At 42.2% G+C, this 144,179-nt stretch overlaps 4 protein-coding genes across 12 annotated transcripts; 3 read left to right on the forward strand and 1 right to left on the reverse strand.

Annotated features, from left to right (window-relative positions):
* Positions 1-6,274: 6,274 nt before the first annotated feature.
* LOC124289610 (scavenger receptor class F member 2-like) lies at positions 6,275-71,569 on the reverse strand. 7 transcript variants are annotated; one of them, XM_046726205.1, is made up of 11 exons: positions 71,394-71,569; positions 70,109-70,163; positions 68,755-69,039; positions 66,334-66,618; positions 47,994-48,278; positions 45,146-45,236; positions 44,840-44,890; positions 44,466-44,479; positions 8,369-8,437; positions 7,738-7,815; positions 6,275-6,823 (listed from the first exon to the last, which is right to left on the reverse strand). In XM_046726205.1, the coding sequence occupies exons 1-11, from the start codon at positions 71,454-71,456 to the stop codon at positions 6,426-6,428; spliced, it is 1,674 nt and encodes a 557-aa protein (XP_046582161.1). In that variant the 5' UTR covers positions 71,457-71,569; the 3' UTR covers positions 6,275-6,425. The 7 variants fall into 7 exon arrangements, with proteins under 7 accessions (XP_046582161.1, XP_046582162.1, XP_046582164.1 ...); XM_046726206.1 differs by having other exon boundaries at positions 70,109-70,239; positions 71,394-71,472; XM_046726208.1 differs by lacking the exon at positions 68,755-69,039.
* Positions 71,570-71,640: 71 nt separating this feature from the next.
* Positions 71,641-82,282, forward strand: LOC124289593. Its single transcript, XM_046726178.1, has 4 exons — positions 71,641-73,319; positions 73,943-74,001; positions 78,128-78,247; positions 81,409-82,282. Exons 1-4 carry the CDS (start codon positions 73,299-73,301, stop codon positions 82,280-82,282), a joined length of 1,074 nt encoding a protein of 357 aa, XP_046582134.1. The 5' UTR covers positions 71,641-73,298.
* Positions 82,283-89,959: 7,677 nt separating this feature from the next.
* On the forward strand, positions 89,960-103,294 carry LOC124289609 (ankyrin repeat domain-containing protein 17-like). 3 transcript variants are annotated; one of them, XM_046726203.1, is made up of 2 exons: positions 89,960-90,372; positions 100,698-103,294. In XM_046726203.1, exon 2 carries the CDS (start codon positions 100,753-100,755, stop codon positions 102,451-102,453), a length of 1,701 nt encoding a protein of 566 aa, XP_046582159.1. In that variant the 5' UTR covers positions 89,960-90,372; positions 100,698-100,752; the 3' UTR covers positions 102,454-103,294. The 3 variants fall into 3 exon arrangements, with proteins under 3 accessions (XP_046582159.1, XP_046582160.1, XP_046582158.1); XM_046726204.1 differs by lacking the exon at positions 89,960-90,372 and adding an exon at positions 99,405-99,562 and having other exon boundaries at positions 100,701-103,294; XM_046726202.1 differs by lacking the exon at positions 89,960-90,372 and adding an exon at positions 99,407-99,562.
* Positions 103,295-106,372: 3,078 nt separating this feature from the next.
* On the forward strand, positions 106,373-117,538 carry LOC124289605 (kelch-like protein diablo). Its single transcript, XM_046726197.1, is given in 8 exon segments — positions 106,373-106,459; positions 108,200-108,677; positions 108,680-109,247; positions 109,913-110,105; positions 110,764-110,961; positions 114,029-114,129; positions 114,607-114,744; positions 115,490-117,538. Coding segments are annotated over 7 exon segments (1,854 nt in total). The 5' UTR covers positions 106,373-106,459; positions 108,200-108,215; the 3' UTR covers positions 115,684-117,538.
* Positions 117,539-144,179: the final 26,641 nt, after the last annotated feature.

Here is a 144,179-nt window from a genome sequence, read left to right on the forward strand (position 1 = left end):
TTGAAACTATATATTTTAAGCATTATATCCAGTGTAAGGTTATATAATTCTATCTTTAACATGCATATGGAATTATTATGATATTTTAGTTTTGACAGAACAAATAACTGTAACATAGTTGATGTTTGCCTCCCTCGGTCAGTCCCCGGTCAATCCCTGGTCAGCCCCCTGACTTTGTCAACAAATCAATATGCAGGATGGAAACTGCTGTGAAGTAAACAACCATGACGGCGATGGCACATTAATGTCTGTATACTAAGTGTGACCTGCGATAAATCCGTGGTCAGTCCCCTGAATGTGTCAACAGGCAGCAAGGAACTGTTAGTCCACCACAACGGCAATGACACTTTTATGTTTGGACACTACTTGTGACCGGTGATAAAACATAATTCATGAGCAATTAACACTAACGTTTCTGGCATACGTCCAGCTGGCTGAACCATTAATTTTGACCAAGGGAGTATATAAGGGAAGGTGGCCAGACAGAAAGCAGAGAAGGAGAGAGAGGAGACAGAGAGAGATCTGGACGGCAGCAGCAGAGACAGCAACCACACCAGCTGATCACAGCAAACAGGTTAAGGACTGTCCCATGCCGCCCGACTGCCAAGCCGCTGCTGATGTGACGAAATAAACAAGAATTTATCCATCTCTACCTCTTTGTCGTTCCTTACTTTGTTACATAACTGAAGGGTTATAAAAGTTTTCTCATAATGACCTCCGAGGGATGTAGAACTTTTCATAAAATGATAATTTACAAAAGGAAATTTCGGATAAATGATAGCAGAATTTATTATTTTTTCTTTGTTTTAAATAAAGTGTACATGTTAATACTCATGTTTTTGTTACATAACAGAAATTGTACTTTTAAATCGTCTCACGCTCTAATTATCTTGGCCTATATGTTATTTCAGTAAATCCAAAACGTACTGCCTCGCCATTGTTGGAAGAGTCATCCATCTAAGATTGTTACTTTTCTACTTAAATAGCAACATCGAAGTACGAATGTGGCAGGTGTTCCCGATTAGCTCAGACTGCTTAAAGGATTATTTTACTGTAGAAATGACAGTTTCCATCAGATATCGTGATGAGAATCTGGCTGCGACCACATGTGTTTCAGTGTCAATGTTCTTTTCTCATTAGTCATAAAAAGAACATCGGGTAACGGACATCGGACATGGACTGACTGACTGAGTTTAGTTTTACGCCGGCAATATTCCAGCAATAACGGCGGACAGAAATCGGACATTGTGCCCGAATCGAACCTGGGTCTTCGGTGTGACGAGCCAACGACATACCCCACCGCCCCTCACATCGGACATGGAGGTAACGGACATCGGACAACGGGAAGTGAAAGATGAAAGTGACATGGCCCAGTATTGACGTGATACTGTACTGCCTTAATAATGCATCAAGATCATACTCGTGTACTATTGCCCGGAGTACGTACAACTAGTTTCAATCAAAATCGTTGAAAGGTTTCCAGGAGCAGCATATCTGTCTATCAAACTTGTTTTCAATCACACCTAAGACGAGTGTGGGGTGATTCAAACATGCTGGTTGAGCCATGTGTACTTATTGTCAAACAGGACAGTTTATATCAAGTAAGGTTCCCATTGTACCAAAAGAAAGGGTTGAGACAAATGATGACCGTCGATAAATGGAACTAATGTAGATTTTTTTTGTTTATTTATATCCATGTATTTATACACATACACTAGACACACAAAAGAAACGTTACCCTCCTACCTTTATGAATTACTGAAAAACTATCAAAGATATTTTATAAGTTTTTTAGTTTACAAGAAAGCTTAACAACACAACTTTATGCAACTCACAAAAGAAATTCTCAAATGCATTCATACTCTGGGGAAATGCATATGTTTCATTTGAACACTTTCTAAATGGCATTGTCTAATCATAGCTTTCGGCCGTTGGAGCCGTGCCAATTTACACTTATCAGAGGGGTACACAAAGTCCGCAGTCTAGACTACCAGTTGTCCGACTTTCGATTTTTGTGGAAGTCGCGGTGGCTGAGTGGGTTGGGCGGCTGACTTTGTGTGCTGGCGATTTGGTGCCTGACTCTGAGGGTGTGGGTTCGAATCCCTGATGGAACTCAATTCAAAAAGTACGAGAATTAGTACTTTACTAAGAAAGTGTAATCCCAAATATAACATATGTTGCTATTAAACTTTGTCAGTGTAGGTATCACCGCCATATATAAGACAAACAATGTGCGCTGTGGTCAAACAACGGGCTCAGCTAGCTGATTAAAAACAAGGGCTCCTGCCCTGGGCGCGAGATGAACAGATAATAGGCGCCTCTCGGGTAATCTCGAAGTAATTAATTACGGCCCGTTATTATTCCTTTATGAATTTATAAGAAATAAAAGAGATTTTAATGGTAACATCACAACTACAGATATGAGAAAACAATAAAGTGGCAGAAAAAAATAACGTCTTAATTAGGAATGTTTACAGAGTTTTCCGAGCCGGACGGAATCTGTCGCAGATAACGTGAGCAAATACGTGTGACAACTACTCTACACGACTATACTGTCTCACAAACCAATCATCGCGCCATTGTAACACGGTTAATGAAAGGAAGAACAAATCCACATCGAGCTTTACGGTCATCGTATCCATAAGCGTTTACCCCCTTGATGCCATAGGGCCATATATGTCCAGGGTATTAAACTTCACTTTTAACTCGAATAATATATCACAGACATCACAATCACAAATACACCATGCAGTTTGGACATCTGGGGAATTTTCCTGTATCATGTAACACCAAGTGGCATCTGAGGTAAAGCAGACATTTGTGGAAATGATCTGTGAAAATTAGGTACACCTAAATCATAGGTACACCTACAACATGAAATCGCCATTCAGTATTTCGTGTATGTTTGAAGTGTAAATTTCAGATATTTCCTCATATTTTAACAATAGAACTTTAGTGATCCCTGATGTCTGTTTGTCATGAAATCAGCAAAGGTTACACTGAAAGGTCGCTGATAACCCTAGAATCGGCTGTGATGTTTTGGAAAATACACGAACACGAACGCCGAAGTGAGCCATCCGCCATATTGGATAGTGTTTACAAACTCACGTGTCGTCCGGCCATGAGACACCTATTACGTCAGGTATATACTTCACGCTCAGCTGCGACAAATACATCACAGGATTTCTCATACATTTTAGAATCAAACAACAAAAGGTGTTTGTCATCAATAAACGTGTCTAAATATACTTGGTGTGAAAACGATGGTTGCGCTCATAAGACTTGGCTGGAATGAAATATGAAAGAGAAAACCAGATTTTACACGGTGTAGTTATCTCTCGAAATTTAAGACATCATTCGTCTATTTGTTGCATGCATTGTCTCTGTACTTTTAGAATATGCACAGGGAGAGTTTTGTAGGAGGACGTTGGAAATTTACTAAAATAGATACATGACAATGATTTCGTGAATTCAAACAAAATTGTCCAAGTTACCGTCCTGAATGACGTCATGACCGACGCAAAATCACGCACAACAACAACGGTATTTGCGGTATTAATATTTCTGACTACTTCTCTTGTTTGCAATTAAACACAAATGACAATACGCAGATAATCATTGGTTATTTTTTTCTGATCACTTACATCACGCCTTTTATGTTCAAACGATCCCTGAATCAAGGGAAGGTCCCTCGCAAAATGTAAACAAATCGGTCATCCGTAGTGATGTCATAGCCAACATTGTTGTACATATTTGGCAGTTTGAGGTGGAAGTCGGTTGAATCAGAGTAAAACACAAACATTCCATCCGACTGCTCACAGTTTCAGTGTTATAATGTATATTTTCATCTTTTAAATATTATTTGGGCGAAACTGAATTCATTATCTAGATCATTATTCATGCGTGGATATAGGCAATGCGATTTGTATGTTTTGAAAGCTTTTCCTTGTTTTACGCGAGAAATTGAGTCATCAAGCGTAGTACGCCATATTTATTACCTTTACACAAATGTTAGAAGATAAAACGTTGGCGTATCTGCAACATGTACTTCAGTTCCTGTGATGTGCAATATTCAATAGACATCAATTTTAACTTAATCTTATGTGTAAAGCTTACAATGATAATTTAAGAAAATGTTTGATATGTTTTATCAAATGTATATGCACACAGTTTTAAAGGAATTGTCTTGGTTATGGAATTTGTTTATGCCGTTTTATAGACAGAACAATATTGTATGATGACTGGCCAGGTGCACGCTTGACAATCGTTTTATCATGTACTCGCCATGTTTTCTATGATATAATCAATTTATTATTATTATTTGATAATATTGTGATGTTGTGATGACAATAGACAGTAACTATATTTCGACAAGAATTTAAAACATATATCATATATCTTCCTTCGGCCAAACCTTACATTATTCTGATAGTCCCAAACACAAGGAGCTCTTTTTCTTTCATTGTATACTTGAGATTGTTGGTTTAGTTTGTTGGTTTACGCCGTACTCAGCTATATTCAAGCTATAGATATACATATGGCGGCGGTCTGTCAATAATCGAGTCTGGACCAGACAATCCAGTTAGCAGCAACATGAGCAGCGAACTACGCAGTTGCGATACGACGACATGTGTCACTTCCGGGGACTCACGTGATCCATCAGCAATACGGGGGATATTGTGAGTGATTGGGTCGGGGTAAACACTTGCAGCATGGACAGGGAAGGCTCCAGTATTTCTATCATGGCGACAACACGAAAAGAAAAATGTTCAGGATGTATCTGAGATCTGAAATATGTACCATGAAATCCTGCATCTACGACAGTGACAGTGACATCACCGAAACGATTGATGTTTTTTTTTGTTTTTGTTTTTTTCTTTGTTGTTTAACGCCGCACCCAGCAATATTCCAGCTATATGGCTGCGGTCTGTAAATAATCGGGTCTGGACCAGATACTCCAGTGATCAATAGCATGAGCATCGAGCTACACAATAAGGTGAAATGTGTCATAGAACTCGGTTAATAATGGTGCAAAATAAAGAAAAACTGCGTCTAATATTTCTACAAGAACTGACTTACATATTGGATAGGGCCACCCATTTCGCTATTACGTGATGTCACATTTTGTGTAATTTCAACATTTCTCGTAATTTGTGATTCTGCCAAAACGTATGCAGTTACAATGTGGATATAGGAATAAAATGGTTCATCGTGAACGAAAACTCAGAAAAAAGTGTCCTTATCCACAGTCCATTCTCTCCAAATGACCTCAGTTACATTGGGGGTGGCCGGGTAGCCTAATGGTTAAAGTGTCCGCTCGTCACGCCGAAGACTCGAGTTCGATTTCCCACATGGGTGCAGTGTGTGAACACCCAAAAGCAGCGTAAAACCACACCCACCCACTTATTACTTATGAGCCATGACGTCAACTAAAATGTTGATAATTTCAGTAATTTCATTACACTTAAACATACGCTTGAAGAACTGTCGCACAGTGCGGTTATCTGTGTACGATAAAAGCGGCGAAATGTACTGTTTTTAACGCATAACAAAACTTCAGACAAGATTTAGCAGTGTCTATTTTTCAAACCGCGTATAAGCATTTGCACTTGAGTTTACATAAGACAGGAAATGTAATATTCTACATTTCTGTGTAATTTTATAACTGTAGGTAGATCCAGTGACGCGAGAACGATGTTCGACTTGTCAGATCTTATGGAAATGTGCGTCAGAAAATAAAACTTTGGCATCCAGGGGTTTAACCAGTTGTAGTTTTCAAACCGACTAAGTATTTGACTTGAATTTATATACCCTCGGATAGGAAATTTAACTTTCTATATTTCTGTGTAATGTTTGTAGCCGTAGGTCGATCCAGTGCCACGCGAGCAAACATTTTCGCTGTACTTTCACTTTTTAGAATTTATTAAAATGTGCGTCAGAAACAAATCTCGGCATTCAGGGGACTAGTGTAAGACCCTGGCCGCAATGCCGTGACGTCATCAGTAGTGTGACGTCACTGTCAGTGTACGTTGAGCGCCAAATCACTGGCGAACCGCTGCACTCTGAGGTCACAGAGTGCAGCGAGATGTAAACAAACCGTTTGTTGTTGTCTAGTTTGTGATTAATTACAAACTAATGAACATAAACATGTCATGACAAATGATTTACGTAGAATTATATTACGAAATGCCGTGTTAATATACCAATTACTTAGGATCTGTATTTACACTCACCCGATCAAGTTCCAAACACAACAAATGACAAAATATCTGAAAATGTTTCACAAGTTTTATTTTCCTAACATACGTCAAACATCCTCACCTTAATGCTGAAATATAAAACACGATGACGTGAACGTCACACACCACGTCAGTGTCAGTAATGACATGTACTCCATGACTGTCTACACCAACACTACACTGACTTCAGTGTCCACCACGTGACACCAGGAGATCCGACAGTTGAGGATGTCGCCTGCCTCTCGCCACGCCGGCCGCTGTGTGCCCGCCGTTGTTCCTGGCGTTGACGTCCACCCCGCCCAGAGCCAGGACAAACTCCACTGTCTTCCTGTCTCCTCCCACACAGGCCAAGTGAAGGGTGTTGTTACCGCCATAGTCCACCAGTGACACATCAGCACCTCGACTCACAAGGAGCTCAACCACATCCCCGTGTCCCTCACGTGCTGCCACCATCACCGGTGTCCTGCTCCACCATCCTCTACTGTTGATGTCCGCGTGACCCGCTGACAGGATCCGCCTCACCTGCTCCAGGTCACCGCTCCTGCTGGCGTAGTAGAGGTCGTGGTCTGCTTGTGATGGAGTCGCTGTAACACAAAGTAAACTGTGTACACATTGGGACATCTGCGTTGTACATTGTTTACATCACAGAGTGTTGATACAGACATGGACATAGATGCATCATTTAAACAATTCCATGGAGACTTTGGTGAAGGACGACAACTGGTTAATGTAATGAAGGATTGTTTGTTGTTAAAATAAGCCTTTCTATCAATAATATTCTGTGTTTGGCTGGAGAGTGTTCATGTTTGGTGGACAGATATAAGCATATTACACTGGTTTACTGCATCTGTTTTATGACGGAGTCTGATCCTGACAGCCCAGTGACTGACATCATGAACATCAATCGATGATACGTCTGTCTATAAGCTGGTTACTGGGGTAGGGGTTAGCTACCACCTGTTGTGTTCTCCCACCTACCGTCTGTCTATCAGCTTGTTACTAGGGTAGGGGTTAGCTACCACCTGCTGTGTTCTCCCACCTACCGTCTATCTATCAGCTTGTTACTAGGGTAGGGGTTAGCTACCACCTGCTGTGTTCTCCCACCTACCGTCTATCTATCAGCTTGTTACTAGGGTAGGGGTTAGCTACCACCTACTGTGTTCTCCCACCTACCGTCTATCTGTCAGCTTGTTACTAGGGTAGGGGTTAGCTACCACCTACTGTGTTCTCCCACCTACCGTCTATCTGTCAGCTTGTTACTAGGGTAGGAGTTAGCTACCACCTACTGTGTTCTCCCACCTACCGTCTATCTATCAGGTTGTTACTAGGGTAGGGGTTAGCTACCACCTACTGTGTTCTCCCACCTACCGTCTATCTCTCAGCTTGTTACTAGCGTAGGGGTTAGCTACCACCTGCTGTGTTCTCCCACCTACCGTCTATCTCTCAGCTTGTTACTAGGGTAGGGGTTAGCTACCACCTGCTGTGTTCTCCCACCTACCGTGTGTAGAAGACGTTGGTTTGGCCACTGGGAGCAGATGGTCCGTCTCGCCCCTACCCTGACTGGGATCAGTGGAGTCTGAAACAGAAAATAGCCTGTTTAGTAAACTATATAGAGCACATTTGCTTGTTTAGTAAACTATATAGAGCACAATAGCATTACAAATACTGGCCAGGTATACAACAAATAGCCTGTTTAGTAAACTATATAGAGGACAATAGCCTGTTTAGTAAACTATATAGAGGACAATAGCCTGTTTAGCAAACTATATAAAGCACAATAGCATTACAAATACTGGCCAGGTATACAACAAATAGCCTGTTTAGTGAACTATATAGAGCACAATAGCATTACAAATACTGGCCAGGTATACAACAAATGGCCTGTTTAGTAAACTATATAGAGCACAATAGCCTGTTTAGTAAACTATATAGAGCACATTAGCATTACAAATACTCGCCAGGTATACAACAAACAGCCTGTTTAGTAGAGCACAATAACATTACAAATACTGGCCAGGTATAAATAGCCTTTGTTGAGTTAGAATTAAAGTATGCACGCTTATCATAGCATAGTAAACACATGTTCCCAGATTAAGGAGAGCTATCACCGGCCGTGTTTTCCCACCTACCCTGTATATCAGACTCTCCTGGGGGCAGAAGACCCGTTGCACGACCACCTGGATTCCGACCAGTCCAGACTGAAACAGGGCATGGGCTGTTATTAAATATGATGTTAAAATATCACTGATTTCCATTTTTTCCACTAAATAAAATACCGACTTGTTATCAGAATGTCTAATAGTTTTGTATCCTGGGTAATCTCTCAATACAAGTCAAATTTAGACTATTGGAAGAAAAAACACTTTCAGAATCCTATTACATGTACTAACGTTCATATCTCAGTGTCATAAGCTATACAGTGTCTTTGTTTTACCTACCCAGATACATTGTCTCTTTGTTGTTATACGGAATTTGTTGATTACAGTTTTAAGTTGTGTAGTAACATAAGTTTGAACACTAAAAACATTAACAGTTTTGTCACTAGATACACACTCAAGAAAAAGCATATCTTCAATACAGTACAATACTGGAGATGTGAAGCAGTTGTATTGGAACAGGAGGAATTACATCATCTACCGTACCACAGTCTGGATTGATTGGCATATTTGTTTGATTGTATGGATTGTTGGTAGAATGAGAAGGACACGACCACGTGTTCTGGGAAGAATGTTTTTCTTTAGTCTGTAGGGATGCAGTGTTTCTTAGGTTCATAACAGTTTCAGGCAGGTTGGGTAAATTGCTAAATTCAAATTCAAATTAGCCGTACGACATAAAACAGATAGAAAATTATAACGATAGATGTAAACAGCACTATGTCTAACCTAACGGCAAAACATACATATGTGTTTTGTTGCAGAGTACGCAAGTGCAGTAGGTCTAGATCTAGATTATTTATACTACACTGAAATAACATGTAAGTCTATGGAAATTACGTCAAGTGGCACGGGTCTGTGTGGTACAAGGGTTGATATTGTGATTGTCGGTGTGATGGACGCCGATGCTGCGATGGTCTATTTTGCAGCCAGTCAGAGAATAGGAGAATCCAGCACACGTGCCCTTACGAATGTTATACCTCGTCATTCTATAAAATAACTGCTGCAGAATTCTACTCTTTTTCCACACATTTTCGGAACTGTACAGGGTTCGACACTCATGCTTGTCCGCTTGCCCGTGGCAAGTACTAATAAATCAGGGCAAGTAAAATTGCTAAAAGGCTTGCCCGAGTGGCAAGTACATATTTTTTCAACTTCTAACCTCAATTCATTCATTAAAACTCTTCACTTGCTGTGTTTTGTTTGTCTAGTTCTTTCTATACCATAAGTAATATGGGGCAAGTAGTATCTGTGATGGGCAGGTAGTTTAACTTTTCTACTTGCCCTCTTGGCAAGTGGGAGAAATCAGTGAGTGTCAAACCCTGCTGTAATGTGAGAAAGCCTATACTGTAGTCATGGACCTCGTGTGTGGCATGAAGCTTCGTCTACCAAATTATTCACGGCCTAACCATCACGTCTGTGTTGCATATACCTGGCATCAAGGTTCACACATGTGCCCAAATTGTCTCGCATTCCATCGATCGGTAAAATTAAAACAATGTTGGCTCATGAATGTATATATATTGTCGCCGCCATTTGTTTCCGATACAGGCCAGTGTGGTCTGAGTGTAAACTTTGTGTGAGGCAGGCGGGGCATTACGTAAACATATATTGTCAATCAATCTTACTCTATTCACAATTTCTGGATCCATGTTATTTTCACAATAAGTGTAAAAGTAGAAACCAGTAACTCACCCGCCCATCACGCTCAGCACAAGTCATACACTTCGACTGTCAGTCATGAACTGCCTTGACTGGCGACACCACACCGAGAAGGTGCTAGTTATGACGTCACTATGACGTGGCAAGTAGAGTCGGTCATATTTTGGCGCCTGACTGCGTGAACGTATCAACCGCTTGTGAGCCAGGCCTATTGTAGCCTGATAATGATATACTGTCCGGCTGCCAGACGCCACGCCAAGATTAATGTGGTGTGGTATATTCTCAACAGACCCATTATCTAACATATATTCAAACAGACGTGTGTTTTTATTAGGAAAAGTACAGGGTCCAAGTATTGTACCCCTAGTCGACATGCACCTACACCTCTAAGCTTTAGAATTACGTCGCTTCAGTGACATGCGTAAAGTGTGGGGCCTGTTGATGCCTATTGTTGCCAGAATTCTGTCACGTGTTACGGTAAAAAAAATTTAGAGACCCCTCATCAAGGCAATTTTATACAATAGATATCAGAACGAAAAAATCATTAACATAATCCAGCATTGTAGGAAGAACAGCCTGTCGGATGTGGGCAAAACACCATAAAGTTAATTACATCAGTTAAGTCAAATTCCGTCCACGTCACATCCGTGTTTATGTAAGAAATAGACCGATCCAACTGTCAATCAAAACAAGCGCACGCTTCAGTCAGTGAGAAGGTCGGATGTTCCTTGTGGATATGTCTCACTTAACCCCCTTGATGCCGAGGTTTTTTTTCAGGCGCACATTTTCATACGGTTTGAAAAGTGAACGTTGTGCGAGAATTGCGCTCGCGTGGTCCTGGATCTACGTACGGCTATAAAATTACACAGAAATGTAGAACATTAAATTTCCTATCCGTTGGTATAAATATAAATGCAACTGCCTTGGCGGTTTGAGAAATAGACACTGTTAAATGTTGTCCAAAGTTTGCTATGCGTTAAAAAACAGTAAATGTATCCGCTTTTTATCGCGCACCGATAAAAGCACCCCGATAAAAGCACACCGATAAAAGCACTGTGCTACGAATTTTTTAATGTGGCCTCTTTACGGAAAGTGTGAGCGAAGAAAATACAGCCTGATATCTGAACGACATAAGCGTATATAAATTGGGTTTATGTGCTTGTGCATAACGGTATACGCTCAACATTAAAAATGACTCGCAATAAATGTCAAAAATGGATTTTCTTCTATGACGTCAAACGACGACAGAGAGGTCATACACGTATAATGATAAGGGGGCATAACTCCGTTATGTCTAACACTAGGTCAATGTAACTCAGATCACTTGGAGAGAATTTGTTGTGGATTAGGACGCTATATTTTCGTTATTCTATGTTCATGGTGAACAACACTATTCCAATTCAAAGCTTCCCAATGTGAGCGGATGCAGTTTGGTAGTTTCACAATTTACAAGAAAAATGACAACGTATTACATGTGAAAGCACGTAATAGCGATTTGGATGGCCCTATCAAATATATAACTTAGTTCTTAGATTCCCATATTATCCTGTTTGTGTAGATGTAATTTGACTAATTTTGCATTGTAATTACCAGAATACTAGCCATATTTTCAAATGTAATGAAATTGCTGAAAATAATACAAGATTCTAGTTGATGTCATTGCTTGTTTTATGCATTTTGCGACGTCGGAAAAAGACGATATTGGTATGCTGATCAGTATATATCTCACCTAATTTCCATTAATTGTATAAAAGGTCTCGGCTTCTACGTCAGATTTTAACACTCTTTAAGACAAAACATAAAATGACTGATTTTTCCATTTAAATAGTGTCCTGAATATATCAACAATTAGACGGTTTGACAGCGTATCGTATTGTGAACAACACGCGCACCTGTTTGGCATCAATTTAACGTAAATAAAAATAATATTTCACAACACCCGAATATTTTGTTTGACATAAGAATTTGTTTGTTTATGATTATGTAGCTATTTCTCTTCATACGTATGCAATGAAAGATGCAAAAAGATAGCTTTTCATATTTGGAACTATATACATGTATTAGAATATGGATGTAAGATTTGTCCGAATTAACACATGAGATGGTATATATATTTCTCAACAATTTTCCAATAAATGTAGTTAGAGGTTGATTTCCTGTCATCACAATATTATTTAATCGAATATGAATTGATTATATTATCGAAAACAATGATAGAGAATCATAAAACGTTTCCAACAAACGTGCACCTGGCCGATCAATATGCATCATTCTTTTGTCTATAAAACGACACAATGAACAAGGCAATTCCTTTAAATATGTGTGCATATACATTTCATACCATATATAAATCATTTTCATTAATATTATCAGTTTTACAATATAAGGATGAATTAAATCATCGTTCATTAACCTGTTCATATGAAATTGCAATATTAGCCCAAATAAATTGAATATTGTACATCATAGGAACTAAAGTAGTTGCAGTTATGGCTACGTTTGATCTTCTAACACTTGTGTAAAGGTTTAGAATATGATGTATTGCAATAAATATGTCAATTTCTTATGTAAATATGGTTCAAACAATCAAAAACTTTCAAAGAATAAAACACCGTAAACCCTATATGCACGTATGATATGATATTGAACAAGGCTAAATGTAGATACTGAAGTCAGTTTCATGAAAAAGTATCTGAACTATACGCAAAATATACACCATAATACTGACAGTGTAATCGGAAGGATTGGGCGATTGTGTTTACTCTTGCTCAACCGACCTTCACCTCAAAGAAATTGCCTAATATGTAGGACAATATGTTGACGTATGACATCACTACCGCTGACCGATTTCTTACAAAATGGCGGCTTTGCTGACAAGGGTACACAGGATTTTGTGAGGACCCTTCCATTGATTCAGGGATCGTTTGTACATAAATATGAGATGTAAGTAATCAGAATGATTCTGACTATCTGTGTATTGTTATATGTTTTTATCGTTTTCACTATAAGTAAGAGAAAAGGCCAGAAATGCAGATAATTACCGTTGTCGTTCTGCGTGATTTTGCGTCAGTCATGGCGTCACGCTGCACGGAAAGGACAAGGTGGTTTTTGGCCCACAAACAGAATTGGCTGAACACATGTTATTTGTTTAGAGACAAGATGGCTTTGCATAAAAAAACTATTTTTTAAATGATCTGAGGCCATAATTTCAATGCAGAGGGGCCAAAAATGGGTTTTATCAGTTCCCATGAAAAAATAACAAGAAATCTGAAATATCAGTGTGCCATAATGACTTATATACAACTATCAGTTTATTTACATACGAACAGTATCAGTTTTACAACAGGTATTCATGATGAAGAAACATGTCAACATCAATCACAAGGTTTTAACTTCAAGGGTCCCAATTAGGGTTGCAATACATTGTGGACAGTAACTCAATTACTTGCCAATTGATTACAAAAAGCACATTATTCACAACTTTCTTTGCAAACATAAACTATAGGTCAATTTTACCACATGTACTTATGATAACCAATCACGTCCCACGAAAATCACAGGGGGACCATTTTAGGTCTAATTACATTTTGGGCACAGCTTGATTTTAACAAGTAAGTGTTAAAAGTCAGTATTCACAACCGGTTTCAGCAAATATACAGTAAACATCTCATTCACAACATGTTTTTACAATAACCAATCATGTTGCACTAAAAATCACAGGTCTTGACCTCAAAGGGGCCTATTTTAGGTGAAATTACATTCTTGGCACAGCTTGATTGTAACGCCATGTAAGTGTTAAAAGTCAGTATTTACAACATTCTTCCAAATATATACCGTAAACATCTCATTCTCAACATGTTGTTATAATAACCAATCATGTTGCACTAAAAAGCACAGGTCTTGACCTCAAGGGGGCCTATTTCAGGTGAAATTACATTCTTGGCACAGCTTGATTTTGACACCAAGTAAGTGTTAAAAGTCAGTATTCAAAAATCTTCAAAAAGTAATTATTCACAACTCATTCACTGCAAAGATATATAAAACATCCACCTTCACTCTTCATCCACATTGTCATCAATCTCTGAATCAGTTTCTGAATCACTGTCAAGAACTACAGCATTCAACCGTGTATCACTAGAGTTGCTGGAAACAGGCATATTGTCTTGGTGTCTGCCATACCAAGATCTTCTCTCAACTGAAAAACAGATGACTTTATATCAAAAGAAACTCCTGTTTTAAAACTTTGATATTATAAATCTATTCAAGGGTAACATTACTTATTTATTTTCAAATGTCAGTAGTCTGGCCTTGAAGGCTTATGCAGATTTAATCACCACTGAGACATCAGTATTTCTGAAATTCTGTCACATTAAATAAGAAAATTGAAGAAAAAAATATTGGTTATTTTTTAGAGCTCACATTATTCTTACCTTCCACCTCAAGTTTTAAGTTGTCATCTTCATGAAATGACACTCCTGAAATCAGTCCAAGCAAATTTCTCTTATCTGAAAACAAATATTTGAAATCCTAAAAGAATTATCATTATGTTCAAGAAGTTGGTGCTTTGTAATTTTTCTAATGCTAAACATGTCAATAGGAATGTTATATAGGGAAGGGAATTGACCTCCAAAGGTATAATCAATTGTTGAGGCCACTTTTTGATCAGTTATAGATATAAGATAAAAACAACTGTTAGAGCACTTGAAAACAAAGGTAATCAGTCCTCAGTCTCAATATGACAATTGAAACCAATAGTCATTGATTCTGTAAACATATTTTTAAGAAGAAATAGTGAACGCTTTAATTGATTATGTGATTTGGTTATGGGTAATTGACTGGCAGCCCACAAAATATCCATAAACTAATTATTTGTTTGATCAGCGCACCACTAATTAACAGCTCTGGACAGTTTGTAAATATTTACTTAAAGAAATTACCATACTAACATTTTGAAACAATGCTTACCTTCTACAGGTTCTTTATTGTGTGGGAACAAAGTGGAAAAGTCAGTGTCTTCAGGCTTAAACAAGATTTACATGATGTTAATTCAAGTTTGTTTGAACAGTGTAACTTACATTACCAAACTTGAGAAATATTTTTTACAAAATGTGTATTTCTTGCGCACAAGTTTTGTCAGCCAATTTACAATGTTTACCTTAACTTTTGAAGAAAAAAAAAAGAAGAAAAGAAAAAAACAATCACGATTTGAACCTGAATGTCTGATAACAGAAAAAATTGAGAAGCCATCATTGTAACCACTAGGCTACAGATTCTACTGTTATTATTTGTCACTTTAAGCTTATATATACACTTTGCAACAATGTGTCACTTGACGTCTGCTTGCTTTTCATAATCTGCTAGACCTTGATACAATGTTCTTATTCTAACAATATTAAATGTAGCCTGATATATCCTAGAAAACATCAAGGTACATTATTTTTGTTAAAATGTGTATGTTTATACACTGTTACATCCAGTGGAATGCCAGTGTTATTTGACAGTGACAGGTGACACAGACACAGGCCCCAACTGCGGGTCAGAAAATCGATAAACTAGGCCCCGTACTATATAGTAGGGGGTGCTGATACTAAACCGGGGCCTAGTATTATATAGTAGGGGGTGCTGATACTAAACCGGGGCCTAGTTTATCGATTTTCTGACCCGCAGTGGGGGCCTGTGGACACAGAGGGGTTTGCTAAACAGATGATAGAACAAATATGATAAAATTCTAGCATAATTACAAAGATTCTCACCTTTAGAATGCTGCCTGATCATATTTTGAAAAATCTTCTGATGTCTTCTTATTTTTCCAGCAGTGATCAACAGGGTCTCCAAAAACTACCCTTGTTTACCTCAAAGTAATCAGCCTTGAGAGTCCCTTACGATATTGAATTTTTTTAATAAACATGTTTGATAAGTTCATTTTAGTGCTCAAAAACATTCAAAATAGTAATGAATCATGGTATAGTTGTGTAAATGTGACGGATAGTTTTCAGAGATATTACTTTACGCCAATGTTTATTTTTGAGAGGTTGTATGGGGCAATTTCATGCAACAGAAAAAATGTACTTTTTTAAACATTTTGATATGAGCAAAAGCGTGACCCACCACAAATTTTTAGGAGTGCATTCTAATTTACTCTCTTCATGTGTGGTGAAAAAATTAGGATGGGTCAAGCTTTTGCTCACACTTTCTTATCACTCTGAAATTATGAAAATGCATTTTTTTCGAAGAAATTGTAAAATAGGTTAACTTTGAGGTCTTCAAAGAGGAAAAAACAGCACTAAAACATATAAAAAACATATGGAGGTAATTTCAACAATTCATTTAGCAGTTTTTATGCTAAAATTATCATGATGTAGAACTTTGAATGTCATGAAATTTTGTGGGCCAATAAGGGCCTTTATCATACCTTGTCCTTTTGACAATTTCTTATAAACTATCACATCATTGCATTGTATCTATTTATACTTTCCTATTTCTTGCTACGATACCCGTTCCATGCATATTCCAAAGGTATTGAGCCATTGCAAGCAATGAATAGACGGATGAATGTTGAAAAATTTAAGAAAATGCTACGCAGTGTAAAATCGGAATTTGTCTTTTGTTTACATTTCAGAGAAGCGCAGTCTTTCAAGCACAGCGTTCGTTTTCACACCCAATATGTTTCGTCTCATTTTATCTAGACAGTTGGTATTGGTGACACAGACCAGTTGCAGTTTGATTCTAAAATGTATGGGGAATTCAGTGATGCATTTTTCGAAGCTGAATATGAAATATACGTGATGTAATAGGCGTCTCAATACCGGCCTTCGCGAAACGTGATTTTGTAAACACTATCCAATATGGCGGAAAGCGCTCTACGGCGTTCGTGTAAGTGCATTTTCGAAAACATCCCAACCGATTCTAGGTTCATCGGCAACGTTTAAGAATTATAATTCGCGATTTCATGTAAAACTGATATCAGTGATCATGAATATGTTATTTTTGAAATTCAATACTCCCAGTAATTATCCGATTTTCACACTTCAAAACATACAGCAAATAGCGCTTTGAATCGCGATTTCGAACTGTGTCAAAAATGGCGACATTTTCGATAAAGCCTATTTTGAAAGGTCATTTTCAGCACTTGAGCTTTGTCTAAAATAATAGTGGGTGGTATCAAGAAACAGAATTCGAAACTGTGAAGGGTATTTGTGTGCGTGGGATATGTTGATTTTTATTGGACTTGAAATTGAGGGTTGAAGGGGAAGGACACTAAAAACATTACTTCCAAGATCCAATGATGCCTGTGAGTCTGGTTTGTGCCGACTACTGCTCTCCACTACATATCCAAGGATGCCTGTGAGTCTGGTTTGTGCCGACTACTGCTCTCCACTACATATCCATTGGACCAATGTATGTTTTCCATCAGCGACAACGATTGGAACAGATAAAAGTGTGGTTTAAACTCTGAACTGAGAGGTAGATCTATCCTTTGTATTTTAATCAGGGTAGAGAGTAGAACATCTTGAGACCAATTCGATCACTTTATTGCTACTAAAATGTATTGTAGCAGTGATGGTAGATGTTTGTGGGGTGTCTGTATCTTGTTGGTAATCCTGTTTCAATAAGGTTACATTGCCGTGTGTGTTACATCTAAGCCTGTTTCAGTAAGGGTACATCGCCGTGTGTGTTACATCTTAGCCTGTTTCAATAAGGGTACATCGGCGTGTGTATTACATCTAAGCCTGTTTGAATGAGGGTACATGCCGTATATGTTACATCTTAGCCTGTTTCAATAAGGCTACATCGCCGTGTGTCACATCTAAGCCTGTTTTGTTTCAATAAGGGTACATCGCTGTGTGTCACATCTAAGCCTGTTTCAATAAGGCTACATCGCCGTGTGTCACATCTTAACCTGTTTAAACAAGGGTACATCGCCGTGTGTGTTACATCTCATCCTGTTTCAATAAGGGTACATCGCCGTGTGTGTTACATCTAAGCCTGTTTCAGTAAGGGTACATCGCCGTGTGTGTTACATCTTAGCCTGTTTCAATAAGGGTACATCGGCGTGTGTATTACATCTAAGCCTGTTTCAATGAGGGTACATGGCCGTGTATGTTACATCTTAGCCTGTTTCAATAAGGCTACATCGCCGTGTGTCACATCTAATACTGTTTTGTTTCAATATGGGTACATCGCAGTGTGTTGCATCTAAGCCTGTTTTGTTTCAATAAGGGTACATCGCTGCGTGTCACATCTTAGCCTGTTTCAATAAGGGTACATCGCCGTGTGTGTTACATCTGAGCCTGTTTCAATATGGCTACATCGCCGTGTGTCACATCTAAGCCTGTTTTGTTTCAATATGGCTACATCGCCGTGTGTCACATCTAATACTGTTTTGTTTCAATAAGGGTACATCGCTGTGTGTCACATCTTAGCCTGTTTCAATAAGGGTATATCGCTGTGTGTCACATCTAATCCTTTTTCAATAAGGGTGCATCGCTGTGTGTCACATCTAAGCCTGTTTCAATTAGGGTGCATCGCTGTGTGTCACATCTAATACTGTTTCGATAAGGGTGCATCGCCGTGTGTCACACCTAAGCCTGTTTTGTTTCAATAAGGGTACATCGCCGTATATGTTAAATTTAATCTTGTTTCAATAAGGGTACATCACCGTGAGTGTAAACTCTAAGCCTGTTTCAATAAGGTCACATCGCCGCGTGTCACATCTAATACTGTTTCAATAAGGGTACATCACCGTTGCCACATCTAAGCCTGTTTCACTTAGGGTGCATCGCTGTGTGTCACATCTAATACTGTTTCAATAAGGGTACAGCGCAGTGTGCGTAACATCAAAGCCTGTTTCAATAAGGGTACATCGCCGTGTGTGTTACATCTAAGCCTGTTTCAGTAAGGGTACATCGCCGTGTGTGTTACATCTTAGCCTGTTTCAATAAGGGTACATCGGCGTGTGTATTACATCTAAGCCTGTTTGAATGAGGGTACATGCCGTATATGTTACATCTTAGCCTGTTTCAATAAGGCTACATCGCCGTGTGTCACATCTAAGCCTGTTTTGTTTCAATAGGGGTACATCGCTGTGTGTCACATCTAAGCCTGTTTCAATAAGGCTACATCGCCGTGTGTCACATCTTAACCTGTTTAAACAAGGGTACATCGCCGTGTGTGTTACATCTCATCCTGTTTCAATAAGGGTACATCGCCGTGTGTGTTACATCTAAGCCTGTTTCAGTAAGGGTACATCGCCGTGTGTGTTACATCTTAGCCTGTTTCAATAAGGGTACATCGGCGTGTGTATTACATCTAAGCCTGTTTCAATGAGGGTACATGGCCGTGTATGTTACATCTTAGCCTGTTTCAATAAGGCTACATCGCCGTGTGTCACATCTAATACTGTTTTGTTTCAATATGGGTACATCGCAGTGTGTTGCATCTAAGCCTGTTTTGTTTCAATAAGGGTACATCGCTGCGTGTCACATCTTAGCCTGTTTCAATAAGGGTACATCGCCGTGTGTGTTACATCTGAGCCTGTTTCAATATGGCTACATCGCCGTGTGTCACATCTAAGCCTGTTTTGTTTCAATATGGGTACATCGCCGTGTGTCACATCTAATACTGTTTTGTTTCAATAAGGGTACATCGCTGTGTGTCACATCTTAGCCTGTTTCAATAAGGGTATATCGCTGTGTGTCACATCTAATCCTTTTTCAATAAGGGTGCATCGCTGTGTGTCACATCTAAGCCTGTTTCAATTAGGGTGCATCGCTGTGTGTCACATCTAATACTGTTTCGATAAGGGTGCATCGCCGTGTGTCACACCTAAGCCTGTTTTGTTTCAATAAGGGTACATCGCCGTATATGTTAAATTTAATCTTGTTTCAATAAGGGTACATCACCGTGTGTGTAAACTCTAAGCCTGTTTCAATAAGGTCACATCGCCGCGTGTCACATCTAATACTGTTTCAATAAGGGTACATCACCGTTGCCACATCTAAGCCTGTTTCACTTAGGGTGCATCGCTGTGTGTCACATCTAATACTGTTTCAATAAGGGTACAGCGCAGTGTGCGTAACATCAAAGCCTGTTTCAATAAGGGTACATCGCCGTGTGTGTTACATCTAAGTCCTTTTCAGTAAGGGTACATCGCCGTGTGTGTTACATCTAAGCCTGTTTCAATAAGAGTACATCGGCGTGTGTATTACATCTAAGCCTGTTTCAATGAGGGTACATGGCCGTGTCTTACATCTTAGCCTGTTTCAATAAGGCTACATCGCCGTGTGTCCCATCTAATACTGTTTTGTTTCAATAAGGGTACATCGCAGTGTGTTGTATCTAAGCCTGTTTTGTTTCAATAAGGGTACATCGCTGTGTGTCACTTCTAAGCCTGTTTCAATAAGGTTACATCGCCGTGTGTGTTACATCTTAGCCTGTTTCAATAAGGCTCGCATCGCCGTGTGTCACATCTTATACTGTTTTGTTTCAATAAGGGTACATCGCAGTGTGTGTTACATCTTAACCTGTTTCAACACGGGTACATCGCCGTGTCTGTTACATCTTAGCCTGTTTCAATAAGGCTACATCGCCGTGTGTCACATCTTAACCTGTTTAAACAAGGGTACATCGCCGTGTGTTACTTCTAATCCTGTTTCAATAAGGGTACACCACCGTGTGTTACATCTCAACCTGTTTCAATAAGGGTACATCGCCGTGTGTGTTACATCTAAGCCTGTTTCAGTAAGGGTACATCGCCGTGTGTGTTACATCTTAGCCTGTTTCAATAAGGGTACATCGGCGTGTGTATTACATCTAAGCATGTTTCAATGAGGGTACATGGCCGTGAGTTTTACATCTTAGCCTGTTTCAATTAGGCTACATCGCCGTGTGTCACATCTAATACTGTTTTGTTTCAATAAGGGTACATCGCAGTGTGTTGGATCTAAGCCTGTTTTGTTTCAATAAGGGTACATCGCTGTGTGTCACATCTAAGCCTGTTTCAATAAGGGTACATCGCCGTGTGTGTTACATCTTAGCCTGTTTCAATAAGGGTACATCGGCGTGTGTATTACATCTAAGCCTGTTTCAATGAGGGTACATGGCCGTGAGTTTTACATCTTAGCCTGTTTCAATTAGGCTACATCGCCGTGTGTCCCATCTAATACTGTTTTGTTTCAATAAGGGTACATCGCAGTGTGTTGGATCTAAGCCTGTTTTGTTTCAATAAGGGTACATCGCTGTGTGTCACATCTAAGCCTGTTTCAATAAGGGTACATCGCCGTGTGTGTTACATCTTAGCCTGTTTCAATAAGGCAACATCGCCGTGTGTCATATCTTATACTGTTTTGTTTCAATAAGGGTACATCGCAGTGTGTTGCAATTAAGCCTGTTTTGTTTCAATAAGGGTACATCGCTGTGTGTCACATCTTAGCCTGTTTCAATAAGGGTATATCGCTGTGTGTCACATCCAATCCTTTTTCAATAAGGGTGCATTGCTGTGTGTCACATCTGATACTGTTTCAATAAGGGTGCATCGCTGTGGGTCACATCTAATCCTTTTTCAATAAGGGTACACCGCTGTGTGTCACTTCTAATCCTTTTCAATAAGGGTGCATTGCTGTGTGTTACATCTAATATACTGTTTCAATAAGGGTACATCGCTGTGTGTCACATCTAATACTGTTCCAATAAGGGTACATCGCTGTGTGTCACATCTAAGGCTGTTTCAATTAGGGTCCATCGCTGTGTGTCACATCTAATACTGTTTCGATAAGGGTGCATCGCCGTGTGTCACACCTAAGCCTGTTTTGTTTCAATAAGGGTACATCGCCGTATATGTTAAATTTAATCTTGTTTCAATAAGGGTACATCACCGTGTGTGTAAACTCTAAGCCTGTTTCAATAAGGTCACATCGCCGCGTGTCACATCTAATACTGTTTCAATAAGGGTACATCACCGTTGCCACATCTTAGCCTGTTTCACTTAGGGTGCATCGCTGTGTGTCACATCTAATACTGTTTCAATAAGGGTACAGCGCAGTGTGCGTAACATCAAAGCCTGTTTCAATAAGGGTACATCGCCGTGTGTGTTACATCTAAGCCCTTTTCAGTAAGGGTACATCGCCGTGTGTGTTACATCTAAGCCTGTTTCAATAAGAGTACATCGGCGTGTGTATTACATCTAAGCCTGTTTCAATGAGGGTACATGGCCGTGTCTTACATCTTAGCCTGTTTCAATAAGGCTACATCGCCGTGTGTCCCATCTAATACTGTTTTGTTTCAATAAGGGTACATCGCAGTGTGTTGTATCTAAGCCTGTTTTGTTTCAATAAGGGTACATCGCTGTGTGTCACTTCTAAGCCTGTTTCAATAAGGTTACATCGCCGTGTGTTACATCTTAGCCTGTTTCAATAAGGCTACATCGCCGTGTGTCACATCTTATACTGTTTTGTTTCAATAAGGGTACATCGCAGTGTGTGTTACATCTTAACCTGTTTCAACACGGGTACATCGCCGTGTCTGTTACATCTTAGCCTGTTTCAATAAGGCTACATCGCCGTGTGTCACATCTTAACCTGTTTAAACAAGGGTACATCGCCGTGTGTGTTACTTCTAATCCTGTTTCAATAAGGGTACACCACCGTGTGTGTTACATCTCAACCTGTTTCAATAAGGGTACATCGCCGTGTGTGTTACATCTAAGCCTGTTTCAGTAAGGGTACATCGCCGTGTGTGTTACATCTTAGCCTGTTTCAATAAGGGTACATCGGCGTGTGTATTACATCTAAGCCTGTTTCAATGAGGGTACATGGCCGTGAGTTTTACATCTTAGCCTGTTTCAATTAGGCTACATCGCCGTGTGTCATATCTTATACTGTTTTGTTTCAATAAGGGTACATCGCAGTGTGTTGCAATTAAGCCTGTTTTGTTTCAATAAGGGTACATCGCTGTGTGTCACATCTTAGCCTGTTTCAATAAGGGTATATCGCTGTGTGTCACATCCAATCCTTTTTCAATAAGGGTGCATTGCTGTGTGTCACATCTGATACTGTTTCAATAAGGGTGCATCGCTGTGGGTCACATCTAATCCTTTTTCAATAAGGGTACACCGCTGTGTGTCACTTCTAATCCTTTTTCAATAAGGGTGCATTGCTGTGTGTTACATCTAATATACTGTTTCAATAAGGGTACATCGCTGTGTGTCACATCTAATACTGTTCCAATAAGGGTACATCGCTGTGTGTCACATCTAAGGCTGTTTCAATTAGGGTCCATCGCTGTGTGTCACATCTAATACTGTTTCGATAAGGGTGCATCGCCGTGTGTCACACCTAAGCCTGTTTTGTTTCAATAAGGGTACATCGCCGTATATGTTAAATTTAATCTTGTTTCAATAAGGGTACATCACCGTGAGTGTAAACTCTAAGCCTGTTTCAATAGATCACATCGCCGCGTGTCACATCTAATACTGTTTCAATAAGGGTACATCGCCATGTGTGTTACATCTAAGCCTGTTTCAATAAGGTTACATCGCCGTGTGTGTTACATCTTAGCCTGTTTCAATAAGGCTACATCGCCGTGTGTCACATCTTATACTGTTTTGTTTCAATAAGGGTACATCGCAGTGTGTGTTACATCTTAACCTGTTTCAACACGGGTACATCGCCGTGTCTGTTACATCTTAGCCTGTTTCAATAAGGCTACATCGCCGTGTGTCACATCTTAACCTGTTTAAACAAGGGTACATCGCCGTGTGTGTTACTTCTAATCCTGTTTCAATAAGGGTACACCACCGTGTGTGTTACATCTCAACCTGTTTCAATAAGGGTACATCGCCGTGTGTGTTACATCTAAGCCTGTTTCAGTAAGGGTACATCGCCGTGTGTGTTACATCTTAGCCTGTTTCAATAAGGGTACATCGGCGTGTGTATTACATCTAAGCCTGTTTCAATGAGGGTACATGGCCGTGAGTTTTACATCTTAGCCTGTTTCAATTAGGCTACATCGCCGTGTGTCACATCTAATACTGTTTTGTTTCAATAAGGGTACATCGCAGTGTGTTGGATCTAAGCCTGTTTTGTTTCAATAACGGTACATCGCTGTGTGTCACATCTAAGCCTGTTTCAATAAGGGTACATCGCCGTGTGTGTTACATCTTAGCCTGTTTCAATAAGGCAACATCGCCGTGTGTCATATCTTATACTGTTTTGTTTCAATAAGGGTACATCGCAGTGTGTTGCAATTAAGCCTGTTTTGTTTCAATAAGGGTACATCGCTGTGTGTCACATCTTAGCCTGTTTCAATAAGGGTATATCGCTGTGTGTCACATCAATCCTTTTTCAATAAGGGGTGCATTGCTGTGTGTCACATCTGATACTGTTTCAATAAGGGTGCATCGCTGTGGGTCACATCTAATCCTTTTTCAATAAGGGTACACCGCTGTGTGTCACTTCTAATCCTTTTTCAATAAGGGTGCATTGCTGTGTGTTACATCTAATATACTGTTTCAATAAGGGTACATCGCTGTGTGTGTCACATCTAATACTGTTCCAATAAGGGTACATCGCTGTGTGTCACATCTAAGGCTGTTTGTTTCAATAAGGGTCCATCGCTGTGTGTCACATCTAATACTGTTTCGATAAGGGTGCATCGCCGTGTGTCACACCTAAGCCTGTTTTGTTTCAATAAGGGTACATCGCCGTATATGTTAAATTTAATCTTGTTTCAATAAGGGTACATCACCGTGTGTGTAAACTCTAAGCCTGTTTCAATAAGGTCACATCGCCGTGTGTCACATCTAATACTGTTTCAATAAGGGTACATCACCGTTGCCACATCTTAGCCTGTTTCACTTAGGGTGCATCGCTGTGTGTCACATCTAATACTGTTTCAATAAGGGTACAGCGCAGTGTGCGTAACATCAAAGCCTGTTTCAATAAGGGTACATCGCCGTGTGTGTTACATCTAAGCCCTTTTCAGTAAGGGTACATCGCCGTGTGTGTTACATCTAAGCCTGTTTCAATAAGAGTACATCGGCGTGTGTATTACATCTAAGCCTGTTTCAATGAGGGTACACGGCCGTGTCTTACATCTTAGCCTGTTTCAATAAGGCTACATCGCCGTGTGTCCCATCTAATACTGGTTTGTTTCAATAAGGGTACATCGCAGTGTGGTGTATCTAAGCCTGTTTTGTTTCAAAAAGGGTACATCGCTGTGTGTCACATCTAAGCCTGTTTCAATAAGGTTACATCGACGTGTGTGTTACATCTTAGCCTGTTTCAATATGGCTACATCGCCGTGTGTCACATCTTATACTGTTTTGTTTCAATAAGGGTACATCGCAGTGTGTTGCAATTAAGCCTGTTTTGTTTCAATAAGGGTACATCGCTGTGTGTCACATCTTAGCCTGTTTCAATAAGGGTACATCGCTGTGTGTCACATCCAATCCTTTTTTCAATATGGGTGCATTGCTGTGTGTCACATCTCATACTGTTTCAATAAGGGTGCATCGATGTGTGTCACATCTAATCCTGTTTCAATAAGGGTGCATTGCTGTGTGTCACATCTCATACTGTTTCAATAAGGGTGCATTGCTGTGTGTCACATCTCATACTGTTTCAATAAGGATGCATCGATGTGTGTCACATCTAATCCTTTTTCAATAAGGGTACACCGCTGTGTGTCACTTCTAATCCTTTTTCAATAAGGATGCATTCCTGTGTGTTACATCTAATATAATGTTTCAAAAACGGTACATCGCTGTGTGTCACATCTAATACTGTTCCAATAAGGGTGCATCGCTGTGTGTCACATTTAAGCCTGTTTCAATTAGGGTACATCGCTGTGTGTCACATCTAATACTGTTTCGATGAGGGTGCATCGCCGTGTGTCACACCTAAGCCTGTTTTGTTTCAATAAGGGTACATCGCCGTATATGTTAAATTTAATCTTGTTTCAATAAGGGTACATCACCGTGAGTGTAAACTCTAAGCCTGTTTCGATAAGGTCACATCGCCCTGTGTCACATCTAATACTGTTTCAATAAGGGTACATCACCGTTGCCACATCTAAGCCTGTTTCACTTAGGGTGCATCGCTGTGTGTAACATCTAATACTGTTTCAATAAGGGTACATCACCGTTGCCACATCTAAGCCTGTTTCACTTAGGGTGCATCGCTGTGTGTCACATCTAATACTGTTTCAATAAGGGTACAGCGCAGTGTGCGTAACATCAAAGCCTGTTTCAATAAGGGTACATCGCTGTGTGTGTTACATCTAAGCCCTTTTCAGTAAGGGTACATCGCCGTGTGTGTTACATCTAAGCCTGTTTCAATAAGAGTACATCGGCGTGTGTATTACATCTAAGCCTGTTTCAATGAGGGTACATGGCCGTGTCTTACATCTTAGCCTGTTTCAATAAGGCTACATCGCCGTGTGTCCCATCTAATACTGTTTTGTTTCAATAAGGGTACATCGCAGTGTGTTGTATCTAAGCCTGTTTTGTTTCAATAAGGGTACATCGCTGTGTGTCACTTCTAAGCCTGTTTCAATAAGGTTACATCGCCGTGTGTGTTACATCTTAGCCTGTTTCAATAAGGCTACATCGCCGTGTGTCACATCTTATACTGTTTTGTTTCAATAAGGGTACATCGCAGTGTGTGTTACATCTTAACCTGTTTCAACACGGGTACATCGCCGTGTCTGTTACATCTTAGCCTGTTTCAATAAGGCTACATCGCCGTGTGTCACATCTTAACCTGTTTAAACAAGGGTACATCGCCGTGTGTGTTACTTCTAATCCTGTTTCAATAAGGGTACACCACCGTGTGTGTTACATCTCAACCTGTTTCAATAAGGGTACATCGCCGTGTGTGTGTAAGCATCTAAGCCTGTTTCAGTAAGGGTACATCGCCGTGTGTGTTACATCTTAGCCTGTTTCAATAAGGGTACATCGGCGTGTGTATTACATCTAAGCCTGTTTCAATGAGGGTACATGGCCGTGAGTTTTACATCTTAGCCTGTTTCAATTAGGCTACATCGCCGTGTGTCCCATCTAATACTGTTTTGTTTCAATAAGGGTACATCGCAGTGTGTTGGATCTAAGCCTGTTTTGTTTCAATAAGGGTACATCGCTGTGTGTCACATCTAAGCCTGTTTCAATAAGGGTACATCGCCGTGTGTGTTACATCTTAGCCTGTTTCAATAAGGCAACATCGCCGTGTGTCATATCTTATACTGTTTTGTTTCAATAAGGGTACATCGCAGTGTGTTGCAATTAAGCCTGTTTTGTTTCAATAAGGGTACATCGCTGTGTGTCACATCTTAGCCTGTTTCAATAAGGGTATATCGCTGTGTGTCACATCCAATCCTTTTTCAATAAGGGTGCATTGCTGTGTGTCACATCTGATACTGTTTCAATAAGGGTGCATCGCTGTGGGTCACATCTAATCCTTTTTCAATAAGGGTACACCGCTGTGTGTCACTTCTAATCCTTTTTCAATAAGGGTGCATTGCTGTGTGTTACATCTAATATACTGTTTCAATAAGGGTACATCGCGTGTGTGTCACATCTAATACTGTTCAATAAGGGTACATCGCTGTGTGTCACATCTAAGGCTGTTTCAATTAGGGTCCATCGCTGTGTGTCACATCTAATACTGTTTCGATAAGGGTGCATCGCCGTGTGTCACACCTAAGCCTGTTTTGTTTCAATAAGGGTACATCGCCGTATATGTTAAATTTAATCTTGTTTCAATAAGGGTACATCACCGTGTGTGTAAACTCTAAGCCTGTTTCAATAAGGTCACATCGCCGCGTGTCACATCTAATACTGTTTCAATAAGGGTACATCACCGTTGCCACATCTTAGCCTGTTTCACTTAGGGTGCATCGCTGTGTGTCACATCTAATACTGTTTCAATAAGGGTACAGCGCAGTGTGCGTAACATCAAAGCCTGTTTCAATAAGGGTACATCGCCGTGTGTGTTACATCTAAGCCCTTTTCAGTAAGGGTACATCGCCGTGTGTGTTACATCTAAGCCTGTTTCAATAAGAGTACATCGGCGTGTGTATTACATCTAAGCCTGTTTCAATGAGGGTACATGGCCGTGTCTTACATCTTAGCCTGTTTCAATAAGGCTACATCGCCGTGTGTCCCATCTAATACTGTTTTGTTTCAATAAGGGTACATCGCAGTGTGTGTTGCATCTAAGCCTGTTTTGTTTCAATAAGGGTACATCGCTGTGTGTCACTTCTAAGCCTGTTTCAATAAGGTTACATCGCCGTGTGTGTTACATCTTAGCCTGTTTCAATAAGGCTACATCGCCGTGTGTCACATCTAATACTGTTTTGTTTCAATAAGGGTACATCGCAGTGTGTGTTACATCTTAACCTGTTTCAACACGGGTACATCGCCGTGTCTGTTACATCTTAGCCTGTTTCAATAAGGCTACATCGCCCGTGTGTCACATCTTAACCTGTTTAAACAAGGGTACATCGCCGTGTGTTACTTCTAATCCTGTTTCAATAAGGGTACACCACCGTGTGTGTTACATCTCAACCTGTTTCAATAAGGGTACATCGCCGTGTGTTACATCTAAGCCTGTTTCAGTAAGGGTACATCGCCGTGTGTTACATCTTAGCCTGTTTCAATAAGGGTACATCGGCGTGTGTATTACATCTAAGCCTGTTTCAATGAGGGTACATGGCCGTGAGTTTTACATCTTAGCCTGTTTCAATTAGGCTACATCGCCGTGTGTCACATCTAATACTGTTTTGTTTCAATAAGGGTACATCGCAGTGTGTTGGATCTAAGCCTGTTTTGTTTCAATAAGGGTACATCGCTGTGTGTCACATCTAAGCCTGTTTCAATAAGGGTACATCGCCGTGTGTGTTACATCTTAGCCTGTTTCAATAAGGCAACATCGCCGTGTGTCATATCTTATACTGTTTTGTTTCAATAAGGGTACATCGCAGTGTGTTGCAATTAAGCCTGTTTTGTTTCAATAAGGGTACATCGCTGTGTGTCACATCTTAGCCTGTTTCAATAAGGGTATATCGCTGTGTGTCACATCCAATCCTTTTTCAATAAGGGTGCATTGCTGTGTGTCACATGTGATACTGTTTCAATAAGGGTGCATCGCTGTGGGTCACATCTAATCCTTTTTCAATAAGGGTACACCGCTGTGTGTCACTTCTAATCCTTTTTCAATAAGGGTGCATTGCTGTGTGTTACATCTAATATACTGTTTCAATAAGGGTACATCGCTGTGTGTCACATCTAATACTGTTCCAATAAGGGTACATCGCTGTGTGTCACATCTAAGGCTGTTTCAATTAGGGTCCATCGCTGTGTGTCACATCTAATACTGTTTCGATAAGGGTGCATCGCCGTGTGTCACACCTAAGCCTGTTTTGTTTCAATAAGGGTACATCGCCGTATATGTTAAATTTAATCTTGTTTCAATAAGGGTACATCACCGTGTGTGTAAACTCTAAGCCTGTTTCAATAAGGTCACATCGCCGTGTGTCACATCTAATACTGTTTCAATAAGGGTACATCACCGTTGCCACATCTTAGCCTGTTTCACTTAGGGTGCATCGCTGTGTGTCACATCTAATACTGTTTCAATAAGGGTACAGCGCAGTGTGCGTAACATCAAAGCCTGTTTCAATAAGGGTACATCGCCGTGTGTTACATCTAAGCCCTTTTCAGTAAGGGTACATCGCCGTGTGTGTTACATCTAAGCCTGTTTCAATAAGAGTACATCGGCGTGTGTATTACATCTAAGCCTGTTTCAATGAGGGTACACGGCCGTGTCTTACATCTTAGCCTGTTTCAATAAGGCTACATCGCCGTGTGTCCCATCTAATACTGGTTTGTTTCAATAAGGGTACATCGCAGTGTGGTGTATCTAAGCCTGTTTTGTTTCAAAAAGGGTACATCGCTGTGTGTCACATCTAAGCCTGTTTCAATAAGGTTACATCGACGTGTGTGTTACATCTTAGCCTGTTTCAATATGGCTACATCGCCGTGTGTTACATCTTATACTGTTTGCTTTTTCAATAAGGGTACATCGCAGTGTGTTGCAATTAAGCCTGTTTTGTTTCAATAAGGGTACATCGCTGTGTGTCACATCTTAGCCTGTTTCAATAAGGGTACATCGCTGTGTGTCACATCCAATCCTTTTTCAATATGGGTGCATTGCTGTGTGTCACATCTCATACTGTTTCAATAAGGGTGCATCGATGTGTGTCACATCTAATCCTTTTTCAATAAGGGTGCATTGCTGTGTGTCACATCTCATACTGTTTCAATAAGGGTGCATTGCTGTGTGTCACATCTCATACTGTTTCAATAAGGGTGCATCGATGTGTGTCACATCTAATCCTTTTTCAATAAGGGTACACGGCCGTGTCTTACATCTTAGCCTGTTTCAATAAGGCTACATCGCCGTGTGTCACATCTAATACTGTTTTGTTTCAATAAGGGTACATCGCAGTGTGTTGGATCTAAGCCTGTTTTGTTTCAATAACGGTACATCGCTGTGTGTCACATCTAAGCCTGTTTCAATAAGGGTACATCGCCGTGTGTGTTACATCTTAGCCTGTTTCAATAAGGCTACATCGCCGTGTGTCATATCTTATACTGTTTTGTTTCAATAAGGGTACATCGCAGTGTGTTGCAATTAAGCCTGTTTTGTTTCAATAAGGGTACATCGCTGTGTGTCACATCTTAGCCTGTTTCAATAAGGGTATATCGCTGTGTGTCACATCCAATCCTTTTTCAATAAGGGTGCATTGCTGTGTGTCACATCTGATACTGTTTAAATAAGGGTGCATCGCTGTGGGTCACATCTAATCCTTTTCAATAAGGGTACACCGCTGTGTGTCACTTCTAATCCTTTTTCAATAAGGGTGCATTGCTGTGTGTTACATCTAATATACTGTTTCAATAAGGGTACATCGCTGTGTGTCACATCTAATACTGTTCCAATAAGGGTACATCGCTGTGTGTCACATCTAAGGCTGTTTCAATTAGGGTCAATCGCTGTGTGTCACATCTAATACTGTTTCGATAAGGGTGCATCGCCGTGTGTCACACCTAAGCCTGTTTTGTTTCAATAAGGGTACATCGCCGTATATGTTAAATTTAATCTTGTTTCAATAAGGGTACATCACCGTGTGTGTAAACTCTAAGCCTGTTTCAATAAGGTCACATCGCCGTGTGTCACATCTAATACTGTTTCAATAAGGGTACATCACCGTTGCCACACCTTAGCCTGTTTCACTTAGGGTGCATCGCTGTGTGTCACATCTAATACTGTTTCAATAAGGGTACAGCGCAGTGTGCGTAACATCAAAGCCTGTTTCAATAAGGGTACATCGCCGTGTGTGTTACATCTAAGCCCTTTTCAGTAAGGGTACATCGCCGTGTGTGTTACATCTAAGCCTGTTTCAATAAGAGTACATCGGCGTGTGTATTACATCTAAGCCTGTTTCAATGAGGGTACACGGCCGTGTCTTACATCTTAGCCTGTTTCAATAAGGCTACATCGCCGTGTGTCCCATCTAATACTGGTTTGTTTCAATAAGGGTACATCGCAGTGTGGTGTATCTAAGCCTGTTTTGTTTCAAAAAGGGTACATCGCTGTGTGTCACATCTAAGCCTGTTTCAATAAGGTTACATCGACGTGTGTGTTACATCTTAGCCTGTTTCAATGTGGCTACATCGCCGTGTGTTACATCTTATACTGTTTTGTTTCAATAAGGGTACATCGCAGTGTGTTGCAATTAAGCCTGTTTTGTTTCAATAAGGGTACATCGCTGTGTGTCACATCTTAGCCTGTTTCAATAAGGGTACATCGCTGTGTGTCACATCCAATCCTTTTTCAATATGGGTGCATTGCTGTGTGTCACATCTCATACTGTTTCAATAAGGGTGCATCGATGTGTGTCACATCTAATCCTTTTTCAATAAGGGTGCATTGCTGTGTGTCACATCTCATACTGTTTCAATAAGGGTGCATTGCTGTGTGTCACATCTCATACTGTTTCAATAAGGGTGCATCGATGTGTGTCACATCTAATCCTTTTTCAATAAGGGTACACCGCTGTGTGTCACTTCTAATCCTTTTTCAATAAGGGTGCATTGCTGTGTGTTACATCTAATATAATGTTTCAAAAAGGGTACATCGCTGTGTGTCACATCTAATACTGTTCCAATAAGGGTGCATCGCTGTGTGTCACATTTAAGCCTGTTTCAATTAGGGTACATCGCTGTGTGTCACATCTAATACTGTTTCGATGAGGGTGCATCGCCGTGTGTCACACCTAAGCCTGTTTTGTTTCAATAAGGGTACATCGCCGTATATGTTAAATTTAATCTTGTTTCAATAAGGGTACATCACCGTGAGTGTAAACTCTAAGCCTGTTTCGATAAGGTCACATCGCCCTGTGTCACATCTAATACTGTTTCAATAAGGGTACATCACCGTTGCCACATCTAAGCCTGTTTCACTTAGGGTGCATCGCTGTGTGTGACATCTAATACTGTTTCAATAAGGGTACATCACCGTTGCCACATCTTAGCCTGTTTCACTTAGGGTGCATCGCTGTGTGTCACATCTAATACTGTTTCAATAAGGGTACAGCGCAGTGTGCGTAACATCAAAGCCTGTTTCAATAAGGGTACATCGCTGTGTGTGTTACATCTAAGCCCTTTTCAGTAAGGGTACATCGCCGTGTGTGTGTTACATCTAAGCCTGTTTCAATAAGAGTACATCGGCGTGTGTATTACATCTAAGCCTGTTTCAATGAGGGTACATGGCCGTGTCTTACATCTTAGCCTGTTTCAATAAGGCTACATCGCCGTGTGTCCCATCTAATACTGTTTTGTTTCAATAAGGGTACATCGCAGTGTGTTGTATCTAAGCCTGTTTTGTTTCAATAAGGGTACATCGCTGTGTGTCACTTCTAAGCCTGTTTCAATAAGGTTACATCGACGTGTGTGTTACATCTTAGCCTGTTTCAATAAGGCTACATCGCCGTGTGTCACATCTTATACTGTTTTGTTTCAATAAGGGTACATCGCAGTGTGTGTTACATCTTAACCTGTTTCAACACGGGTACATCGCCGTGTCTGTTACATCTTAGCCTGTTTCAATAAGGCTACATCGCCGTGTGTCACATCTTAACCTGTTTAAACAAGGGTACATCGCCGTGTGTGTTACATCTAATCCTGTTTCAATAAGGGTACATCACCGTGTGTGTTACATCTCAACCTGTTTCAATAAGGGTACATCGCCGTGTGTGTTACATCTAAGCCTGTTTCAGTAAGGGTACATCGCCGTGTGTGTTACATCTTAGCCTGTTTCAATAAGAGTACATCGGCGTGTGTATTACATCTAAGCCTGTTTCAATGAGGGTACATGGCCGTGAGTTTTACATCTTAGCCTGTTTCAATTAGGCTACATCGCCGTGTGTCACATCTAATACTGTTTTGTTTCAATAAGGGTACATCGCAGTGTGTTGGATCTAAGCCTGTTTTGTTTCAATAAGGGTACATCGCAGTGTGTTGTACATCTAAGCCTGTTTCAGTGTTTCATCGCCTGTTTTGTTTCAATAAGGGTACATCGCTGTGTGTGTCACTTCTAAGCCTGTTTCAATAAGGTTACATCGACGTGTGTGTTACATCTTAGCCTGTTTCAATAAGGCTACATCGCCGTGTGTCACATCTTATACTGTTTTGTTTCAATAAGGGTACATCGCAGTGTGTGTTACATCTTAACCTGTTTCAACACGGGTACATCGCCGTGTCTGTTACATCTTAGCCTGTTTCAATAAGGCTACATCGCCGTGTGTCACATCTTAACCTGTTTAAACAAGGGTACATCGCCGTGTGTGTTACTTCTAATCCTGTTTCAATAAGGGTACATCACCGTGTGTGTTACATCTCAACCTGTTTCAATAAGGGTACATCGCCGTGTGTGTTACATCTAAGCCTGTTTCAGTAAGGGTACATCGCCGTGTGTGTTACATCTTAGCCTGTTTCAATAAGGGTACATCGGCGTGTGTATTACATCTAAGCCTGTTTCAATGAGGGTACATGGCCGTGAGTTTTACATCTTAGCCTGTTTCAATTAGGCTACATCGCCGTGTGTCACATCTAATACTGTTTTGTTTCAATAAGGGTACATCGCAGTGTGTTGTATCTAAGCCTGTTTTGTTTCAATAACGGTACATCGCTGTGTGTCACATCTAAGCCTGTTTCAATAAGGGTACATCGCCGTGTGTGTTACATCTTAGCCTGTTTCAATAAGGCTACATCGCCGTGTGTCATATCTTATACTGTTTTGTTTCAATAAGGGTACATCGCAGTGTGTTGCAATTAAGCCTGTTTTGTTTCAATAAGGGTACATCGCTGTGTGTCACATCTTAGCCTGTTTCAATAAGGGTATATCGCTGTGTGTCACATCCAATCCTTTTTCAATAAGGGTGCATTGCTGTGTGTCACATCTGATACTGTTTCAATAAGGGTGCATCGCTGTGGGTCACATCTAATCCTTTTTCAATAAGGGTACACCGCTGTGTGTCACTTCTAATCCTTTTTCAATAAGGGTGCATTGCTGTGTGTTACATCTAATATACTGTTTCAATAAGGGTACATCGCTGTGTGTCACATCTAATACTGTTCCAATAAAGGTACATCGCTGTGTGTCACATCTAAGGCTGTTTCAATTAGGGTGCATCGCTGTGTGTCACATCTAATACTGTTTCGATGAGGGTGCATCGCCGTGTGTCACACCTAAGCCTGTTTTGTTTCAATAAGGGTACATCGCCATATATGTTAAATTTAATCTTGTTTCAATAAGGGTACATCACCGTGTGTGTAAACTCTAAGCCTGTTTCAATAAGGTCACATCGCCGTGTGTCACATCTAATACTGTTTCAATAAGGGTACATCACCGTTGCCACATCTTAGCCTGTTTCACTTAGGGTGCATCGCTGTGTGTCACATCTAATACTGTTTCAATAAGGGTACAGCGCAGTGTGCGTAACATCAAAGCCTGTTTCAATAAGGGTACATCGCCGTGTGTGTTACATCTAAGCCCTTTTCAGTAAGGGTACATCGCCGTGTGTGTTACATCTAAGCCTGTTTCAATAAGAGTACATCGGCGTGTGTATTACATCTAAGCCTGTTTCAATGAGGGTACACGGCCGTGTCTTACATCTTAGCCTGTTTCAATAAGGCTACATCGCCGTGTGTCACATCTTATACTGTTTTGTTTCAATAAGGGTACATCGCAGTGTGTTGCAATTAAGCCTGTTTTGTTTCAATAAGGGTACATCGCTGTGTGTCACATCTTAGCCTGTTTCAATAAGGGTACATCGCTGTGTGTCACATCCAATCCTTTTTCAATATGGGTGCATTGCTGTGTGTCACATCTGATACTGTTTCAATAAGGGTGCATCGATGTGTGTCACATCTTATCCTTTTTCAATAAGGGTACATCGCTTTGTGTCACTTCTAATCCTTTTTCAATAAGGGTGCATTGCTGTGTGTTACATCTAATATAATGTTTCAATAAGGGTACATCGCTGTGTGTCACATCTAATACTGTTCCAATAAGGGTGCATCGCTGTGTGTCACATTTAAGCCTGTTTCAATTAGGGTGCATCGCTGTGTGTCACATCTAATACTGTTTCGATGAGGGTGCATCGCCGTGTGTCACACCTAAGCCTGTTTTGTTTCAATAAGGGTACATCGCCGTATATGTTAAATTTAATCTTGTTTCAATAAGGGTACATCACCGTGAGTGTAAACTCTAAGCATGTTTCGATAAGGTCACATCGCCCTGTGTCACACCTAATACTGTTTCAATAAGGGTACATCACCGTTGCCACATCTAAGCCTGTTTCACTTAGGGTGCATCGCTGTGTGTCACATCTAATACTGTTTCAATAAGGGTACATCACCGTTGCCACATCTAAGCCTGTTTCACTTAGGGTACATCGCTGTGTGTCACATCTAATACTGTTTCAATAAGGGTACAGTGCAGTGTGCGTAACATCAAAGCCTGTTCCAATAAGGGTACATCGCCGTGTGTGTTACATCTAAGCCCTTTTCAGTAAGGGTACATCGCCGTTTTTTGTTACATCTAAGCCTGTTTCAATAAGAGTACATCGGCGTGTGTATTACATCTAAGCCTGTTTCAATGAGGGTACATGGCCGTGTCTTACATCTTAGCCTGTTTCAATAAGGCTACATCGCAGTGTGTCCCATCTAATACTGTTTTGTTTCAATAAGGGTACATCGCAGTGTGTTGTATCTAAGCCTGTTTTGTTTCAACAAGGGTACATCGCTGTGTGTCACTTCTAAGCCTGTTTCAATAAGGTTACATCGACGTGTGTGTTACATCTTAGCCTGTTTCAATAAGGCTACATCGCCGTGTGTCACATCTTATACTGTTTTGTTTCAATAAGGGTACATCGCAGTGTGTGTTACATCTTAACCTGTTTCAACACGGGTACATCGCCGTGTCTGTTACATCTTAGCCTGTTTCAATAAGGCTACATCGCCGTGTGTCACATCTTAACCTGTTTAAACAAGGGTGCATCGCTGTGTGTCACATCTAATACTGTTTCAATAAGGGTACATCACCGTGTGTGTTACATCTAAGTCTGTTTCAGTAAGGGTACATCGCCGTGTGTGTTACATCTTAGCCTGTTTCAATAAGGGTACATCGGCGTGTGTATTACATCTAAGCCTGTTTCAATGAGGGTACATAGCCGTGAGTTTTACATCTTAGCCTGTTTCAATCAGGCTACATCGCAGTGCGTGTGTCACATCTAATACTGTTTTGTTTCAATAAGGGTACATCGCAGCGTGTTGGATCTAAGCCTGTTTTGTTTCAATAACGGTACATCGCTGTGTGTCACATCTAAGCCTGTTTCAATAAGGGTACATCGCCGTGTGTGTTACATCTTAGCCTGTTTCTATAAGGCTACATCGCCGTGTGTCATATCTTATCCTGTTTTGTTTCAATAAGGGTACATCGCAGTGTGTTGCAATTAAGCCTGTTTTGTTTCAATAAGGGTACATCGCTGTGTGTCACATCTTAGCCTGTTTCAATAAGGGTATATCGCTGTGTGTCACATCCAATCCTTTTTCAATAAGGGTGCATTGCTGTGTGTCACATCTGATACTGTTTCAATAAGGGCGCATCGCTGTGGGTCACATCTAATCCTTTTTCAATAAGGGTACACCGCTGTGTGTCACTTCTAATCCTTTTTCAATAAGGGTGCATTGCTGTGTGTTACATCTAATATACTGTTTCAATAAGGGTACATCGCTGTGTGTCACATCTAATCCTTTTTCAATAAGGGTACATCGCTGTGTGTCACTTCTAATCCTTTTTCAGTAAGGGTGCATTGCTGTGTGTTACATCTAATATAATGTTTCAATAAGGGTACATCGCTGTGTGTCACATCTAATACTGTTCCAATAAGGGTGCATCGCTGTGTGTCACATTTAAGCCTGTTTCAATTAGGGTGCATCGCTGTGTGTCACATCTAATACTGTTTCGATGAGGGTGCATTGCCGTGTGTCACACCTAAGCCTGTTTTGTTTCAATAAGGGTACATCGCAGCGTGTTGGATCTAAGCCTGTTTTGTTTCAATAACGGTACATCGCTGTGTGTCACATCTAAGCCTGTTTCAATAAGGGTACATCGCCGTGTGTGTTACATCTTAGCCTGTTTCTATAAGGCTACATCGCCGTGTGTCATATCTTATACTGTTTTGTTTCAATAAGGGTGCATCGCTGTGTGTCACATTTAAGCCTGTTTCAATTAGGGTGCATCGCTGTGTGTCACATCTAATACTGTTTCGATGAGGGTGCATCGCCGTGTCACACCTAAGCCTGTTTTGTTTGAATAAGGGTACATCGCCGTATATGTTAAATTTAATCTTGTTTCAATAAGGGTACATCACCGTGAGTGTAAACTCTAAGCCTGTTTCGATAAGGTCACATCGCCCTGTGTCACACCTAATACTGTTTCAATAAGGGTACATCACCGTTGCCACATCTAAGCCTGTTTCACTTAGGGTGCATCGCTGTGTGTCACATCTAATACTGTTTCAATAAGGGTACATCACCGTTGCCACATCTAAGCCTGTTTCACTTAGGGTGCATCGCTGTGTGTCACATCTAATACTGTTTCAATAAGGGTACAGCGCAGTGTGCGTAACATCAAAGCCTGTTTCAATAAGGGTACATCGCCGTGTGTGTTACATCTAAGCCCTTTTCAGTAAGGGTACATCGCCGTGTGTGTTACATCTAAGCCTGTTTCAATAAGAGTACATCGGCGTGTGTATTACATCTAAGCCTGTTTCAATGAGGGTACATGGCCGTGTCTTACATCTTAGCCTGTTTCAATAAGGCTACATCGCCGTGTGTCCCATCTAATACTGTTTTGTTTCAATAAGGGTACATCGCAGTGTGTTGTATCTAAGCCTGTTTTGTTTCAATAAGGGTACATCGCTGTGTGTCACTTCTAAGCCTGTTTCAATAAGGTTACATCGACGTGTGTGTTACATCTTAGCCTGTTTCAATAAGGCTACATCGCCGTGTGTCACACCTTATACTGTTTTGTTTCAATAAGGGTACATCGCAGTGTGTGTTACATCTTAACCTGTTTCAACACGGGTACATCGCCGTGTCTGTTACATCTTAGCCTGTTTCAATAAGGCTACATCGCCGTGTGTCACATCTTAACCTGTTTAAACAAGGGTACATCGCCGTGTGTGTTACATCTAATCCTGTTTCAATAAGGGTACATCACCGTGTGTGTTACATCTAAACCTGTTTCAATAAGGGTACATCGCCGTGTGCGTTACATCTAAGCCTGTTTCAGTAAGGGTACATCGCCGTGTGTGTTACATCTTAGCCTGTTTCAATAAGGGTACATCGCCGTGTGTATTACATCTAAGCCTGTTTCAATGAGGGTACATGGCCGTGAGTTTTACATCTTAGCCTGTTTCAATTAGGCTACATCGCCGTGTGTCACATCTAATACTGTTTTGTTTCAATAAGGGTACATCGCAGCGTGTTGGATCTAAGCCTGTTTTGTTTCAATAACGGTACATCGCTGTGTGTCACATCTAAGCCTGTTTCAATAAGGGTACATCGCCGTGTGTGTTACATCTTAGCCTGTTTCTATAAGGCTACATCGCCGTGTGTCATATCTTATACTGTTTTGTTTCAATAAGGGTGCATCGCTGTGTGTCACATTTAAGCCTGTTTCAATTAGGGTGCATCGCTGTGTGTCACATCTAATACTGTTTCGATGAGGGTGCATCGCCGTGTGTCACACCTAAGCCTGTTTTGTTTCAATAAGGGTACATCGCCGTATATGTTAAATTTAATCTTGTTTCAATAAGGGTACATCACCGTGAGTGTAAACTCTAAGCCTGTTTCGATAAGGTCACATCGCCCTGTGTCACACCTAATACTGTTTCAATAAGGGTACATCACCGTTGCCACATCTAAGCCTGTTTCACTTAGGGTGCATCGCTGTGTGTCACATCTAATACTGTTTCAATAAGGGTACATCACCGTTGCCACATCTAAGCCTGTTTCACTTAGGGTGCATCGCTGTGTGTCACATCTAATACTGTTTCAATAAGGGTACAGCGCAGTGTGCGTAACATCAAAGCCTGTTTCAATAAGGGTACATCGCCGTGTGTGTTACATCTAAGCCTGTTTCAGTAAGGGTACATCGCCGTTTTTTGTTACATCTAAGCCTGTTTCAATAAGTGTACATCGGCGTGTGTATTACATCTAAGCCTGTTTCAATGAGGGTACATGGCCGTGTCTTACATCTTAGCCTGTTTCAATAAGGCTACATCGCCGTGTGTCCCATCTAATACTGTTTTGTTTCAATAAGGGTACATCGCTGTGTGTCACTTCTAAGCCTGTTTCAATAAGGTTACATCGACGTGTGTGTTACATCTTAGCCTGTTTCAATAAGGCTACATCGCCGTGTGTCACATCTTATACTGTTTTGTTTCAACACGGGTACATCGCCGTGTCTGTTACATCTTAGCCTGTTTCAATAAGGCTACATCGCCGTGTGTCACATCTTAACCTGTTTAAACAAGGGTACATCGCCGTGTGTGTTACATCTAAACCTGTTTCAATAAGGGTACATCACCGTGTGTGTTACATCTAAACCTGTTTCAATAAGGGTACATCGCCGTGTGTGTTACATCTAAGCCTGTTTCAGTAAGGGTACATCGCCGTGTGTGTTACATCTTAGCCTGTTTCAATAAGGGTACATCGCTGTGTGTCTTACATCTTAGCCTGTTTCAATTAGGCTACATCACCGTGTGTCACATCTAATACTGTTTTGTTTCAATAAAGGTACATCGCAGCGTGTTGGATCTAAGCCTGTTTTGTTTCAATAAGGGTACATCGCTGTGTGTCACATCTAAGCCTGTTTCAATAAGGGTACATCGCCGTGTGTGTTACATCTTAGCCTGTTTCTATAAGGCTACATCGCCGTGTGTCATATCTTATACTGTTTTGCTTCAATAAGGGTACATCGCAGTGTGTTGCAATTAAGCCTGTTTTGTTTCAATAAGGGTACATCGCTGTGTGTCACATCTTAGCCTGTTTCAATAAGGGTATATCGCTGTGTGTCACATCCAATCCTTTTTCAATAAGGGTGCATTGCTGTGTGTCACATCTGATACTGTTTCAATAAGGGTGCATCGCTGTGGGTCACATCTAATCCTTTTTCAATAAGGGTACACCGCTGTGTGTCACTTCTAATCCTTTTTCAATAAGGGTGCATTGCTGTGTGTTACATCTAATATACTGTTTCAATAAGGGTACATCGCTGTGTGTCACATCTAATACTGTTCCAATAAGGGTACATCGCTGTGTGTCACATCTAAGGCTGTTTCAATTAGGGTGCATCGCTGTGTGTCAATCTAATACTGTTTCGATGAGGGTGCATCGCCGTGTGTCACACCTAAGCCTGTTTTGTTTCAATAAGGGTACATCGCCGTATATGTTAAATTTAATCTTGTTTCAATAAGGGTACATCACCGTGAGTGTAAACTCTAAGCCTGTTTCAATAAGGTCACATCGCCCTGTGTCACACCTAATACTGTTTCAATAAGGGTACATCACCGTTGCCACATCTAAGCCTGTTTCACTTAGGGTGCATCGCTGTGTGTCACATCTAATACTGTTTCAATAAGGGTACAGCGCAGTGTGCGTAACATCAAAGCCTGTTTCAATAGGGGTACATCGGCGTGTGTGTTACATCTCAGCCTGTTTCAATGAGGGTACATCACCGTGTGTGTCACATCTAAGCCTGTTTTAATAAGATTGCATCGCTGTGTCTCACATCTAAGCCTGTTTCACATGTAAGCCTGTTTCAATAAGGGTGCATCGCTGTGTGTTATCTAATCAATAAGGGTACATCACCGTGTTTCAATAAGCCTGTTTCAATAATTGTGCATCACCGTGTGTCACATCTAATACTGCTTTAATAAGGGTGCATCGCTGTGTGTCACATCTAATACTGTTTCAATAAGGTACATCGCCGTATTTCCCATCTAAGCCTGTTTTGTTTCAATAAGGGTACATCTTGTGTGCCACATCTAAGCCTGTTTCAATAAGAGTACATCGCAGTGTGTCACATCTAATACTATTTCAATAAGGGTACATCAACGTGTGTTACATCTAAGCGTGTTTCAATAGGGGTACATCAACGTGTGTTACATCTAAGCCTGTTTCAACAAGGGTACATCACGGTGTGCCACATCTAAACCTGTTTCAAATAGGGTGCATCTCTGGGTGTCACATGTAATACCGTTTCAATAAAGGTGCATCACCGTGTGTCACATCTAAGACTGTTTTTTTTCAATAAGGTTACATCGCCGTGTGTGTTACATCTAAACCTGTTTCAATAAGGGTACATCGCCGTGTCTGTTACATCTTAGCCTGTTTCAATAAGGCTACATCGCCGTGTGTCACATCTTAACCTGTTGAAACAAGGGTACATCGCCGTGTGTGTTACATCTAATCCTGTTTCAATAAGGGTACATCGCCGTGTGTGTTACATCTAAACCTGTTTCAATAAGGGTACATCGCCGTGTGTGTTACATCTAAGCCTGTTTCAGTAAGGGTACATCGCTGTGTGTGTTACATCTTAGTCTGTTTCAATAAGGGTACATCGGCGTGTGTATTAGATCTAAGCCTGTTTCAATGAGGGTACATGGCCGTGTGTGTTACATCTTAGCCTGTTTCAATAAGGCTACATCGCCGTGTGTCACATCTAATACTGTTTTGTTTCAATAAGGGTACATCGCAGTGTGTTACATCTAAGCCTGTTTTGTTTCAATAAGGGTACATCGCTGTGTGTCACATCTAAGCCTGTTTCAATAAGGGTACATCGACGTGTGTGTTACATCTTAGCCTGTTTCAATAAGGCTACATCGCCGTGTGTCATATCTTATACTGTTTTGTTTCAAAAAGGGTACATCGCAGTGTGTTGCAATTAAGCCTGTTTTGTTTCAATAAGGGTACATCGCTGTGTGTCACATCTTAGGATGTTTCAATAAGGGTACATCGCTGTGTGTTACATCCAATCCTTTTTCAATAAGGGTGCATTGCTGTGTGTCACATCTGATACTGTTTCAATAAGGGTGCATCGCTGTGTGTCACATCTAATACTTTTTCAATAAGGGTACATCGCTGTGTGTCACATCTGATCCTTTTTCAATAAGGTTGCATTGCTGTGTTACATCTAATATACTGTTTCAATAAGGGTACATCACCGTGTGTCACATCTGATACTGTTTCAATAAGGGTACATCGCCGTGTGTCACATATAATCCTGTTTCAATTAGGGTGCATCGCTGTGTGTCACATCTAATAGGGTTTCAATAAGGGTGCATCGCTGTGTGTAACATCTAATACTTTTTCAATAAGGGTACATCGCTATGTGTCACATCTAATACTGTTTCAAAAAAGGTACATTGCTGTGTGTCAAATCAAGGTCTGATTTGTTTCCGTAAAGGTGGAGACGCGAAGAAGCGTGTTTGCTGCATCTGAGCCTGTTTTATTTCCATAAAGGTGGAGAAACGAAGATGCGTGTGTGTTGCCTCTGAGCCTGTTTTGTTTCCATTAGGGCGGAGACACGAAGAAGCGTATGTGTTGCATCTGAGCCTGTTTTGTTTCCATAAGGGTGGAGACACGAAAATGTGTGTGTGTCACATCTAAGCCTGTTTTGTTTACATAAGGGTGGAGACACGAAGGTGCGTGTGTGTTGTCTCTGAGCCTGTTTTGTTTCCATAAGGGTGGAGACACGAAGATGCGTGTGTGTTGCATCTGAGCCTGTTTTGTTTACATAAGGGTGGAGACACGAAGATGCGTGTGTGTTGTCTCTGAGCCTGTTTTGTTTCCATAATTGTGGAGACACGAAGATGCGGGTGTGTTGCATCTGAGCCTGTTTTGTTTACATAAGGCTGGAGACACGAAGATGCGTGTGTGTTGTCTCTGAGCCTGTTTTGTTTACATAAGGGTGGAGACACGAAGATGCGTGTGTGTTGCATCTGAGCCTGTTTTGTTTACATAAGGGTGGAGACACGAAGGTGCGTGTGTGTTGTCTCTGAGCCTGTTTTGTTTCCATAATTGTGGAGACACGAAGATGCGGGTGTGTTGCATCTGAGCCTGTTTTGTTTCCATAAGGGTCGAAACACGAAGATGCGTGTGTGTCACATCTAAGCCCGTTTTGTTTCCATAAGGGTGGAGACACGAAGATGCGTGTGTGTTGCAGGACTTCTGTGACAACAGCTCCATACACGGAACACCTGACATTGCTCTCCTGTACGTGCTTGTACATCAGGACTTCTGTGACAACAGCTCCATACACGGAACACCTGACATGGGTCTCCTGTACGTGCTTGTACACCAGGACTAATTTCAGACTCACTGAATTCAGTTTACTAGAATTTTGCAAGGGAGGAGCAAAAGGAATTATGCATATTTCGCAGCGAGGATACGTTTACCCCATTTATGGCTTCGATAAAATACATTGATAGCAGAAATGTTGAAATCATAGTTAGATATTTGTATTCATGACCTTGGCGACACTGTTCACAATGTAAGTCCTACGTTGATGCATACAGTTTGCACATACCTGATAGGTACACAGTATATTTAATTTCGACAACGGAAAGATGTAAATTGTACAACAGTGACAAAAACAATATGATATCTGAACGTATACAAACAATGACGAGATTGATTAACATTCCGGAAAAAAGAACACATACTGTGACGTGGCGTGAATCAGGTATTTTTTCATCTATGATGAAGAAAAATATCACTTACTTGGCCAAAGGATCCTGTAAAGGAATAACAGATGAGATAAGTAAACTGAACTATTAAAGTAAGGTAACGTATATAGGGACACGGGTTGTAAGCATGACACGGTTATCGCCCTTGACTGTAGTAAAACATATGACGGTATGATCAAATCCAGATCGTCTAGATTATATTTCTAGGTTTGTCATTACCATGACGATGTTTGTAGAGCCCACAAACCTGGTAGCCTTTTATGACCTGCAACACTTCGGGGTTTGCTCCCACATTAAGCAGACACGCCGTCATATGACCGAGCTACCGCTAAAACCGGCGTTAAATCAAACCCACTCACTCATCTGTTCAGTAATAGTGTATAAATAACAAGTATTCGTGTGGATTACCTTTCGGTCAGCCAGTCACACCATCTGTTGCAAGTTCTTCTACATCGTCCACTGCAAAGAAATTTGTCTTTTAGAAAATAGGGCATCTGTTTCGTAAACACCCTCCCGCTTGTTGCCCCATCAAATTCACATTTGTGTCTTGTGTCGTCAATCAACAGCTCAATAGCACTGCCATTACAGTGTTATGCCAGGGCACTATATCTGAATAAATGGCCAAGTTATACTGACCATACTGAGAAGTAAAGTGAAAATTGGCTGAGATAGAAGATGTTGTGTCAGGTTGGTACCTGCCAAACAGTCACTCACCTCCTCCAGCAGCAAATAGTCGTGAATAGCAAGAAGATAATGGCAGGTAACACCGACATCACGTTTACACTCTGTGGAATGTGCCCTTCACCTGAAACAAACACTACAGGACTGATTAGTCTGTCTGATGTGCCCTTCAACTGAAACAAACACTACAGGACTAATTAGTCTGTCTGATGTGCCCTTCAACTGAAACAAACACTACATGACTAATTAATCTGTCTGATGTGCCCTTCAACTGAAACAAAGACTACTGGACTAATTAGTCTGTCTGGTGTGCCCTTCACCTGGAACAAACACTATTGGACTAATTAGTCTGTCTGATGTGCCCTTCACCTGAAACAAACACTATTGGACTAATTAGTCTGTCTGGTGTGTCCTTCACCTGGAACAAACACTAAAGGACTAATTAGTCTGTCTGCTGTGCCCTTCACTTGGAACAAACACTGAAGGACTAATTAGTCTGTCTGATGTGCCCTTCACCTGGAACAAACACTATAGGACGAATTAGTCTTTCTGATGTGCCCTTCACCTGAATCAAACACTAAAGGACTAATTTGTCTGTCTGCTGTGCCCTTCACTTGGAACAAACACTAAAGAACTAATTAGTCTGTATGATGTGCCTTCACCTGAAACAAACACTATAGGACGAATTAGTCTGTCTGATGTGCCCTTCACCTGAATCAAACACTAAGGGACTAATTTGTCTGTCTCATGTGCCCTTCACTTGGAACAAACACTACATGACTAATTAGTCTGTCGGATGTGCCCTTCACCTAGAACAAACACTAAAGGTCTAATTAGTCTGTCTGATGTGTCCTTGAACTGAAACAAACACTACATGACTAATTAGTCTGTCTGATGTGTCCTTCACCTAGAACAAGCACTATAGGACTAATTAGTCTGTCTGATGTGTCCTTCACCTGGAACAAACACTAGATGACTAATTAGTCTGTCTGATGTGTCCTTCAACTGGAACAAACACTACAAGACTAATTAGTCTGTCTGATGTGCCCTTCACCTGGAACAAACAATACAGGACTAATTAGTCTGTCTGATGTGCCCTTAATCTGAAACAAACACTAAAGGACTAATTAGTCTGCCTGATGTGCCCTTCACCTGGAACAAACACTATAGGACTAATTAGTCTGTCTGATGTGCCCTTCAACTGAAACAAACACTAAAGGACTAATTAGTCTGTCTGATGTGCCTTTCACTTGAATCAAACACTATTGGACTAATTAGTCTGTCTGATGTGCCCTTCACCTGAATCAAACACTAAGGGACTAATTTGTCTGTCTCATGTGCCCTTCACTTGGAACAAACACTACATGACTAATTAGTCTGTCGGATGTGCCCTTCACCTAGAACAAACACTAAAGGTCTAATTAGTCTGTCTGATGTGTCCTTGAACTGAAACAAACACTACATGACTAATTAGTCTGTCTGATGTGTCCTTCACCTAGAACAAGCACTATAGGACTAATTAGTCTGTCTGATGTGCCCTTTACCTTGAACAAACACTGAAGGACTAATTTGTCTGTCTGATGTGCCCTTCACCTGAAACAAACACTAAAGGACTAATTAGTCTGTCTGATGTTCCCCTAACTATGAAAAAACCCTGTTTGACTACTTTTGTTGCACGGTTTTGGTTATCTGTTAACCTACACCTGACTTACACACGGACAACGATATCTGAAGTGTATAAACTTGGAATATGACATTCCCTTTGCATTGTATACATTTATATTATTTACTTTTCTCTGACCACTATTTTGACTTTGCCTTACTTTGTTTTCTTGCAATTTTGTCTAACCTATTCCTATTCCTTATTACTTTCCTTAATTCTGAATTAAATAATGGTTTACCATCTGGTCGAATTATTTTTAATTATCATTTTGTTATGATAGTTCTACTGCAAGCGTTCCACAGATTCATCAATATCTTTACAATCGTTGAAAAAACCCATCCGTTGAATGAATGCGGTTGTTTCATATTCATATTCAGCCCTTTCGTAACACTATTTCTGGAATTGCACCAAACATTGTCATATCCAGGTTGTATTTAGTAAGCATTTTCAAGTATCCATGGTAATAATAAAACAAGGTATCCTGGCCAGACCTGTGAGACTGAATTCTAACATTCAGATACTGAGCTACTTTCCTGACGTCAAGTCAACTCTACATCTAAAACTACAATTATCAACCTCCTAACTAATAGTGACACCCTCTAGAGTCTTACATACAGTAAGATATAACAAGATTTGTTGTTGATCGTGAGTAATTACATGATCTTCCCATTTGACCATCATCAGTTAAAGATGTGTTATGAATCATTCACAGTGATAAATCCTATCTGTGTTGAACCGTGACTGAATGATATGTCAGCGCTTTATAGAAACAGGTGTTGTTGGACTGATCTCATTACGTGATGTACAATTACATATTTCTGCCAAATACTGAAACTAGGAGCTGCTACAGAATGTCCTCTTCTCAATCACTGTACCAGACGTGTTCTGGCTCCAGTCTCACACCCACGTAACCAGAATCTGGCTCCACACCTGTCTGTGTCCCTGTAATGCTACAATAGTTATAACAGAGGTTTGTCAGACCTGCGATACAGTACGAGTCGGTTATGACAGCTTGTTATGCACTTTCGTAATACCAAAAAATGAATAAAATGTTTTTCTAAGAACCAATTAAGTAGATAAGTAGCCTTTTATTTCTTTCCCACGTGTATCTATACTGACTGTCCTATAGTTAATTTTATCTTATATATAAAACTTGCAGGATGATATAAGTGCCATACGAATACTTAAACATGTGTTTCTACACCTGTATCTGTGTACCTGTTGCCATGTTACAGAAGTACCCAGTGTATCCGTCTGTACACCCGAGGGTACATCCCCCGTTGGGTTGATTGCACGAGGTGTTGATGCAGTTCTGGCTACAGGGTTGATCACAGTGGCCACCATGCCGACCACGGACACATCCTTCTAAACACTTCCCAGTATCTTTGTCACACGGTCGGTGGTTCGTCTCTGGCAATAGACCACAGTGTTCAGAGCAGTGGAGGTCACAGTTTGGTCCATACTGGCCAGAGTCACATCTTGTGCCACTCTGTACTGTGGAAACTGAAACAAAACAGGAAACTAAATGGCACACGGCGGTCGTTAGTTGTGTCCTAAACTACATTCTGTTAAAAGCATGACATCACAAAAACGCAAGAGAGCTAGTTTCTATACTTAAACTGGGCGTATTACTGACAATTGTAGTATAGAAGCACATCCAGTGTTACTGAATATTCCAGTATAGACAGACCCCCAGTGTTACTGAATATTCCAGTATAGACAGACCCCCAGTGTTACCAAGTATTCCAGTATAGACAGATCCCTAGTGTTACTGAATATTCCAGTACAGAAACACCTCCTGTGTTACTGACCCCCTGGGTTACTGAATATTCCTGTATATATACACACACAGTGTTACTGAATATTCCAGTATATAAACACACACAGTGTTACTGAATATTCCAGTATAGAAAAACCTACAGTGTTACTGAAATTTCCAGTATAGACAGGCCTCCAGTGTTACTGAACATCACAGTATAGACAGACCTCCAGTGTAACTGAATATTCCAGTACAGACAGACCCCTAGTGTTACCAAATAATCCAGAGTAGGTAGATCTCCAGTGTTACCCAATATTCCAGTATAGACAGACCCCTAGTGTTACCGAATATTCAAGTATAGACAGATCTCCAGTGTTACTGAATATTCCAGTATAGACAGACCCCTTGTGTTACCGAATATTCAAGTAAAGACGGATCTCTAGTGTTACCGAATATTCCAGTATAGAGAGATCTCCAGTGTTACCGAATATTCCAGTATAGACAGACCCCCATTGTTACCGAATATTGAAGTATAGACAGACCTCATGTGTTACCGAATATTCCAGTATAGAAAAACACCCATTTTCAACGAACATTTCAGTATAGGCAGACCCCCATTGTAACCGAATATTCCAGTATAGACAGAACCCTATTGTTACCAAATAATCCAGTATAGACAGACCTCCAGTGTTTCTGAATATTCCATTACAGATAGACCCGTAGTGTTACCAAATATTCCAGTATAGACAGACCTCCAGTGTTACGGAATATTCCAGTATAGACAGATCTCCAGTGTTACCGAATATTCCAGTATAGACAGACCCCATTGTTGCCGAATATTCAAGTATAGACAGATCTCCAGTGTTACCCAATATTCCAGTACAGACAGACCCCTAGTGTTACCGAATATTCAAGTATAGACAGATCTCCAGTGTTACTGAAATTCCAGTATAGACAGACCCCTTGTGTTACCGAATATTCCAGTATAGACAGATCTCCAGTGTTACCGAATATTCCAGGATAGACAGATCTCCAGTGTTACCGAATATTCCAGTTTAGACAGACCCCCATTGTTACCGAATATTCCAGTATAGACAGATCTCCAGTATTACCGAATATTCCAGTATAGACAAAGCCCTATTGTAATCGAATATTCCAGTATGGACAGACCTCGCGTGTTTCTGAATATTCCAGTATAAACAGACCCCTTGTGTTACCGAATATTCAAGTATAGACAGATCTCCAGTGTTACCCAATATTCCAGTATAGACAAACCCCTAGTGTTACCGAATATTCCAGTATAGACAGATCTCCAGTGTTACCGAATATTCAAGTATAGACAGATCTCCAGTGTTACCGAATATTCCAGTGTAGACAGACCTCCAGTGTTTCTGAATATTCCAGTGTAGACAGACCTCCAGTGTTTCTGAATATTCCAGTATAGACAGACCCCTAGTGTTACCGAATATTCCAGTATAGACAGATCTCCAGTGTTACCGAATATTCCAGTATAGACAGATCTCCAGTGTTACCGAATATTCCAGTATAGACAGACCCCTAATGTTACCGAATATTCCAGTATAGACAGACCTCCAGTGTTTCTGAATATTCAAGTATAGACAGATCTCCGGTGTTACCGAATGTTCCAGTATAGACAGACCCCTAGTGTTACCGAATATTCAAGTATAGACAGATCTCCAGTGTTACCGAATATTCCAGTATAGAAAAAAACCCATTGTTACCGAAAATTCCAGTATAGACAGACCCCCATTGTTACCGAATATTCCAGTATAGACAGACCCCTAGTGTTACCGAATATTCCAGTATAGACAGAATATGTCAACACGGACTAACATTAACTGGCGCACGCGTGTTTTGGCCATCTCATATTACATTGGACATTTATTCAAGACCAACAGATGGTCTGAAGTGAAACGCTATTTCTAAATGAATTTCTACGTAGACTCAAAGTTTCGTATCAACAAGACTGGCATTTTGCACTAATAAAAGGCACAAAAACATTTGGATACTCGTTCTCTAAACCTATGGTCGGTGTTGAACCTTATATCTTCACAGTTAGCTATTTTAAACATAGACGTGCTCTTGCTCAGTTTAGATCGCGGTCTCATAAACTACGAATAGAAACAGGTTGGTATATTGGAGAGGCTAGAAATGACAGATTATGTTATACCTGTAAACTGCCATATATAGAAGATGAATATCACTTCTTGCTTATTTATAATAAAAATCAAGCATTGCGGCGTCTGTACATCCCTTTACAATTTTATGAATATCCAACAATTCAAAAATTTAATACACTTCAGTAGTAGACAGAGTAGGGGTTTTGGACCAGGGTAATCTAAAGCTTCATTTAATAGATAAAGCCTTAGTTGGACCCTTACCATTACCATCTACTACAGAGCTTTATTTCATAAAATAAGACTTTAGTCGGGGATTTCAAGCAAAATGTCCCCGGCAGCCACAATTCCCAAAGAAATGTATTGCGCTTCCTCCCAAGGGGAATTGTGTCTCTCACCATGAGAGAACCTCACATCACACGATGTTGTGACGGTGGGATACGAACTCCACCGGATATCTTACCTCTATGTCGTGTTGACGGGAGGTAATACTGTACCGTACGGTACGATCAATAATTCTTCTCTTACAAACCCCCTCCCTGGCCCATCCCTCAAGTAGTACAAGTTAGGCTCGTCTGCTTTGATGTCTACCTTATCTATATTGTAAGTTTTGACTGACCATATAGGATCAGTAGCTCGTTTCCGAGTGTCCCCTTCGTGTTCCCCTGGCTGGTAAAGATACCTAACTAGGGATCTATCTGGTATTTGTTTCTCCTTCCCATGCAATGGAGCAGCCGGTTCAGCCATCACTGATTTTAATTTGATAGCGTCTGCCAGTTTCTTACCAGTGAGCCGAGTAACTTCATGGTTGATTGCCGACACCACCTTAGGTAACCTTTTGACCCATTCAGTCGATCGTTTTTCCGGGTTGCTCATTTCTCTCGCATATTGATACCCGAATAAACGTTCAGACAAAGTCCTATTAAATCTCTCAACTATGGCTTGGCTGCGATGGGCTCCAGCCGTGCCATGCCTGACCTTTGTATCGTGTTTGGCTAGCAGTTGTGACCACGGCACCCATGAACTCCGCCGGGGTCAACTTGCAGCTCTGTTGGCCACGTCAGCGGACTGCGTTTGTATATGCGTTCGAATCTTCTGGCTACCTGGGCAGAATCTTTCGTGGTCAAGGGTTCGGCTTCCTTGTAGCGACTGGCTACGTCCACTACGGTTAAGGCATACTTGTACCTCTTATCGTGGGGTAGGAACAGTAGGTCTGCTTGGTGAACGTTATTAGGTACATTAATACCAAACTTCCTTCTAGGCACATAGCGTGGTGGTGGTAAATATATCTGCCAAAGTGCTTGTTTTTCAAGCCACGCTTTGGTCTCTTCCGGGGATACTCGCGCCATTTTAGCCAGCTTATCTACAGCGCTAGCTCCTTTCCAATACCCACGCGGACTATAGTAAATAGCCTCAAATTTTTTCTGGTTCCGTGACATGTCACCATTTATTTATATCTATGTTCTTGGTTCAATTTTCTCATGCCCGTACGCGTACGTGTTTATCCCATCAATGGCTATCCAACGTTTAGTGTCCATAGGTGATAATGATGTTTTATTTATAGTCAGCCCGTATATCCTATGGCCATCACTTCTAAGTGTGTTCATTTTATGTCTAAAGGTACGGGTCTTGAACAGGGCTTCCTTGAATCTGGTGTGTTTGATGTGTTGTTTCACCACGTATTTTTTGACCCCCTTGGCCTTCCGGATCTCACCATTGTCGGCCTTCAGGATGGAGTACATCTTAGGTCTCAAACCTATGTACTCGGCTATGGGCGTGCCAGCACACTCGTCCTTCATCTTACCTAGGACCTTTTTATTCACCGTGCTGTGTATGGCATGGTCCTTGGGGTAATCGCTGGTGTCGTACAAATCAAGGTGTTTTTTCATGTCATCGTACACGTCCTCGGTTCGAATCTCCATCAGCAGGGAATCCGTGTCAGTGTACAGAACTTCACACCTGTCGCCGTACTGTTTCTTAAGTTCGTTGTAGTAAAAGTCATACATCAGGTGTTTGGATAAATCGAGGATGCTCATCCCAACATAAACAGGCCGGTTTAATATTATGTGACTTTTCTTCATGTGTATGGCAGCCAGGTCGTTATCGAATATCTTACTACGGTTGAATGCAGGGTTAGCGATCAGCTTCCTGAGTTTTTCCTCCTCATTCGACCGAACCAGCTTCACGTCCACACGTTTCCTCAGGTTCTCCATCGTCTTACCGAATACCGAGTTATTCATGAGCTTATACAAATTTTTCTCAAAGTCACTGGTGGCCAGCTTTCGCAGGTCCGTGTTCATTCTGATATAAGGCTCCATCCAAGGACTTTGGGCAAACTTCAGCACTCTGTGTATTTTGGTCAGTTTCATACCCAACGACAGGTACAGCTGCAGGTTGCGATAGTGTACGATGTATTTGGTCTTATTCATTAAGTTAGGCACGAGTTTTTCAACGCCCGTCACCCGCCTATCTAACAAGTTATGTTGGTATTCAGACATCCAGTCTGGGTTAACCCTCATACGTTCGGGAGCTAGCGGATAGCTGTTGTGTGATTCGTGTAATGCTTTGGGATACTCCAAGTCTACTTCGAGGATATAACCTTTGTGCGAATCCGGCGCGATGCTCATAATATTGAAATCGGATGATACCCATTCGAATCCCCCTGTGGGTAGATACTGACTCATAGCCCATCCGTACAGGTTGTTGGCGTCGAGATAGAGAATGTGATTGGTTGGTTTGCTAGGGTCGTAGCCATTCACGTATTGATTATTTGCTTTAGCGTATCGTTTGGTTACCATGGAGATCCCACCTCGCAAACCTTTCTCAATGAACAGGTGCATGTCATAATCAGTAAGCAATTCCAACTTAACTCCGGTCTTTTTAAGCAAGGCATCCCACGACAGACCTGGGCTGGTGTAATACCATGCCGGATCTAGTTTATACTGCTTGATACATGTCCTCCTAAACGTCTCAAACACGTCGGCTAATAGTAGTACATCCATCTTCAAGTACAGATCGTGATAGTCACCCAGGTTTTTACAACCAAGTTTATTCCATACATTAATAGCGTACGAGTAATCGTCTTCGGATATTTCCGAGTCGGTCAGATTGCTGTAAAATTCTTTGATGGGAGGTAGTCTGGTCTCGGTGAACTTAGTCCAACTATCCATGTACTCATAGGGATACACACCTTTCCTCATAAGCAGACATCTAGTCTCGGCGTCTGTGTATCGATTGGTAATAGGGAAGGTATCGTTGGCTTTAATCAAGCTGGCTAATGACGACAATAGAAATTGACACGAGTCAATGAACCTAAGTCCGTCTAAGCTGAAAGAGAGATATTTCTCCATGTTGTTGGGAATGCACGTTATATTACCATCGATTTTCGCGATGGCCTGCATGATCAAGTGTGAGTCGTACCCTCTCAAGTTGTGAAAGACAACGGGAATGTTTATTGTCTTAGGGTTGATTCTAAGCTTGAGGTTACATTCGTTATGAGCGGCGCCTCTATACTTACCGGTTATGTGACAGTGATCTCTCACCGAATCACCGTTCAGTGGTGAGTCACACACATGACAGTTAATGCTACGGGAGTGAGCTAATCTGTCGGCTTGGGTCATACGCATGGGAGCGATTCTATACAAATTTTTCCTAATAATTTCTTCTTCCTCCTTCAAACACTTTAGAAACCTTTCAACCGCGTCAGGACCCCTGTACACCACGGGAGCTTTCGTTTCCCCATCACAACGGACGACTATGTATCCAAATCCACAGGCTTCATGCTCTTGTGTTTTGAGTGTGGTTGGGGTATCCCCAACAGCCCCGCCTGTAACAGGTTTGACCAATGCTTCAAAGTCGGCGTATATAATATAAGGCACAGACATTTGGTGCTTGTGGTTGTAGAATTTTAGGATATTGTCACCTTCCTCGGGCATGTCGATGCGTATAGCCGTCTGTCCCACACCTTGACAATACTCCTGGTGGGATTCTAATAAATCAGCTCGGCTGAAACCGTGCAGACATCGCATACAAAAGTGTTTTTTCCCCTTGTATTTCGACTGGTCGTACAACAACCGACTGAAATGTTTTATCCACGTGTAGTGATACTTTTCACCTCGTTGGATCATGAATATATTGATAACACGTTTCCCCACCAACGAGCTGAGCCTGTGTATTATTGTTGTGTCGTCTTCGTGTCCAAAAACATTTATAGCTAGATTATTCTGTTTTTCTACTTTAGTGATCTGAGATATGGTGGTTGGTTCATCTATACCATCCCAGTTGAGTCCATCGTCTTGGGGATAGCTAGAAAGCCTGTCTGAATGAGTGTCAGCTGGAAACAGGGCTGATCTGATAGCTAATCTCAAGCAATCGTTTCCTCTATTCTTAACGTTGACTATGGCATGTTTTTTCTTATAGTATGGAGGTAAGTCTAGGTATGACCCGCCTCTGAATGGTACGTAGTTAGCTATGTCTAGATAGACAATATCGATTTTATCTACAGCCCACCCGGATCCCAAGTGTGTGTAGCGTTCTAGGTGTTCCTGTATCTGCTGAAAACTAGTATCGATCGATGTGTTTATAGTCTCTATCTGGGTCACGACCTCTTGTACACCTCGGAAGTAAGGCTGAACGTACTCGGTAACATCCCCTACGTTCTTCTCGAGTGTCATTTTAATTGTGATTTGAAATTTGATACTTCCCAAACTGGCTAGTTCCTGTTTTATTTTATCATCTATCAGGGGCTTAATATCTGAGACATCTATATTCCTATCAACGCGCATGCGCCAGCCTCTTAAATACTTACCTACAGCGCGCTCAGTGCGTACGAACTGTATAGTATTCATAATTGCGTACACACCTAAGGAATTAATGTCTAATTGGGCCGCCGTAAATGTAAAAAAATCATAAGGTGTTATATATCCTCTCCGTCACCCCAACCAACTATTTTTAGATGGGCTGTTTCGATCCAGTACTCGCATTGTTGGATAAAGTGTTCCTTGAAATTGATCATGTATTCCGATATACTCGTAAAACAATCTATCTGATGTTGAGTCGTGATGGTCCTCCCACATACGAAGGAACGAGTATACTTAACACCATCTTTAATCCATACCATTTTCAATATTACCTGAAATCTGAAGCGTCTCCGTAAGTTCAGTTTATCTTTGAGTATGTTTTTTACCCGAGATTCGATGTCTTCACTGGGATCAAGTTCCACAAACATATCTATACGTGTGTAAATAATCTCTAATTGGGGCACTGGCAAAGGGAGGTAACTCACACTGCTATCTTGAGAAATCGCCTACGTTCTTTTATGTAGGCCTTTTTATTCTCGTAGATGAGGTGATGTCTGACTACGTTCGCCCCGTGAGCTTTACATAAACAATAGTGTCCTTTGACTCCTATACCACACACAGAACACGAGTAGTTGGGACTTCCCATGTGGGAATAACAGTACCCATGAGTACCGCATCCCCTACCACAGGTCTCGGTCTTCCCCATAAGTATATATTCACATCGGTACATGTTAACATATTTATATGTGTATTAGTCTAATTGTTTCACAACCAAAGCAGTCGCCGCTATACCCAGCGCTATGAAGGTCAGTTCACGGTCAATTTGTCCCTTGGATGGTGTGTAGTACTGAGCGAGTGTTGGCTTCTGTAGTGGTTCCAATCGTTTACCAGTTAATAAGTAGTATTGTCTCGCTGCGTCGTCGACATCGTGGAATGTTTGAACGGCATGGTTTTCACGCCTGAGTTGTTCGTTAATGTAATCGATCCTCTGGAGGCGTTGTTTAGCGTACTCGGCCTGTGCTGTCTGTAAATTCTCAATAGCGAGATCGTGCCGCTTCCTCTCCGCCTGTATTTCAGCCGCGTGTGACTCTCGTAGTTTCGAAAAGAGGAAATTACTCCCGGAAAATGCCAGGGCATTCACTAACGCACCACCGACCATCATAGCAATCGTAGCCATCCTTATATTTATTTCATAATATCTTCAGGTATTATTCCTTGTTTTACTAGGATGTCTTTTTGTGGCCATCGCCATACCAAGGTTCATTATTAGCATACCCATATCCTGTAGGTTGAAATCTAGCTTGATAGTTGGTTGTTTAAGCACCATTTTGGTCAACCGAGCGTATCCTACGGCTAGACTGGCGACCACGGTGGCGTGGTATGCGTCGTTGACGAACGTTTTCCCTTCCGACATTATGTATATGATATAAAAATATATATTTTATTGCATGATATGCGGGTTGACTTTTAATTCCGGGTGAGGGGACTCACTTTGTCGTGTATATAACCACGAGATAGCCACGGCAGCAGTTGCGCATACAACTAACAAGAGTCGCTCCGGGTGAGTCACCCTGATAATTTTATGTTGGTTACACCACCGTTTTTTACCGGCAGCTACTCTCTTAGGATTCTTCTGCCTGGTCACCTGTGAAGGGGTCACCTCCAGTTGTTGGGGTGGGGTCTCCTCTGAAGGGGTCTCCTCCAGTTGTTGGGGTGGGGTCTCCGCCAGTTGTGGGGTCTCCTGTGCAGCATCCATCTATACTATTATTATTATTTTTCCTCTCAAATTGACAATGCTTTGCCGTGATAATCGCCGCCGTCACCGGGGCTAACAACATACCGTATTTGTGGTACAGCTCGCAGCTAATAGAGCTTAAGGCGTTTTCGATAAAAGGGTCTTTCTCGAGGTCTTCCCACAGGTAAAGTCGGCGCTCCGGGGGGATGGGAAGGAAGTATGACGCAATACCAGTGTATATCTGGGTCATAGCCGATCCTATTGTTTTTGTCATCTCTGCACCTAGTCTAGCCTCGTATTTAGCGTACAGTTTATCGATTTCTTCGGCTGACATTTTGTGAATTTTATCCGGAGTGTACTCCCCAAAGTAATGTTTGGCTTTGCCACCAACAGCCAACGCTACCAGTTTCTCTCGCTTATCATCATCCACCTGTGGTGATTGGGGTACCAACAGTTGCTCTAACAATTCCTCACACTCCATCCTATAATGTAACAAGTAAGTTTTAGTTTTAACTATATAATATACGATATAAGCGAAACACAGAGAAATAAAGGTTAAGTTGCACACGACGAGCACTTCAAATACCATAGCTATACTAAGCATTGCTAAGCTTTTACTTAGCTTTGCTAAGCATTTGCTAAGCATTGCTAAGCATTAACACACTATAGGCTACTGGTTGGTCTGTCTTAAGCACGAGCTTAGCGTGTTTAGTTTCAGCGAGCTGTTTCTTCACCCGTTTCCCGTTCTAATTTGCTCATCACATCGTTCTCTCTCAAACACTCTTCGAACGAATCCCTGTCCTTGCAGTGAAATAAGGCAACCCATCGCGTCTGCTCTCGGAGGTCTTTCAACACCGAGTTGAACTTCTGCGTTAGCACCCAGACGCTGTGCTTTGCGTGTCGGCCTGAAAATGCCAGGTACGATAGCATATCTCTCTTTTTTGTTATCTCGCGATTAGCGCTGCAGTCGTCCAATATGAACAACGTCGACTCCCCTTTAAATTTCATATGGTAAGCTTTCAACCAGTCCTGTAGACGTGGCCCCGGGTCGACTCTGTGTACGTCAGGGTCCGTCATCACCCAAGATCTTTCCGTGTACGTTTTATTCATGCTCAGAGTAGGACACATGATAACGATGTGGTCGAACACATCCCTGTAGTACCCCTCCAACATATCCAACACGAAAACGGTCTTCCCACAGCCAGTCTGCCCGCACACTATGGCGCAGTGTGGGTCGCGGGGCAAATCAATAGATGGCTTGCCGCCAGGCAAATCAGTAGATGGCTTGCACGAATCTCCCATTGTCTATATTAAGTTGCGCATCCATAATAACGTACAGATATAATTTCAACTTGCCAGCGGGTTGAGCCTTCTTGGTAATCTGGATAGTAATTCCTTCGCTACCATTGTCTATTCTACGGCCGCTACCGTGTAGTTTATCGTCATCCGTGGATCGCATGTCCAACCACAGCGCGTACTTGTTGGTTAAGTATTCGCCGATTTGCACGGAGGATAGGTCTAGGTCTTTGGCTATATATGGATGTTTGCTCGGCATCTTTTTTATCTCATCCCACTGTTGGTACGCACGCATACCATGACTAAACAGCTGGTTGGGTACGCCCTCTATAGTCACTTCCACCTTTTCGATCTCTGGATTGAAAAACTTCTCGCTATCCCTCCGGAACGGTTCGTAATCCTCCACAGGGACGACCAGGATGCCTTTCATCGATCGCGCCGGCACGTTCAGGTTGATTTTCCACACAGTGTCGCTCTTATCCCGCACGATAGATCTATGCCTTAGTACGCGATCGTACAGGATGGCTACATTACCCGAGTACTGACTTCGAACCTGCCTTGCCAGCTCCGGACTAGTGACCATGTCGAACTCTAGAGAGATGTTGTCTATGCATGTAACTGGCCTCATCGCCGCTTGGCGCACGCATCTACTTTGCTGTAGTCGTTAAACGTGAGCTTTCAGATTCAAGCCTATCACCCAGCCGCTTGGTAAAACGGGGCGTGTTCCGTGAGCAACTCGAAGTCGAAGCGCACGCAGAACCTGTTTCCGCGACGCTTGAGCGATGGCTTTTTTCACCGTCCGATAGCTTGGCTAACTGGTCTGCCGTGAAGGCATACCCAACGCGCCGATCTGGTCGATTTACTGATACCTTGGTACACGTCGTTGACACGTTCTCCCTCGCTTTTCCAGAGGTCCTTGTAGCAGTGAAAGACGTCGCTGTCGTCGATGCTAAGCACCTCGTTGCCGGTAATCTTGATGGTCGTTTTCTTGATAATAGCTCGACCTACATTCCGCACTAGCTCGCGTTTGTCGTTGTCGGAGGTCAACGTGATGTTGAACGCCAGTCGAACAGTGCCTGGTACAATGAGGTCATTCGCGCCAAGGTTTGGAAATCTAACCAGCAGCGTTTGATTCTGGTCTATCTTGCTGGGATTGTTGGTGATGGTCACCGACTGACGCACGGCTTTGACGCCTAGGGGCTCTCTCGATCTCCTGAAAGGATCTAGTTTTCTACCGTACATTGTTATATAAATGAAATATATAAGTTTTAATACTAAATAATGGCCGAGTATATCCCTATGGAGGATATGTGGGATGATAGTGCTCAGGCATTCGGGGATGATGATGTTTCATCCTCGCAAGGTAACGAACTCGTGAAGCAGGCCGTCAACGGGTTTTACGATAGTTTAAAAGAGGATAGAAATTACGTAGAGCCGTTGGGGCGAGACTATACCAAGTTTACCATCGATAAGAAGGGCACGCTGCGATTAAGAGCTTACCCGGAGATCGATCTTATGAATAAGCGCACGAGAGAACCGCTTGCTTTATCAACACTCGGCAGTCGCCATGGTGGTGATTTGATCCGCGATGAACTAGGCTTCGTAGATTACGGTGGCGCACGACCTAAGACCCTCCCCATTCAAGATCTGCAAGACATCCGTGGCGCCACATCGGATCAAGATATGTCTGATAACATTGAAAAGCTATTGGCCACCTACCACGACAAACCCTTGCCCGGGTTCGAATTTACCTCTCGGGAACTACGGGGGCTGGACATGGCCATGCAAACCATTCGCGGACATCTCGTAAACAACACGGCCAAACTGGACGCAATAGACGACCACATAGCCCATGAAAAAGCCAAACTCGGTGAAACGGAGGACGAGTCTCTGAAAGCCACTATCGAGGAACGAATACGTAATTTGGAAGAGGAAAAGAAGACCCGGCTAGAAACGGCCTCCTCCTTCCGAGAACAGCTTCGATCCCAGGTCAGTCATGTGCGGGAAACCATCGATCGAGTCCTCCACCAAGACACCACGCTAGCTGACAGGATCCGAATCCTGTTCCGTGAACAAGGCATCACCATCGCCAGCATTCTGACTGCATTGGGCTTCATCATATCTACCCTGGTGGTGTCACTGACGCCTGCCGGCGGTGGGGGTACACCCACGCCTGCACCAAGTGGTGGGGGTGTCAGAGCCTGGATTAAAAAACTAGGGGAAACCCTGGCTAAACTGGCTGGTAAGGCCGCCGAAGCCCTGCCTGGCATCCTGGGTAGCATCGTCTCGTGGTTGCTGAGTGTTTTAGCTAAAACTGCTACGTGGCTCAGTCAAAACTTGTTGGCAGCTATCGTCGCCGTAGCTGGTTTGGTGTACGTAGCGGCTAAGAAATTTTTTAACCAAATAATACCCAAAGCCACCCCACCAACCACCATTGCTGTTTTATTATCGATGTGCTGCTCCAGAACGTGTGGAGCCACCCCCACAGGGGCTGTTGGTTGAACCCTAGGCTCCGGTGGTGACGCCACTATACCCGTTTCACCGGTCGTGGATGGTGGGACGTGTGGGACGTTGACATCGAGGTTGACTCCCAACTTTTGGTCCGCCGTGGCTACAATTATTTCGTTGTTGTACCCCACCACTTTCTTTATTCTCAGTTGCATATCGCTCGGAGCCATGTACAGTCCCACGTCGAACACGTAGTCGACTTTCGACCTGGCATACTCCAACACGTCTTGGTAGCGTTTGATGGCACTCGGGAGATCAACCGGAGCATTGATAGCATCCTCTACGTTGACAACGAATTGTTTCTGTGCGTCGTAAGCAGTCCCTTTGCCTAGGATATTTGAACGCGTTTGCGTCTGCGCACCCAACAGTGCCCACACGTACGTTCGAATGGAGTCATTCAAGCGTTCGGTGCCGGCACGAGTATACCCTTTCGATTCCAACATGAATTTTTTCCAATCACCCCCCCCTGCTCGAACCTCCAAACTCGGTAATCCTTGCTGTCGTCGAATGCCATGTAACGGTCATCCCACTCGTTGGTCGTGATACGACTTATATCCCCAATCTTTCAACTTCTCGCTGGCTTCCACGAGAGGCATGTTGTGAACGATAGGAATACCCAATCCGTGGTTCGGTCCAGGCAAACGCCAATCCGTTTTAGTGTCGATTCCGAATTCGTTGCAAATACGTTCGTAGGCCCGTCTATCGTACTGGTTGTTTACTGCATTCCACGCTTTTTCCTGTGAGAGCGGAGCGCTGATCTCTTTGAGGATACGCCTGACCTGGTAGTACACGTGAAACGTGAACACAGACTGACTCAGCGGTCCACGCCGAGTGTCGGATACACCACACCCCGTTGTAGCGCACCACACTGCGAAGTTGAGTTGATTCTGCCAGAACTGCATAGGGTTGTTGAACCAAGCGTGCACTGTCTTAGCGTTAGTCACCGAAAACTTATACTTATCGAACACATCTATGAACTGGGCGTCGAAATACAGCCCATCAGCGACCACGATCTTCATGTTTTAAAACTATTATATAATGAGTTTATATAACATGTACATAACACTTCCAGGAATAACTAGCGGTGAGGCCGTTCAGCTGACGCACGCGATCGATAACACGTCGGGTCAACTCGAGGTAGCGCTCTGCGATATATCCTACCTGCCGCGATGGACTAACATCAACGCTAGCAACAATAAACTGTTCGTAGGTGGTACCCGCAATCAGATAACTGACGGATACTACAGCGTGTGCTCTCTAAGCGACGAGGTATTCAAACCACTGGGAGCCGAACTCAAGATGAACGACTCAAACGGTACAGTAGTGTTAATCAACAACGGAAGAAACCCCTTAAAACTCATTGGCTAGAACACTCGGTATGCAGCCTGACGAGGTAAAACCAACGACTACAGTCACAGGCGCGAAGTTACCCGACCTAGTACCGTACCGAGAGCTGTGCATTCATCTCAACCAGGTTAGCACAACGGACAATATTCAAGGAGGCCACCCTTCCACTATACTTAGAGCAGTGCCGGTTAAAACGGAGAAATACAACGACGGCAGAACCGAGTCGTTTTCAACGTGGCAATATAAGAGGTTAACCCAAGGTAATATCCCTGAATTGATAATATCGGTGTTAGATATAAATCATAATCTCGTGAATATAGGATACCTCAGCGTAACACTGCACATAAAATGACCAGCGCACAAGGCCCCGGAATGAAGTTGAAAAAATGCGTCAATGTGGGGATCTCCGACCTCGGGGACACACGCGGATTCGACGACCCCGGAGTAGATGGTAAATTGTATGCTTTGCAACTAAAAACAGCATTTACAAACGCGCGTTGAAGTCCCCTCCGGTGGTACTAGCAATCTAAGCGATATAGTAGATACCTCAAGAGCGGTCGTCAACACTAAGTACACCCTTGTCAACACAGGTGATGACTGGATAATATACCCATCGTTCGGAGGTAAACTGTTCGACTTAGACGATGTTGAGAGAACTACCATCGCCCGAAACAAGCCATATACGCTAGTCTTCACCGACGATGACAAGTGGGTGTTATTACCCGATAAAGCCGACTGGATTCTCAATATTAAGCTCGGCTCCCCCTACGTGTTCACGGATAATAAAGACAACTACCTAAACAAAGTCGTTAACAACGGAACCCTGCTAGTGGCTTACGTTCCGGCTCAGAGGCGTAGCGTAATCATCAGTCCAGTCGCCAGTACACCATCCCACATGCTATCGAGTAAACCGAGTATGCAAAACGTGACATTGCAGTTGGTGTCTGAATTCGAAGGCGTGATCAAGATCCTGGAGAGTATACCGGCGAACTCAACACTTATCATTCAAGTATACCTAGGAGAACCATCGCGGAATGATGTAGAGATCGTGAAAGGGGTAAAACTCCGGTTGGGGAAACAACAACAGTATCACGTTTGTAACGTTTACGTGCGGGTGGGTGTCAACTCCAAAACCAGTCTGCAGGGAGTCAACGTGATCGTGGAAGACGTGATATCACTAACCAAGATATTCCTACCCGACAATATACATTTTATGGGGTTGTACTTCACCCCTGAACTATTATCGGAAAAACAGTTGGAAATTATATCGTAATAGTATTATAGCAATGTCTTGGCTTCGTCCCAACACTACGCTTAACGACTTAGGGGATACGGAGGGATTCGATCAGGCTGGTGAGGAAGACACCTTATACATCCTACACTTGAAAGACAACGTGTATAGGCGGGTGTCGCTATCAGATTTTAAAGAGCCCAAATGGATAGTCAACTTAACACTCGCCTCACCTTATATCACATCAAAAGAAGATGGGTATATCTATGAAATTAAGAATAGCGGTACCGCGCTCGGGTGTTTCGTTCCGGGACCAAATACAAAGATTATACTAAGCCCGGTTTTACCTAATATGTTACTATCATTCATCGGGGGTGAGTTACAGTATAAATGCTACAGAACCCGATCGAATATTCCAGTTGTGTCACCAGGCTCCACACTCATCATAGAAGTCTATATCACTAGAGTTAATAATAATAATCTAGACCAACAACTTGTACCCGGGGTGATAATACACTGGAATCCCCAGAACCATAGTGAACGTCACCGCACCATCGTCATACAACCGGACCCCTCAACGGGTTCTATAACCCCCTCAATAATCCCCTCCGAGGGGGATAGTGTGGATGCAAAGTTACCTATTAACTTCTCCACTATTCTCCTACATGAGGATTCACACCTTATAAGTCTCAAGTACGTTGATCGAAGGTTAAATGAAACCCAATTAAAATATCTTTTGTAATATATATTATAGGATGGGACTGTACCCAGGCGTAGATGAAGTAGTGAAGACCCTGGAAACCGTAGACGGGTTCCGCTTGAGACAATTATGCGATGTAAGACGTGAATTAGAACAAGATCGTGATAAGCGGAAAGCACTTTATAAGAAGTACCATAGAGCTTTCAATGCCGTGGATGGTGTTGATACCACCCTTATGACAACCAGCATGGTGACAGGTGTTGGGTTATTAACCACCATCGTGGCTGTACCTATAGTGATGGGACTCGAAATAACGGCTGGGGTGACAGGGGTGTTAGGTTTGGTGCTTAAATTTGTATCCCGTAGACTGCATCGTAAAGCATTGAAACACGATGAGATAAGGGTTCTGGCTGAAGCGAAGTTAAACACGGTGAGTGAGCGTATTTCCACGGCACTCGCTGATAGTAAGATCTCGGAGGAGGAGTTTCGGTCAATCCTCTCTGAACTCACAAAATATGACAAAATGAAACAAGATATTCGATCCAAGTCTCGTAAGTCTGCTATAAGCGAGGATGAGAAAAAAAAGTACATAGAACAGGGGGTACAAAAAGCCCGGCAAGCCTTTATAACGAACACCAAAAATATAACAGACGATTTACATTAAACTGTTTCGTTGAGGTCAACGTGACATAGTGTCATAGATAAAACGAACTACTTGATGGATGGCCCCGGCAGAGGATTTGTAAGAGAAGAATTATTGATCGTGCCGTATGACACAATGCTACCTCCCGTCAACACGACATAGAGGTAAGATACCAACGCCCGCTATAGTAGCGTCCCCGACTAAAGTCTTATTTTATGGAATAAAGCTTTTGTAGTAGATGGTAATGGGAAGGGTCCGACTAAGGCTTCATTTAATAGATGAAGCTTTAGATTACCCTGGTCCAAAACCCCTACTCTGTCTACTACTACTTCTGCAATCATCAAATGCAAGCATCTTAAAACATTTATTAGCATATATGTAAGTAGTATGCTTGATGGGGGGACGAATGCAGGGTACCCTAATGGTTTATTTTGGGTTAATTCCGCTCCCAGCGTACGGGATCACCCTCAATGAAACGTCGCTGTCGCCCATGGATACCAAACGACGGATCGCCATCGATGCTGTCACGACTTACGCGTATGAACACTGATGTAGTCAATAGAAGGAGGAGATAGTGAACATCGAAAGATGTCTCCCGCTCAGGGATCATCATTTTTACTGGACGCTGGGAGCGGAATTAACCCAAAATAAAACATTAGGGTACCCTGTATTCGTCCCCCCATTATGCATACTACTATATATCAAGCTATGTTACTGAGATAGTCTTCACTGTAACATACTTTCCCACTCTGTAATCTTCAATGTGTAACTTGGGCCTATAGCATGCATTACTTTTCTGAAATACACCACCACCACACAGTAAGCTTAGCCGCTGCTGCAGCCGGGTGAGACTAATCATCACCATCTCTATGGCAATAACCACAACTTTAATTTAATATCACCCTTGTATTTTGTGCTTCCATTGAATGTGTACTGTAATTCTTTGTAATCAGTTTGTAGTAATGTGTACAGATTTGTAAATGTAGCTTCCTTTAGAATACAGTTTTGAATTTTTTAACTTTTCCGTGTCGTTTGTCGGTTTCACTGACAGATTCCCGCTTAACATATTCCTTCATGTTGGAAATGGTCCCATATCAGTAAAGAGTTTGTTACCATATCATGCTACCTTGGGTAAATAATCATCAAATCCTGTAAGTTTGTTGTCCAAAAGAAGTTTCAACTGAGAAATTGTAACACATTGGAATCTGTTCAACTGTGGTTTCCAACTGTAAACATATACAGGTAGACTACATAGTCTGTGTGTAGAGCAGATTCTGTATACTGTCGTTATGTAGAAATTTGTTCGTATCAGAAATGTATCTATGTTGATATATGCATTCATTCAGTCTGAGATTTAAATATTGCAAGATGAAAACGATGTCATACACCTGTATCTGTGTACCTGTTGTCATGTTACAGAAGTACCCAGTGTACCCGTCTGTACACCCGAGTGTACATCCCCCGTTGGGTTGATTGCACGTGGTGTTGATACAGTTCTGGCTACAGAGTTGATCACAGTGGTCACCATGCCGACCACGAACACATCCTTCTAAACACTTCCCAGTATCTTTGTCACACGGTGGAAGGTTTCTGCGAGGGTGAAGTCTACAGTGATGTGAACATAGTTTGTCACAGTTCGGTCCATACCTGCCCCACTGGCACACTGCGACACCATCAACTGTGGAAACTGAAACAAAAACCCAATTGACGTTCATGTGGACAATGCTACCATAGGTTAAGGTGGAGGTGGTGGTGGGACAGTTACAGGAGGACAATGCTACCATAGGTTATGGTGGAGGTGGTGGTGGGACAGCTACATTAGGACAGTGCTACCATAGGTTATGGTGGAGGTGGTGGTGGGACAGCTACAGGAGGACAATGCTACCATAGGTTATGGTGGAGGTGGTGGTGGGACAGCTACAGGGGGACAATGCTACCATAGGTTATGGTGGAGGTGGTGGTGGGACAGCTACAGGAGGACAATGCTACCGTAGGTTATGGTGGAGGTGGTGGTGAGACAGCTACAGGAGGACAATGCTACCATAGGTTATGGTGGAGGTGGTGGTGGGACAGCTACAGGAGGACAATGCTACCATAGGTTATGGTGGAGGTGGTGGTGGGACAGCTACAGGAGGACAATGCTACCCTCGGTTATGGTGGAGGTGGTGGTGAGACAGCTACAGGAGGACAATGCTACCATAGGTTATGGTGGAGGTGGTGGTGGGACAGCTACAGGAGGACAATGCTACCATAGGTTATGGTGGAGGTGGTGGTGGGACAGCTACAGGAGGACAATGCTACCCTCGGTTATGGTGGAGGTGGTGGTGAGACAGCTACAGGAGGACAATGCTACCATAGGTTATGGTGGAGGTGGTGGTGGGACAGCTACAGGAGGACAATGCTACCATAGGTTATGGTGGAGGTGGTGGTGGGACAGCTACAGGAGGACAGTGCTACCATAGGTTATGGTGGAGGTGGTGGTGGGACAGCTACAGGAGGGCAATGCTACCCTAGGTTATGGTGGAGGTGGTGGTGGGACAGCTACAGGGGGACAATGCTACCATAGGTTATGGTGGAGGTGGTGGTGGGACAGCTACAGGAGGACAATGCTACCATAGGTTATGGTGGAGGTGGTGGTGAGACAGCTACAGGAGGACAATGCTACCCTAGGTTATGGTGGAGGTGGTGGTGGGACAGCTACAGGAGGACAATGCTACCATAGGTTATGGTGGAGGTGGTGGTGAGACAGCTACAGGAGGACAATGCTACCATAGGTTATGTAGGAGGTGGTGGTGGGACACCTACAGGGGGACAATGCTACCCTAGGTTATGGTGGAGGTGGTGGTGGGACAGCTACAGGAGGACAATGCTACCATAGGTTATGGTGGTGGAGGTGGTGGTGGGACAGCTACAGGAGGACAATGCTACCATAGGTTATGGTGGAGGTGGTGGTGGGACAGCTACAGGAGGACAATGCTACCATAGGTTATGGTGGAGGTGGTGGTGGGACAGCTACAGGGGGACAATGCTACCCTAGGTTATGGTGGAGGTGGTGGTGGGACAGCTACAGGGGGACAATGCTACACTAGGTTATGGTGGAGGTGGTGGTGAGACAGCTACAGGAGGACAATGCTACCATAGGTTATGGTGGAGGTGGTGGTGAGACAGCTACAGGAGGACAATGCTACCATAGGTTATGGTGGAGGTGGTGGTGGGACAGCTACAGGGGGACAATGCTACCCTAGGTTATGGTGGAGGTGGTGGTGGGACAGCTACAGGGGGACAATGCTACCATAGGTTAAGGTGGAGGTGGTGGTGGGACAGCTACAGGGGCACCTGTTGTACAAGACGGACATCTTTAATCTACTATCCAGTCAACGCTACATGTAAAACTCCAGTTACCACTTTCAACATTACGAGTCGGTTATGAAGCTTGTTATGCATTTTTAAATTACAAAATATGAATTAAATATTTTTCAAATAACCAATAATGTAGATAAGTAGAATTTATTCCTCTCCAAGATGTATCTATACTGACATGTAACATTAGTCTAAGATATAAACTTGAAGGATCAAAAGAGTTCATGGAAATACCTATCAGACAGTGTTTCTGCATCTACCTGCGATACATTACGAAACAGTTATGAAAGCTTGTTATGCCTAGCTAAAATAACAAAAAATAAAATTAATTGTTTTTAACTAACGGTAATGTAGTTTGTTATTTTTCCTATCTGAATGTATAGACACTGACATATTAATTCAGATATGCAAGATGTGATTGAAATACTTATCAGAATGTGTTTCTACACCTGTATCTGTGTACCTGTTGTCATGTTACAGAAGTACCCAGTGTACCCGTCTATACACCCGAGAGTACATTCCCCGTTGGGTTGATTGCACGTGGTGTTGATACAGTTCTGGCTACAGAGTTGATCACAGTGGCCACCATGACGACCACGAACACATCCTTCTAAACACTTTCCAGTATCTTTGTCACACGGTGGAAGGTTTCTGCGAGGGTGAAGTCTGCAGCGATGTGAACATAGTTTGTCGCAGTTTGGTCCATACCTGCCCCACTGGCACACTGGGACACCATCAACTGTGGAAACTGAAGGTTCAACGAGAAACATTATTGTTGCAGCTACCATAGCTAGACGTTTTCATGATATCTGTCAGTGGTAAGTAGATGGTATTTGAAGGCAGGTTTGAATAATCAATACCAGCTATATGCAGGGTATTAGTGATGGGAATTGGTAAAATCTCACAACTGATAATTGGTTCATTACAACCGATCAATGATCGAAAATAATTGGTCAGCGTCATTTATCAAATTGCCCTGGTTATGTTTGTTAATGCAAAAAAAATAATGGAAAAAACATGCGGTTCTTTCGGGGCTTTCTTTGCAAATTTCACGTCTTTAAAGGATTACTTGTATGTTAGGAACATAAATTTCCTGGAGTCTTCAAGATAAATTTAATCAAGACTTTGAACGATGACTTATGAAACGTAACATTTAAAACCAACCTTGCGATAAATATTGTTAATGCAAACAAGTGTTCCAAAATTGTTCGTGTTCGATTATGTGATCGATTGCTTGGTTGTTTGGTCACTGCGATCAATCTTCGATTATTTCAATTACTTGGACCACCACTACAGGGTATAAAACTCCCAAGAATTTCAGTCAGAACACAGGGTTGGTTAGATATAAACTTGCTAACCCTGACCAAAACATACCTGCCCTCAAATAATTTAGGGTTGACAAGCGACGTAGTTTATCTTCCAATTGGAAATCATCATTTATTTTTACGAGTGAATTAATAAGGATTTATCATTCTGAAATATGATGAATATCTTCATATGCATGTCTAAATTTTAACCCGACCGTTGGGCAGGTGAATTTGAGAATCTGGCAGTCCGTCTTGAAAATAACCCGTCCCGGGCGGTCGGGCAGGCAGGTATTTCAAACGCTTCTATATGGTATTATACCTAGTTGCTGACCACGTGACTGGTATTTCCACCTACATCAATACACAGGGAGAAAAAAATAAAATTTGAAAGACCCGTTATTGTCTTTATTTATATTGTAGCTTCCGTCACGGCACTTATATATATCAACAAACATTGAGTCAAATACAGGGATCAACATAGAAATGATGTAGTTGTACCTGTGTACTTACGAAATATGAGCAGAAGTGATCCAGACATTAAACGCAAGCACCCTGGTGACAGCTTCTGCAAAATATCCATTCCATATCGTCATCTACTTACTACCAGTATAGAGCAGGGGTATTATGCTTAACAAACAGATCTGGAATCATGAGTAGAAGGGGGACCGTAAATGTCTGAGACTTTATATAAAACTTGAATATTGCCCAGCAGAAGGGGGACCGTAAATGTCTGAGACTTTATATAAAACTTGAATATTGCCCAGCAGAAGGGGGACCGTAAATATCTGAGACTTTATATAAAACTTGAATATTGCCCAGCAGAAGGGGGACCGTAAATATCTAAGACTTTATATAAAACTTGAATATTGCCCAGTAGAAGGCGGACCGTAAATATCTAAGACTTTATATAAAACTTGAATATTGCCCAGTAGAAGGCGGACCGTAAATATCTAAGACTTTATATAAAACTTGAATATTGCCCAGCAGAAGGGGGACCGTAAATATCTAAGACTTTATATAAAACTTGAATATTGCCCAGTAGAAGGCGGACCGTAAATATCTAAGACTTTATATAAAACTTGAATATTGCCCAGTAGAAGGGGGACCGTAAATATCTGAGACTTTATATAAAACTTGAATATTGCCCAGTAGAAGGGGGACCGTAAATATCTAAGACTTTATATAAAACTTGAATATTGCCTAGTGAAGCTACAGACGAAGGACTATGATTAGAAAACAGGAAGTCCAAAGACTTTCCTTACGTTTCAGTTACATGTCAGTTATACCTGTAAGTGGGACAAAGGCGTTTTACACCTGTAGTACTCACGTGAGGAATAGAGCATGAGCTTTCGGTTTTACTTGAGATTACTTTAGCAAGCTACCACCCACATCACTCCTGTTAACGCCACCCCCACCTACTGCCTCCCACCCCACCCGGTTTCCACTGCTACCCTCGACACACGGAGACACACAACATGCTATGTATGCTTGATTGATTCCCAGGTCAGTGTGACCCGACTGTCAGGTACACATTCACAGTACTATGACGCCATGGTTAACACTGTACTTCTCATTGTACAGGTCAGTGTGTAGGACATTTCTTGACTCACCTTAAAATACGTCCTTCCTCTCTGGTTTCCATTCTAATATACCAACACACAGATGTATGTCAGCGTGGATCTGTAGGGACGTTAACATGCTGTATGTTAATAGTGCTACGACGAAACTGTCATAAGTACACTGAGTTGTGTGCTCTGATAACATCAAATGTAATAGGACTATGAAGCCAGCTTACCGTCAACCCAGAACCGACTGTTGTCACCTTTCCCAAGTACCCAGCTAGGGTCCCAAAATACATATTCTCCACAAACCAGCAACCACAACAACCACACTCTACAGCACGACAGAGTCCTCCATTGACATACAACCCGTTTGAGAGGGTCGTGTCACCGCTGTTGTGGTCGTGTGCGGCGTTCTACACGACTGTACACAGTACGTGTCAGAGCTATATATGGACTCAACTAGGCGGTCGATCTGTGGCATCTCGGAATAACAGTCATCAGGGTGATCAGTAATAACACCTTGAATACAAATGATGCTTTAAGTAACAGATTGTTTCTTATATATACAATTAAAACACGTAGGGGATATTTTAAGGTGATATTGTTTTGTTTCTTTGAGTGGCATTCTTGTTGATAGATTGACTTGTCCTTAAATGACGACAGGACGAGTCTCAGCGATGTCACAGTGAAAGAGTGGACGACAGGTTGATAGGTTGACTTGTGCGTCAACGAAGGGAGGACGAGTTTCAGTTAAGACACATTGAAAGATGTGAAAGAGTGGACGACAGGCTGATAGGTTGACTTCTGCTTCAATGAAGGGAGGACGAGTTTCAGTGATGACACAGTGAAAGATGTGAAATAGTTGACGACAGGCTGATAGGTTGACTTGTGCTTAAATGACGACAGGACGAGTCTCAGCGATGTCACAGTGAAACAGTGGACGACAAGCTGATAGGTTGACTTGTGCTTCAACGAAGGGAGGACGAGTTTCAGTTAAGACACATTGAAAGATGTGAAAGAGTGGACGACAGGCTGATAGGTTGACTTCTGCTTCAATGAAGGCAGGACGAGTCTCGGCGATGTCACAGTGAAACAGTGGACGACAAGCTGATAGGTTGACTTGTGCTTCAATGAAGGCAGGACTAGTCTCAGCGATGTCACAGTGAAACAGTGGACGACAGGATGATAGGTTGACTTGTACTTCAATGAAGGCAGGACGAGTCTCGAGGATGTCACAGTGAAAGATCTGAAACAGTGGACGACAAGCTGATAGGTTGACTTGTGCTTCAATGAAGGCAGGACGAGTCTCGGTGATGTCACTTTGAAAGATGTGAAACATTGGATGACAAGATGATAGGTTGACTTGTGCTTCAATGACGGCAGGACGAATCTCGAGGATGTCACAGTGAAAGATCTGAAACAGTGGACGACAAGCTGATAGGTTGACTTGTGCTTCAATGAAGGCAGGACGAGTCTCGAGGATGTCACAGTGAAAGATGTGAACAGTGGATGACAAGCTGATTCCGGTGACTCACGTAAAACGTGACACGTGTGCAGGTGCTTTCAATCGAAGGTACAGTGATGTCAACGGACAGGATGTCTGGGTGAATGAATTGGTAGCTCCCTTATAGCGGTCTCATCTGGAATCACAAAAGGATAAAACTAATGATTTTTTAACTATAAACCTCGTCAATGGGGGACTACACGGGTCACAGACAAGCACACGTCAATATTTGCTTGTGAAGCGAGTTGAAAATATCACATGCCATGAAATGAAAGTAGATTATGTACTTGGAAGTACGGGTAGGATGAATGATGCGAGGTTTCATAGCTGATTTCACGGAAATATTTGTGCTTTGATGGGTAATGTCCGACGCACCCCAGGTTCGCTGTTGAGTTGTATTTTGAAGTGAGGAAACTGAAGGTCGACATTAGAGAACGAAACCTGTGAATCACACCGGAAGTACATCAGTGATGACACTGGCTACACCACGACACAGGCGGTCCAGACGCAGCTCAGTTGACAGGGTTGCAAACCTGCACATACAGTGGTTCTTGTCATATACGTCTACTTGTCGTTCACACTCACTCCAAATACAACTCGAATGGTAGGAAATGTGTCTGCGCGTGTCTAACGGATGCGCCTATGGTATGTAAAGGTAGATCATGCGTCTGTCATGTGTCAGCGTAGGTCATGCGTATGTCGTGTCTATAACGGAATGCGTTTATAGTATGTAGAGGTAGGTTATGCATCTGTCGTTTCTGATGGAATGCGTTTATGGTATGTAAAGGTAGGCCATGCGTCTGTCGTGTCTAACGGAATGCTTTGTTTGAGTGGCATGCGTCTGTCGTGTCTGACGGAATGCGTTTATGGTATGTAAAGGTATGTCATGTATCTGTCGTGTGTAAAGGTAGGTCATGCCTCGTGTGTAAATGTAGGTTATGCGTGTGTCTTGTGTGACGTAATGCGTTTTATGTTTGTAAAGGTAGGCCATGCGCTTGTCGTGTGTAAAGGTGGGCAATGCGTATGTCGCGTGACGGAATTCCTTTTATGGTATGTAAAGGTATAATACGCGTCTGTCGTGTGTAAAAGTAGGTTATGTGGATGTCGTGATTCGTTTGGTTATAAAACCTTTTTAAACATTAGCAACTAGGACTGTATGGTATTACATGTATGCAATTGCCAATACACAGCCCACCAACAGCCAATTAAGTATGCAGTATTACGTGTGGTCTGTAATTTGATGAATGTTTTCATTGTAAATACATTTTTCTGTTACAGATAACAAATGGTTCCCCTTACGTTCCTAGCCGTTGCTTGGATGTTTATCGGTACACAAGGTAAGTGGGAACCTGCTGCCTTTACTGAATTGTCCAATAAACAATACAATACCTGCAACCGTGGGTTCGACAAGGTTCTGTCAGGGTTGTTTGGAGCTGATGACAATGGAGTGAGTGAGTGAGTTTGGATTTACGCTGCACTCAGCAATATTCCAGCTATATGGCCGCGGTCTGTAAATAATAGAGTCTGGACCAGACAATCCAGTGATCAACAGCATGATCTGCGCAATTGGGAACCGATGCCATGTGTCAACCAAGTCAGCGAGCCTGACCACCCGATCCCGTTAGTCGCGTCTTACGACAAGCATGGGTTACTGAAGGCACATTCTAACCGTGACCTTCACGGGTCGCCGACAATGGATTAACAGTTCAATTGTTTAAGAGTACAAATTGTACAAATTCTACAAGTGAAGAGACCCAGCTCATGATCATAAGAAACACTATAAAATAGTGATGAAACCTGCTGCTGATCGTATCCTGGAGAATCATGACCATAAGAAACAACTATAAAATAGTGATGAAACCTGCTGCTGATCGTATCCTGGAGAATCATGATCATAAGAAACAACTATAAAATAGTGATGAAACCTGCTGCTGATCGTATCCTGGAGAATCATGACCATAAGAAACAACTATAAAATAGTGATGAAACCTGCTGCTGATCGTATCCTGGAGAATCATGACCATAAGAAACAACTATAAAATAGTGATGAAACCTGCTGCTGATCGTATCCTGGAGAATCATGATCATAAGAAACAACTATAAAATAGTGATGAAACCTGCTGCTGATCGTATCCTGGAGAATCATGATCATAAGAAACAACTATAAAATAGTGATGAAACCTGCTGCTGATCGTATCCTGGAGAATCATGATCATAAGAAACAACTATAAAATAGTGATGAAACCTGCTGCTGATCGTATCCTGGAGAATCATGATCATAAGAAACAACTATAAAATAGTGATGAAACCTGCTGCTGATCGTATCCTGGAGAATCATGATCATAAGAAACAACTATAAAATAGTGATGAAACCTGCTGCTGATCGTATCCTGGAGAATCATGATCATAAGAAACAACTATAAAATAGTGATGAAACCTGCTGCTGATCGTATCCTGGAGAATCATGATCATAAGAAACAACTATAAAATAGTGATGAAACCTGCTGCTGATCGTATCCTGGAGAATCATGATCATAAGAAACAACTATAAAATAGTGATGAAACCTGCTGCTGATCGTATCCTGGAGAATCATGATCATAAGAAACAACTATAAAATAGTGATGAAACCTGCTGCTGATCGTATCCTGGAGAATCATGACCATAAGAAACAACTATAAAATAGTGATGAAACCTGCTGCTGATCGTATCCTGGAGAATCATGATCATAAGAAACAACTATAAAATAGTGATGAAACCTGCTGCTGATCGTATCCTGGAGAATCATGACCATAAGAAACAACTATAAAATAGTGATGAAACCTGCTGCTGATCGTATCCTGGAGAATCATGACCATAAGAAACAACTATAAAATAGTGATGAAACCTGCTGCTGATCGTATCCTGGAGAATCATGATCATAAGAAACAACTATAAAGTAGTGATGAAACCTGCTGCTGATCGTATCCTGGAGTATCATGACCATAAGAAACAACTATAAAGTAGTGATGAAACCTGCTGCTGATCGTATCCTGGAGAATCATGATCATAAGAAACACTATAAAATAGTGATGAAACCTGCTGCTGATCGTATCCTGGAGTGCCGGGATCATAAGAAACAACTATAAAATAGTGATGAAACCTGCTGCTGATCGTATCCTGGAGTATCATGACCATAAGAAACAACTATAAAGTAGTGATGAAACCTGCTGCTGATCGTATCCTGGAGAATCATGATCATAAGAAACACTATAAAGTAGTGATGAAACCTGCTGCTGATCGTATCCTGGAGTGCCGGGGTCACAAATACACGCAAGGTCAAATACTTACCTAACCAAGACATGTGTGTATAGAACAGTTCAATGTGGTAGCGATTCCCAAATATTTGGCAAAACACTCACGAGGCGATAACTGTACATAAAAGCTGATATACCATATCAGGTCAGTTGGGACAGGTGCACGTGTCATGTAGGGCAAGCATTCTTTGGAATTAATGGCTGGTTGCTGACCATAGGTATGTGTAATATTTATCCAAAACGAAATAGGTACTTTGAAAAGAAAATATATTCTTCCAGCTATCACCTGCTCTGACTATCAGCACTGTTCCGACTGTGACGAGAAGACTGGAGAATGTGTCAAGTGTAACGATGGCTACTGGGACAAACTGTGCAGTTTGAAGTGCAGCAGTGGTTGTCGAAACAATACATGTGAGATGACAACAGACGGGATCGAGGGGTGTACTGCTGGCTGTGTGGCAGGCTTCCAAGGCACAAGCTGCAGCGTACGGTGTGATCCTCCTGCTGGTAATTGTACACAATGTCCTGGTGGATGTGAAGAAGGATTCTACCAGATGGACTCCTCCTGTGTGTCAGGATGTGTGGACTCGTACTACGGTTCTGACTGTCGGCCGTGCTCCAGCAGGTGTCCGTCCTGCAACAGGACTACAGGAGCATGTGAGGAGTGTCACCATCCCTACGTTGGTGGAGGCTGTCAGTATTCCTGTACAAACTGTTCAGGTAGCTGTGAGAGTGAATGTGTCAAGGAGTGTTCGTCTCGATATCCCCAAATGTTCTGTATTGAGCCATGCAGTGAACACTGTGTGTCAGTGGTCAACACATGTCCTCTGAATTGCACGGATGTAGAGATTGTCAGGTATTGTACATCACCTTTCCGTAACCATAGCAACGGATGTACACGTGGCTGAGTTTGATGGGTGGTACGGATCCTGGTGTTCATCTCGATGATAGGCTGGCTGTATCAACAAAAGGTGCTTGCGTGCACGGATGTCAGGATGGATATTTCGGGACAACCTGTAAAGCATGTTCTGAGACGTGCTTCAATCACACCTGTGACTCAAACACCGGATCCTGCACACATGGATGTAGCCAGGGCTGGTATGGAGGAGTGTGTGACTGGCACGTGTATCGAGGGATGCACCATCAGAGGGTGTGAATCTTCCTGTACCAGCAACTGCACCATCGAGGAATGCCGTGCAGCTGAATCCTGTAAATCAGGTGAATTTAATATCTAACGCAAGGGCAAAAGGGGTATTTCTTGAGTTTTGACTTACTCTCCATGTTGGTCCTTTGAAATGGGGCGGTGGGGTAGTCTAGTGGTTAGAACACCCGCTCATCACGCTGAAGACCCGGGTTTGATTTCCCACATGGGTACAATGTGTGAAGCCTATTTCTGGTGTCCCCTGCCGTGATATTGATGAATATTGCTAAAAGCGGCGAAAACCAAACTCACTCTCACTCACTCACTTACTCCTTTGAAATGAAAGCAGGTAACATGGATCGGTTCATATGACGTTAAGGTGTAGATCACATGATGTTAAGGTGTAGATCACATGACCTTAAGGTGTAGATCACGTGACGTTAAGGTGTAGATCACATGACCTTAAGGTGTAGATCACGTGACGTTAAGGTGTAGATCACATGACGTTAAGGTGTAGATCACATGACGTTAAGGTGTAGATCACATGACGTTAAGGTGTAGATCACATGACCTTAAGGTGTAGATCACGTGACGTTAAGGTGTAGATCACATGACGTTAAGGTGTAGATCACATGACGTTAAGGTGTAGATCACATGACCTTAAGGTGTAGATCACGTGACGTTAAGGTGTAGATCACGTGACGTTAAGGTGTAGATCACATTACCTTAAGGTGTAGATTGTGACCACACCTGATGCAGTACATTGTTAGTTATGTTGTTGCCCCTATGACGTCATGGTGAGATGGACTACACGTATGGTGAGCCCCATACCACGATTTGTTGCAAGACAAACATACTTCCATGAACAAACACATTATTTTAGGACTGATTTGATCATGTGGAATCCTAGTTTAAAATAATTATTTTAGTATACCTTAAATGTCACTTGATACAGACAAACATACAGACAGACAGATGCACATATAAGAAGTAGCTGTATCATATGTTTGCTTTCATATGTTTCAAAGTTCCGAAGACAAACAGCATCATCATCATCGGAATCCTTGGAGTCATCATCGGCATCCTTGCTGCAGCCATGTTCTGTACAGCACTGACACGGTGTGTCGTAGACACATTGCCGGACAGAGGTCAGTATTTGTAGAATTCAGTGTGATAGTTACGAGCTGGAACAGTTGATACAATTGAGTAAGAGCAAATGCAGATTAGCCTGTTTAAATGTACAGGTCACTTAGTTTCATAATGAAAAGACAGCAAGTGTATCACCTAACTATCTTGTAAATATTTTCTGAACAGCATCGTATTAATGTTGTACAACAAAATGTTGTTTCACCAAGATAATTTGGCATTGCCTATTTACCTGAACAATACATCTCCTGTAAGAGCCATCACTATCAGCTACTGATTTGTCATGCCCTTTTTGTTTAGATACTATGTGTATTGAACTGGGAACTATCCATTTATTGTAAAACATGTACCGGTGAACAGAAATAAAGCTATAAAAAGTTAATTGGGCAGTTGTATAAGAATATGTAGCATATATCCGTTTTGACATCTTAGCATGTTTCAAGTATAACAACAGTAAAACCCAGCTGTTGAAACTGTTGTCGTTTATCCCCGCGTCTGGAATGACGCCACAGACGTTCACGTCTCTGTGATGTCCTGTACATTATCGTCTCCCTGATGTCCTGTACATTAACGTCTCCCTGATGTCCTGTACATTAACGACTCTCTGATGTCCTGTACATTAACGTCTCTCTGATGTCCTGTACAATAACGTCTCCCTGATGTCCTGTACATTAACGTCTCCCTGATGTCCTTTACATTAACGTCTCTCTGATGTCCTGTACATTAACGTCTCCCTGATGTCCTTTACATTAACGTCTCTCTGATGTCCTATACATTAACGTCTCCCTGATGTCCTGTAAATTTAACGTCTCCCTGATGTCCTGTACATTAACGTCTCTCTGATGTCCTGTACAATAACGTCTCCTGATGTCCTGATGTCCTGTACATTAACGTCTCCCTGATGTCATATACATTAACGTCTCTCTGATGTCCTGTACATTAACGTCTCCCTGATGTCCTTTACATTAACGTCTCTCTGATGTCCTGTACATTAACGTCTCCCTGATGTCCTTTACATTAACGTCTCTCTGATGTCCTATACATTAACGTCTCCCTGATGTCCTGTAAATTTAACGTCTCCCTGATATCCTGTACATTAACGTCTCTCTGATGTCCTGTACAATAACGTCTCCCTGATGTCCTGTACATTAACGTCTCCCTGATGTCATATACATTAACGTCTCTCTGATGTCCTGTACATTAACGTCTCCCTGATGTCCTTTACATTAACGTCTCTCTGATGTCCTATACATTAACATCTCCCTAATGTCCTGTACAATAACGTCTCCCTGATGTGCTGTACATTAACGTCTCCCTGATGTCCTGTACATTAACGTCTCCCTGATGTCCTGTACATTAACGTCTCCCTGATGTCCTATACATTAACGTCTCCCTGATGTCCTGTACATTAACGTCTCCCTGATGTCCTATACATTAACGTCTCCCTGATGTCCTGTACATTAACGTCTCCCTGATGTCCTTTACATTAACGTCTCCCTGATGTCCTATACATTAACGTCTCTCTGATGTCCTGTACATTAACGTCTCCCTGATGTCCTGTACATTAACGTCTCCCTGATGTCCTTACATTAACGTCTCCCTGATGTCCTATACATTAACGTCTCTGATGTCCTGATGTCCTGTACATTAACGTCTCCCTGATGTCCTTTACATTAACGTCTCCCTGATGTCCTATACATTAACGTCTCTCTGATGTCCTGTACATTAACGTCTCCCTGATGTCCTGTACATTAACGTCTCCCTGATGTCCTGTACATTAACGTCTCCCTGATGTCCTGTACATTAACGTCTCCCTGATGTCCTGTACATTAACGTCTCCCTGATGTCCTGTACATTAACGTCTCCCTGATGTCCTGTACATTAACGTCTCCCTCATGTCCTATTCATTAATGTCTCCCTGATGTCCTATACATTAACATCTCCCTGATGTCCTGTAAATTTAACGTCTCCCTGATGTCCTGTACATTAACGTCTCCCTGATGTCTCATACATTAACGTCTCTCTGATGTCCTATACATTAACGTCTCCCTGATGTCCTGTACATTTACGTCTCCCTCATGTCCTATTCATTAATGTCTCCCTGATGTTCTATACATTAACGTCCCCCTCATGTCCTGTACATAACTGCACAATACCATCATAGTTACTGTAAGCGAACCGTCTGTAATTGGGAGAACTATAGAATACCAGTGTGTTTTTTTGCTTGTTGTTTAACGCCGCACTCAGCAAAATTCGAGCTGTATGGCATCGGTCTGTAAATAATCGATTCTGGGCCAGACAATCCAGTGATCAACATCATGAGCATCGATCTACGTAATTGAGATCCGATAACATGTGTCAACCAGGTCAGCGAGCCTGACCACCCGATCCCGTTATCGCCTGGGTTACTGAAGATCAATTCTAGTCCGGATCTTCAAGGGTAGCAGAAAAAACGCTATCCAGAAAGGTTTATTTCCCAAACATATATTATATGCAGAGTTTATTATACTCGGAATATCTATTCCAAAAAACTATTTGTTGTAATGTCTTCAACGTGAATTTAGGATGCATTGTTACTTGTCACGGGGAGCTGCAACATACATGATTCAATTTTGAAACATTTGAGTAGATTGAACTTCTGACCATGACCTTGACCTTAAGACACCGACTGACAGCAGCAATCTTGGAAGAACTGTCCTACTAATCACTTCATATCAAAGTATTTACATTGTCGTTTCTGTGTTGGGAAATACCGCCGTTTACAATCGCAAATCGTCTCCTAGCAACACAAAAGAAACACGAACGCATTACACGCCACCGTGATAGAGTGTCAGAGTACACTGTCGACTTCATCCATGTTTGTATTTACAATAATATTGTTTCTTCAATGTAAACATGTCGACCTCATCCATGTTTGTATTTACAATAATATTGTTTCTTCAGTGTAAACATGTCGACCTCATCCATGTTTGTATTTACAATAATATTGTTTCTTCAGTGTAAACATGTCGACCTCATCCATGTTTGTATTTACAATAATATTGTTTCTTCAGTGTAAACATGTCGACCTGATCCGTGTTTGTATTTACAATAATATTGTTTCTTCAGTGTAAACATGTCGACCTCATCCATGTTTGTATTTACAATGAGATTGTTTCTTCAGGCGAGGCCAGCTGGCGGCTGGGATGTCCAGTGATCTTGGTCAAGTGTCACAGGCGACAATGGGGTACCGGGATCTACACAGATATTATGAACTTCACGATGAAGACTTGAACCCGGGGCTTCCCGTGTCCCTGGCTACACACGAGTACCAGGTAGTACACAGATATTATGAACTTCACGATGAAGACATATACCCGGAGCTACCCACCAGCAGCACAAACAACATGGTGGACATGGACAATGGGGAGAAAATGAGGGAAGGGAGAAAGAAGGAGGAAGAAAAGGAAGTGTCAGAGGTGGGGGAGGTGGGGGAGGAAGAGAGTGAACCAGCAGCAACTGCGACTGCCGAGTACTTCCTGGTGTCCAGTGATGTGGAGGGAGAGAAAGGAGAGAGTAGGGGGGAGAGGAAAGGGAAGAGGAAGAGGATTAGGGAAAGGGAGAGGAAGAGGATGAGGAAGGGGGTTGGGAGAGAGATGGAACCTGCCATACCTGCTCTGGCCGAGTGCTTCCCGGTGTCCAGTGATGTTGAGGAAGAGGATTCTACATCCGGGGCTTCTGCTGAAGACACATCCTACACTCGAATGCTGAGGGATGTGTTTGCTGATGACCCGACGACAGTTGTGACATATCTGACACCAAGAGAGGAGAGGATGGGGAAAGGGGAGAGTAAGGGGATGGGGAAAGAGGATGAAGAGGGAGTGTCAAAGGTGGAGGAGGAAGAGAGTGAACCAGCAGCAACTGCGACTGCCGAGTATTTCCTGATATGGAGGAAGAGAAATGAGAGAGTCGGGAGGAGGGGAAAGGGGAGAGGCGGAGGGTGGGGAAAGAGATGGAGTCATACCTACACTGGCCGAGTGCTCCCCGGTGTCCAGTGATGTAAAGGAGGATTCTATATCCGGGTCTTTTGCTGAAGACGACACATCCTAGCTACACTCGAATCCTGAGGGATGTGTTTGTTCACGACCCGACGACAGTTGGGACATATCTGACACCTAGCGAGGACTCACAATAAGTACTCGTGATTTTATACTATTCAAAGCCAGTTTAGTGTTCTGCAGATACGCACGCACGCACGCACATATATGCTTAGACTTAAGCTTTAGGAGCAGTGGTTTAAAATACGTTTTAGTTGGTGGTCGTATACGTGTGGCAGACTCAAATAGGTGTATATATGAGTACGAGAGTGGCGTCGGAGCGGTGAACGTCACGCCCTGTGCTGGAAGGGTGCGAGCATGGCGTCGGAGCGGTGAACGACACGCCAAGTGCTGGAAGAGTGCGAGCATGGCGTCGGAGCAGTGAACGTCATGCCAAGTGCTGGAAGAGTGCGAGCGGGGAGTCACGCCCTGTGCTGCGTACAGGAAGTTGATCGATTTCGTTGGGCTAGTGTAGTGGTTTGGAGAGCTTCCTGAGGGAACACACTCTCACGTCGTCTCGTAACTCGTGGGAACCTCAATGGAGCGGGCGGTCCTTCTTTCAGAGCTGGTGCCGGTCAACCTGACCATGGCCTCTGTCTCCTTCTCCAACATGACAATGACACCACACACGACGTTGCCTGCAACATGCCGGTATTGACGCCATTGACGGGCCGTCAAGATCACCTGACCTCAATCCCATCCAACACGAATGAGATGCTCTTGGAAGATGTCTTCGTGCCTTGAGACGCCAACCCCAGAATGTTCCACAGCTGGGCACCCTGTTGGTACAGTTATGACGTAGGCTGCCTAGTGCTGTGTTCACGGGTGTCAGGCAGTCAGTGTAACAGAGAGAGCGTGGGGAGGGGCATGTATACTGAACAAGCTCCAATACAGATGGCTAGTCCCCTTGAAATCACAATGTGATTCAAGCGCGTCTTAAAGTCTGATCATGTTAAGTGTACGCACATTACGACCATAAACCTGATTTATCCACTAACAACACACTTTTGGAATGTTTTGATTTGAGTGGCTAGCGCACCTTCACTTTTAAACATCATTTTCTATTATATCACTCATGCATGTATATATATTGTTTTCTGCTTACTCAGTTATTCAATGTGCAGATTTGTAGATTTATGATTGGGTACAAATACCGTGTGTTATCAGCTAGAGTTTCACCAATCTGGTACATGTGTATGTAGTTCCAGAGCAGATGCATTATATGTGTTTTACCTGAAGTAAAAGATAAGTACAGTATGTTTTAACTATGTTAATATTTTGCAGCGCTGTAACTGTAGTTCACGTGTAATAACTTAAACATGTGTACATATGTACTAGATTCTATTTTACATTTCCTTATGATCTTTCAGCCTGTCACACATACAAGCTTATGTAAATAAATGTTCAGCCTAAACCCCCACAGACGTTAGTGTTCAGTCGGATACAGCAGACATAACGCTGTTGTACTGGGCCCAACTTGGGGCTGATCATGTATCAAATGTGAGTGAAATAAGTCCCAGTACCCTTCTATGCAGTGTGCCTGCTCTTGGCGGAGGAGCAGGTGGCAGGGCGTTGAGTGATTCTACAGATGAGGTCTGTGTCAGATTGTTGACGGGAGTTAACCTCTTTGGACATGTCGACAAGGCGTCTGACTGCGGATCAGAAGGTATGTGGTTCGACTCCCAGCAGGGCACATATTGTGGTCCTCCCTGTTTCATGATCCTACAATCTGCGTTCAGATAGACTTGGATGTTCTCGTCATGTTCAGGTTCCCTGACAATACTGACTATATCACCTCATCTCTATAAACACCAACCTTAGGTTACAGGACAGGGGAACACATGTATGCACGTGTAAAGTACTTTAATATTTAAGGGCCGTTAATATGGCGTTAGCTTTTGCTGTGAAAATAGAGCCGTTATTTGGTAGTCGAGAAGATATTGTTCTGGATCCAATGATAGTGGCACATGCCACTGCGCCACCATCCTTGGACCCATCTGTAAGTAAGGATTTGTATGTATCATATCTATTTTTTAATTGATTATATTCCTGTTTATATTGTAATTCATTAGTGTCTGATTTCTTATATTTTGTCAGTGCTAGATCAACTTCAGGCCTCACCAGTTGCCAAGGACGAGAAGAAAGAAGACGGACGGCAGAAGAAATGAATGGTTTAATTCTTAGGACAAGTGGCGGAAAAAGACAAGATTGTTTGTTATACAAATCCTTATAGAGGGGATTAAAAACACAGTTAAATGCAGGATTAGACTCGTTAGAATAGAGTTTTGTTATATACTGTAATGATAACTTCATACGGCGGTGTGTAAGAGAAGGCTCATCTGCCTCGACATAGAGGCTGTCAGAAGGAGGGGTTCTAAAGGACCCAAGACAAAGTCTAAGGCTTTGGTGGTGGACCAAATCAAGTAGTTTGAGGTTGCTTACACAGGCTCCACCATACACGATGGAGCCATATTCAAGTTTCGAGCAGACCAATGATCGATATAAGTGGAGGAGGGTAGCTTGATCCCCTCCCCACTTTGAGTTGGAAACAACTTTCAACAAATCGAGTGCCTTCAGGCATTATGCTTTAAGGGATTTAATATGCGGCAAAAACGTTAATTGGGAGTCGAAAATTAGACCCAGGAACTTGGCCTTCTTTACAACCTTGATGGGATGTCCCAAGACACAGGGGCGCAACCCACGCCAAACGGGTTGGTGGACCAAATATACCCCCGGGTCCACACCGGGGATCGAAGAGATCTTAGCGTTACCAAGCACCCAACACGAGGAGGTGGCTCTTCACGGGTGCCCATAAGTTATCGACAAGGGCACATATGTATGCACATGTAATCTACTTATATATCACCACATCTCTATAAACGCCAACCTAAGGTTGCAGAACAAGAGCACACGTGTATGCACATGTAATCTACTTAAATATCACCTCATCTCTATAAACACCAACCTTAGGTTATAGGACATCAGCAGGGGAACACATATGTATGCACGTGTAATCTACTTAAATATCTCCACATCTCTATAAACGCCAGCCTCAGACTACAGGACAGGGGGACGCATTTATTCACGTGTAGAGTACATAAATATCAACTCATCCCTCTAAACGCCAACCTTAGGTTACAGGACAGGGAAACGCTTTTATTCACGTGTAAAGTACTTAAATATCACCTTATCTCTCTAAACGCCAACCTCAGGTTATAGGACAGGGGCACACATGTATGTACGTGTAAAGTACTGAAATAACACCACATCTCTATCAACGCCAACCTTTGGTTACAGGACAGGGGCACACGTGTATGCACAAGTAATCTACTTAAATACCACCTCATCTCTTTAAAAGCCTGCAATAAGTTATAGACAGGGGCACATATGTATGCACATGTAATCTACTAAAATATCATCAAATCTCTATAAACGCCAACCTCAGGTTACAGGACAGGGGCACATATGTATGTACGTGTAAAGTACTGAAATAACACCACATCTCTATCAACGCCAACCTTTGGTTACAGGACAGAGGAACACAAATGGATGCACGTGTAAAGTACTTAAGTATCACCTCATCTCTATTAACGCAAAACTTAGGTTACAGGACAGGGGAACAGACGTATGTACGTGTAAAGTTTAGTTTAAACATACTTTATTCACAGTGTGAAAAGGATCGGGGACAAGTTCTTTCAACTTATTAAACCCCTCTCAAAGATATTTACAATAACTAATTACATCACAAGCAATTATTAGAAACAGAGACAGAGAAAGACTGAAAGAGAACAGAGGGAAATGTTAGAATACAAAAGGTGTATAGAGAGAAGTCTACTGGAATCGTTTAGATTTGCATATATACTGATGTACATTTTTAAATATAATTTCATTTTTATGATTTGTCAGATCTGCAATGCGGTTTAAAACAATAGATAATGTAATCACAGAATTACTACCACATACATCTTGAATAGCTTTAAGCATGATCTTTCTATGTTGATTGTATTAAGAACATTCTAAGAAATAGTGATGAGCATTTTCGCACGGGTTTCCACATGCGCAGGATGGATCAGTGACTAGCCCTACTCTGTACAGATCGTGACTTAATCTACTAGCTCCATGACGTAGTTGAGTATGTAATATGTTAAATTTTCTGATACCGTAAGAAAAGTACAGTGGAGCTGAGTTATGTGATGTTAATATGCTCGATTTAAACTTTGATAGTGAAGTACAGTTTCTTACATCTGTAGATAAATTGTGTATGCACCTGTAAAGTACTTTAATATCACCACATCTCTCAGCGCCAACCTCAGGTTACAGAACAAGGGCACATATGTATGCACATGTAATCTACTTATATATCACCTCATCTTTATAAACACCAACCTTAGGTTACAGAACAGGGGAACACATGTATGCACGTGTAAAATACTTAAATATCACCTTATCTCTATCAACGTCAACCTTGGGGCTACAGAACAAAGGAACATATGTATGAACGTGTAATCTATTTAAATATCACCACATCTCTATAAACGCCAACCTTAGGTTACAGGACAGGGGAACACATGTATGTACGTTTAAAGTACTTAAATATCACCTCATCTCTCTAAACGCCAACCTCAGGTTGCAGAACAAGAGCACACGTGTATGCATGTAATCTACTTAAATATCACCTCATCTCTATAAACGCCAGCCTTAGGTTATAAGACAACTGCAGGGAACACATATGTATGCACGTGTAATCTACTTAGATATCACCACATTAGGTAAGAGATGTGGGGACACATCTATTCACGTGTAGAGTACATAAATATCAACTCATCTCTCTAAACGCCAACCTCAGGTTACAGGACAGGGGCACATATGTATGCACGTGTAATCTACTTAAATATTACCACATCTCTATAAACGCAAAACTTAGGTTACAGGAAAGGGGAACACATGTATGCATGTGTAAAGTACTTACATATCTCCTTATCTCTATCAACGCCAACCTTAGGTTACAGGACAGGGGAACACATGAATGCACATGTAATCTGCTTAAATATCACAACATTTCTTTCAACACCAGCCTTAGGTTACATAACAGGGCACATATGTATGCATGTGTAATCTATTTAAATACCACCTCATCTCTATAAACCCCAACCTCAGGTTACAGAACAAGGGCACATATGTATGCACGTGTAATCTACTTAAGAATCACCTGATCTCTTTAAAAGCCTGCCATAAAAAATAGACAAGGGCACATTTTGTATGCGCCTGTAATTTACTTCAATATCACATCATCTTTATAACAGCCAACCTTAGGTTAGAGAACAGGGGCACACATGTCTGCACCTGTAAGCTACATAAATATCACCTCATCTCTATCAACGCCAAACTTAGGCTACAAGACAGGGGCACATATGTAGGCATGTGTAATCTACTTAAATATCACAACATTTCTATCAACGCCAACCTTAGGTTACAGAAGAAGGGCACATTATGTATGCACGTGTAATCTTAAATTTCATTACATCTCTATAAACGCCACTACATATCTATCAACGCCAACCTCAAGTTACAGAACAAGGGCACATAACTATGCATGTGTAATCTACTTAAATATCACCTTATCTCTTAAAAGGCCTGTCATAAGTTATAGACAGGGGCACGTATGTATGCACATGTAATCTATTTATATATCACCACATCTCTATAAACGCCAACCTCAGGTTGCAGAACAAAGGCACAGGTGTATGCAAGTGAAGTCTACTTAAATATCACCCCATCTCTATAAACGCCGGCCTTAGGTTATAGGACAGGGCACAGATGTATGCACGTTTAATCTACTTAAGTATCACCTCATCTCTATAAACGCCAACCTTAGGTTATAGGACGGGGCACAGATGTATGCACGTGTAATCTACTTAAATGTCACCTCATCTCTGTAAACGCCAGCCTTAGGTTATAGGACGGGGCACAGATGTATGCAAGTGGAATCTACTCAAATATCACCTCATCTCTATAAACGCCAGCCTTAGGTTATAGGACGGGGCACAGATGTATGCACGTGTAATCTACTCAAATATCACCTCATCTCTATAAACGCCAGCCTTGGGTTATAGGACGGGGCACAGATGTATGCACGTGTAATCTACTTAAATATCACCACATCTCTATCAACGCCAACCTTAGGTAAAAGGACAGAGGTACAGATGTATGCACGTGAAATCTACTTCAACATCACCTCATCTCTGTAACCGCAAACCTTAGGCTAGAGAACAGGGGCACACAAACTTTAGTTTACAGAACAGGGCCACATGTATGTGGGGGACGGGAGGAGGAACATTGACAATTCAATCAGCACAATGTCGGGTCAGGAGGAAGAAGAAACTCATGAAACACACTCAGGTTGTGAACCGGAAAAACATATATATCGGAGTATTCGCGCCGTGTACAGATTGAGAGAGAGAGATGGGGGAGAGAGAGAGAGAGAGAGAGAGAGAGAGAGAGAGAGAGGGGGGCTGAGAGAGAGAGAAAGAGAGAGAGGGAGGGAGAGAGAGAGGCTGAGAGAGAGGGATAGAGAGACTGAAAGAGAGAGGCTGAGAGAGATATAGAGAGAGAGGGGGGGAGAGACAGAGGGAGAGAGAGGAGAGAGAAAGAGAGAGAGAGTGTAGACCCTGTAGCTGTCAGGTAGCAGTGTCACTCATTATGGACTGTGTATCACTTATACTTAACAAAAAAACAGAAAACAGTTACTCTATGTCCCAAGCATACCCATATAGACCCATGTGTGATGTAGTGGATAAAGCAGGTTTATGGAAGTAATGAGCGTACACTAAAACAGGATTAGACATTGTGTGCACCCTCCACAGTCAACAGTAGCAGCATGGCGCCCAGCTCTTGAACATTCTGGGATTGGCGTCTCAAGGCACGAAAATAAATTCCAAGAGCATCTCATTCATATGTTCGATGGGAATGAGGTTAGGTGATCTCGATGGCCACTCCATGGCGTCAAAACCCGCGCATTTTGCAGGACATTTAACTATCTGCAGGTGCAGTGGTGCCCATGGTAGACGTTCATTAAGGATTAAAACCTGTGTCAGAATAGGCCCACCATAAGGACGTCCACGAAGATGAGTGGTATGGTCTTGGCAGTTACAAGACCCCTAAACAGTGCGTTACTGGTTGACACTGTCGTCGTAGATGGACCTCGGCATGTAGCCTGGAGCGATCACATGTCGTAGCCGTATGTAGGCCAGCATGCCAGTTGCACGTTCACGTTCAACACTTGCAAGGAGGGGCATGAGAATGGTTTATCTCTCAGGATTGTTAACGTACTGGGGTGGTGGGGTAGCCTAGTGGTTAAAGCGTTGGCTCGTCACGCCGAACACCCTGGTTCGAATCCCCACATGGGTACAATGTGTGAAACCCATTTCTGGTGTCCCCCGCCGTGATGATGCTCAACAAGTATCTCAACATATTCGCCCCTGTCTGATTAATATTCTACATTTCCCGGACCTTTGATACAGCATGTGCAATGATCTATTGTAAGCGCTATTGACGGAGTTTCTAAAGTATCTGACGTCACAGGTATTGTATTACGTTGCTCTATTCATGATTTCCCGAGAAATGGCAACACGTGACTCACTCGCGTCAGGCTGCTTCCCTCCTGTAGTGACGTAACCCAAAGACACAATTGGGTAGAGTGTCTACCGCACTACCCTGGATAGAGGGTCTGTTCCGCACTACCTTGGATAGATGGTCTGTTCACATAATACCTCGGATAGAGGGTCTGTTCCGCACTACCCTGGATAGAGGGTCTGTTCACATAATACTTCGGATAGAGGGTCTGTTCTGCACTACCTTGGATAGACTGTCTGTTCCGAACTATCCTGGATAGAGGGTCTGTTCCGCACTACCTTTGATAGGCGGTCTGTTCCACACTACCCTGGATAGACTGTATGTTCCACAATACCTCGGATAGAGGGTCTGTTACGCACTAACCTGGATAGATGGTCTGTTCCGCACTACCCCGGATAGAGGGCCTGTTCCAGAGAGCTGTAAGTCGTTGGTTCGATCCCCATCATCCGTTATAACATGTTACATAATGTTATCCTGGCTGCTGCCAGGTGCCCGGCACTAGTGAGGGAGTATGTTTTTACGCCGCATTTAGCAATATTCCAGCAATATCACGGCGAGACGAGCGAACGCTTTTACCACTAGGCTACACCCACCCACCCCATCCCAAACCCCAAACCCCAACCCCCGGCACCAGGGGTGTATGGCAAGGACTGGTCCACCCATCACATGTACACTGGGTATGAGTGGGATATCCACCCCGCCATGTTGTGACAGTGGGCTATCACTCCACACCCAGCATTCGCCTGACCTTGTAGTTTGAGAAAATACTTCCTCAACCAGCACGGTCGCCATGGAAACCAAAATGAACTCAAATAGTTGTCCTGCTAGCCACCATACTGAGACACAACTGTTTGGTGTTTGTTCACACGGGCCCTGTGGTTGCTGAAGGGTTGTCAAGGCAACTGTTGAACGATATCTCCCGTTGTACCACCAGTCGGCGCTTGAGCTCTTGATGTGTGCTCGAGTAGGAAGGACTTTAAAGTATTTTACGTGCGGCCCAGGTAACACCACACTCATGTTATTTCTCATCGGATATGAGATGTTTATCTCGACATGACGATAACAAGACACGATATAGCGATAACAAGACACGAAATGGCAACAACTCGACACGACATTGCGATAACACGACACGACATGACGATAACAAGACACGATATAGCGATAACAAGACACGAAATGGCAACAACTCGACACGACATTGCGATAACACGACACGAAATGGCGATAATACGACACGAAATGGCGATAACACGACACAAAATGGCTATAAAAAGAGGCGACATTGCGATATGGCGATAACGCGAAAAGGCGATATTGCGATATGACGACGCGATATGGCGATACAGCGACATTGCGATACGGCGATATGGCGATACAGCGACATTGCGATATGGCGATATGTAGAAAAGCGGGTAAGTTCATTCATTCTTAGGATTCAATAATAAGATAGCGGGAAGTATGTGAGATAAAGATGCACTTGATGCCTGGCATAGATATATAAAGGGATATGTAGTGAATCATATCAACATAAACGACATTGTTATGGAACCTCTCTGGTTAAATCACTAGTTTCGCAACACATATTTGATAATCAATAACTGCTTCAAACAAGGAATTGTTAATATTAAAGACCTTTTTCAATGACTAAGAGGTTCTCTCATTTGCAGAACTTAAAACAAAATTTGATATTAAGGGCACAGTACTTGACATAAATCGTGTCATCGTCAGTATTCCCCCAAAATGGAAAGAAGTCATTCTAACTGCTGGACACCCAAACATAACAAAGGTATCGATAAGTTCCCCTTGGAATGATCTTATTATACCGACTAAAGGATCTAGATCAGTTTACGATAGTCTCATATCGAAATCCAATTTTCCAAACGTATGCGATAAAAGGGAACGTGAAGTAAACGATCATATCGATTGGAAGACCATATTTGTGCAATATAGACTAACCATTAAAGACCCAAAGCTTTTGTATTTTCAATACAAATTTATTCATAAAATATTTATACTTTAAAATGAAACTAGTTGATAATGACATATGTATATCGTGTGACGTAAGTGAGAATATTTATCATGTATATATTGAAAGTCCCATCATTAGATTATTCTGGAAAGAATTCACCGGTTTTGTTAATTGTGTCCTGCACAGAACATTCGTACTCTCAGCTCACGATATACTATTTTGTGCCAATAGCGTCCCCTTGCTCAACCATATGATCATACTAGCCAAGCGCCACATTTTTGTCAGGATATCAAGGGTGTGAAACCAAGTTTCACCACATATAAAGGGTTATTAAAAGATGTATATGACATTGAGAAATATATTGCCAGAAACAATTTCAATATGAATTTATTTGAGAGAAAATGGATTAGGCTCCAAAATGTTCTGTGATTATGACAATGAAATAGTTCTTCTCAAGTGTATCTGCGTTTGTTCCAGTTTTACATATTTATTTCCCAGTAAAATTGAAACAAAGTGACATGCTATTTCTCATAATATACCATTACAAAACTATGTCCACGGATTGTTTCATACAAAGTGTATCCAAGTGAAGTGAATAAAAAAACGTGAAAAAATAGTATGTGAGATAAACGCATTCGTAAAACCGTCCATTCCACTGAAATAGCTCATCCAAAAGCACAATGAGAGATGACTTATTCCAAACTGTGATACTAGTCCATGTCAAGATCCTGAGAATTATGTAGGTTATAAGAGTTCATCAGAATAGATTTGGGTTCTTACGGTGCCTGATCGATCTGCCTAATCTTATGGGAAATCAGTCTCTGAAGTGTCTACTTTTAAGAATGGTGGTTGCTTATAAAGAAAGGAAAATATCATTATAAACGAAAAGTTCTAGAATACTTTTCTTCTTCTATCTATAAATAAGTAAACAATACATTTCATTGCACACCAAAATAATTTCAGTAGGTACAGTGGAAGCTGTATAATCCGACACTCACTGGGACCGGGGGAACATGTCGGATTATACAGCGTATCGGATAATTCACTGTCTCGTTGCTTGAATACTTTTCAAACAGTACCATACATTGTAACTGGCTTCATGAAATTAATGTTTGATAGCTATTTACTCGGTGAATAAAGGGGAAAAAACAAAATCAGTATTTACATACACATGTATCATTGGTATTTATTCTCTTCAGTACAATGTACATACTACCATGCGGACTACCCAATCACAATCATATTCAAACTTTCATGAAAAAATCCTCCATTGTAGCCATTGACAGGTTGATTGGCTATTTTAGTCTAATATGGGGAGAGGATGTCGGATTGTACAGCGTGATAGTGTCATTGATACCAGAGAATGGTGTCGGAGTTCTGAATGTACAGATGTCAGATAATTCAATATTAATATGATGATAATATAGAAGAACGCTGCCGGGGCCCAAAAATATATGTCGGAATACACAGATTGTCGGATAATTCAGAGTCCACTGTATAGTAAATCAATCTCAGATTTTTGACAGTTATTGTTGGCAATTTGGCGGGATGTAGGTTTTAAAGGGGAGTATAGATATGTTCGTGTATTCCTGAGTTAAGTCACCCGTGAAGGTCCGGGATAGAATTGATCTTCAGTAACCCAATCTTGTCTTAAGAGACGACTATCGGGATCGGGTGGTCAGGCTCGCTGGCTTGGGTGACACACGTCATCGGTTCCCATGCTGTTGATCACTGGATTGCCTGGTCCAGACTCGAATATTTACAGACCGCCACCATATAGCTGGAATAGTGCTGAGTGCGGCGTAAAACAAAACTCACTCACTAAGTTAAGTAAAAGTAGTATATCTAAATCTTTACAGTGCAGTTAAAAGCAAATCCATGTGTAGGTCAGCAGCAAATGGCCGGTTGGCCACGGAAGCTTAGTATTGTGGATGAGGTACTGGGTACTGCAGACTGACCATACATGTAGTGTACATACGATACAAAGATGCCTGAAAGTGAGAATGTATGTAGGATTCTGGTTTCAACGGGACTGGACCCTCATAAAACGTCAAGGCAGGGGGACTGATGATCCCCTCTGATATGCTATCTGTGCGTTGCTGCACTATCATGTAATTGCATATTTGACGCCGAATAAAGTGTTGTGGACCCGCTTAGGAACTTCTGTGTTTAAGGAGATAGATAGCCCAACTAAACAGCCCGGGATACAATGTTACACATGATTGGATTAAAGTATTTGATTTCAAAAGTAGGTCAAATTCATTTATTTTTATCAGATTTGTGGAGGCAAGAGCATTAGGATTTTACTGGAAAGATACATGTACTGTCATCTTTTATATCAGTTCAGACTGCACATACTGCAATTTTGAAATATATACCCCCAATGTATTAGGCGCGTTCGCAGCACATGAACCTGCGACCCACTGCATTTTATAGACTGGGTGAAGCACGTGCTTTACATGTGCATTCTAGTATGATCGACTGTTTGAGCTAAAAGTTTTAAAATTGCCCTTAGTTTCAGGTTGTGCTTAATTAACGCTCATGTGTATATTTAGTTACAACACGTATACGCGCTGCAGGTGTTAATAGGGCGTTTAACATGGGCCTTAAAAGACATGTACATCTCAAAACGGCATGGCAGTTTACCCAATTCTAGAAAAAACCGAATAGTACATTTTATTTTTAAAAAAGCAGAACCGTATCTTTTACAAAGTAAGAGTAACACTTTCTCGATTTGGTTGTAGCTCATACGATGGTTTTAAAGATAAGACAATGATAAATTTGTACAATAACGAACTTTTACTTTGTGTTGCATGTATTCAGATTGAATATAATCAGCCAAATGACATGCTAGTAATGACAATTTAAAGAAAACCGGTAAATAAGTCAAACATTTTTACATTTAGTGTAATTTTCAACACTTTTGGATGGAACAGTGATTCCATTCGCCGACGTTGTTCCATTGTGCTTTATTTAGTGGTGATATGACGCCGAAGTTGCTATAAGAGATCTAGTCTTAAATACTAATAACCACTCCACCTTTTAGTGCTTCGTCGATCATGTTTGTTTCTTTCTGTTTGTATTATTCGGTTGTTGCTGCATTTTGATGATTCAGACGATGAGTTACGCAATAGCACCATATTTATGATGGGCATGCATAGAAGATTACTATTGCATAAAATCCATTTGCATACACCGAATATTATCATTACGTGAAATCCCTAGAAAGTTTTTGCTTTCTCACTTAAACTAATACGATACTAATTCAAATACAACATGGACGCATCACACAGATACACATAAGTACATACCACATACACACAAACTCATATAAAGATGAATAAATCGCTTTATCGCCATATCGCTGTTTCGCCATGTCGCTTAACCATTTCGCATTATCGCAATTTCGCTTTATCGCAGTATCGCTATATCGTCATATCGTTATGTCGCACTATCGCCGTGTCGCCTGTTTATATCGCATTATCGCTGTATCGCTATATCGCAATATCGCTCTTTCGCCATTTCGTGTCGTGTTATCGCCATTTCGTGTCGTGTTATCGCAATGTCGTGTCGAGTTATCGCAATGTCGTGTCTTGCTATCGCCATATCGTGTCTTGCTATCGCCATATCGTGTCGTGTTATCGCTATTTCGTTTTTCGGCTGAATCGCAATATCGCTATATCGTGTCGCCATATCGCAATATCGTGTCGTGCTATCGCTTTGTCGCAATATCGCCTAGATTTTTCAGGGCGATAAAGCGATGGCCCGAATGAGTCACCATAGGAACTGACCCAGCTGGGAAGGCTGTAGATTGGTAAATATTAACTTCATGACACAACGTTGTCGCAACGTTAGTATAACGTCATTACAACGTTATTTGACAACGTCACAACAACGATCCCATTTCGCCTACAGTCTTAAAACAACAATTCATGGCCTGGTGACTGTTATTTCATGCATGAGCAATACGTTTACCCCCTTCAGATATAAATGGAATCCCCGTAGTTTTCCATTAATTTGACAAGTAGCACATGTAGACAACATGGCTTTTTGCATTAAAATAAAAAAAAATTGTTCTTCTTTCATATTTTTTATTCACAGCAAATCATAGTACAATATAATACAATAATGAAAATAACACTGGCTGTTAACTAGTACACTGTACTTGAGTTCATGGAACCAGGAACTGAATAGGTGATCTTCTTCCGGTGGAGACGCTGGTCAAGATCTCTGTAAGCTCGTGAGCGTGGCCGAGTTGTTGCACCATGGTCAATCTGAAGGCGAGTGATCTTGTTGGTGGATTCAGTGTTCTTGATAGCCGGTTTGTATTCAGGAATGTTCGGATGGTGTTTTCCCACAAGATTTGTTCAGACCACTATGGTGCTGCATCTTCCTTTACATCCCTGGATCACACACTTCCAGCGTGTAGCTAGCTGACGCTCCACATCCAGGCGGTATATGTGACCTGCTTGTAACACTTGTCTTCCTCCCCTCTATATGTGACCTGACAAAATCTGCTTGTTGAAGATTAGCCATTTTCGATGACTTTCTGGCCTTTTGACTTTCCCATTTTATACATGAGTATGACATCATCCTACCTCATTTTTTAACAAAGTAATGAGTAACTTTGATCTTTTAATCTTATATTAAATTAGCTAATTAAAACTATGTACACAAACTGTTGTAAGTATGTCACTGCTACTTTTGATCTTCATAGCCGCGATACTTAAAGCCAATTGCTTATATAAACACTGGTTATAAGTTGACTCCATTTAAAGACAACATGATATACTTATCTTTTTACTCATACATTGTGAAACTGACATTCCTTAATTCCACTAAGTCAAGTCCATTTTCTCAATAGGGGTGCATTTTCTATTCCCTATTCGCCTATATGTTTATTGTATGCGAAATGGGATGTAGGCGAAATGGGACTCAACCTCAGGCCTTGACGAGTCAACGCTTTAACCACTAGGCTACCCCACCGCCCACGACTCACAGTTAGCAAAGTGAGCGTCACCTGTAACTCCACGATAATGACGCGGTGGTGCGGTTTTAATCAGAGCGTGGTGGTTGTGATTTGATTACCGATGACTGACCATCCAGAATCGAGGAATTTCGAGTTTTAACATGGAATGATGACTCAAAAATATCGTCTTTCTATTTACAAGCTGACAACAAGTAGTAAGAATCATGTTGGAAGACAAACATTAAATCAAACCAGTTTTTACCTCCAGCCACTTAGGTGTGACCGTTTATTGATTCTTGTTGTGGTGATACGGAAGCTCCCTGGGGTGGGACTTGTATTAGCGAGACCATACGCGGTAGATTGACTTCTCTTTCTGTGAAGACTTGTTAAATATTTGGGCTAATTGATTTCAATTTTCCTTCACAGTTAGAGGGCGGTAGGGTAGCCTAAAGGTCAGAGCGTCCGCTCGTCAAGTTGAGGACCCGAGTTCGATTCCCCACATGGGTATAATGGTTGTGTGAAGCCCATTTCTGGTGTCCCCCGGCGTGACATTGCTGGAATATTGCTAAAGGCGGCGTAAAATCATACTTACTCACTCACTTCACAGCTTGCATCGTTAGTAAGAAAACTGCGTGAAGATGACGTGAAGATGATATATAAACTCTGTCAAAAAAGAAACGCAACCCCTGTATTTTAGAGATTTTGATCTGAAGTTTTAAGACGACACAGCATTTTTATTATTTAAGACAGAAGTCTGAAATTTGGCAGAATAATAACCAAGATGGGCATGTTTAAAATTGTCATTTCAAAAGTCATCTCACAGACACCAGTTTGTCACCAGGGGGGCGTCTTTCTCAGTATCTCGTATGAGCACCACGAGCTGCAATCACTGCACGGCATCTCCTTGGACAAGAACGGATAAGACGCCGGATTCTTTCCTGGGGAATGGCTCTCCACTCCTCCTGCAGTGCAACGCCGAGCTGTTGCAGCGTCTGTGGCGGCGGCTGACGTTGACGTACGCGTCGACCCAGAGTATCCCACAGGTGTTCAATAGGGTTGAGGTCTGGTGATTTAGAGGGCTATGGCAAGACATTGACGTTGGAATTCTGCAGAAAGTTCATTGTTGCACGTGCAGTATGAGGCCGGGCGTTGTCTGGTTGAAAAATCTGTGTCTGTTGGTCAATAATCGGGAGAAGGTGAGGCTGTAATACGTGGTTGATGTAACGTTGGGCTGTCAGGTTCCCTTCAACGATCACCAAGTCTGATTTCTGGTTGTATGAGATTGATCCCCAAACTATAACGCTTTCTCCGCCAAATCTGTCCCCCTGTCGGACGCAGATGGGCGCAAAACGTTCATGACGTCTCCTATACACACGTTTTCTTCCGTCGTGACGTTGCAAAGAAAACGGGATTCATCAGAAAACCAGATGCGCCTCCAGTTTTGTAAAGTCCATATCCTTACGTTGTTGCACCACCTGAGTCGTCGGCGGAGATGTAGGGGCGTAGTACAGGTCCAACAACTGGTCTACAGGCACGTAAACCCGCTTCTTTCAGACGGTTCCTAATCGTTTGAGCTGACACTCTCCTCAAACCTGGTATTTGTGTGGCAGTCACGGTTGGTAGGGCATGCCGATTACGCAGGTGATGGACCCGGATGTACCGATCTTGAAGGGGTCGTGATTCTTGGCCTTCCACTTCTCGGGCGATCGTTGGTCAAATTGAAGTTGTTGTAGCGGCTCCAAAGTCGGGATATCGTTGTTTTGTGAACATTTAGGTGCCGTGCAACAGTTCAAAACTTTCTCCGGCGAACACGACCAATGGCGATATTTCGGTCGGCAGCACTCAATCGTGGCATTTTTAACACAGCTTTTCGGCGACAAATGAATGAATATAATACGAAAGCACATGGGCTTTTATACACCCCTACATTAACTGCCATTTTCATGATTTGCATGTGTTTTTTTTTTTGTGCGAAGTCACCATGAGGGTCATTTCATGCGTTGTGACGGAATAAGCAATAAAATACACTTATGCGTACAAATGCAGTTGTTTGGATGGTAATCTTCATTAATTACGTGTATAATTTCAATACATTCGAATAAAATTTAGTTTGGAAGCAATAACTTCATTCAAACGAATTTTTCATATCTGAGGACAGGGGTTGCGTTTCTTTTTTGACAGAGTTTAGATGCCCCATTTCAGTCTGTGTGTAGACGCAGTGAAAGGAGTGAGAGAGTATAGTTTTACGCCGCACAGTGCTGCTGCTGCAGATGCCATACATGTTCTACTTTGGTCAAAACCACGAGCTCAGGTATGGATGAGACGAACCAAAAAAAACATGATCATTCGGGATTCGAACTCACTATCGTATTTTCAACACATCGAGTGACGGCACCTCACCCCAGAAGTACGGAAGTAATTGAAGAGACACGGCGTTTGACCACTTAGCTGCGTCCGTATTTGACTTTATTTCAAAATTGTCTTTATGCTCAAGGATTACAGTATATTAAAGATAAATAAAATATATTGTTTTAATCTAAGGGGCATAACTCTATTTACCCTGCGCCAACTGCGCGCCAGAGCATGACTACATGCACATTGATCGCTGTAACTTCCTTGTCGAGATGACGACGTTGTTTATGACATGCACGGACGGAAGTACCATACTGTAAGTACTAGGTATCTGTCTTAGAGTATTAATCTGTTTCTTATACCCTGTAGATTATTCAAACCCCCGGGAAGGAGACGGACGGGGCGACAGTTGTATGTCAAACCCCCGGGAAGGAGACGACAGGGGCGACAGTGATACTAGTATGTCAAACTTAGCCGGGTCAATGTAACTTTACTGGACTGTCGAACTTGTCACTGTGGGGAATCCCCTCAAAATGAGAAACCGAAAGAATGTGGTGTTATGTCCTAGGTGTTATATACTAGTATGTCGGAGTGTTATTTCCTAGGTGTTATGCCCGAGGTGTTTCGTCCTAGGTGTTATGCCCGAGGTGTTTCGTCCTAGGTGTTATGCCCGAGGTGTTTCGTCCTAGGTGTTATGCCCGAATAGTTTCGTCCTAGGTGTTATGCCCGAGGTGTTATGTCCTAGGTGTTATGTCCGAAGAGTTTCGTCCTAGGTGTTATGCCCGAGGTGTTTCGTCCTAGGTGTTATGCCCGAAGAGTTTCGTCCTAGGTGTTATGCCCGAAGAGTTTCGTCCTACGTGTTATGCCCGAGGTGTTTCGTCCTAGGTGTTATGCCCGAAGAGTTTCGTCCTGGGTGTTATGCCCGAATAGTTTCGTCCTAGGTGTTATGCCCGAGGTGTTATGTCTTAGGTGTTATGTCGGAGGTGTATATCCTAGGTGTTATGCCGGTTCTATTATGCCCTAGATGTTATGTCGGGGGTGTTATATGTTTTAGGTGTTATGTCTTAGGTGTTCTGTCGGAGGTGTTATGTCGGGGGTGTTATGTCGGAGGTGTTATGCCGGAGGTGTTATGTCGGGGGTGTTATGTCGGAGGTGTTATATGTCGATGTGATCCAGGGCATAACTAAGTGGAAGATGGAATATTGAGTCTGGAGAGTGAGTGAGTGAGCTGGCTTTTACCCCTCTGTTAACAATATTCCAGCAATATCACGCGAGGTACACCGGAAATGGACTTCACACATTGTACCCATGTGGACAGTAAGAGAGAACCTCGTCTGTGAAGGTTACTACCGGGGCCACGTAGATCTGGACGATACGCGTCATCGTATCCCATCTTGTAGCTGATTCTACACAGTTTGTTCAAGACATGTTTTCTTCTTGCTTCTTTTCAGAAGGGACGACGGGGCTCTAGTTCAGTAGGGCAGTGTTGCTCCAAGTTCTAGTTCAATGGGGCAGTGTTGTTCCAAGGTCCATATTGACAGGCTCAACGTGGCCGGATACGTCCATGGCGGAGTGGGCCACGACAACACCGCCGACACCATCACCGGCGGAATAGCAAACGAGGGGACAGCTGAACATCCAGACAATGGTAGTGTTACAGTGAAGATAGGATGTGATGACCAGGGAATCACAGATAGTATACCACGTGTTTCTACTGACAATAGAAATAAAGGAAACATACCACGTGATTCTACTAACATGGGAAACACACCACATGATTCTACTGAGATGGGAAACATACCACGTGACTCTACTGACATGGGAAACACACCATGTGACTCTACTGACATGGGAAACGAAAGCACGAGACATACATCAGGTGACCGGGAACATCAGGAGTCCGCTAAGGACATTAGACACCCGAACGCCCAAACGCCAAAAGACAGCTGGACCCTAAACTCAACCATGCAAGCTCCCGTGGGGGGAGAGGGAGTGTCATTCCATGATATAGACATGCTCAACCTCGAGGTGGTACGTGTGGCTGGTGATGACAAGAGAGTGCATTGTCTCCCCTTGGCGGATATAGTTGACATCAACATGAGTGACCAGATCGGCAAAACGCCGCTTATTGTTGCAGCATGGAAGGGTCGCCAGGATGTCTTTGGCTTCCTGGTTGGGAGAGGAGCTGATGAGTCGGTCACAGACGCCTATTCCAACAACATCCTTCACTGGGCGTGTCACGGAGGTGATGTGGGGATGGTGCAGTTTATCGTCTCTGAACGTCTTGTTGATATAGACAGTAGGGGGAAGGACAGGTACACGCCCGTCATGATGGCGGCAGAACGCAGACACAAGGATGTGGTCACCTTGCTGGTGCAGGCAGGATGTAACATGTCGCATGTGACCAATGGCGGGAACAATATCCTGCATGTTACCTGCGCTTGTGGGGATATAACCACTGTTAAATATATCCTATCCAAGAATAGTGTCAACATCAACAGCAGCGGGATGAACGAGAGGACAGCGGCGATGATTGCCGCCTTGAGGGGGCATAGAGCTGTGTTTGAACTTCTTGTAAGCGAAGGTTGCGACTTGTCGCCTGTAACCCACAACAACAACAACATCCTTCACGAGGCGTGTGTAGGTGGAGACGTGGGTATTGTCAACTACATCGTCTCCACAGATATTGTTGATATCAACAGTAGAGGTAAGTATGACAGGACGCCAGTGATGGTTGCCGCCGAGTTTGGACATATTGACGTCCTGGAGCTGCTGGTGAGGGAAGGAGGTGACGTGAATCTCCGGTCTGATGCAGGCAATACCATCCTCCATGCAGCGTGTCTTGGAGGGTACGTCAAGGTGGTGTCACACGTCCTCACGACGACACACGTCGATATCAACGCCCAGGGTATTCAGGGGCGGACCCCTTTGATGTTAGCGGCATGGAAGGGGCACCAAGATGTGTTTGAACTCCTTGTGAGTGCGGGAAGTGACGTGTCTCTCGTGGACGATGGCGGTAACAATATTCTTCATGTGGCTTGTCGTGGAGGACATGTTGAGATGGTGACGTATCTCCTGTCGAAAAAACTTGCTGACAGTGACGCGACCGACAAACAAGGGTCTACAGCCATTATGATAGCGAAAGAGAAAAAACACAAAGCTGTTGTGGATGTCCTTTCGTCCAAGGTCAAACTGCCAAGTGATTAGACAGTGCTAGGAGTGACGTACATGTAATACATTATTCTTTCATGAGGTAAGGCACCCATGAAGGTCCGGGTAAGAAGTGGTTCTCAGCAACCCAAGTTTGTAAGGGGCAACTAACGGGATCGGATGATCAGGCTCGTATCCCAATTACGTAGATCGATGCCCATGCTGTTGATCACTGGATTGTCTGGTCCAGGCGAGATTATTTACAGGCCGCCGGTATAAACGGGCTCTTGTTGAGTGCGGCGTTAAACAAAACAAACAAATCATATTGTGAAGACAGCCATTGCTTTTGTTAAAAAGCATCCTTAAGTAAGTGGAACAAATACGGCATTTAAAATGTTGCTTACCGTCGTGACACCTTTAATCTTCTATTGATGCTTATCCTCGTGACACCTTTAATCCTTCATTGATGCTTACCGTCGTGACACCTTTAATCTTGTTCAGTCAGTCCAGAGGGTGTGTCATGGAGTAAGTGAGTGACTTATTTGAACGCTGCTGTGAGGAGTATATATAGGTTACATCACGACGTGTCTGCTTGATGTGGGAGGGAAACCCGAAGTTATTCGCTCTAGCGAAACCCAGAATCATGGTTCTGACAAACCAGGGTTGAACTGACGCTAGGATTTGAACCCACTACCCTCAGGAATAGCGGCAACGCGGACGACACTCCCTCCAATGTGGAAAGTGCGTGAACGGCATTTTAGTCTGTGTATTAGGCCTACCTGACTTGTTTATACCCGTACCTTGTGTATTGCACACAGTCTAATTACAAATAGTCACTATGTATGTGTATAGTTGTCTAGTGAATAAATGTCGATATAGATGCTAGTATAAAGTTTAACATGTGTTTATCACTTTATCAAATATTTTACTGACCTACAAAACACATGGGCTGAGCTGCGTGAGTTGTGTATCCACGATAGGTTACAGTATGGGCTGAGCTGCGTGAGTTGTGTATCCATGATAGGTTACAGTATGGGCTGATCTGCGTGAGTTGTGTATCCATGATAGGTTAAAGTATGGGCTGAGCTACGTGAGTTGTGTATCCATGATAGGTTACAGTATGGGCTGATCTGCGTGAGTTGTGTATCCATGATAGGTTACAGTATGGGCTGATCTGCGTGAGTTGTGTATTCATGATAGGTTACAGTATGGGCTGAGCTGCGTGAGTTGTGTATCCACGATAGGTTACAGTATGTGCTGAGCTGCGTGAGTTGTGTATCCACGATAGGTTACAGTATGTGCTGAGCTGCGTGAGTTGTGTATCCACGATAGGTTACAGTATGTGCTGATCTGCGTGAGTTGTGTATCCATGATAGGTTACACTATGGGCTGATCTGCATGAGTTGTGTATCCATGATAGGTTACAGTATGGGCTGAGCTGCGTGAGTTGTGTATCCACGATAGGTTACAGTATGGGCTGAGCTGCGTGAGTTGTGTATCCACGATAGGTTACAGTATGGGCTGAGCTGCGCGAGTTGTGTATCCACGATAGGTTACAGTATGGGCTGAGCTGCGCGAGTTGTGTATCCACGATAGGTTACAGTATGGGCTGAGCTGCGCGAGTTGTGTATCCACGATAGGTTACAGTATGTGCTGAGCTGCGTGAGTTGTGTATCCACGATAGGTTACACTATGGGCTGATCTGCGTGAGTTGTGTATCCATGATAGGTTACACTATGGGCTGATCTGCATGAGTTGTGTATCCATGATAGGTTACAGTATGGGCTGAGCTGCGTGAGTTGTGTATCCATGATAGGTTACAGTATGGGCTGAGCTGCGTGAGTTGTGTATCCATGATAGGTTACAGTATGGGCTGAGCTGCGTGAGTTGTGTATCCACGATAGGTTACAGTATGGGCTGAGCTGCGCGAGTTGTGTATCCACGATAGGTTACAGTATGGGCTGAGCTGCGCGAGTTGTGTATCCACGATAGGTTACAGTATGGGCTGAGCTGCGCGAGTTGTGTATCCACGATAGGTTACAGTATGTGTGTTGCTGGAGAAGGGGAGTTCACTAACATTGCCGTTGCGTTGTCACTTAACTGGGGAACTGGAGGTAGCAAGCTCGTCTCTGTATGGCTCAACAATGTGCAGGAAACGTTAACGAGCTCATACTTTTGGCCTCTGCATGAACGTTTCTACAAAATGAAGTAAAGCGTTGTAATTAAACTGAATGCGTGACGGCGCCTACAGAACCAGCAGGTAATTATCTTGGATTCCAGGCTATATAAGTGCCCTTGGCTGGCAAATTGAGGATTTTACATCTATTTCTTAATTGGGATTCTCAGTGAGATACCAGTCACGTGACCACAACATTGGTTGTGTTGTCGGTGAGATACCAGTCACGTGACCACAACATTGGTTGTGTTGTCAGTGAGATACCAGTCACATGACCACAACATTGGTTATCATTGATTGTACATTGAACAACATACGTGATCATACCTCGATCGTACTTCCCGAGCATAACAGACAGTACGTGGGATTCGAACCCACGAACAGCAGGTCCTGCCAGCACAACGATAACACCACCTCACCTGTGTGGATCGATGATATCAATCACTTGATTGTCTGGTCAAGAATCGATTATTTACAAACATCTGCCTTATCGAATTTTATTACTGAGTGCCGAGTTACTAAAATACAACAACAACAATTTCCCCTGAAAATGCCATGGATTCATGTATCCCAACTATGATGCTATTTTGTTATCATTTAAACCCGTGAAGATCCCTGTTAGAAATGATCTTCCGTAACCCATGCTTGTCGTAAGAGGCGACTAACGGGATCGGGTGGTCAGGCTCACTGACTTGGTTGACACATGACATCGTATCCCAATTGCGTAAATCGATGCGCTTGGTGTTGATCACTGGATTGTCTGGTCCAGACTCGATTATTTGCAGACCGCCGCAATACATAACTGGAATATTGCTGGGCCCGGCGTAAAACTAAACTCACTCACTGTTATCCTTTAATAAAGTCACCTGCCAAAGACGTCATCGTAACATTTGAATATTGCTGAGTGAGGTATTTAGCAGATGCACTGTACATAACGAGACGTACGTTTCTCGCCCGTTATAGGATAGATTCTCTTAGTTAATTGTTTATGCTTGAGAGGACTTATGTTTTTCAGGTCGGGTTAAGACATCCTGAGTGTTTAGTTTCCACTGCATATAAACACTGTATATTATATTATGTGGCAGTCTGCCATACATACCCTTGAACAAATATATCCAAGAAAGCCTATGCAAGTCTTGAATATGTGGCAAGTCTAGATTTCCAGTTTCAGGAATTGAAGAAAGTCTCTGGGCTCCTTTTTATTATATTTATCATTATAATTTAGGAACTGTTTTTTTTCTGTAAAATATGTTTATTTTAGAGACTAAATGTTAGTCTAATTATGGGACTAAAGAAAGTGATAGTCTTTGTTTTCAGAGGGATCTCACTGGTCCGCTATGACAAGCAGTTTAAATTTGCAATTGAGTGCAGGGTTTCGTTTTTATCCGGTTCAGTAATATTACAAAATCAAAATAGATATAATACCAATGACTACGTATAAACAAGAGAGGTTGGGCACAATCCTGCGGATAGGTTTCTCTCGCAGCAGGGCTGACGGGCACGATCAGTGTTTGCTCATTTAAAGTCTGTCACGAATAAAAGAGGTCGTGTAAACTCGTTTGTCACTCGGATTGCATCGGCAAGTGAAGTTTTAGCATAAGGCATTCGTCCGAATCAGATTTGCGGAATTACATTTATTGACTTCAAATTCCTACTACGGGTAAACACCCGCATAATATCTTTAATACTAAGATTCTTGTAGATGTGTCCCCTGCTTGAGTTATGTTATCGAAAACAGAGAGCATTCTGCATCGTTCGGGTTATCCGATTGCGCAGACAACTTCCGGAAACTTGTTACCAGTTGCCATTCAGCCTAGATTATGGGCTGAGGTGAACTAAACTTCGACGTCGAAGAAAGGAGGTGTCCAGAAGACGATAGACGTGAATGTACGTGACTGCCTGTGGTGTGGTGGGTGTATATGGGCAATCTATGACCAGTATTTTATTTGGTTTCGATGACCCAAGGTCGCAAATAACCCTGTCCGGACGTGTTTAACATTTCGTCTGTGTTGAAAGATATGTTCGGTTTTCGATCAAACGCCAACGAAGGCGTAGCAGGGTTGGGTTCTAACCCATCAGTACGATGCTATTGGCCACATATGGACACTTATGTGGCATTTTATTACATTTGTGACATTTATTCGAATGTCGGTTCAATGTGAATATTTTATCCTTGAATCACCAAATGAGGTAAAATGTACAACTGATATAATTTTTCACTGGTCTGTAAATTTTGACTGCATGTGATTTCTTACCAATCTAAATATTTAACATAGTGACAAGTCAGAATTCAGCAGCAGCTATTTCATGGGTATGACCATGGTTGGTTTGCAGTGGAAACTGAACTAAAATTCGTGAAATGAAATTATCCGGTGGGCTGCAGCCAACTAAAGCGAAATGCTCTTGTATTGAACTAAATGTGAAATCCCTTTATAATGTAATGATAAATGTGACACCATGCTATGAAACAATGAATTTGAAAGTTAAAGTGGAGCTGCTGTTTACCATGTTTATTTAGCACATGTACAATGTCAGTAGGTAACTCCCTCAACTGTTATTGCTATTCTCTCTGGGCTCTTATAGCTCAATGTGTGTCAGTTGAAGAAAGGTTTCCATTTACAACCAGTGTAATGAGAGCCTGAAACAGTACTCACCGCAGTGTGTGTTGATAATGTGCTGTTGACTCCCACCTAGAAGTGAATCACATGCATCACGATAGCTTTATGCCTCCCATGAAGCTGTCTAGGAACATGTCCACAGACTCTTCAGAACAAGGTACAGTCTCTCTGGGTTCAAATGAGAACGATGCTTGATTAAATAACTCGAAATAGAGGTAAGTGCACAAAACATAAATATAATACGTGGTCCTGAAACCTCTGTACCCAACAGGATCTGAAATCTGACGCTTTATGATCAATCACAGAGAAAATTGTTTACGAAACTGTCATGTAACATTGTTCTATTTTCACTCTTCACACCAAGTGGTGACATGGTAGATGGAACAGCGCCGTCCGTCTCCTGACTATTAGGGCTCTGTGCTGTTGTACGTGGCTGTTCCACCAGCTGTTTGTCACCACTTGGTGTGAAGAAGGAAAATAAAACAATGTTCCATGATAGTTATGAAACAACTATTTCCTTGATCGATCATAAAGCGTCAGATTTCAGATCCTGTTGGGTACAGAGGTTTCAGGACCATGTGTCTTATTTATATTTATGCACTTATCCGTCTTTCTAGTTATTTAATCATTCATCGTTCTCACTTGAACCCAAACAGACTGTAGCATTACTTAGAAAGTGTCAGTGACCTAGTCATGATGTATACATTTTGTCTGTGTTCACAATACGCATAAATATCAACTGTGTACATAAATGGTTTGAAATTGATGGTGAGTAGAATAAGGAAATAGTTTGGGGGATTACTTATGAGTTTTTAAGATTGACCATTAAAATTAAATGAAGATAGCCTGCAGAATGTTCTTTTTTCAGTTCAGTATACTTGTGTTTTTAATATTTGGGATTTGTTGGTTATTGCAGGTGTTTTTCACCTACTTTTCACTGGTGAATTTCACCTGTGTATTTTGCCTGTGTGTTTTACCTGTATGTTTCACCTGTGCTTCCTCTTTGCAGCTGATGAGAGGTGAAGATGGATCACAGCGCCGCCAGTATCCCGGAGTCCGTCATCTCCCAGACCAGTGAGGTGTGCTCCAGTGTGGGGGAAGATCGCTTTGTCGATCAGGATCGAGCACCAAGTCTCTTGATAGGCTTCTCCAAACTCTACAAGAACAAGGAGTTTGTAGATGTGATTCTGTGTGTGGGGACGCAGGAGTTTCCGTGCCACAAGAATGTCCTCGCTGTCTCCAGCCCTTTCTTCATGGCCATGTTCTCCAACAACATGGCCGAAAGCCACCAAGAGAAGATAACTCTGAAGGACATGGAGTGCCAGACACTAGCCCTCGTATTGGACTATATCTACACTGGACAGGTTGTGTTGACAGAGGAATCGGTTCAGAATCTACTCTCGGCATCCAATCTGTTTCAGTTGATATCTTTACGTGATGGGTGTGCGGAGTTCATGATGAATCACGTGACAGTTACAAACTGTATCGGGGTGTATTTTTTTTTGCCAAATGTCACGAATGTGGTGTCCTTGCAATGAAAGCCAAAGAAATAATTAATAATAAATTTTCCACTCTGTGCAAACAACAAGAGTTTCTGTCTCTACCCGCGGACAAACTTGTGGAAATCATCAGTGACGATGACATTAACGTGACAACGGAGGAGACGGTGTACGAGGCGTGTATGGAGTGGTTACAGCACGACACAGACAGTCGGCTGATACACTTAGTCGACATCATGACTTGTGTTCGATTTGCAAACATCAGCTCGTACTACTTCTGTGATCGAATTGACACATGTTCGTTGCTGTTGGAGAGAGAGGAGCTTCGCAAGACGTTGGACATGATTAGGTATTATCACATGTTGAAAAATCGGCAACAAGAAATGGACTTGAGTTTGATGCCCCGTCGAGGAATGGCGTACGAGAGAGGTGTGATGATTATTGCAAACCCATACACAGAAGACGCTCTCAAGAAGTACAACAGTATGGAACTACTGATGCCTAAAACAGGGGAGGTTATCCATATCTGCAAACTGCCACAGAGTCTATATACACCAGGTGAGCAGTATATAACAACACTGAATACTGTAACACTTTGAAGACGCCATATTGGAATTGGAATTTTGATAAGTAGCAGTTGACAGGAAGATCATGTAAAGCTCTAACAACTGAATGAGGATTCAGACGGACACATTGCAATGGCTTCTAACCTCATTATCACATGCCTATTTCTTTGTTTCCAAAACTCCACTGTGCATTGTCAGAGGGCTCAGTACATCTTGGTCCTTGCATGTATGCAATGTGTTTGACATTTGTTTTGAAATATAACAATTTTGAATCATGTTGAGTGAAATGTTACCTCTACATGATTGCATAGATTTACTGGAAACAAATTTGTAAAATAGACCAACATGCATAGCACTTGTCAGGTTTCAAACTTGATATTTTAATTGACAATTGTTTGAAACAACTGAATGTGTAGAATGCTGCTACGATCTCATTAATCAAGAGAACAGATATTTGTTAAGTAATACTTGTATGTTGACTCTATTTGACTGAATGTGTGGAGTTTTTCTTCCCCAGTGCTTCCTCTTGTTTGTCAGTAGAGTCAGCATGTTGAGTTGCTTGTGTTCAACAAACTGTTGTAAACCTCTTCACATTGTTCATGGTGCCAACGTATGTCTTTGTTTAGTAAATTGCTAATAAAGTTACCATGGTTACAGGATGTGCTATATCAGGAGACAATCAGATCTTCCTGGCGGGCGGGGCTATCAGGAAGATCAACTACCGTGGATCGATCACAACGGAGGGTGTTTCCAACAACCTGTACATGTTCGACCAGATTGAGGGGGCGTGGTTGACCAAGGCCAAGATGCACATGTCTCGGTCCCAGTTCTCTCTCACCGTCGTTGATGGGTGCGTTTATAGCCACCCGTACACAACTCACTGGACAAACAATATTCAGTTTTATTTACTGTAGAATTGTGCAACCAACACTCCTTTCAACCACGTAAATACATATACTGCTGTTTTGTAAGATGAAAAATAGAAGGGTATTTTTTACAACATATCAGCATCAGCGTTCCTGGACTGTAGGGGAGCATCAGCACGTGTACCAGATCAGCGTTCCTGGACTGTAGGGGAGCCAAGATGTTACAGTGTTCACCACTGAACTTCCTGCTTTCATTTCCACATGTGTGAGGCCGATTGTTTTGTCCTAATATGGGGCTGTATAGTGGAAGCAAGGTGAACAAACACTTGCTCTGACAGATAATTTCCTGTACGTTTTCAGAAAATATTTGTAAAAACTCTCAAGTTATCAATTCAAATTTTAGGTTTCATCTAATGGCTTATACACTGATATTTAGTGATAACTGGACACTTAGAATGGATGTATTTTTTATCTCAGTTTTGTTTTACTGCATTGATCGCAATGTTATAATACTTTGAATTTATGAAACTTACCGACTTTCGGACAAAATTCATTATTTTGAACGGAAAAGTCGTTTTTGTTCGAATTTTGTCTGCGGAGGATCCTTTGTTTGATAACCACACTTGTGGCTCATTGTTTCAGGTTTGCGTTTGCTGTTGGAGGACAGGATGGTGCGGAGATACTGAGCAGCGTGGAGCGATACGACCCCCACACCAACACGTGGATGTTGGTGGCGCCGCTTCCCCAGCCTCTTCGCTTCACGACATCACTCAGCTACCGCGGCAAGCTGTATGTGTTCGGTGGAGAAAACACCTCCGAGATCAGCAGCAGTGCTTACAGGTAACTGTTTATAGCATTGTTGTCTTGCACGTTTCTATGGGTACAGTGTGTGAAGCCAATTTCTGATGTCCCGCGCCATGATATTGCTTGAAAATTGCTAAAAGTTGCATAAAACCATACTCACTCGGTCACTCCAATTGTACTTGACTAATTCACTGAATGGGTTTTCATTCATACTGATATCAGTGTTCTTTCTTTGGTTGTAAAAGTCAGCTGCCTGACTCACTCAGTCACTGCAGCTTCCACCGTTGTGCTGGCCATTAGCTGTGTGACTAGTACGCTTCCACCGTTGTGCTGGCCATTAGCTGTGTGACTAGTACGCTTCCACCTTTGTGCTGGCCATTAGCTGTGTGACTAGTACGCTTCCACCGTTGTGCTGGCCATTAGCTGTGTGACTAGTCTCCCACCGTTGTGCTGGCCATTAGCTGTGTGACTAGTACGCTTCCACCGTTGTGCTGGCCATTAGCTGTGTGACTAGTACGCTTCCACCGTTGTGCTGACTATTAGCTGTCTGACTAGTACGCTTCCACCGTTGTGCTGACTATTAGCTGTCTGACTAGTACGCTTCCACCGTTGTGCTGGCCATTAGCTGTGTGACTAGTACGCTTCCACCGTTGTGCTGGCCATTAGCTGTGTGACTAGTACGCTTCCACCGTTGTGCTGGCCATTAGCTGTGTGACTAATGCACGCTTCCACCGTTTGTGCTTGCCATTAGCTGTGTGACTAGTGCGGCTTCCACCGTTGTGCTGGCCATTAGCTGTGTGACTAGTCACGCTTCCACCGTTGTGCTGGCCATTAGCTGTGTGACTAGTAATGCGCTTCCACCGTTGTGCTGGCCATTAGCTGTGTGTGACTAATGCGCTTCCACCGTTGTGCTGGCCATTAGCTGTGTGACTAGTACGCTTCCACCGTTGTGCTGGCCATTAGCTGTGTGACTAGTACGCTTCCACCGTTGTGCTGGCCATTAGCTGTGTGACTAGTACGCTTCCACCTTTGTGCTGGCCATTAGCTGTGTGACTAGTACGCTTCCACCGTTGTGCTGGCCATTAGCTGTGTGACTAGTCTCCCACCGTTGTGCTGGCCATTAGCTGTGTGACTAGTACGCTTCCACCGTTGTGCTGACTATTAGCTGTCTGACTAGTACGCTTCCACCGTTGTGCTGACTATTAGCTGTCTGACTAGTACGCTTCCACCGTTGTGCTGGCCATTAGCTGTGTGACTAGAAATGCGCTTCCACCGTTGTGCTGGCCATTAGCTGTGTGTGACTAATGCGCTTCCACCGTTGTGCTGGCCATTAGCTGTGTGACTGAAATGCGCTTCCACCGTTGTGCTGGCCATTAGCTGTGTGACTAGTACGGTTCCACCGTTGTGCTGGCCATTAGCTGTGTGACTAGTACGCTTCCACCGTTGTGCTGGCCATTAGCTGTGTGACTAGTACGCTTCCACCGTTGTGCTGGCCATTAGCTGTGTGACTAGTACGCTTCCACCGTTGTGCTGGCCATTAGCTGTGTGACTAGTACGCTTCCACCGTTGTGCTGGCCATTAGCTGTGTGACTAGTACGCTTCCACCGTTGTGCTGGCCATTAGCTGTGTGACTAGTACGCTTCCACCGTTGTGCTGGCCATTAGCTGTGTGACTAGTACGCTTCCACCGTTATTGTGCTGGCCATTAGCTGTCTGACTAATGCGCTTCCACCGTTGTGCTGGCCATTAGCTGTGTGACTAATGCACGCTTCCACCGTTGTGCTGGCCATAAGCTGTCTGACTAGTACGCTTCCACCGTTGTGCTGGCCATAAGCTGTCTGACTAGTACGCTTCCACCGTTGTGCTGGCCATAAGCTGTCTGACTAGTACGCTTCCACCGTTGTGCTGGCCATTAGCTGTCTGACTAATGCACGCTTCCACCGTTGTGCTGGCCATTAGCTGTGTGACTAATACGCTTCCACCGTTGTGCTGGCCATTAGCTGTGTGACTAATACGCTTCCCACCGTTGTGCTGGCCATTAGCTGTGTGACTAGTACGCTTCCACCGTTGTGCTGGCCATTAGCTGTGTGTGACTAATGCGCTTCCACCGTTGTGCTGACTATTAGCTGTCTGACTATGCGGCTTCCCACCGTTGTGCTGACTATTAGCTGTGTGACTATGTACGCTTCCCACCGTTGTGCTGGCCATTAGCTGTGTGACTAGTACGGTTCCACCGTTGTGCTGGCCATTAGCAGTGTGACTAGTACGCTTCCACCGTTGTGCTGGCCATTAGCTGTGTGACTAGTCACGCTTCCACCGTTGTGCTGGCCATTAGCTGTGTGACTAGTATGCTTCCACCGTTGTGCTGGCCATTAGCTGTGTGACTAGAAATGCGCTTCCACCGTTGTGCTGGCCATTAGCTGTGTGACTAGTACGCGCTTCCACCGTTGTGCTGGCCATTAGCTGTGTGACTAGTACGCCCACCACCGTTGTGCTGACTATTAGCTGTGTGACTAGTACGCTTCCACCGTTGTGCTGGCCATTAGCTGTGTGACTAGTACGCTTCCACCGTTGTGCTGGCCATTAGCTGTGAGACTAGTACGCTTCCACCGTTGTGCTGGCCATTAGCTGTGTGACTAGTACGCTTCCACCGTTGTGCTGGCCATTAGCTGTGTGACTAGTACGCTTCCACCGTTGTGCTGGCCATTAGCTGTGTGACTAGTACGCTTCCACCGTTGTGCTGACTATTAGCTGTCTGACTAGTACCCAACAAAAGTGCTAGAATCTATACTTTACTGAGAAAGTGTAATCCCAAATATGACTTCTTACATTTGACCACTCAGGGGTGGAAATAACTTTAAAATTGCTAGTGTACTCCGGTACAGTGGCACATGTAAAATCACTTGCCCTGATAATTTTTCCACTATACCGGCCGTTTTCTTGTTGATATTTTAAATAAACAACATAATTAATATTGGAAAGTCAACTGGACACCGGTACAGTGTGATATACAAATTTTGGACTCGGGCGTCGGGCAATGGGTTATTTCCACCCCTGCCACTTTCTAAATGGCATTGTGTATACATTTACTGTCCTGTTTTCAGATACGATCCGGCAGAGGACTTGTGGGTAGAGTTACCTCCCATGAAGAAGCCCCGCGTGCTGGCTGGCAGCGTGGTTTACAAGGAGAAGATATACATCATCGGTGAGTGGACGGCTGTTGGTCATGTGTTGTTGATGTTGTGTGTATATTGTTGAGATGACGTTCAATTTTAACTCACTCACTCACTCATGTTGGCTGTTGATGTTAAAAGTATATGTTGATACCTATTGACAAGTGGATGGTGAGAGTCTGTGGGTTGATGTTGATGTTTAGATTCCATCTCCGAGTTAGATAGCAATTTTGAAAAGTTAGTTATGATGTTTGAAGTTGATGTGGAGAGCTGATGTCGAAGATGATAGTCGATGCTGACGTTGATGTTGATAGGCCAGTATGATGTTGGAAGTTGATGTTGATGGTCAGTACTGATGTTTATAGTCAGAGTTGAGAGTCTGTTTATGGTGCGAGTTGATGTTGAAATTTCAATAACTTGTCAACCTTTAGAACCTGTTCTTTGATGTTATTGTTTAGAGTTGATGTCGAGGGTTGTTGTTGACAATGATATGTGTTTCCTCTCTTCAGGGGGCAACTCGTGTATCAGTGACAAGTGGCGGAAGGAGTACCTACCAGAACACTGCGTCAGTTCCGTGGAGATCTTGGACCCAGCAGATGAGACGTGGAGCCGGGGGCCAGAGCTTCCCAATGCTCTGTGCGGAGCTGGTGAGGATTGAACTGACAGTTCTGACAAATGTGTTTCCTGAATATTTATGAGGTTCCAGGGTGGCGTAATCATTAGTGGTTCAGATAATGTCTGAACGGAGTTGTCTTACTTGGACATGTCAGGATCTTGTGATTGTGCATTGTGTAAAACCTGCTCCATTTCTGCCTACTTTTGATGACTCGTGACTAAATCACTGGTGGTGACATCATGCTTCCAGTTAAACAGTACTTTTAATTACACTGCAATATTATATTATTGTGTGATTCACTTCCTTAAACTTTGAATATCTGTCAATGTAGGTGGAGTACATTATTTAATTACATTATTGTGTGATTCACTTCCTTAAACTTTGAATATCTGTCAATGTAGGTGGAGCACATTATTTAATTACATTATTGTGTGATTCACTTCCTTAAACTTTGAATATCTGTCAATGTAGGTGGAGCACATTATTTAATTACATACCATATAAGTGAAACAACCATGAACCCGTATTCTTGGGCAAATGTTTTAAAATATTTTTGATGTGGGTTGATAAGTACCCCGGTGGTTAACATGGTCATAGAAAACTTGGGTTTATTTCTTAACCTCGGTTCAATGTATGTCTCTGGCTGTCATATGGATCAAAATGTTGTTAAAAGCAGTATAAAACAAAACTCACGCATTATTTATTAGTTTCTTGTCTCTGACATAACCCTATCTTGGTAGCGTTCTCTAACACTCTCCCCCATTCCTCTCCTCCAGGTATCGTGAAGTACAGCAACACCATCCTGATTGTGGGGGGTGAGGACGACAAGAGCTGGATGGCAGGGCTGTGTTGGCTGAAGGAGGACCGGGGCAAGGAGTCCTGGGTGGAGGGGCAGGAGCTCCCCACCGTCATGAGCACCTTCGGCTGCGTCGTCGCCAACATCCCTCACGAAGTTCTCAAGCAACAATGACACATCATCATCACCATGCACACTCCAGCACCGACAAGACGTGCAGTCAGTGCAGTCAGGAGACGTGCAGTCAGTAGACGTGCAGTCAGTAGACGTGCAGTCAGTAGATTCTGAACAGATAGTAGGCTCCTTGCAAATAAAATGCTTTAAAAACTGCTGACACAGCCCTTGTCAAACAGACACAATAAAACTGTATGTGAAGTCACAGTGAAGGGGCAGATTTTGTCCAGACAGTGCTAGTGATAAAAGACATCAGTGTTTGAGTGGTGCTACAGTGACATGGAGTTGTCAAGGACATTCATAATGAAGGCAAGGTCTTGGAGCAGACGCGGATGCAAACACAGTTCGCCATGACAACCGTCTGTATGATGAAATGAGTTACAGATGTGTAGTGATGTGCTGTACTGTTGATGAGGACATTCACAACGAAGGTGAAGTCCTGAAGCAGACACTGTTTACAAACGAAGTGTGACATGACAAACCTCCTGTATGTTATATGTAACCTATTATGAGTTACAAACATGACATGGTCACAACTGACAAGAAGGTGACAAACAGATTACATGACTGTGAGACTTGTGATCCCAAGTGATGCCAACAAGTGATGACACCCTTCTAACTGAGCACAGAGGAGCATGAGTTCCAAGTGTACACATCCTCCCTCACTGAATGACTGCTTTAGTTGGAGATTCCGTTATTGAAGGTTCATGCAATGTTGTGATGATGGAAGAGTCCAGGAAGGATGGGAGACTTTGTGGTTGTCACGGTTACATATCGGAGCAGTGCAACTGATACATTTTGTGACCCTGTGAAAATAGGAATTTCTATACATGCTCAGAAGTCTGGATGATTGTCCAAATGTTCAAATTATCAAGGGCAGTGTACTCGTTTGGAGGAGTGCCACCAAGGGCATCGTCAATTTCAGTGTCACCACCGGGGAGAGTGTCACTGTCATATTACTCGTGCTTGTGCATAACCTCAGGCTTGCCCCGTACAAGCGGACGCACCAGGATATGCTTGGAATTCAGTCCCATATCAGTCAGTGATTGTCATCAATACAGGTACGATGATGGCTTTATCTGAGGAGACGTCGTAATGTCTTCATCATCTAGGAATCAGCCATCATTGTGCACAGATACTAACATATACAGCATTATGGTTACCGTGGCTACAGCTTCAGTAGCTAATGACGAGAACAGCTTCACGGCTATTGACGAGTGGTAAGGTCAGAGTGTATTACTGTATATCTGTATATCTGTGTTACTATGCTATGTTAATTTGGCAGAGATCTGATATCATTCTTCATTGTTGATTATGTGTGGTGTGACAGCGTAAACCCCAGACACCAAGGGAGATAACTCCAGTGTTTTGCTTAATGCTTTACAAGGGTACAGTCAGGTGTCTGTGAGTCTGCTACATTGTGTTATATGCAAGAGCTGGATGGTTACCAACAGCTGTGATTGTGTATCACAGACAGTATTATTTATCGTGTTGATGCAGATCACAGAATATGATCCTATATTTTGCTTTATGCCAAGTTGTTTGTTTTCAGCTCTACATACGGTTCCAGTGTCTTTCAGTCAACAGTGTGGTAATATTATACATATCATTTGTACACCGGGCTTAAATAGCCAGTTGATATTCAAAACTAGATATATTATGCATCTAGTCAATGTTTTCTAGGCATTTCACAATGGCTGAGTATTGCATTGCCTTCTAATTTCCACTATTTCTGATATCGGCACCCATGTCAGCAAGACTTCATCAAAGTCGGAGGAACCTTACCAGGTTTGCTCACAAGTGTTCATGTTTTCCTTTAAAAATTCACCTTTAATTCATCACATTTCTTCTTCCATTTCGGGGGGGGCGGTTGGGTAGCCTAGTGGTTAAAGCGTTTGCTCGTCACGCCGAAGGCACGGATTCGATTCCTCACATGAGTAAAAAGTGTTAAACCCATATCTGGTGTCTCCTGCAGCGATATTGCTTGAATTGCTAAAACCGGCCTAAAACAATACTCAGTCACTCATTAATTGCTATCGGCATTATTGAGACTTTTGTTTGTAATGTGGAAAGCAGATATAACAGAGTTATGAATCTCATTCTACATATGAAGTGTGTGGATTGTGTGGATTGTGTGGATTGTTTGGATATTGACATGAATGTGTTCATTGGTAAACAAGTGCTTGGAAGAAGCCTTGAACTATTGGACTGCGAATTTGATATCAGTTTGTCTGTTTTACAAATAGTCAGTTATTCCAGTCAGGAAGCATTAGAAATTATTTGTTTAAATTCAAATATTAGAAAACCAGAAGGTTCTTGTGATAGACCATATGTTACAGATGTAGGGTTCCCTTTATGTATATAGAAGCAGTCTCACAGCATCTAGTGAATCAGCTCGATATCCTCCCAAAACTTCCACATCCCTAAACTTCCACAGCTTATAACATTTCTGGTTGACTGCACACACTTGCATACTGATAACCCCTGTCTGTAACGGTTTAACCCATTAATCAGCAGTGAATACAAACAATCACTTAGTAATAAATCATATAATTTTTCCTTATCCTGACTCATGCTCTTTTGCTTGTCTTCTTCTTCTTGCGAACATAGTGGAACACTTGTATCTCCTTATTTGAAGCTCCCTTCAAAATAAAATCACTAATTGGTACTCACCACGAGTTGCTCCCCTTTGTCTCCCCTGGCGGGAAAAGGTGTCGCCACCCTCTGGCCATGTGCTTCACTCTCTCCTTCTTCGCCCAGTGAGCAGGATGTGAGAGCGCCTTGTGTCTCCTTACACACATATCCTTTGATAATCTCTTAGTTTTTACCTCTCATAGGTTACTATAGAGGTATAGCTAGTATCCTTTACTATTTGTATTGATTAATTATCGTATTTCTACTGTTTATTCACGTGTATTCGTGATTGTTCAGCTAGCTTTACGTTCATGAAAATCTGTACGATTTGTAGATTACGTTTTTCTGCCTCCGATCCACATGTAATATGCCCTAGTTGTTCTACGCCGTGTGCGTTTAATTCACGTTGCAGTTACTGCATTAATTTATCTCATTCTGCATTTAATAAATATCATCTTTGCGTCTTAAGACGTGCTGCAGATAGATCACGCAAACAAGGGCAAAACATGGCAGAGAGTCCAGATATTCCTTCCAGTCAGCTGCTAGCGATCGACCATCTCCCGTCTGGTGTTCTGCTAGAGACCCCTGCGGCAGAGGAGCGTGGGGCGCCAGTCCGTTACCTCGAAGAAAGCGACCGGCCTCCCCAGACATCCCGTCATTGCAGACTAAGTCTAAGAGGGCCTCATCGTCGTCTCAACGCAGATTGAGGACACCCAGGGCAGCGCAGACTTCCAAAGGGAAATCTACGAAGACAGCAAGAACTTTCTCAGCGAGATCGTTCCAGCAGCAGAGTTGGGCCTCTACGATGATCAGCCGATAATCATCCCGACTTACGGCAGAAGCGACCCGGTGTCAGCGACTGTGACTTCTGCAGAGATCTCCATGCAGCCTGATGCCTCTACACCCGGCGTCAGGCGTCATTGATGTGAACCCCATCGCAGAAAAGCGCCCGGCGACTTCGTCACAGATCATCCCAGAAGACATGATGCGGCAGATTATGAACATCATGGAGGACCACTACAAACTGCGCAAGCAGGGTCCGAGCCAGCGAAGGCTCCAGCGTGAACAGCACCCCAGAGGCACCCCGTCAGCGTAGCAGCCAAGGCGATGTCACCTTCGCGAAGGAAGTCCCGCACCACCTTGGCGAAGGACCTAGATGTACAGCCCGAAGGCCAGCGAAGGCCGCGGGCGGAGAGATCATCACCATCTTCGATTTCATCTCTAGATATGGACTCAGACCATCAGACATCACGGAAGCCTTGGCGAAGGTCATATCATCGATCCCCGGACGGACGCCAAATGAAGCTTCAGCGAAGGCATTCGCGAAGGACATATGATTCAGATCTTCATCGTCTAGAAGAACATCGAGGGACTGCCGAAGAGCTTCCGCGAAGCTATCAACATTCACCTCACAAGTCTCGAAGATCATCCCATAGGCGATCTCCACTCCGTTCATCACCAGGTCGATCACCCATCAGATCTCCACATAGAGCGGCGCACAAGTCAACTAGATCGCCACAAACCTCATCAGATATACAGACAGCTACGCGGTCGAAGAGCATCTACAATTTATTAATGATGATGGTTTTGAGGATGATGGAGGAATCATATTTTCTGATGCAGAGATCACGGTATTGGATGGTCAATAACCTAGATCTCACATCACCATCTAAAAGTGGCAATACAGCTCAGGCGTATTTGATGAAGGAAGATGATCCAGATGCAATCACTCTACCCCGATCGACCCGATTGCGGCAGTGCCACAGAATCTAGATGCAGCTTTCCAGAAAGCTACGAAAGTTCAGATACCACATCTGCCCAACTTTCAAGCCAAGAAGTTCTCCGCATAACATGGACTCCTTCTACAAGGCCCAGGACATCGATGAGAACTATAAGATCATCAGCGATGTAAAGAACAAGATTTACAAGATGGATGATGCGCAAGTTGGCTCATATAGAAACCATGGCCGAGGCGTATGTTCTTTGGGTTAAATAGATCTAGGGACGATCAATGAGACTCTTATTACTAGATTCGGGATTCCACGACGGAAGATGATAGAATGATTTATTCTGCCTTACTTATGCAAAGAAAGATCAGCAGTTTTAGCGGATCATCTTACATCTGTTTCAGCAGCACTGACCTTAGCTTCGTCGTCAAGGCCTCCTCGCCTCCTGTAATTGGGGAGAACTTTACAGCCCCACTTTATACAGCCCGTGGTCGACAACATCCATCTTTGACGGAGAAATCGACAAGGTAAGCCAAGGAAGTCTCTAAGGATTCCAGGGAAGTCCTTATGATTAGATCGATGGACACACTAGCCAGCGTCATTCGTCAGACTTCACAAAGATACTCAGGCAGATCTAAGTTCACGGGCCTACAAAGAGCAAGAGACAGGAAGATAGCCAGCTCTAGAGGTAAAGATTCTTTTAAGGTAAGCCCATATGGCAACTATAGAGGAGGATCAGGAAGAGGCAGGACACCCAGAGGTTCCGCAATTATAGGCAGCTGAAACACAGGTTCGGAGCGACTGGAGTCTTCCACCCCAGCCGTTCCAGTACAACCAGCTCAAGTGGGTGGGCGCCTCCAACTACACTGGGAAAACTGGGGAATACTGCAAGATCCTTACGTCTCCAACATTATTCAACACGGAGTTTGGTATCCCTCTACAGGCCAAGCCTCCGCTGACAATCAAACCCCCAAGTTCGATTTACAAGCAACAACTACCAAAGATAAAAGAGGCTGTTTCATCACTCCTATCCAAACAGGCCATAGAAGTAATAGATCAAGCAAGCGTCGAACCAGGTTTCTACTCCCCAGTTTTCCTAGTTCCCAAGAAAAACTCCACGGAGAAATACAGACTCATCTACAACATGAGCTTTTCAACAAGAACTATCATGAAACCACCCGAAGTTTAGCATGATACATTTACCTCAGTTACGCCAGATGATTAGATCCTATGGACTACATGGGCAGCATAGATCTACAGGATGCCTACTTGCACATCCCCATTCATCCCGATTCCAGGAAATACCTACGATTTACTCTAGAAGGGCTACATTACCAGTGGAAAGTACTCCCATTGAATATCATCAGCCCCTGGCTATTCACGAGGATAGCGAAACCGATTATCAAATTTCTACATCGTCAAGGGCTCGCGCGGTGCGTTTTACCTCGACGACGGGATACAAGTAGATCAAGATCCACTGCGTCTCAAACTACAGTTAAATTACATCATAAAGCTACTAACACAACTAGGTTGGTTAGTAAACTTACGCAAGTCGGACCTAGTACCATCGCCAAGACCTACAGTTCCTAGGTATTCGATTCATCACAAATCATAACCGTATTATGGTACCAGAAGACCGTTGGCTCAAGATACAACAGACCATTCCACCAGCTCTACTCTCTCCGTTACCACTGCGACAATGGCAGAGCCTACTAGGTCTTCTCACATCAGCCCAAGACATGACTGTCACAGGCAGATTACAGTTCACGTCCCCTACAGGTCCTCATCAGCGCACATCTCAGCGATGTACAACCATTCAGTCTACGAAACATCTCAGACCACATCTACTATGGTGGACCAAGAAATCGAATGTCTGCGAAGGGATTTGTTTAGCAGAGCAGGAATACAAAACCCATCTGTATGTAGGCAGCGTCACTCCAAGGTTGGGGAGCTCATCTCACCAACCACCACGATATCAGGGTTATGGAATCAGCAAGAATGCAAACTCCATATAAACAGTCTAGAAATGAAAGCTGTAATCAGCGCCATTCTACATTGGAGCACATTTCTACAAAATGCGGCCCTAATGATCCATACAGACAATTCGACAGTGGCGTTCTACATAAACAAGCAAGGCTCAGCGAGATCGATGAACCTTTTGAACCTAAGCTTTCAACTGTTCGATTTAATACAAGATCTAAATCTACATGTCAGAGCAGTGCACATTCCGGAGCCAGAAATATACTAGCAGGCGGCTCTCTCTCGGCCTCATCTACCATCACCGACAGAGTGGATGATCAACAGGAAATTTTTGCACAGATAATCAAGCAATTAGGGGCGCGCTAATAGACCTATTAAGCCCGCAGCGATTCAACAATCAGCTACCGACATTACGTGTCACCAGTCCCAGACCCCAAGCTTGGGCAGCGGGCGGCTCTAAGTCTATCATGGGAAGGCCTCAATGCGTGCAGCGTTTCGCCGCCAGCAATAATACCTCAAGTATTACAGAAAATCAGACAAACACAGAGCCTACAACTCACTTTGGTGGCCCTACTGGCCGGCCAGAGCGTGGTTTCCCATACTAATTCAAGAAATCGGTCAACCAACACTGGAGCTACAAAGCGGCGCCAAACCTGTTAATTCATCCTCACACCAAACAAGTGCGGAAACCCAGCAATGTTCCAACTACTGCGTATGGACTGTATACAAATGTGTTTAAACAAAGAGGATATTCTGCCAGGGCGGCAAAAGCAGTCACGCTTGCCGCTACGTTACTCAACTCGTAGCATGCGGCGACAAGTGGCACAGTTTGAAAATTATGCAACAAAGAAAGGGTTTACAGCAAGAGAGGCTTCACAACCTCAAGTGGCAGACTATTTGTGTTACCTACGCCAAAACAAACATTTAAAAGGTTCAAGCGATATCAACATATCTTGCGGCTTAGCTCTGTAATCACCATGAGAGCGGGTGTCAAATTGACAAGATCTCCAGAGTTACTGGCCTTACTACGAGCTTTCCGATTGGAGGACCAAAGCGGAAGTTCCCGCCCAGCTTGGGATCTGAATGTAGTGTTACAACACCTCACGAGTGAGGTCTATGAACCTTTGGAATCGACAAACTTTGAATTTCTCTCACAGAAAACATTGTTTCTGCTATCGCTAGCCACAGCAGCAAGAATGTCTGAAATTCACGCTCTGGATACGAGAGGATACAGTTTGATGACAATCATAACACAGCGCACCTCGGATTAAGATGGGATTTCATTGCAAAAATCAACTGCCAGGTCAACCAGACAGATTATTCCACATCCGGCGCTATCCTCTATTCTCGGATCACAAGATACACAAGACCTATCACTGTGTCGGTAAGAGCTCAAAGTTTATTTTCTGACGATCCAAAACAAGGAGAAGATTTCTCAAACGGTTATTCATCCCATTATATCGCCTCTGAATCAAACAGAAGTGTCACGGACCACAATATCTATTTGGATAAGGACTGTCATTCTCCGTGCCTACAAGGCAGCAGGCTTGGACCCACCAACAGCATCAAATCCACATGAGATCAGGGCACTGGCCTCTACCTAAGCCCTACGGTAACTGTTCCTTGAACACGATTATGGAAGGATGCTATTGGAAATCTAACATGGTATTTGCTAATCACTACCTAAGAGACATCACTACAGAAGATGTCTCTGGCATTCACCATTTCGGACCACTGGTCCTCGCTCAGCAACTGACAGTCCCTCGTAGGCGTTAAAATATTATCCTCACAAGATTAATATGTATTTTATACATACTCATCTAGCTTATAACTCTACGGAGTTTTAGGGCTATGTATATATGTTCAGCTTAAGTATTCAACCTTAAGCATATACTTGGATATAGTCAATTTCAGTGCCTCTATCAGAGTCACCTATATATATATATATATAATTTATATGTATTGTTCAATATATTCATAATGTAATTCCCCTTTAATGGCTTTATATAACCTATGGTTTTCTTTATACAGGAAACATCCTAAATCTAAGCCTTCATGAAGTTCCCGTAGGGGATATTACAGTATATCTATACAAAATCACTAATTATAAATCCAAAGTATTCTGTTACCCACCTCCGTTCCGTAGGATGCTACAAGCAAAAGAGCATGAGTCAGGATAAGGAAAAATATGTAATTTTTAGAGTAAAATTGATATTTTATACTTATCCTGACTCATGAGGTTAGCCCTCCCATCCTCCCCACATAACACTTTGGATTTCCCTGTAAATTCAAGTGTTGGGCTCACTTAATCAGGAGAGAGTGGAGCACATGGCCAGAGGGTGGCGACACCTTTTCCCGCCAGGGGAGACAAAGGGGAGCAACTCGTGGTGAGTACCAATTAGTGATTTTATTTTGAAGGGAGCTTCAAATAAGGAGATACAAGTGTTCCACTATGTTCGCAAGAAGAAGAAGACAAGCAAAAGAGCATGAGTCAGGATAAGTATAAAATATCAATTTTACTCTAAAAATTACATTTTTATTAAGGCAGGGTTATTAACAAAAATACAGACCTTTTCTAGTTACATATATCAGTCTATGTAGAACATTTATATAGAACTTATGTCCTATAGTGTCCAAGAGTTCACATTTGACAGTCATAATCCTGTCACTCTGTACTGCCTTCTGTAGAGCGTAGATCAACACGGCTGTGATAGGGCCGTTACGGTGATGACATTATGTACTGCCACAGTGTCACCCTAGTAACATGCAGTCTTTTGCCTATTACATATTCTTTAAACATTCTAAAATATCTGACTGACAAATTTCAATAAATCATCTTTTAAAGTAAACATATAAACTGGCTACTACTACCGTTATTGTGTCACTACCATAACAAATAATGCCAATGTCCATACCATAACATTATCAATTTCCTGATTTAATTAAAATTGATTTTTGTGTTTATGCCTGGATTTGGCGGTGCAAGTGTATTTGGTAGTAGAGCTTCAAGTAAGCATAATACAATTCACATTCTCATTTTGAATGTTTTGCTACATGTTACTTGATAATGATATTTGCAAATCAGAATTGAAAGGAATTACTTGGCTTGTTGGCCCCTTTTAAGCAATAAATATACCATTTCACAACTCATTAGCCCTGTTATTTTGTGAAGCTAAATATTTTAATATACATGTACATTAAATATATGTTAAGCTCACAGAATTTATGTTTTGTATATTCAAAATACTATGAACGTAATCAACAACATTTCAAGGTAAAACAAGAAAACAAAACTTAACATGTTTGGCCTATATGAAATATACACGAATTTATATTACATATATTTCAGATTTGTTAACTAGCTGTTCTCTTCTCTACTAAAATCTCTAGTCTGCTAAGTCAGGTCATATATCATTACCTGTTGTTTCAGTCCAGTCCACTTCCTGGGCTATCCTATTGCCTAAAAAGGGGTGACGAGGAGTTGGTGTTTTAACAATGTGTGGTAGTATTGTTCTATGGAAGTTTTGGGATGTGGAAGTTTTGGGATATAACCAATCAGCTCACCTGACTGAGTCAAGTGGTGTTATGTCGTGGCATGTTGTCTGTTCATCTATCTGTCAGCCGGTAATCACATGGTAATCACATGTTCATCTATTTGTCAGCCGGTAATCACATGGCAGTTATTTAGCTTTTTTCTGCTCATCTTCTGACTGACGTTTCAGCTCCAAGTATTCTGCTTGCTTTTTCTTATATTCAAGGTCAGCAGTCTGTGACCCAGTCAACACAGAGACAATTGACTGTCTACTCTTTCCTAAATGTCTGGATAATTTACTGATTACAGAATGTTTATCCATATCCACAATGTGGTTCAGACATGGTACAAGTACTTGGGTCACAACTGTCAGTTTGGGGGTAAATTTGTGACATAGTCTCTTTAATGTGTAGGAATATGTTGTGAACGTTGTGAGCGACGATCATGTTGAACTACATCAATGTCCGGTGGAAGACCATGTGGGTCAGTCACCTCAAGGTCACCTTCACACAACCTACACCGTCAACAACAACAAGAGGGTCTTCATCATGGAGACTCTCATCATTTGGTCATATGTGTTCATTCAGTGTTCATCAAAAGGTAAGAGAAATAGTCACATTTGTATCAAAGTCACCTCACTGTAATTTCCCAAGAATGTCACTTCACATGTTCTCACATGAAGTCGCCACATCCAGCTCGCGGGACCAAGAAGACAAGGTTGTTTGAGGTCACATGGGTTTATTCCTTATGTTCACGTTATTCAGTTTACAATCAGGCTATTACATATTATTTCCATGAGTGTATTCCAAGATACAAGCAAGTTCACATGTGAAACTAGGCACTGAAATATTTAAAACTATAACTTGAGTGGAAAATGATTTGATTGAAGGAAATGTAATGGAATTTAATGAAACGAAATAATGTCATTCAGAGCAATGTGCCAGTTTCAGAATGATGACTTCATTCTGAAGAGCTTGTCCTTTCTTTGGCCACTTTCAGAACAAGGTTGTTCACTTTGCCAAACTTCCCTACACCCATCTCCATGATGTGCCAGTTTGAGAGTGATGACTTCAATCTGGAGTGCTTGTCCATTCTTAGGCCACATTTAGAACTAGATTTAACAATAGAAAAATGATAATGTGAAAAGAGTGATGCTTCATTCTGGAGAGCTTATCCTTTCTTTGGACACATTTAGAACAAGATTGTTCACTTTGCCAAACTCCACCACACCCATCTCCAGGACATGTGTCAGTTTGAAAGTGATGACTTCAATCTGGAGTGCTTGTCCATTCTTAGGCCACATTTAGAACTAGATTTAACAATAGAAAAATGATAATGTGAAAAGAGTGATGCTTCATTTTTGAGAGCTTGTCCTTTCTTTGGCCACATTCAGAAGAAGATTGTTCACCTTGCCAATCTCGCTCAGTCCCATCTCCAGGACAAATTTCACCATGCCATTTCCAGGCAGTGTCAGTTTGAAAGCGTTGACTTCATTCTGGAGAGCTTATCCTTTCTTTGGACACATTTAGAACAAGATTGTTCACTTTGCCAAACTCCACCACACCCATCTCCAGGACATGTGTCAGTTTGAAAGTGATGACTTCATTCTGGAGGGATTGTCCTTTGTTTGCCTTCATTTAGAACAAGATTGTTCTTTTTGCTAACGTTCCCCCCATACCCACCCCCAAGACATTTGTCAGTTTGAGAATGATGACTTCATTCTGGAGGGATTGTCCTTTGTTTGCCTTTATTTAGAACAAGATTGTTCACTTTGCCAAACTCCTCCACACCCATCTCCAGGACATGTGTCAGTTTGAAAGTGATGACTTCATTCTGGAGGGATTGTCCTTTGTTTGCCTATATTTAGAAGAAGATTGTTAATTTTGCTGAACTCCCCCACACCCACCTCCAGGACATGTGTCAGTTTGGGAATGATGACTTCATTCTGGAGGGATTGTCCTTTGTTTGCCTTTATTTAGAACAAGATTGTTCACTTTGCCAAACTCCACCACACCCATCTCCAGGACATGTGTCAGTTTGAAAGTGATGACTTCATTCTGGAGGGATTGTCCTTTGTTTGCCTATATTTAGAAGAAGATTGTTCATTTTGCTGAACTCCCCCACACCCACCTCCAGGACATGTGTCAGTTTGGGAATGATGACTTCATTCTGGAGGGATTGTCCTTTGTTTGCCTTGATTTAGAAGAAGATTGTTAATTTTGCTGAACTCCCCCACACCCACCTCCAGGACATGTGTCAGTTTGAGAACGATGACTTCATTCTGGAGGGATTGTTCTTTGTTTGCCTATATTTAGAAGAAGATTGTTCATTTTGCTGAAGTCCCCCACACCCACCTCCAGGACATGTGTCAGTTTGGGAATGATGACTTCATTCTGGAGGGATTGTCCTTTGTTTGCCTTCATTCAGAACAAGATTGTTCACCTTGCCAATCTCGCTCAGCCCCATCTCCAGGACAAATTTCACCATGCCATCTCCAGGACATGTGTCAGTTTGAAAGTGTTGACTTCATTCTGGAGAGCTTATCCTTTCTTTGGACACATTTAGAACAAGATTGTTCACTTTGCCAAACTCCACCACACCCATCTCCAGGACATGTGTCAGTTTGAAAGTGATGACTTCATTCTGGAGGGATTGTCCTTTGTTTGCCTTTATTTTAATCGAAGATTGTTCATTTTGCTGAACTCCATCACACCCACCTCCAGGACATGTGTCAGTTTGGGAATGGTGACTTCTTTCTGGAGGGATTGTCCTTTGTTTGCCTTCATTTAGAAGAAGATTGTTCATTTTGCTAAACTCCCCCACACCCACCTCCAGGACATGTGTCAGTTTGAGAATGATGACTTCATTCTGGAGGGATTGTCCTTTGTTTGCCTTCATTTAGAAGAAGATTGTTCAGTTTGCTAAACTCCATCACACCCATCTCCAGGACATGTGTCAGTTTGAAAGTGATGACTTCATTCTGGAGGGATTGTCCTTTGTTTGCCTTCATTTAGAAGAAGATTGTTCAGTTTGCTGAACTCCATCACACCCACCTCCAGGACATGTGTCAGTTTGAGAATGATGACTTCATTCTGGAGGGATTGTCTTTTGTTTGCCTTCATTCAGAACAAGATTGTTCACCTTGCCAATCTCGCTCAGTCCCATCTCCAGGACAAATTTCACCATGCCATCTCCAGGACATGTGTCAGTTTGAAAGTGTTGACTTCATTCTGGAGAGCTTATCCTTTCTTTGGACACATTTAGAACAAGATTGTTCACTTTGCCAAACTCCACCACACCCATCTCCAGGACATGTGTCAGTTTGAAAGTGATGACTTCATTCTGGAGGGATTGTCCTTTGTTTGCCTTCATTTAGAAGAAGATTGTTCATTTTGCTGAACTCCCCCACACCCACCTCCAGGACATGTGTCAGTTTGGAAATGGTGACTTCATTCTGGAGGTATTGTCCTTTGTTTGCCTTATTTGCCTTTATTTAGAAGAAGATTGTTCATTTTGCTAAACTCCCCAACACCCACCTCCAGGACATGTGTCAGTTTGAGAACGATGACTTCATTTTACAGTTATTGTCCTTTGTTTGCCTTCATTTAGAAGAAGATTGTTCAGTTTGCTAAACTCCATCACACCCACCTCCAGGACATGTGTCAGTTTGAGAATGATGACTTCATTCTGGAGGGATTGTCCTTTGTTTGCCTTCATTTAGAAGAAGATTGTTCAGTTTGCTAAACTCCATCACACCCATCTCCAGGACATGTGTCAGTTTGAAAGTGATGACTTCATTCTGGAGGGATTGTCCTTTGTTTGCCTTCATTTAGAAGAAGATTGTTCAGTTTGCTGAACTCCATCACACCCACCTCCAGGACATGTGTCAGTTTGAGAATGATGACTTCATTCTGGAGGGATTGTCTTTTGTTTGCCTTCATTCAGAACAAGATTGTTCACCTTGCCAATCTCGCTCAGTCCCATCTCCAGGACAAATTTCACCATGCCATCTCCAGGCAGTGTCAGTTTGAAAGCGTTGACTTCATTCTGGAGAGCTTATCCTTTCTTTGGACACATTTAGAACAAGATTGTTCACTTTGCCAAACTCCACCACACCCATCTCCAGGACATGTGTCAGTTTGAAAGTGATGACTTCATTCTGGAGGGATTGTCCTTTGTTTGCCTTCATTTAGAAAAAGATTGTTCATTTTGCTGAACTCCATCACACCCACCTCCAGGACATGTGTCAGTTTGAGAATGGTGACTTCTTTCTGGAGGGATTGTTCTTTGTTTGCCTTCATTTAGAAGAAGATTGTTCATTTTGCTAAACTCCCCCACACCCACCTCCAGGACATGTGTCAAGTTGAGAATGATGACTTCATTTTACAGTTATTGTCCTTTGTTTGCCTTCATTTAGAAGAAGATTGTTCAGTTTGCTAAACTCCATCACACCCACCTCCAGGACATGTGTCAGTTTGAGAATGATGACTTCATTCTGGAGGGATTGTCCTTTGTTGACCTTCATTTAGAAGAAGATTGTTCATTTTGCTGAACTCCCCCACACCCACCTCCAGGACATGTGTCAGTTTGAGAATGATGACCTCATTCTGGAGGGATTGTCCTTTGTTTGCCTTCATTTAGAAGAAGATTGTTCATTTTGCTGAACTCCCCCACACCCACCTCCAGGACATGTCAGTTTGAGAATGATGACTTCATTCTGGAGGGATTGTCCTTTCTTTGGTCTCATTCACATGGATGTATCTAGCTTTTGACTGAAGTGGGTCAAGGAATTGAACAGCTATTATAAGCATGCCAAGGTTGTTGGACAGAATCTGAAATTTGAGGTTGATTTTGTCGGTGGCAATGTACTGCTGGACGGTACAGCGATGGGAGTAAACGAGGTGAAGTTTTGCACCAAGTGTGCCCAGACTCTGTCATTTGTGGAGAAGCTTTCTGAGAAACCATTGCATTATGTGTACATTCAGTGTTTGGAACAGAATAGCAATCCCACTGACTCCTTTGCCTTGATGAAGTTGGCTTAAATGTGAAACTGAGGGCTTTCTTTTTGCTGCTCAGGACCAGTCACTTCCCACTCGTAATCGCCAAAATGTGATACTTAAAGAAAATATCAAAATGAAATGGCGACTTTGAAATGAATTCACAGAGACTGTCCAACACCTTGTCAGTGGATGCCCTTCCTTGGCACAAACAGCATATCTTCAACGACATGATGGCATGGCTTGTTGCTATTACTACTGTCTTCACCATGCCTGTGGCTTTGACTCTGAGGTCCATCCATGGTATGACCCTGAACATGTCCAGGGTGTCATGGAAAATGATGCTTACAAACTTCTTTGGAATCGGCCGTGAGAAGAATTCCAGCCAACAAACCTGATCTTGTCCTCTTTGATAAAGCCAATGAATTTATTTATATCATTGAATTTTCTGTCCCTTTTGACAGCAATATGAATGGCAAGAGTCAGGAAAAGCATGCTAAATATGCGGACCTCCCTTTTGAAATGTCTGGCTTGCATCCCAAGGACACTGTCGTCAGGCTCCCCATTGTTCTCGGTGTCCTTGGTTTGGTACCTCCTGATCTCTTGGCGCTGATCAGGAGTTCTCCACCGGGTTCTCCACCGGGAGCACAACACTTCTGACACTCTGGGTAATGCAGAAGGCTGCAGTGTTGGGGAGCCTTCATATACTCCGGAAAGTTCTTGATGGGCTCGATGAGGCAGCGTTTCCTGGGACAAGGTCCCATTCAATGTGTGGGCTGCGTGTAGAGGGAGCAAGGGCCCTGAGCTGATGATGAGCCTTACCAGCCTGACTGTGCCAGAATCACCCGAACCCTCTCTGCTGCATTTTCATTTTAATCTTTAAACCATAATAATAAATTGGAAATTTCATGCCCTGAGCTTGTGACAGCTGGTGACTCAACTGATTAAGTGTAATGGTTCCTGCTGTAGGTAGTGTCCGGTTCTGTCCCTTGAGAAAGAATATGAAACCGCTTCGTGACATACCAAACGTCTCATCCATATTGAAGTCTTCAATGAGGATCAGCAATGCCCATATATGGCTGGGGGCATATAGGGTTACCCTCCGTGTCCGTCCGTCCGTCCGTACGAAACAGGGAATGTACTCTATCCACTTCTCCACAAAAAACACTCTGTGGAATTCAATGAACTTATACATGGGCTTTCTTGGGACTCTAATGGTGTGTGTCTCATATTTTGTTTTTGTATTTTATTGGTTTTTTTTGTAAGTTTAGAGACTTTTGAACTTAGGTACATTTTGCTGAATTTCTCTATGATGATAGTGTAATAGGGGATGAAGTCTATCCACTTCTCCACAAAAACTGCTCAACAGAATTGAATGAACTTCTATGTGTCTTTCGTAGGGACTCTAAAGGTGGGCATTTCATAATTTTTTATGCAATTTCTTAATTTTGTCACTTTTAGAGATGTTTGAACTTAGTTGAATTTTGTTCTATTCAGCCTGTTCGTTCCATCCAACAGGGGGTGTACGTTATCCACTTCTCCTCAAAAACTACTTTATGGAATTCATTTAGATTACACATGTGCTTTATAGGGACTCTAAAGGCGTGCATCTCATATTTTGATTTTGTATTTTATTTATTTTTCCAATTTTAATGCCGTTTGAACTTACATAAAGTTTGTTGAATTTCTCTCTGAATATAGTGTTATAGGGGATGAAGTCTATCCACTTCTCCACAAAAGCTGCTCAACAGAATTGATTGAGCTTCTACGTGTGTTTCATTGGAACTCTAAAGGTGAGCATCTCATACCTTGTTCATCCAATTTCTTAATTTTGTCACTTCTACAGATGTTTGAACTTAGTTGAATTTGGTTCTATTCATCCTGTTTGTCCCATACAACAGGGGGTGTACTTTATCCACTTCAGATGTAGATGTGACAATTCAAACAATATAAAAAAAATTCTGATGGGTATATATGTTAACTTTAATTTATACTCCGTTTGAACCTGTTTTGGTTAGTTTTTATTAATATTGTTTATACAAAATCATATTAAACCTTTTCGTATGAAGTAGATAATTCATGAGCTGATTCATCCTCTAAAAACAGTAAATGTTTCAACTTTGAATTAACAAGCAATGGCATTCATAATATACATGATGTTCACTGTTGTTTCATGAGATTTTCTCATGCTGTTGATGACTGGATTGTCTGGTCCAGACTCGATTATTTACAGACTGCCGCCACATAGCTGGAATATTGCTGAGTGCAGCATAAAACTAAACTCACTCACTCATGAGATTTTCCCATTTGCAAAAACAAATATTTGTCGCTAATGTGATATAATATGAACGGATATTTACCTAATGCTTCACAATTAACTTCATACAGTATCATTTGTACAACATCCTTGTCTGAAGAGGGGAGCCATGAAGATGTAGGTAAAAAATTTCAATCAAGTTGTAATCATAATGACATCACTGCAACCTTGCAAAGGACCTCAAGTCCACCAAAATTGACAAGTGTCATCGAGGATCCATTAAAATACATCTGGGTATCAAATATGAAAAAAAATCGGAAATAATGTTAATGTATTTGTCAAGATATCATACTAACACTAACATCTACATGCACACAGCGATGGTGTCAAATTCTTTCCTCTGCAATGATGAACTTGGAGAAACATCTCCCTTGAATTAATTATTCATCAGTGATCTATAATTGTTTGGATGTTTGTAAGATATTCTAAATGTATCATGTACATGTTTATAGAATTACATTGTTTGATTGTCTCTGAGCAAACAGTTAAACTCTAACAAAAGTAAATACAGGGTATGTGATCCCTTGTTAAACATTCCCTGTGTTTAGAGGATGAAGCCAATAAAATTTAATTCAATTCTGTTACATTTTAGGTAATAAGTAACTTACCGACATTTATCCCTGCAGTGTCGAGAAGCTGGTCGATTCAGTTTAGACTGGTCTTTATTCTCTAAAAAGGATAAACAGAAGTCGTAATAAATATAGTCAATGTGAGAAATATTATATTGATGTTTCATCAAATTCTTAAAAGAAATGTTTTGTGGATAAATTATGGTATTATTATGTTCTGTTTTCCTTTCCAACGGATGACAGCAGAGTTGTAGTGGAAGTCTAGCGGTAGTTGGCCCTTGTTATGTTCTGTTTTCCTTTCCAACGGATGACAGCAGAGTTGTAGTGGAAGTCTAGCGGTAGTTGGCCCTTGTTATGTTCTGTTTTCCTATCCCACGGATGACAGCAGAGTTGTAGTGGAAGTCTAGCGGTAGTTGGCCCTTGTTATGTTCTGTTTTCCTTTCCAAGGGATGACAGCAGAGTTGTAGTGGAAGTCTAGCGGTAGTTGGCCCTTGTTATGTTCTGTTTTCCTTTCCAAGGGATGACAGCAGAGTTGTAGTGTAAGTCTAGCAGTAGCTGGCCCTTGAAGACAATCATGATTAGTCTATTCAATGTTTCTGGTTGCAACTTATTTCTGTTGGTAGTGTGGAAGTTATTTTGGCAGGAAACCCCCTCTCACAGTCTGCCGTTCCAAGGGGAATGGTGAGGGTAAAATTTGGCCAGTTTCAACAGGTTGGGAAACATTTCCTATTAAGTGCACAAGCTTCCACAAAACATAACACTCGCACGCACTTGTTTGGCAGGATTGGCATGTTCACCAAGACACCGAGGAGCATATTTTTCGTTGTCTTTTCTCCAAATATGAACTTTACTGTCTTTCTCTAACACAATCTGAGTTTTGTTTGAGAATATCATTTGTCTCCAGTAATTTTGAACAGTCCTGAACAATTTTGATAGACACCATGCACGGCGACAAATCCGATTTTGCTTTGATATCGCAATTTTTGACAACTCTTCTTTTATATCCATGAAACTACAAACGTGTTTTAACTGATGACATCAATAATGTTACAGGAGTCTGTGCATTAGAAGGTCAGTTGTCTCACCAAGAGTTTTTCTGCGGTTACTGTTAACAATCCGTAAAAGTTGCCAAACTGCACGGGCATCACATTTTCTCGGTCATCCACTTGGAGGTGTGTTTTCCTTCGAACCTTGGGCTGTGTATCGCTGAAGGACCTTGGCAATGGTTGATCTGTTAATTTCTAATATTTCAGAAATCTTATGACTGCTAGCACCATCATTTGACGATTGTTTTATTATTATTATTATTTTCACATTGTCACTCAATTCTTTCCCTCTCGGTGCTATGTTCAAACAGACGACAAATAATATCAATGGGGCGTAATTCTAAAACATCCTGTGGCACAAATGTACGGCGCTTACCCAAAATAGTTACCCATGCAATAAGTTCTAATTACTTTTACAATATTCTGCCCTCTCAATTTTGAAAACGCAAAGCGCTCCCAAACCCGATTACGGCAGCCATTGTGGGGAAGAACTTTTTGTCCCTGGGTGTACACCTATGACAGTTGTGAGAGAAGGACCATCCAGAATGGTCTCAGCCTACAGAATACGGAATAACTAAGTTCCCTATTAGTTTCAGACAGACACTTTAAATGCAGGTTCTTCAGGGAGTCACACAATATCCTGTTTTGTTTCTTTACTTTCTTGGATGTCACAGTTCGTTTCAGCCCAGGAGTAATCCATGCGACTCTAACTTCCTTCCACAACCCTGTTGATAGTGAGATGCGTTTTTCTGTGTTCCCTAGGTGTGGATTCCACAGACACGGAGAGCCACACATTTGAATCTATACACTTTCAGAATGTTGCCTGATACTGTCTTTGCAATATTTTGTTTTTCTTTGTCTTTAGAGCAAGATTTGTAAGAACGTCTGATCTGATCGATGAGGACATTATGGAAATCCAAGGTTTTCCTGCCAGTTTTCTTGGAGAAATATTCAGTATCTTTCTAGTTTTTGTTCATCGTGCATGATCAGTTTGGGCTAGTTTTGATTTCTTCACTTCTCTCCGCCATCGTTTCCTACACAGTTCAGTTTTCTTCTTTTCACTTTCCAACTGTTTCTTCAAAGATACATACATTGTCCTTGTAGCATTTTGCTTCAACTCTGTTCCTTTTTTCTTCCTACGTCAAACGCTCTGAAGCTGCAGCTGTTTTTACTCTTTTCCTTAAGGCACTTTTGTCGTTTCTCCATTTTGATCTTTGTTGTGGCTTTTCATGTTCAGTCATACAACTGATGATTTTCTTTTTTTCCTGCTGTCTTATCCTGCTGATACCTTCTAATTTTTCTGCATTCAAGTAGCTTCACCTCCTCAGGATCTTAATTTCTATTCAAGCAGAATTTGCGCCGTCTTTCAGCATTAGACATACCAGTTGTGGCTCTGAAAGAATCAAAATCATGTATAAGTTGTGTTACTATACATGGTATTATACATGGTTGACAAAATTTTGGTAATAGAAAATGGTACCCCACAGAAAATAGGGTTCTACTGGTACTTCTTGGACTTAGGAGAGAAGCAAGTTCAGAGTCTAATTTATGACAACTCTTACAAGAACAAGGTCTGTTTTTTATTTAAGGTTGCTTTAGGTCAGAGGTGTTCATGAATAATAATCATTTTAATACTTTTTTGTAATCATTTTGAAGACTAGTAAAGGTTAAACAAACTCACTAATTTCTAATAATTCTGTACATAAATTGAGAATCAAGACTAAAATAGTGTACAGTAAAACAACCTAAAATGATGAATGACTCAGAAGTTATTGTCAATGCATTTGTTATTCTGAACATAATGAAGGAAGAAACAGAGAAACATCTGTATTCATTTACTTCCAAAATAAATCTGAGAAATATGTGCTATGTGAGCTATAATGATGACAAAGTAATTTAAAAGATTCAATTACATAGAACAGAAGGAAATAAAGAGTGTAACAGAATGCATATTACAATGTATACGTTTTGTTTCATAAATACATGTACATGTATGTATAAAAATGCATCATAACTTCTTTCAAAGGATGAAAAAAAAAATCTAATCTTTTTCTCTTACATTTGGCATTAGTGCTACAAATGTCACACTACCCTGATCCATGCACACACACATACTCTTAATATTCTCAACAGGTGTGAGATCAAACAAGGTTCCAGTTTCCACTTCAACAAAATGAGCTGGTACATGCAAATGACACTTATGTTTCTTGATAACCTTTTGACTAAAGCACAATACATTGAACTCTCCTCAGTAAATAAAACAAGGTAATATCGAATCTGACCAACATTTCTGATCAATTCCAATGTACTGATTTGAGTAGCTGTTCCTCCTCATTACATTTTTATACATTTTTGAACGAAGCATTATACCATTGCATCAGTAGCGGTAAAACCTGTGCTGACTTTGTTATTGGTGCATTCATAAATTCATCAACCAAATTTTGTATTTTTACAGACAAGTTACAAGGTTTAATTGGGTTGACAGCAACATGTTATCCTTTATGAAAGTGAGGTCTTTCTGTGATGTTTTCCATTAAAGGAGAGATAGATATGTTAAGCGTCAGAGGATTTTGGAATTAGGGTACATAAATGAGGTAGCTTTTGATGAATTATTACTGCTATCGAAACTTGAAGTTCTACTTTCTGTGCACCATGAAATGGCGATCGCAAGTCCCCACTTGTATCTTCATAGAAAAAGCAAGAGTGACACCATAGGGGTCCAAGATCTTCAACTTTTGAGTTAGGTGGAGGAGTGCATGCACATTGGATGTCAGGTTCCTTTCTGAATATAAGAAATCAACTGATGCACAAAACTTGGCAATGGGCACCTTAGCTCTTAAAAACTCTTTGTGTGAAATTGACCTCTGTAAAAGAATAAATATACCTTTGACCAAAAGGAGATAATGTGTGAAATAATCACCAGGTAAAATCTGATACAAGCAGCAAACAGAATAAAACAAAAGAAAGGAGCTGAACTCTGACGCCTTCCAGTTCTTCAAGTCTTCGATGCACCTAGGCATTCTTGTAATTAGATTTGGTGGAGAGAGTCTTTGGAATCTTTCATCAAGTATTGATGTGAAGTTTCCAATGTAAACTTTTTCTTGTTTGTTTGCATTGTCAATCCACAGATGTAAAACAATTCTTCTGCACGCCACGTAGAACGCAATGCATATTGTCCACAATAACACAGCATATCATATCAAAAAGAAAATAATATTGTGCAAGGCCTTTGACACCATGTTGATTTGATCCGTGTTGTTCTTCTCTCCTTGCGTCAGTCAGACTCTGGGTATGAATGGGAGATGTAGAGACACCAGTGAGGTTACTAACTTCTCATATGTCAAATGGATAGGACATAATCGATCCAGGTCCTCGAGTTTTTACAGATTTTACATTGGACAAATAGCTTGCACATCCAAAATATCCATTAAACTGTACAAAATTTTGAACCAGACATCTCGCAGGAGCATCACACACGACACTATGAAGAACTGCTCGTAACAGCAACGAGCTACCCTCCAGCAAAACATCAGTACCTAAGTGAAAAGAGAAAGATCTGTAGATACTGCTGTTGAGATGTGTAATAAATGCTTGACATTTCAAACATAATTACATGCTATTGTTCATGAAATTCTGTCCAGAATGAGAAATTGAATTCATCAAGCAATCTTAAAGCAGAGGCATAACAAACAAGCGTGTTTCATACAAGGACTTCAGTTCTTCAACAAGAGGCTGCAGAAAGACTGACAGTGTAGTTTGCTGGTGCCACACCAGAATCCAGCAAACAGTCTGCATAAGTTTCATGAATCAATACGTATCATAATACCCATGTCACGATTCGATGCGTATCACGATACCTATTTTCGCGGCATTATTGTGTTAATTTAGTTACATTTTGAACAGTAAAAGTTCTAATTTCCCATCTTTGTGTATGAACAATAATCATTTATAGCTCATGATACATGATACAATTACAAATGTAAACAATATGTAAACATATTTAAATCGATACTTTCAAAACTAAAGATCAATACAGTTTTGAATGTATCGATAATTGTATAGTCTCAGAAAAAGTATCGATGTATCGTGGCATCCCTAAAAAATTATCAACTTTTTTTTGTTTTAGACAGGTCTGCATTAGGAAGTATGTGAATGTATAGGCAGGTAAATCAATCAAATTGAACTCTATCCATGACAAAATAATTGTATTGAGGAAGGTAATCTAGTATAAATTTTTACGGCGTTCTGGGCAATTTCTCTTCAAATGTCGCTGTTTATTGCAGAACCAACAGGTTCTTGATTCTGAATAATTTCCCGACCAGCTAGACCGGAAACAGCATTGACATGTCACAATTTACAATCACGTTCAACATGCCCTACTCTCTCACATAAAAAACATCTTGGGCGGGGCCTAAAATGTTCCACCTCCATGGGTTCAATATTTCTATCATGTGATACACTCACTGACCTTCCTGATCTCAGATCAAATCTTGCCCTGATATTCTGCTCCTGAGTGGCCACTGCCACAGCATTAGCTAGGTTCTGTGGATTATCCATCATTACCTTCATCTTAAGATAGTCATGGGCGAGCCTGTCACTGAAGAACCCCACCAGCTGCCTCTCTATTGCTGGATCCTGCTGTCCATCCCGTCCCAGGCTGACGTATGCATCCTCAGCTAAATTCTGTAGCCTCTCTCCAAACATTTGGACACTTTCATTACGTTTTTGTTTCAAGGTCGGCAACAGCATGAAGGCATGTTGGGGGTCAGTAATCCCGGCACATCTACATAAGCCAAATGGCTTTACTGAAAACTCGAAAAACTCAAAAAGTCCCTGGTGGCAAGCAAATGCAGTTTTCTCTTTGTCTTTGTCATCCTTCAACACCTGCCAATATCCCAACTTTAAGTCCAGGTTTGTAAGTATCTAGAATCATCTAATTGGGTGAGGATGGCATCGATCAGAGGTAATGGTGTCGAAATAGGACAGCTGATCCAGTTCAGTGAACGGAAGTCGACACAGGATCTTTTGCTCCCGTCCTTCTTATCAGCAACTACAATTGGGAAGCTCCATGGTGATTTTCATTGTTTATGATTTTAGCTTCAAGCAATTCATTGATTGCCTTATCAACTACCTGATGTTTGTTTAATGGCGTTCTATAGGGCTTCATTCTAATTGGGGGATGATCACCAGTGTCTATTTTCATCTTTACTGTGTCTGTGTGACCAGAGTCCATGTTACAGTTAACGATGTGATAAACACTTCCCTTGTGTTCTGGTGGTATGTTAATGTCAATGTCCTTGTCATTCGGTGTGCTGTCATTGTCCGGCAAGTTTGACATGTTGACTAAACTCTCTGAAGGAATTCTTTCCAATTTCCCCATAACACAACCTCGTCAGTAGCTGTCAGTTGATATACGCTATCAACATGCATGCCATCCCTATTCTTCACCTTAGTTCTCAGAACATTTTTACTGTGTGGTTTTACAGTTAAGTGTGCTTCTAATCTTACCACAGAGGAAATGTGAATGTCCTCCTCCAAGGGAACAGAAGTTTTGCCTATCCTTAAACTACCACTCTTCGCCTATTCAGGCATTCCCACTTATCATGTCCGGGTTGGTCGCACAACCAACACACTATTGGTTTGGGGGCACGTGAACGGCCTGTCCCTACCCCTGCATGAATGCCCTGTCTTGTTTGAATCCCTCTCTGACTATCTTGAATCCTACAATCCCTAGCCCTATGCCCTGTTTGGTTGCATTTGAAACATTTCCTATGCCTCAGGTGGTCTATGTCCATTGCCTCTACCCTTCGTTCATCTGGGAATGCCCTTCCCTACTGTTACCTGGGCTCCTATATATACCACTTGACCTTCCCAACCTCGGTTCTAAACGTTTTGCTCATGTGTGGCCGAGGTGACAGCTCTTGCCAAATTTGGCGGGTTTTCTCTCATTAATTTCTTTTGCAAGTAGTTGAAGGCAAGCCCATCTATAAAGAAACCTTCAAGTTGTATTTCTACTGCCATACTGTTGCCATCCTGGCCTAGGCCTGCATACGCTTCCTCTGCTAAATTTAGTAGACGTTCGGCAAATAACTGATGGAACTCCCTTGAAACTCTTAACTACAGAGGATATTCCCTGTGTCTTTATTTTTTAGGATAAATTGGATGACTGTCCTGAAAGTTGGTTTGCCAAACTTGGAAGGAATTCGCTTAACTCCTGACTATCCATTTTGTTTTCTCGTTGGGCCAGTCTCCACATAGCAGCACAGTTTTCTCGTTGGGCCAGTCTCCACGTAGCAGCACAGTTTTCTCGTTGGGCCAGTCTCCACGTAGCAGCACAGTTTTCTCGTTGGGCCAGTCTCCACGTAGCAGCACAGTTTTCTCATTGGGCCAGTCTCCATGTAGCAGCACAGTTTTCCTCCTCAGTTGTCCTTGTTAGATGGAGATCCGGGTCATGGCACCAGTTGAAGAAGCCTAAGCATCGTTTTTACTTGTAACAAAGTACAAGGCAACAACAAAATGTTTGCAAGGGATGAATTGAAGTTTTATTCAGTCAGTTGTTCCATCACTGAGATCAAATTCACATTGTCAGCTGCAACCGCGGCATTAGAGACTACGGTACGTTATAAAGCGTTGTTCTGTCACCGCGTTGTCGATGTTGATAAGAATGTGATTGAAAGTCTGTTCTTTTGGACAGGAACACTCTATGGCATATGGTACATTTGTATAGGCCTGCTCCTGAGTGCGAAATAGTGGGGTCTTGGATCATACTTCGCATCATTGTTTTGTCCATTTCTGCCCAGTAAGGGTCTGTTGACCAATCAGTGTCCGAATCGTCTGAATCGATTAATACGTGTCCAACATCTGAAGTTGAATGGCATTTCTTGATGATGTCTGATTGTTTCGCTCTGTTGATTTGATGCAACATGTTTTGCATAGTAGTGGCTGTTATGTCAGAATCAGTTATTGAAGGAAATTTGTCTTTCAATACTTTCACAATGGCCCCATATAATCTCGAATCAAACTGGGGTTTGGCCACTGTTTTTGAATTGGATGGCCTGCCTGAAACACTGTGGCTCAATATATAGGATTGGTCGAAAAGCTGAAATAAAACAATTTTGGTGGCCTGCAAATGTTTATCACACACTGATACTGAGTCTCTAAGGTTATCAATGGTGTGGCCATTATAAAGATTGATGGTGATGGTGATGGAGAGTCAGATGTTTGGGCATGATCAAGAGCAGATCCAAGGATGGCAAAGTCCATAGGCTGAGACAGAGGCTGCTGCTGGTGAGATGTTGATGGTGGAGGCTGCATTGTAGTTTGGTTTAGTCTTTTTGCTGATGACTTTTTCATCATGTTTGAAACAACAGCTTGCAGCTGCCTAAGATCGTTTAGAAGTTTGTCAAACTCTGCACGAGTAACAAACCTACAAAAGAAAACACAAACCTCTAGCAAAACTTAAAGCAAAAGTTATAGAAGAATAATAGCTTTGTCCTCATTAATTGGTATTTTATGAAACACACATGACAGAATGGAGAAGACAATTTAAGAAAGATGTCAAATATACATGACACTTCAAAATTCTGTACATGTGGTCCTTTACCGGAAATAGTTCAGTAGTGTAAATAATAATACTTGGTTTACGGATCTGGCGACCCGAAATGTGAAGAAAGTGGAATAAAAACAATATTGTATATTTGCTGCTTGAATGAGGGAGGCAATCTAGTTTAAACTTTGGCGACGTTCTGGGCAGTCTCTTTTTAAATGACCCTGCCTATTACAGAACCAACAGGTTCTCGATTCTGGATGGTTTTTTGAACTAGCATTGCCGGAAACAGCATTGACATGTCGCGATTTACAGTTGTGCGTAACATGTCCTTCCTTTTTGCATACGAAACATCTGGGGCGGGGCCTAAAATGGTCTACCTCCATGGGTTCAATATTCCTGTCATGTTGCCCACTCATTGACCTTCTTGATCTCAGGTCAAACCTTGCTCTCATGTTTTGTTCTTGTGTGGCTGCTGCCACAGCATTAGCCAAACTTTGAGAGTTATCCCTCATCACTTTCATTTTTAAGTAATCATGAGCGAGCCCGTCAACTAAAAATCCCACCAATTGTCTTTCTATTGCCGGACCCTGCTGTCCATCCCGTCCCAGGCCAGCATATGCGTCCTTGACTAAATTTAGAAGTCTTTCTCCAAATATCTGAACACTTTCACCAGGCTTTTGCTTTAAGGTTCGTAATAACATGAAAGCATGTTGGGGGTCAGTGATCTCTGCAAATCGGGTTGTCAGTTCTAATTTTAGCTCTTCCCATGTGGCTCGGGGGTAACCATTGATGTACCTATGAATGAAATTGCTCACCATCCCTGTACTCGCTTGGTAGGCAATTAGTTTTATGTCATTTTGCTCAGTCCCCGCCAAAACTGCATATTTTTCAATTGATCTTATCCACTCTTTAAACTTCTGCTGTTCCCCCTCAAACGGTCGAATAGTAGTGGTTATTCCCTGTGTCCCAATTTCCTTCCCTGTGTCCCACGTAGCAGCAAAGTTTTCTCGTTGGGCCAGTCTCCACGTAGCAGCACAGTTTTCTCGTTGGGCCAGTCTCCACGTAGCAGCACAGTTTTCTCGTTGGGCCAGTCTCCATGTAGCAGCACAGTTTTCCTCCTCAGTTGTCCTTGTTAGATGAAGATCCGGGTCATGGCACCAGTTGAAGAAGCCTAAGCATCGTTTTTACTTGTAACAAAGTACAAGGCAACAACAAAATGTTTGCAAAGGATGAATTGAAGTTTTATTCAGTCAGTTGTTCCATCACTGAGATCAAATTCACATTGTCAGCTGCAACCGCGGCATTAGAGACTACGGTACATTATAAAGCGTTGTTCTGTCACCGCGTTGTCGATGTTGATAAGAATGTGATTGAAAGTCTGTTCTTTTGGACAGGAACACTCTCTAGCATATGGTACATTTGTATAGGCTTGCTCCTGAGTGCGAAATAGTGGGGTCTTGGATCATACTTCGCATCATTGTTTTGTCCATTTCTACCCAGTAAGGGTCTGTTGACCAATCAGTGTCCGAATCGTCTGAATCGATTAATACGTGTCCAACATCTGAAGTTGAATGGCATTTCTTGATGATGTCAGATTGTTTCGCTCTGTTGATTTGATGCAACATGTTTTGCATAGTAGTGGCTGTTATGTCAGAACCAGTTATTGAAGGAAATTTGTCTTTCAATACTTTCACAATGGCCCCATATAATCTCGAATCAAACTGGGGTTTGGCCACTGTTTTTGAATTGGATGGCCTGCCTGAAACACTGTGGCTCAAAATATAGGATTGGTCGAAAAGCTGAAATAAAACAATTTTGGTGGCCTGCAAAAGTTTATCACACACTGATACTGAGTCTCTAAGGTTATCAATGGTGTGGCCATTATAAAGATTGATGGTGATGGTGATGGAGAGTCAGATGTTTGGGCATGATCAAGAGCAGATCCAAGGATGGCGAAGTCCATAGGCTGAGACAGAGGCTGCTGCTGGTGAGATGTTGATGGTGGAGGCTGCATTGTAGTTTGGTTTAGTCTGTTTGCTGATGACTTTTTCATCATGTTTGAAACAACAGCTTGCAGCTGCCTAAGATCGTTTAGAAGTTTGTCAAACTCTGCACGAGTAACAAACCTACAAAAGAAAACACAAA

This window comes from Haliotis rubra, unplaced genomic scaffold (assembly GCF_003918875.1).
Source record: "Haliotis rubra isolate DU_JTF1 unplaced genomic scaffold, ASM391887v1 Scf444, whole genome shotgun sequence".
Classification (NCBI taxonomy): domain Eukaryota; kingdom Metazoa; phylum Mollusca; class Gastropoda; order Lepetellida; family Haliotidae; genus Haliotis; species Haliotis rubra.

Coding starts and splice junctions, on each gene's coding strand:
- LOC124289610 (XM_046726205.1), bottom strand. CDS start 71,456: ATGTATTTTGGGACCCTAGCTGGGTACTTGGGAAAGGTGACAACAGTC. Junction 45,237..47,993: donor CTTCTGTAACATGGCAACAG/GTACACAGATAC, acceptor TGTTTGTTTCAG/GTGAAGGGCACATTCCACAG. Junction 6,824..7,737: donor ACCAACGTCTTCTACACACG/GTAGGTGGGAGA, acceptor TTTGTGTTACAG/CGACTCCATCACAAGCAGAC.
- LOC124289593 (XM_046726178.1), top strand. CDS start 73,299: ATGCGCCTATGGTATGTAAAG. Junction 73,320..73,942: donor TGCGCCTATGGTATGTAAAG/GTAGATCATGCG, acceptor TTTCTGTTACAG/ATAACAAATGGTTCCCCTTA. Junction 74,002..78,127: donor GATGTTTATCGGTACACAAG/GTAAGTGGGAAC, acceptor TATGTTTCAAAG/TTCCGAAGACAAACAGCATC.
- LOC124289609 (XM_046726203.1), top strand. CDS start 100,753: ATGGGGCAGTGTTGTTCCAAGGTCCATATTGACAGGCTCAACGTGGCC.